Here is a 143,605-nt window from a genome sequence, read left to right on the forward strand (position 1 = left end):
ACATTGGTGTTTCACAGTAGCAAGTTGTATAAATGTGGACAAGTCACTTTCCTTGCCTTTTTAAAAAATTTAGTTTCTTAAATGGATAATCAGAATACCCCCACACAGGGTTGATATGGAAATTTTCTTAAAGAAGTATGTAAAGCACCAGATACAGAATAGGTAGGCACTCAACACAGTAGTTATGTTATAATCATTGAAGGCACAGATGAAACACAAAAAGAAAGTAATCAATCTCTTTGGGAACCTCGGTTTCACTTAAAAAAAGAAAGGGATGAATTGGCATGCCGTTTCTAAGCCTCTTGCCACTCTGTAAACTGTGATGAGGGCATTTTATTATCTGGAAACCAGGCAGCACAACATAATGCGATGGGCAGTGGGATTAATGTGAGAAAGGTGATAGCACAGAATGCAGAGTCATGAGCAAGTAGTGGTAAAACGTTAAGGGCCACACAGATAGGATCTGGGGCTGGCTGGTTGCCAGGAGATAGAGGCTACCGATGACCTTCAGTGTTTTCTGGTGCATAAACGGTCACGCACCACCGTGGCCGATCTGCCTACAAACACTGGGCTGCCCGCCCACACAGGGCTGCTGTCAACCCTCCCTGCCACCCCTGGACACGGCCTCAGAGAAGATTCCAGACAGGCTCGCAGAAGCTCTGGGAAGGATGGTGCAGAGCCTGGAGCGCGCTGGAAAGGGGGAGCGGCCTGCACCTCCTCCAGGGCTTCTACGGGGCTTCTGGGAAATATAGTCCTTTGCCGGGAATCGCGCCTCAGGCTCCTGGAAGGGGGACTACAATTCCCTTCAGTCTTGGGGAGTCTTTGTGCAGCACGCCTGCGCAGTCTGGCGACCAATGCCGCTATAAAGGCTTGTTTTGCTCCGGGGCTAATGCTCGCGAGCGTGGTCGAGTGGCCGACACGGCCCTCCTGGAGCTGGGGCACAGGTAGGTAGCGGCGACCGCCGCACCCCTTTCCTTCTCCCTCGGGTTGTCACAGGGCCCACCGCCGTGTGTCTCTTCCAGGGGTGGCGGGCTGCGATCGGGGATGCGAGCAGTTTGGGGGAAGCCAGAGACCTGAGAAACGGGGCCTGGCCTCCCTCTGGTCTCCCGCCGTCCCTTGCTCGAGACGCGACCCCCAAGAGCTAGTGGTGAGGTCCTGGCGTAGCAAGGCAGGTAGGGTGGGAATGAGTGGTCCGGGGTTCCTGCTACACCCGGCTGACACCACCAGGGGGTGCTGCGGCCGCGGCCCGTGGACGTGGGTCTCTATCACCTCTCCAGGCCCCAACTGGCCATGGAAACGCCCTAGAGCCAGAGCATCCTAGTTGAAAATGGCCTGAGAGAAGTCCTTATCCTCAAGGTTGTGGGAAGCCAGCCTGTGGCACAAGCCACATACCGGAGACTCTGAGCTGCCAGCGACCGCAGAAGTCATCCTCTCGTTTTTTGGCGAAGGGGTAGATGGAGGTTCGTTACAGAAGCACGCACAGCAAACCGTGGGCAGAGCCTGGATTAGAATCCAGCTCTCTTGACCGTCGTCAGTGCCCTTTCCACTTTACCACGCAGAGCTGCATGGTGCTTTGTATTTATCACACAGGAGTGATTTGGTTTCTGCACAGACGTGGGGAGGCAGGAGGCACGTGGGCACAGGAACGACCGGCAAAGTTTCAGAGGGTTTTGAAGGAGAAGATGGTTAAGTTATTCTGGGGTCTCCAGCGTTAGTGAATGAAAGGTGCGGGAGGCTGGAGCACAACAGGTGGATTTTAGGAGGGTGGTTAAGTACCTGTCCTTGTGGTTCCAGATCTTTGCGTAGCTTCAGGGCTTGGAAGCAGATTCCTGAGGTGTCGGAAACAGGAATGTCATAGTGAAGGCAATTGGGAAGCACCAATCTGGCTACTTACAGGCTTTGTAATCCTGTGCAAACCCCCTTCCCCCATACAGTTTCATTTGCATTATTGTGCAGGAGAATGTCTACACTTTTATCACTGAGAGTCTTGGTTAAAAACAAACAAACAAACAAAAAGGCAGCTGACCAAGTGGCCTCCATGCTATTGATTTTGAGTTCTGAGCACCTTAAAGAGGTTCTCCCACTTGGATTACTCTGCTAGTGCCATCATACAGCTCCAGCTCAACCATAAAAAAAAATCCCTTCCCTTTTCCCTCTCTTAATAGCTGGAGCAAGTTAGCATTTTAAAAAAGACTTTTAAACAACTCTAAGGGAGAACAAGAGAAAAGAGGAAACTAAAATAGTTTCCAGAAAAGTCTAGCCTGGTGGTCCTTCCGATCTGGGCCTTGTTTGTTTCCCAAACCTATTGGGCTTCCTAGCTCTTGGCTAGCCTCCGTGTGGGGGTGCCCTGTCTTATATCCCTGGTACACAGAAGATGGAATCCTCCTTATGTTCCAGGCCAAGAGATAGTAGCTTTGTCCCTGCACAAGGCCTGCCTTCTTTCATAGCTGTGCCTCTTTTCCCAGCAAATTAAAGAAGCAAGAGTGTTAGAGGGAACGGGAGGCTGCTCCCCACACCCTTCATACATAGAATAACTTCAGTAAAGTGTTGGCTTACATGAGTTCTTAGACAATTGAGATGATCCTTATGTACTTCCCGACATGGCATGTGGTACTGTAAGTGAGTGAGTTACTTTAGCCTCCTCCCTTTCAAACTCCCTCCCCTCCTCTTGCCTTTTTTCAAAGGAGGACAAATCTTTTCTGCTTTCACATAATCAGCTAGGCTGGGGAACCTTTGGAGGGGAGGGTTGGCCTTTGCAATCCCTGTAACAAGGAGGATTACTCTGATCTGCAGCTGCATCCTGACATTGAGGACACTGACAGATGCCAGGTCTGTTTATAGTGTAGGCTTAATGAGGTCTCCATGACGTGATTACTGTGCTCTTGGTTGTAAGCCGGGGTTCTCTATGGTGCAGTTTGTCATTGGACAAGGTGACTTTAAAGATAAGTAACTTAGCATTATTATCTCAGGGTACTTGAGCCAGACCTCTGAAAGGCAAGAAGTCAAGCTTTCTTTGTGCTGGAAACCCATCTCTGTGGAGGAGTTTGAGTCCTTTTTATTTAGAGGATTTGTAAGTGTTCTCCTTTTTTCCCTGGTACCTTAAAAAATGAATTGTAGCCATTGAATTTAGTCTACAAAGTTGTACTTTTAAGTCTCAGTGATAGCTAGGAATTTATGGAATTCAAAAAGCAACACAGCTACATTTTAATTTCTAGTGAGACCAGTATGAAAGGTGTTTTCTCAGCTTGTATCTGGGAAGCTTTGAACCATCTTAGAGTAGGGGAAATGTTTTGGAGAGGTATGTATGTGTTTTATTTTCTCAAAAGTAACCAGAGTTGATACCGGATATTGATTAAAGTTAATCAGGCTAGCTGAGGTTTAGAGCAGAGTTTCAGGTAGCTACTAGGTAAGACTAAGCAGAGCAGAGTGGGGAATTTGTTTTTGTTATTGTTTCTTAATAACAGCTTCATTGAGATATTTGTATACCATGAAATTCACTCCTTTAAAAGTCTACAACTTGGTGTTTGGTTAGTATATTAACAGAATTATGCAATCATCACCACTAACTCTAGAACACTTTCAGTACCCTGAGGAGAATTTGTTTTTAAAGTTAAGGTATAGTATTGTTTTGTATTTTAGCTATGCAGGTTCACAGAGCTTTAAAAACAACAGTTAACCATTATCTAATTATAAAAATACAAAGATGGGATATATCATTGTTAGAATAAGTGTTTTATAAGTTTTCATTTAGTAAAATTTATCCATTTTACAATTGTGGAATTTGTAATGCTTGGAACAAACTTAAATTGTTTCCAGAAAGCCTTTTTTTTTTCAGGCCTATCTAAATGCTCTGTACATTGTGTTTGAACGTAGTTGAAGGTGAAGAGGGTAGGTGTCTCTTTACTATGTTTATTTTTTGCTTGTTTGTTTTTCCCTTAGAAGTGGGAGGAGAGAATTCTTGAGTCTCTCACACGGAATTTTTTCTATTGAAAAAAGAAAATGGTACATGAACATTTTTTGAAAATTTACGTTTATAGTTATAATAACAGAAAACTGTAATGCTTTTGTTCTTTTTTCCTACTTCAAAGCACTTTTTGCTTATGATTAAGCACAATTTAGGAAATATCTGTCCTTGATGAATTTTTAATTTCAGAAGTTCTCAAGTGGAACCAAGAGCCTGTGAGCCCTGGCACCATCACTCAGAGAAGATGAAGGACATTGACATAGGGAAAGAGTATATCATCCCCAGCCCTGGTTATAGAAACGTGCGGGAGAGAACCAGCAATTCGGGGCAGCCCAGAGACCGTGAGGACTCCAAGTACAAGAGGACTCAGCTGGTCAGTACTGCCTTTCCTGAGTCCCTCTTACCTGCTTGTTGTGCTCCACCCCACCTTCTCTTTCCCCATGATGCATAATTTAAAAGAAGTTTCTTTTTCTTTATCAGCTTTAGGTCACTGTTAAGAATTTATGGTTATTTATGAAAGAGGAGAGGTTGGCCCTCAGCCTCTCCTCTGTTTTTTCCCTTTGCGTTCTCCCCTCAAAAGGCTTTGCTGGAGAGAAGACAACTTATGAGTGTGGGGTGGGCTGAGGTGGGGGAAGGGCTGGGCAGGGAGCAGAGGAAAAATAAACCATTAAACTTCATTCATGTATTTAAAATCATTTTTTTCCTCGGCCTCTATGTTTAAAGTGTGATTCCTTTGGGGAGACTATTCAGTTTTGTTTTGTTTTGTTTTTTCCTCTTAACGGAGGTACTGGGGATTGAACTCTGGACCTCGTGCATGCATGTGCTCTGCCACTGAGCTATACTCACCTCCCCAGAGGCTATTCAGATTTCAGAGCATACTTGGAACAATTCTAGATTGTTGGAGGATATCAGTAAAATTATCAAGTAAATCCATGAATGTAAAGGAGTCTTTAGATAACAGTCTAGGTTCCTCCAAGGGAAATAATGAGTATACATTTTAAACTGGAAGAAATTTTTTTCTTCGAGGGGAAAAGACTGTATTTTTTCTTGAATTGCAGAAGTAACTAATAAGGAAGAATGGGGGTTGCTGGGTAGTAAGCTGAGGTTTGTGCTCTTGTAATTACTCTGTGAAAATTGGAGAAAGATTCGGCCCTGCATCTGACACTTGAGTTTCATTAGCCTGACATTACCTGTTCCTCTTTGCTGTGTGAAAGCTGTTGCCTTATTAACTGACATTGGCTCACCATCAGGTGTTTTCTGTCCCCACTGTATGTTATACAGTGCTTTCCCATTCAAGCCTCACTTTGGAGAAACATAGATTTAATGGAATCAGTGTCAAATCCTTAAGGTGCCAGTTCTGTAACTTTGTGTTCTTTCATCTCAACCTTATGTTAATTAAACATGTATTGAATATCTTTTGAGTGCTAGACACTGTTAGTATAGTATTTAAACTGGAAAAAGTCACAAAGGTAACATTGGAGCAGGGCTCTGAAGGGTGATTAAGTGGGGATGCTTTCAAGCTACTTAAGTCATCTGTGCCTTAGTGGTTTTGGAATAAAATGATATTGACCTTAGAACCTAACTCATGGGATCCTTGAGGATTAAAATGAGCTAACACATATAAAATGCTTAGAATGGTGCATGCCACATAGCCTGTGCTCAAAAAATGTTACCTTTTATAACTAGTTGTCTGGAGCATAGGATGTGCATGAGGAAGTTCTGCATGCCACACTAAGGAATCTTGTAGTGTGGGCTTTGGGGAACTATAGGAGGTTACTGAGGAGGGTTTTTTTTTCTTTTAGCTTTTTATTTTGAGATAACTATAGATCCACATGCAGTTGTAAAAAAATAATACAGAGAGATCGTATGTACCTTATCCAGCTTCCCCCAGTGATAACTTCTTGCATACTATAGTACAGTATCACAACAGGTTATTGATTGACATGGATACGATCTACCCACTTTATTAAGATTTCACCGGTTTTATGCGCACTCATTTGTGTATGTGTTCTATGCAGTTTTTTCACATGTGTAGATTTGTATGACCACTACCATGCTCAAGATACAAATCAGCTCCACCAAAAGGATCTGTTATGCTACCCTTTCAGAGCCACAGCCACCTCCCTTGGCCTCTCCCCCAATCTTTGGCAACCACTCCTCTGTTCTCTATCACTGTAATTGTTACTTTAAGAATGCTATACAAATGGAATCATATAGTATGTAACCTTTTTTTTTTTCATTTTTCAGTTTTATTAGGTAGAATTGTTACAATTTGCACATATACAATATCATATAGTATATAACCTCTTGAGATTGACTTTTTCACTCAGCATAATTCCCTTGAGATCCATTTAATTTGTGTATATCAATAGTCCTATCAATAGTTCTTTCCTTTTAATTGTGGGTAATAATCCATGTTATAGATAGACCGTACTTTGTTTAACCACTCATCTGTTGAAGGACATTTGGATTGTTTCTAGTTTGTAGCTATTACAAACAAAGCTGCTTTGAACATTTATGTATAGGATTTTGTGTGAATAAGCTTTCCAATTTTCTGGGTAAATTCCCAGGAATGTAATTGCTGGGTCTTACGTTAAGTGTGTGTTTAGTTTTATCAGAAACTTCAATGCTCTTTTCCAGAGTGGCTGTACAATTTTACATTTCCACCAGCAATGTTCAAATGATCCAGTTTCTCTGCATTCTTGGCAGTACTTGGTATTATCACTGATTTTATTGTAGCCATTCTGATAGGTATGTCTGATAGCTCATTGTAGTTTTAATTTGCATTACCTAATGGGTAATGCTCTTGTGCTGAGATTTTTAAGACTTGATTTTTATCTTAGGGAGATTAGTTTTGAGGCAGTGTAGAAAAAACCTGTATGAGAGAGAGAGAGAGAAGAGAGAACCAGGGATCAGTCCAGAGGCTCTTGTGTCTGTCCACATGAGAGAGCCCAGGGGTCTGGGTCCAAGTGCAATAGTGAGGATGGAGGAGAGATTTAGGGGCATCTCTGAAAGGGGAGGGAAGCATTAGGGTACCTTGGATTGGTGGTAAGAATTTAAAACTATTGGTGGACATTCAGGAAGAGAAGGAGAAAGAGGTGAGAATGAGTTTGCTTCTGAATGTGTTGAATTTGAAGTGCATCCAGGTAAGATGATCAGTAGACAGAGCCTAGGCAGGAAGTCGGGTAGGGGAAAGGTTTTGGAGTCTTTAGTGTGTCTGTGTAGATGAAGCCTTAGGAGTGAGCAAGCTGCCCATGGATGGCTTGTAGAGCAGGAAGAGGTAGAACCTGGAAAGGTAGTGTGTGGCCCTGTGAAATTTCTGGGGACAGGGGTCCTGTCTGGTTGGTTAGAGTAGAACTGACATTAGGATGTGCAGTGGCAGCAGCAAGTTTTTCCTTTGTAGGTAGAGAACTGGAGAGTCACTGTTGTGCCCTTTGTCCCCTAAGTTATTAAGTCAGGCAGCAGACAGCAAGTTTCCTTCATGTGACTCAGCCCTGTCTTGAAGAAACAGGAAGGCTGATACCAACCACTTTTATAAAATGTCAAGAGTCCACATGAATTTCATTTTCATTATCCTTTCATTTCCTAAACTTTTAAATTTGAATACTGTTTTTCTTTTTTTTTTTTTTACCATATCCTGTACCCTCTGAACTTTTTTCTTAAACTATTTCTTTTAACCTACTGTTCTTTTTCCTTTTGCTCAGCCTTGACCTAAGCAATAGAATCGTAGGTTTATGCAACCTATTTTTTACATGTGTTAAAATGAATGCGTAACTATCAAGTGTTTTTAAATTTTACATACCACCCAGAACCTTCTTGCATATTACCTGTCTGAAACTGAAATTTCTTAAATATATTTATCTTGAACTTGGCTCATATGTTAACAGTTTGCTAATAGAGGGAATCAGCAAGATGACAAATTTCTGGTTCACTGATGGTATAAAAACAGATAATTTAAGTATTTGGGATGTAGAATGGCTATATAAGTTTTTAAGAATGTAAGCAGATAATTGGGTAGAGATTATTATTTCGTGTCTCATGAGTCATAACCATCGTTTCTATATTAGTTGTTAGAGATGAAATCTGGGGCAGAACCTCCCAGATGCCAAATATACTTAATATTCATCAGAAATAAAAACTAGGGGAAAAAAAAGAAAGAAAAAACAGTACCTCCAAAAGTAAAAAAAGATAAGAATATATCTGTGACTCTTAATTGGAAAACAAGGTTTTATTCACCATCATTAGCCTTTGATAGGTCCAGTCAACATGTTTGCATGAAACTGTCAAACAGAAATCAGAAGCAAAGCACCAAGGAATAAATTCTGATTTTAAACAAGTCGGTGATTTTTTTTTCTCTTAAGCTGTAAGCAAAGTTGCAGAGTACACAGTTTGCCCATTTCTTCATATTGTGACCAAATCTTTCTTTTGGAATACTCTTTGGGAAAATTGGTCTAATCAGTCACGCCTTCAGATATTTGTATCACATCTACTTAGAGATAATTAAGGTAAAAATGATGCATTTTCACACCTACCCTTTGTTTGAAACTATTAAGGTAAAAACTATGGCCACCCACAGTCTGATGATTCGCAGGCATCCTTTAATCCTGAAGTGCTAATAGGGGTGCCTTCTATGGCTGTTAGTTCTTTGAGCATAAGCACTAATCTTGGTTGGTGTTCAGCTGGTGTTATTTCAGCTCACATGAAGATTTACGTCCAGACCACTCCTTAACACTGTTCCTGTGTCTGCAGCTTAACTCCCCAGGCACAGTTCCTTTTCTTATCATTGCGTTCAGATAGACACATGTCGCTCACATAACTCCATGAGCTTTGGTTGGTTTGCTTTAAAATGTGATGTTTATTCATTTTTCAGTGCAGCAAACATTTGAGCACTCTCCAGGATGCATACACAGCCCTGAACGAAGTGGTCTGGTGCGGGTGAAGATAAATGGATGCTGGGCCAGCCCGCCCTCTGCTAGAAGCAACTCATGGGCATACACATAGATTACTATAATTTACATGCCACAGTAATTAATAAGAAGGGCAGAGTGCTTCTGTCTTTGAGATCAGGGAAGGCTTTAGGAGGAGGTAGCGCTTGGTTGGAGACTTGAGGAGTAGGTAGAATTTGGAGAAATGAAGAACATGCCTGGCAGAAGAAAGAGCTGTGGGTAGGACCAACTAGGTGCTGCTGGCTTTGAGCGTGAAGTGTGAAGTCACAGATGTAGAGGGATAGGTCCGCAAGTTCCACTTGATGTGTGTCCTTGAATAATAGGCCAACAAGTTTGGATCTTAGTTGCTTTAAATTAAAATTTAAGCAAAAGCAAGACAAAGCTATTTGATGCTTTTATAAGCTTTTTTATTGTGATGGTTGTTTCTTTTCTTACTGTGCTCAGGCCAAAGCCCAAAACAAGGTGACTTGTTTTTCCCTAGCATGTCTAATCTAGGAAAGGAGGAAACATGGAAAATAAGCAGAAGTCAACTAAAGTTCATGTGCCGTGATTACCACTTGCCCTTTCCCCCTCTTCTTTTAGAAGTGTACCACTGGTGCAGTTTGCTTTCTACCAAGTTAGAATGTTCTCCCTCTAGACAAAGTAACAAAGCAAGTATTCACGAAGTCCAGTGACCTTCACTTAGAGTCTCCTTTAGATCTGTGTTAGGCTGACACTTTTAACCTTGGTTGGTATGCTTATAATTAGTGAGTTGAGATACTTGGGTGAGCTGAAGTCGTATCCTAAAGATCAAGGATGTGGGTGTAATCTTTTAACAAGAAATATAATTCTAAGATATATTATTATGGAAGAATTCCAGTCTTATTATAGAAAATGTGCGAATTGTAGAAGATTATAGAAAAACCTTAACCCCTCTACCCAGAGACAACTATTGTTATAAAATAGTTTTGTCTAGTACATTATACTTTTAGAGAATTTGACTCTGAAAGCTTTCCTTTATGGGCTAAGGGTATGTGAATTTGTCTATGCCCTTGTGATTTCTGAGTCAAAAACATTACCTATGAGTCTCCTTGCTGTTAGGAAGCAGAGCAGGGTGAAGGAGATTAGTGTATTTGCAGGCTCTGCATTATTTTTCTCTTGATTGGTACTCAGTGACTCAGCAGATTTTCTGGACAGTGATAGGATGAGTAAGAACACATGCCTTTTTTTTTTTCCTTTTCCCTGAAGGCATCCATAAAGCTGTATAAAGCTCAGTACGGTATGGTACGGTATCTGGCCTGGTGTCAGATGTTGGTCTCCAATAGCAGCCCAGAGCTCTCTGCTGGAGGTGACAACAGTGCTGCCATTGGTGCGCAGCCCAGGTGGCTCTCCTGTGTGGGGACTGAATCTCCAGCACCACAGGTCTCCTGAGGCTGGCCTGCTGCCTTGATCAGGAGCCCTTTTACGCTGTCTGCAGCAGGGCTGCTGCTTCTTTCCTGGGAAATGCTGCTTAAGGGAAATAAACACAGCTTGTTGGCACAAGTTAAAGGAGCTTTCTGTCAAAAGGGAAGAAAAGTGTTGGAACCAGCTTCCTTTTTTAAAAAGCAGTTTTAAATACCCAAGGCTTTGTTTTGTTAAGATCTATAACTTGGAAGTTACAGATGGTTAATGAAAACTTTTTAAGTGAAATCTTGGTTGTGCCTTGAGGTAGCCTTCTGCTAATGCTTTCTTGAATGTCTCACTATTCTGTCCCTCCCTCTTTCTTAATCAAAAATAAAAAGGTCAATGGCAGGGACAGGAAATAGGGCCTCCGGAAGTCTTTGTGGTGGTTGAACCTATCAATATCAAAATTAGGGACTAATGTGATGTTAATTTGGTGCACAGTTCACTAATTAGTAGAATTAAACTCATTAAGTCTATTCCTTCTCTCCTTATCCTCATTTTAGGGTGTTAACCTGTTTAGATAATTAGATGTTCTATATGTTTTAATTATTTAAGATTATTTTCTGAATTAACTGTTCAAAGAATCAACTTAAATGTGTTATTAGGTATCAGATGAGAACTTCTGTTTGCTAAAGCAGGTATGGTGTTGAGCAGTCACTTTGTTTCCTCAAATGTTGTATTCTCACAGTGGAAAAGTAGCCAGGCTGCACAAATCTTCACCCTTGCGTTTGCTGCTCACCGTTGTTAGCAGTTCCAGCCTGCCCTGCAGTCCAGGGTTCTCAGGATGGACCCACTAATGTCTTACACTAAACATTTAACATGGGCATACAGATGGTACTGGGCACTGAAGGGAGTTTCACTTACAAATTATATTTTAGCTTTTTTTTTTAAGCTATAGCCTGAAAATCTTGAGGGGATTTTGTCAAATGCAAGAGACCAGCATTCTACTATCTACATCAGTGGTTCTCAGTCCAGGCTGCATATTAAAATCACTTGAAGAACGTTTGAAAAAAAAATACTGATGTTCCAGATGAATTCAACCAGTCTCTGGGGTAAGGCTCAGGCATCAGTGTTGTTTTAAAGCTCCCCTGGTGATCCTCCTGTGTCGCCAGCACCAAGATAGCACAGAATAAAGTCTCTTGTAGCCCCTCACCCCCTGGGGCTCTAAGTGTTTCCCATGTCTTTTTTTCCCCCTGTGATTTATTTTCAGTTTAATCCTTTGAAACCTTATCATTGTAATAACAAAGTTAATCTCACACCCCAATGTAATAGGAACTTTGAAAAAGTTCCTTGGAATTTAGCTTATGAATCAACTGGAAGCCTTCAAATTCCTCCTGATCCTGGGTTAATGCTAGATTATGAACTGCGGAAAGATACCTGTTTTACCGTGACGGTGGTGTTAAGTTATAGCACTTGGCTTTACGTATTTTTTTACTCTTGTGAATTATATGAATAGCTGACCCTCCGCATGAGAGTAATGCAGCCTAGTTACAGCTGAGTGAGCTGAGGTACAAGTTAACTCATAGCCTTTGAGCAATAGGACAGAGGTTAGCAGGTTCCCTGACTTTGAATAGTGAGCTTTTTCTACTATATTCTGCTTCCTTCCCGTGAAGGTTATGTTCTAGAATTTTGTTGCTCCCTTTGGAAGTTCTTAAGGGAACTGCTTGCGACGGTCAGGATCACGTTAATAACCCATTGGACTGAGGAAGTGTGGAGAATTGGGAGAGGGAAGATCCTTCGTTAGTGTTCTTTTAACTTGCTGGAGAATGGGAAAGCCTGGAGTCAGCTGTTCTTGGGAGGGCATCAGCTTTTTCTTTTCTTTTTTAATTTAAAAGAAAATTTAACTTTCTTTTTAATTTAATTTTTAACATTTTGAGTCTCTTGAAACCTGTATCTGACTGTACCCCTTAAAAGTTGGTCTTTCTAGGGGGAGGGTATTGCTCAGTGGCGGAGCCCATGCTTAGCATTCACGAGGTCCTGCGTTCAATCCCCAGTACCTCCATTAAAAAAAAAAAAGTTGGTCTTTCTAGATATTTGTCATAAAGGCAGCTGCCGGTCTGGGACATCTACAGAGGCCTGTCCATTCTAATTGTGCCCCAAGTACTGCTTTCTTTGTGGGGTGTGCCACACGGGAGGATTGCAGCCTTTAATCCCCTTGGAAGCTGAGAGGTGCCTCTGCACTGCGGGTAGTTTTTGAATCTCTGCATTCAGGAGCCTCTTGGTTGAGTCCGCAGCCCCAGGTTTAGGAATGCTGCCCTGCTGTTGTCCTGCTGTCCAGAAGGGATTGTTCAGCCTAGGGAATGATGTCTGGCCCCTGGTATCTTGTCCCAGGGGCCTCTAGGCAGGGGAAAGACCACGGTTGCCCTGTCAGCAGACATTATGCTCTGGCGGCCTGTTAAAAAGAGCTGGGACAACAGATAAACGGAAGCCATCCTGTGTGATAGTGGGCTAATTATCACAGCCCCTGGAGGGTCTTAGCCCGCACAGAGGAGGGAGGTCTCTTGTGCAAGCACCTCTGTTTGCTTATGGATGGAAAGTTCCGTGTTTCTCTCACCAGCTAGGCACGTAAAGGACTGTGTTTCCCTGACCTTTGTTTGAACCGTTGCAGAGTCTGAATTTCATTGTCCCCTTGTGGTTTCCCAGTGTCCCAACCCCCTACCCCCACTCCATCTCCATCCCCTTGGTAGGAGGGAAAAAATGCTCAGTGTCTCCTAGCCACAGAGTCCTCAGGAAGATACAAATGGCAGCAGTATTTCCTTGTTTAATGTTTTCCCAGTTCCCAGATCAAGCAGTACTTTTCCTTTTGGAATGAATCAGCTGCTGCGGATGCCTCTCTGAGGCCATGTCATCTGGCCACGGAGAGCCCTTCAGTCTGCAGGGCCCCTTAAGAGAAATAAAGAGAAATGCATGCCCTCACCCTGTCTCAGGAGAAGCTTTAAAAAGTTACTGCTAACTGCTATATATAAAATAGATAAACAAGTTTCTACTGTAGAGCACTGGGAACTATATTCAATATCTTGTAGTAACCTACAATGAAAAGGAATATATATATGTAAATGTATGACTGAAACATTATGCTGTACACCAGAAATTGATATAGCATTGTAAACTGACTATACTTCAATTTTTAAAAAATTGTGCAAAAAAGAGATTTAAATTATCATAACATAAAAAACAAATAGACCTCATAAAATACATCTCCCTAGATCAGCATGCATCAAGTACTAACCATGTTAGCTGTTTAGCTACCTAGGGCCACCTTAGTGCTACTGAGGTTTGGGGTCAGATAATTCTTTGTTGTCGGGGGGCTGCCCTGTGCATTATAGGATGTTCAGCAGCATCCTTGGCTTCTACCCACTGAAGGTGCAGTTGTGACAACCAAAAATGTCTTCAAATATTGCCATATGTCCCCTGGGCAAGCTAAATCACCCTCACTCGAAAACTGCTGGGATATGCTGTACAAAACAAAACACACCTGTAGGAACTGGGCATTTGAAACGTGGCCAGTCTGAATTGAGAGGTGCTGTGTATATAAAACACCCCCCCCCCAGATTTCTAAGACTTAGTACAAAAAAAGAATGTAAAATATCTCAGTAACTTTTTTTTATTACATGTTTAGAAGATAATATTTTGTATATATTGGGTTAAATAAGGTGTATTATTATAATTAATTTCACATGTTTCTTTTTACTTTTTTAACGTGGCTACTAGAAAACTTAAATTACATTTGTGGCTTGTATTCTGTCTCTATCGGACAGCCCTGCACTGGAGTGTTGATCAACTTGTCGTTTAGCTGTTAATCTTGTATTAGGCATTTAGTTCCCAGTAAACCGTTGGGTTTAAATTTTATTTTCGTTTGGAAAATTTTCCTTCCTACGGTAATATTATGGAGACAAAGCGTATGTGAGTTATTACCTGTGACCAGTTTGCTCCCCTGAGTACCTGCCAGTGACGTATTAAAAAATGCCCAAACGATGTGTGTTTGTCTTACGTTTCCCTCCTTCTCGGGTTGGATTTTATCTCTTTTTCTTATTAAGGTGTATGTGGTTGTATCTTAAAATTTAGTTTTTATTTCTTGATTGATGACATTGAATTTAGAGGCTGAGAGATAGAAGCTTTTGAACCAATTTAGTAGATTATTCAAGATTTTGACCTTTTATAAATACTAGAATATAACCTGCATGAAGGCAGTGATTTCAAAGTGCAGGTCTATTTTTTCAATCCTGTGTCCCCAGCACCCACAGCAGTGCCTGGCACATAGTAGGTCCCTCAATAAATGCTTGTTGAATAAATGGATAAAAAATGTTATTCAGTGAAAGCTGGCTGTTCAAAATATGTTATTATTTTGGTTACCTTGTCACTTCTTTAGCTTTATTCTCCTCCTTAATGCTAATTTCATTACACAGAAAGTTTTTCTTTTTATATTTAAGCCTGTCCATCTTGGCTTTGATAAGATTCTGGCTTTGGGACAAAATGGAGACTATTGTGCTTCCATGGGTGTGCTAAATTTCCTGTTTAATTCTCTTCTATTTATTTCATTACTTTTATGTAACTTTTGGGGTTAATCCCAGATGGATTAATGTATGGTGTGAAACTTGGGTCTCAATTAATTTATCTCCAGTCTGTTTTTCATTTGTCCCAACAGTATTCGCTCAATCATATTTCCCTATCCTGTTATATTATTTATGTGTTCATATAGTAAGCCCATATAGCTTGAATATATTAAGTCTTTTTTCTTGGTTCATTTCCATTTTTAATCCACTCAGTCTTAGAATGTTGACAACTCGCTTCACAGAATGTTAATGTGGTAGAATAAATTTGTTTCTACTTTAAACAGACATTTTTTTTTTTCCTGGCCTACAAGGCCAGGTAAGCTTTTTTGGGAAGCCTAGAAAGGAAGAGAAGTTAGGGATCCAACCGAGCAGTTATAGTATGAGACATTTATGCAGTTACTGGCAGGGTAGTATAAAGACGCTTTTATTTTATTTTTAAATATCAGTCTATAATGTATTCATCTTTTAGCATCTGCTCATCTTTGGCTAAAAAACAACCAGGAAGTGCCTTTTTACAATTAAGTAAAATATTTACATTCTAGTGTTCTAATTGTGACTTTGACTTTGGAAACTACCATTTGCTTATAATGAGGTTAGTTAGGAGAGTCAGAGTTAGAGAGCCATAGTTTATTTTAATCTGATACTCACCCTGGGGAAGAGAGGAGAGCTGTCTGTAAGGGCACATCTGAGGTCATCTTGTACAGTGATGATTTATTTGCTTGTTTTTCCTTTGAAAGGCACATAGCATAGTGATTAAGGGTCTCAACTCTGGAGCCTGGATTCAATCTCTCTGCTTTTCAAGGATCTCTTCAAATCTCTGCTGCTACTTGCCATCTAAGTGCCTCAGCTATAAAATGGGGGAAACTTCATAGGGTAGTTATGAGGATTACAAAAGTTAGTATCTGTAAAGCATTTAAAGCAATGCCTGGCACATAGTAAATGCTATGTCGGTTTATAGTAAGTTCATTTGCCCATATTTTCCGATCACCTTCAAGTAAGCATTTGCCTTTATAAGTACACGCTAGTCAGGAGATCTGGCCTGTAAACAAGGAAGATTGCCCTAGCTTCCCCTATTTCTTGCTAATGTTCCAGTGTATGTGGGATAGAGGCAGCCTTAGGTCAGCAAAATAGATCTGAAAGTACTAAAACTAACAGCAGTTCTCTTCACCCCCGCCTTTTTTTTTGGTTTGTGAGTGAGGTAATTAGGTTTATTTATTTATTTGTTTAATTGAGGTACTGGGGATTGAACCCAGAACCTCGTGCATGCTAGACAAGCACTCTATCACTGAGCTATACTTTGACCCCCTAATAGCAGTTCTCTTTTGCGATAATACTGGAGTACATAGTCTATAATAAAGTTAATTAAGCAAACTGGATAGATGTCTAATTCCTAGGAGCTACACACTTTAATCTTATAATCCCACTAATGGAATTTATCCTAAGTAGTCCAGAAAAAGAAAAATAAACTGTAATTGTTTATTGTACTATTAATAATAAGCAAAACAGCAGAGAAACTAAACGGAAGTGGATTGGTTAAGAAGATTCCTTAGTGGTAGGTATATCATGCAGCTTTAACTGATAATAATACAGATTGTAAGGCAACATGGAGGTTTTCTAAGTGACACTTGAATAATAGGTACCAAGCTTTGTACTGTGCTAGGGGCCAAGGATGCTTTTAGCAGAATCATCCCACTGCAGTGGTCCAGTGCAGGGAAGACATAGGAGAGAGGAAATAAATTCCCTGAGCTTGAAAGGGAAAGCTAAAGGAATGAGGAAATAGTTGAGATAGGCTGTAAGATTTATCAGATGGATAAATCGGTAATATAGTTAATACATATTAAATGTTTGTTATAGACCCAAGACTTTGCTAAGCACTTCTCATTATCCCATTATTTCCTCTCAATGCTTTGTGGTACATGCATGTGCCATTGTAAAAATGAGTAAACTGAATCTTGAAGTGGCTAGGAACACGCTGAAAGTTGGTGATAGACTTGGCCTGTTAGCTCATGCCTGTCTTCTAAAATCTATGTTCAAAATCACTATGGAAAATTTTTTTTATGGATTATTAATACTTTAAGACCATAGTTTTATTGGAGTAAGGGGATTTTTCCATTGATTTTCTTGGTAGTTTTATTTTATTATTTAAGAGTTCTTGCCAATAGCTAACTACCTGTTGCTTATTGTTTTGAGAGCCCTGTCTCTGAAGGAGGTAGGTGCAAACAGGGAGCAGGACTCTTTCCTTCAAAACAGAGGATCCCACATAGATCTTCTCATCTCCATCAGATATTTCATTGTCTTAACCTTGGCAAGATATGACAAGATTGACAGTTTGGGAAGTAGTTTAGGAAAGAATAGCAAAAATATTATGTGACTTGGAAAGTGGGTTGCTTAGAATGACAACTTTTGATTATCTTAGATCAACAATGTAGACCTCTCTATACCCTTACTGTGAGAATTCCTACTCCATGTTTTATCATTATATGATAGTTTAAGGATTAGTTCAAACACTTTTTCAACCACTTTCATGGAGGGTTATCTTTGTCAGGATAAAATTATACTGAGTGCCTTGTTCTAAAATCTAAAATGGTGCAAGAGCCCTCAGTCTGATATGTTACAGGCATTTGATAATGCTGGAATAGTACTCATGATATGCCTGAGGGAATGAAACCTTGCCTGCCCGCTCTCTTCTGAGTCTTTTTTAAAGAGCCTTTAAGTTTGGCATCTCCACTGCAGGAACTAACTTACTACCCAGTAGGTGGTAGAACATGACATGATTGTATATAAGTCAAAGGAACAAAACTCTTAAGAGTATTTTGTTTATTGTTGTTGTTAAGTCCATTCGCTTTCCTATTCATAGGTTTTGATGCAGGTTGTAACTAAGTGTTTTAGAGATGAAGAAAATGAAATTAGTGTATTATACACATAGAAATTGGCATATTTTTATTCCCAGTATCTGAAACAGTATTATTGCACATAGATACTCAGTAAGTTATTTATTGAATGAATGAATGAATGAATGAAATAAGATGTAAAGATTTTATTTTTCTCTTAATGCTACTGTGCCGTTCTTATGTAAGAATATGAATGGATGGCATACCAAATTTTCTTTTTCTGATGCTGTAATGTCAAAAGATGTTAATGAAACTCTCCTAACTCTTGAACTTAGTTATCTTGGAAAGGCAAAAGAACTAGAACAGTTAAGCCAATTTTGCAAATGAAGAATAAAGGTGGAGATACACTGTGGTGTTTTAAGACTTACTGCGTATCTATAGTAATCAAGTTAATGATACCTTTGAAGAGACAGACAAATAGGTCAACGGAATAGAGTTCAGGAATTGACCCACACAAGTATGGTCAATTCATTTTTATATAAGTGCAAAAGCAATTTGATGGAGAGATGATAGTCTTCAACAGATGGTGTTGGAACAATTGATATCTACAGGCAAAAAAGTAAGCCTTTGCCTAAATCTCACACCTTTTACAAAAATTAACTCAAGGGGGATCATAGATTAAATGTAAAACTGAAACATTTAGAAGAAAATATAGAAAATATGACCTAGGGTTAGACCTAAGAGTTCTTAGGCATAACACTAAATGTTCAGCTGTTAAAGACAAAAAAAATCAATAAATTAAACTTGATCAAAATTTAAAACCTTTGCTCCATGAATGACTCTATTAAGAGAGAAAATACTTTCAAATCACTTGACAAAGGGCTTGAATCCATAATAGATAAAGAACTCTCTAAAATCAACACTAAGAAAACAACCCACTTAGAAAATGGGCAAAAGACTTAAACGACACTTCACCCAAAGGATAGAAATGAGCACAGGAAAAATGTAAAATATCATTAAGCATTAGGGTAATGCAGATTAAAATCATGCTGAAATACTAAGCCACACCTATCAAGTGGCTAATATGAAAAATAATGACGCTACCAGGTGATGAGGAGCACGTGGAGAAACTGGATCTCTTATACATTGCTAGTGGGAAAGTGAAATGATTCTGTGACAGAGTAATTTCAATGACAACTAATGTTTGAATTGTGAGTAATGTCAGGCTGCTTTATATACTTCTCATGCAACAAAAAAGTTAAAATAAAGAGTGAGATCTCCATTACCATACAGATTTGCAGTTGGTATATTTTCTGAGGTTAAATTACAGTTCCAGCAGAGTGTTTCAGAACCTCAATGAAGTACAATGGAAACTTCCATATTTCAAGACCCATTCATTTTATTTTATTTTATTTTTTATTTTTAAAAATTGAGATATAGTTGATTTACAGTATTATATTAGTTTCAGGTGTACAACATAGTGATTCAAAATTTTTATAGCTTATACTCCATTTATTATTTATTATAAAATATTGGCTATGTTCACTGTGCTGTACAATATATCCTTGTAGCTTGTTTATTTTATATATAGTAGTTTGTACCTCTTAATTCCCTACCTGTATCTTGCCCCTCCCCCATTCTCCCCACTTTAACCACCAGTTTGTTCTCTATGAGTCTCTTTCTTTTTGTTATATTCACTAGTGTGTTTTATTTTTTAGATTTCACATGTAAGTGATAGCATACAGTAGTTGTTTTTCTCTGACAGATTTCACTAAGTATCTGTCTAGGTCCATCCATGTTATTGCAAATGGCAAAATTTTCTTTTTCTATGGCTGAGTAGTATTCCAGTGTGTGTATATATATATCCCATCTTCTTTATCCAGTCATCTGTTGATGAATACTTAGGTTACTTCCATATCTTAGCTATTGTAAATAATATTTCTATGAACATTGAGGTTGTGTGTATCTTTTTGAATTACTGTTTTCATTTTCTTCAGATATATACCCAGGAGTGGATTTCCTGGATCATATGGTACTTCTATTTGTAGTTTTTTGTTTTTTTTAATGGAGGTACTAGGAATTGAACTCAGGACCTCTGCATGCTAAACATGCACTCTACCACTGAGCTATATCCCGCACCCCCTATTTTTAGTATTTTGAAGAACTTCCATATTGTTTTCCACGGTGGCTCCAGTATAGATTTCCACCAAAAGTGTACAAGGGTTGGTTCCCTTTCCTCCACAACCTTGCCAACATTTGCTATGTGTGGTCTTTTCGGTGATAACCATTCTGACAGGTGTGAGGTGATATCTTATGGTTTTGGTTTGCATTTCCTTGATGATTGGCAATGTTGAGCATCTGTATGTCTTCTTTGGAAAAATATCTATTCAGGTCATCTGCCCATTTTTTAATTGGGTTGTTTGTTTTTTTGATATTGAGTTGTATGTGCTGTTAATATATTTTGGATATTAAGCCCTCATCAGTCATAATAGTTGCAAATATTTTCTCCCATTCAGTAGGTTGTCTTTTTGTTTTGTTGATGGTTTCCTTTGCTAGGCAAAAGATTTTAAGTTTAATTAGGTCCCATTTATTTACTTTTGGTTTTGTTTCCTTTGCCTTAGGAGTTTTATGGTTTCCCTTCTTACACTTAGGTCTTTAATCCATTTTGAGTTTATTTTTATATATGGTGTGAGAAAATGTTATAATTTCATTCTTTTACACGTAGCTGTCCAGTTTTCCCAGCACCACTTATTGAAGAAACTGTCTTTTCTTCATTGTATATTCTTGCCTCCTTTGTGGTAGAATAAGTTAAAAGATCCATTCATTTTAGAAATACATACTGATGATAGTTGTACAACATTGTAAATATAAGTAATGCCCTCAATGGTACACTTAAAAATGGTGAAAATGCCAATTTTTATGTTATGTGTGTTTTGCCACGATAAAAAAAAATCCATTTGAGTGTGTCATTCAGTAGCTGGCTCCTAACTTTCTTTTTTGTTGTTGTTAGGTTTTTTTTTTTTTAAATGGGAGTTAGTGGGGATTGAACCCAAGACCTTGTGCATGCTAAGCATGCACTCTACCACTGAGATATACCCCCAACCCAACTAACTTTTAATTAGAAGTGACTAATCTGCAATGTAATGACATAATAAGGACAAGTGTCAAGAGAAAATCTAATAGACTTCTGTGATGCCTTCCAAGAGATAAGTACACTCAACTAATATCATATACTTGTAGATTGATTTTCAGTATTTGGCAGTACCTATCTGTGTGAAAAGATTTTTCAAAGATGAAATTATAAAATCTCATTACAAAGTCAGCATTAACTGATGAAGATTTGTAATCAATTTAGATGAAAGGGAAAACTAGTTTAAATCCCAGTTTAAAAAGTAAAGTGTTATTCCCCTATGAAAGAGCTTCATTTTTCTCATTAGTAGACCTGTATCACAAAAATATTGTGCTGAATTGTTATTATTGTATTTTGAATTTGCCAGTAAAATTTTGTAGAAATTTATTTTCTTTGGTAACATAAGTACCTACATAATATCCTCTATTTTGTCTCTTAGCCCCACAAAGCCTAAAATATTTACTATCTGGACCTTTACAGAAAATTTTGCCAACCCTTACCTTAGAGGATTGATGTTTCACTGTTTCTTCTTTTCTAATTTATGCTTTGAAAACCACAATTTCTCTCTGTGCTCCACTTTGACTGCATTCCACAAATTTTGATGTGTTATAATTTCTTGCCATTTACCTCAGAATATATATGCTAATTTCTATTTGATGTCTTCTTTAACTTGTATTATTTATAAGTGTGCTGCAATTTCTAGATATTTGAAGATTTTCATGTTATCTTTGTTACTGACTTCTAATTGAATTCCAGGTGGTCAGAGTTCATACACTGTGATGTCAGTCTTTTGAAATTTGCTGAGGTTTGCTTTATGGCCCAGCATATAGTTCATTTTGGCAGCTATCCAGTGTGCACTTGAAATGGTATTATTTTAATTTTTTCTCTTCTTCTAAAGCTTTAGACATCCATATAAGGCTGGTCCTTGTCAGCTTCTCTACCTACTTTGTGTGTATTCCCAGTTTCTACTTCCTTCTAGTGATATGCTTATGTTTTTTTAATGTGTCTTTCTCCTTTCTCAACCCAGTGGTTTTCTTGTCTTATAGGCAGCTTAAAGGTTATAGGCAGCTTAAAGGTTAAATAAATAAATAAAACAGAATGAAACAAAAAAATCTTTTGTTGTGTACTTGAATCTTAGTAGTCTTAAGTTTATTTTTAGGTGCCATAGTCCCCAGCTACTTAAATAAGTGTTCATCTTATACCTAAGGACTTTATATAAGAATTCATTCTTGTTGGAGAGGGTGTGGAGAAAAAGGAACCTTCCTACACTGTTGATGGGAATGTAAATTGGTGCAGCCACTAAGAACAGTATGTAGGTTCCTTAAAAAACTAAAAATAGAGCTACCATGTGATCCAGCAATCTGACTCTTGGGCATATATCCAGAAAGGACAAAAATTCTAATTCAAAAAGATACATGCACCACAATGTTGATAGCAGCACTATTTACAATAGCCAAGACATGGAAGCAACCCAAGTGTCCATCAGTAGATGAATGGATAAAGAAAATGTTGTGTGTGTATATGTACATATATATAATGGAAACTACTCAGCCATAAAAAAGAATGAAATAATGCCATTTGCAGTAACATGGATGGACCCAGAGATTATTATATTAAATAAAGTAAGTCAGACAGAGAAAGACAAATGTCATATGATATCACTTATATGTGGAATCTTAAAAAAAAATAATACAAGTGAACTTATTTACAAACCAGAAACAGACTCATTGACTTAGAAAACAAGCTATGGTTACCAAAGGGGAAAGGGTTGGGGGAAGGGATAAATTAAGACTTTGGGATTAACATATACACACTACTATAAAATAGATAAACAACAAGGGCCTACTGTATAGCACAAGGAACTATATTTAGTATCTTGTAATAACCTGTAATGGAAAAGAATCTGAAAAAGAATATATATATATATATGTATAACTGAATCACTTTGCTGTACACCTGAAACTAACACAACATTGTAAATCAACTATACTGCAATAAAAATAAATTTAAAAAAGAAGAGTTTATTCTTTTCTTGGTGTTGATGCCTTTGTCATGCTGTGTTATTCTTTTGAAACCTTGCCTTTTGACAAAAGGGAAAAAATGTGCTTCCCAGTTGCTGTGTACTCTCCTGATACTGACCTTATCCTGAAGATACGTAACTATGCTGTGACAGAAAGCTATTGTATTTGAGGAGAGAGCTACCTGGGCATGCAGGTGACCCCCAGGCGCGAATTCTGCCCCTTCATTTCCACCAATATCTGAGTTCCCTTTGTTCTGTGTGGAAAAGAGGTGGCGCATCAAAATTGAGGCTCTGCTTTGTTTGAGGCACAGTGTGTTAGGTGCTGCACCACGTAACTTTTTCTTGATTTGGGGATCTATTCTTTCTTGCTAGTTTGCAATAATTGCTTGAAATATTTGTGATAATGTGAGAAAAGGATAAGGTCCTTATAATCCTTACTTAAGGAAAAGAATGATTCTGCTTCTGCAACTGCAAAAGTAACTTTCAGTTACTTTTAGAGTAAATGGGGATAGATGTGTCCAGGTTCTTGGCCACCCTCTTCTGCCACAGTCAGATTTTGAATTACATGCATTTTTGTTAATATGATTAATTGGTATTTACAAGCTTTACAGTAAATATGTGTAACTTTATATTTCCATTCATGGGAACCTCTACTTCATGCTGCGGAAATCTGGGTACTTTCAATTAAAAAATAAATAAATAAAGTGAAAAGGAAAAAAAAAAACACATTGTAACTGACTATACTTCAATTAAAAAAAATAAAGTGAAAGAAAAAAATCTGGGTACTGGAGCTCATCAGCTGTGCAGCCAGAGTGAGGGAGGGCCCCTGGTCTGCCTTCTCTGTTTCTGATAAGACAGAGAGGAGGCGTGTGTACATCCTGGCTTTTTTTGCATCACCAGGCTGTTTAACTGGGGGTGATTGTGAAATTTTTATCATAGAAAATGGGCAATAGAATTTGCAGTTAGTAGTGAAGTAATTGACTCTCAGTCCATATTGGGAAATGAAAAATAGAACATTTTGGTGACAAAAATACAAATTTTAGGACATAAAACACAAGTGAATCCTAATAGAAACTGGACTTCAGTTAATGATAACATGTCAGCATTGGATTGGCAATTGTGTCTAACATACCATGCTCATGTAAAATGTTAATAATGGAGGAAACAGATGAGGAAGGGGGGGGGAGGCGAGGAGGTGTATGGGAACCCTTTGTGCTTTCTGCTCAATTTTTCTGAACCTGAAAGTGCTCCAAAAAATAAAATCTATTAGTTTAGAAGTTTTAAGTATCTGATTTAATGTTCCTTAGCAAGACCGTATCATACAAGTTAGTGTTTAACCTCCTGATCATGGGATTTCTTGGGTAAGATGAATCTGGTTTGCATTCTGAGCTGTTGTGTCAGATAGATTTGCTTCTCTCTGTTTTCCCAATGTTCATCACCTGTGCTTTTGCCTTCTCTCACTATCTGTTGGAACAGCTGGATTGCCAAGATGCCTTGGAAACAGCAGCCCGAGCTGAGGGCCTTTCCCTGGATGCCTCCATGCATTCTCAGCTCAGAATCCTGGATGAAGAACATCCCAAGGGAAAGTACCATCACAGCTTAAGTGCTCTGAAGCCCATCCGGACCACTTCCAAGTAAGAGGCTCTGCAGGTTCATGACTTGTCTGTGAAGCTCCAAAAATATTTTTGAAAATTCAGGCTTAGATTGGACCATTTGGGAAAAACTGTGTTTAGTCAGGTGCTCTGTGTACTAGGCAGTGTGTGATAAATGTTGGCTAGCCTCTCGCGTGTGTTGACAATCTTGTGTTTGGGTTTTCTCCCCTCAGACACCAGCACCCAGTGGACAACGCTGGGCTCTTCTCCTGTATGACTTTTTCTTGGCTTTCTCCTCTGGCTCGCATAGCCCACAGGAAGGGGGAGCTCTCAATGGAGGATGTGTGGTCTTTGTCCAAGTACGAGTCTTCGGAGGTGAACTGCAGAAGGTAGGTGTCTCTGTTCCACCCTCGTCTGGATGCATAGGGCCTGAGCGAGGGTGTGGGTTCAGCAGTGTAAGGTCCAGAGCTCTGTGCCCTTTTAGGATCTGAGCTATCCTAGGGAGGGAGGGGAGCCTGGGGGTAGCTTTCTCTTTACTCTTCTGCTTTATCTCGTATTTCACCTTTAATCCTGTTTTAACCATGGGCTTTCTCTCTCTCTCTCAGCCCCACTTCTCTTCCTGAGTCTGCAGGGAGATTATGTTGCTGCCTTGTGACAGAATACATTTTTGTGGTAGCTGATTGTCATGGTTAAAATCTAGTTTACAACTTTACTTTTTACCGCAGAATCCTTCAGAAAGGGATGGGGACCCTTGAGAAAGGAATTTCTTATCCACACACAAATTCTGTTCAGGGATAATTTTTCTGGGTGGAAGGAAAGACTTTCATTCTCATCAATTTCTGAATCCTGAGAGGCTCTCTATACCGGGTAAATATGTAGTTACCCAGGAAGTGTCTTTTTTCCCCCCAGAAGGTGAAGACTATGTACATACTTTTAGAGGAGAGACTGGTGTTGAGTGGCAAAAAGTGATGGCAGGAGGGAAGCTGGGGGAGGGGTGTGTGTGTGTGTGTGTGTGTGTGCTGTGCTGTGCGTGCGTGCCTTTTCCCTGGGGAGATGTGTAACGGAGGACATGTGCCTTTGTTAAGACTAGAGAGATTGTGGCAAGAAGAGCTAAATGAAGTTGGGCCAGACGCTGCTTCCCTCCGGAGGGTTGTGTGGACCTTCTGCCGCACCAGGGTCATCCTCTCCATCGTGTGCCTGATGATCACGCAGCTGGCTGGCTTCAGTGGACCAGTAAGTCCTAACCATCCTTTCTGACAGCCTCCAGAGGCCCGGCCATGGCCAGCGCTAACATTCTCGTTCTGTTGCAGGGGTTGCGCTCACCTCTGGGCTAGTTAGCAGCCTTAGCGATGCCTCCAGGTCTGTTGAAAGGGAACAGTTGGTTTTGGGGTGAATGGTGGTTTGTCAGAAGCCGGAAGGATGAGGGGGCCGTGTTGCCAGAGAAGAAGCAGAACTGGCTTGTGGTCCTGGGGTGGGGGCGAACCTGAATGATTCCGGCTCTGCACAGGACTGCGCTGCTTTGCCGCGCATTGACCTGAAATGACACTCCTGGTTCAGGAAGACGCGACTGCGGTGCTGTGAGCAGGCGAAAGCAATGCTGTGTGGATAGGCTGTCGAGTTGGTGCCCATGACGTGCTGAATGCCTGGGGGCGGAGTTGTCACGTGTTTGACGGTTCTGTGGCAAATGAGCCCTTGAGAAACCAGAGGACTGTTGACATTTTTAGAGCCTAACTGGGAGTTTGTTTTAAGTTTTGGTTTATAGTGTAAACCGTGTGGCAGGTGTTGGGGTGGCAGCCATGGTTCTTCCTAGCGTTGGCGAAGCAGAGTAGGGGAGAAGAGTGATGTTCACATTGTTTTCTGGACCACTATTTCTTACACCTGCTGTGCTGCCTTACACGTGAGACTTTGTTTAAATCTATTCTCTACATATTTGCCTTGAGGCATCGGAGCAGTAGTTCTCCTTATACTGTGCATTTTCCGTGTGTGGGTAAGCTGGAGGTTCATGGTTTTGGTAAGTATGTGCCTAAGATGCATGGTGATTAGGTAAAACTAATTTGCAGTTTTTCTGTTTTTTTTTGTTTGTTTGTTTATTTATTTTTGTTTTTGTTTTTAATGTTTGATGCCTTTTAAAAGTTTTGATCTCTTTTCTGAAGCAGTGAACACTACTTTTCTGGTATTGGGTTTCTTATTAATTGACCAACTAACACACTTTAATAATAAGTTTTAAGTAAGAGGGACCATGTAACTGAATATCATGTTACTGACCAAAATGGCAAACATTTTCATAGGACCAGCTTCCCCCAAGAAGAGCTTCTGTCATTGTTTCACTACAGGGCTGGTGGCTGCTCTGATCTTTCAAGGAATTCTTTCAGCTGGGTAGCAAGGTATACAGGCTTTCTTTACTCCATTTGGCCAGTGCCAGAATTTCATTGGCTTCTCCCACTGCCCCCTCCCCCCAATTCCATAGATTGTTGGGATTTTCAGTTTTACTTGGGAAAAAAATTTACCTATGCTTGTTCAGCTTGGGGGCCTTACAGTCACTCCCTTGAGCATCTGCATATTCCTTAATCTCTTTTAAGGCACAGAGCACTGGAAAACTAATCTCTAGTAAACTCTTCTAGATGCCAGGGAAAGCTGAGAGCCTTCCTTTAATAGGAAAACAGCAGCATGCTTTTCCTTCTCTCCACCCTCTTGGGGAAGAGCACCTTAAGGACTGTGTTATTTCATGAGATTTTTTCCTAGAACAATTGAGAAGGCGGTCGTCTCATCCACAGTCTCTCTAGCTGATATAAAAAGATTTCAGATTGTGAGCAATGCAAACTCCTTTTTTTGGAGCTCCAATTCTAACAGATTTCTTTTTAATTGGAAATTGAAGAATCAGGCCGGTTTTGAGATTAGTACTAATGATGAGCACACCTTCCATCTGTGGATTGAAATCCCCTCGAGGAACATCCATCTTAGATTTTTGCATATTTGCTAACATGGCAGGGCTTTCAAACTGGCTTAGTCTGTTCTTACAGAAGTCTACGTAAGAGCTGACTTCCTAAATATCATAGTTTTTTAATCTTCTCTCAGGCCTCACTGAACCTTGGTAGCCATATGCAGAGCAAATGAAACACAATCAAGTGACTGTGTTTTGTTTTGTTTTTTAACTGCTGGCCAGCTGAGACTGGACCTTTATGATCAAGATGATCTAAGGTTTCAGCGATGCCAGCAAACCAGCACTCTGTGCACGGTGTCCCAGGGTCACCGTAGTGTTAATGGAGGGCCAGAATCTATAAGGGTATGGTTCTGACCTATGACAAGTGGCCAAATTGCTAAACTTGCAGAGATGACTTGTGGCCTTGGATTAAAACAGTTTTAAAAAAACCAGGCCTGACTTATGATCTGTGTGTAAAGAATTAGCATCCGCCCTGTAGATCTGCAAGAGAAGACTTCCTCCTGCAGTGCTATCTCTCGGTGAATGCTAACTCTGCTCAAGGTCCTTTTGGGGAAAGGACAGTGAAAAGCCTCTAGAGAGGTAAGTTTCCCACCCTTCCAACCTCTCTCCAGCTGCAGCTTGCTTGGTGCTGTCAGGATCTGGATTTGGGGGGAGTGTCTCTGTAGTGGAACTAGTGACAGAAGCTGTTCTTTAGAATTTTCAGGATGGCTGTATTCTGCGGTCAGAATGAGAGAGTCAAGCTGGGCAGAATCTCTCGCCAAGAGTTCAGGTAAGGTAATGTTTATTCACTGGGAATGCTTTCCACAGCCAGACAGCTATGCTGACAGTCTCAAGTTTTCTCACAGTTTGTTTAAATTTAAATGATAAATTTATAACCCTTTAAAACTAAATTTTGGTTGGATTTTTCATGCGAGCCTTTTTTTTCTTTATTCCATACAAAATAGTTTGAAATGTAATTGTTTTTTAAAAAAACTCTGTGCTGAAAGTTCTTTAATCTGCTGTTTCCTCTTTTCCCTCCCCTTTGAAAGTTTTGCATAGTGTTAAGCGTTCATTTTGTCTTTTACCTTCCCCCTGCTCCTCCCCTCTGGGAGGTACTAATGCTATTACCTGGTGCTGAAAAATGGCACAGTCAATAAAGGTATGGGAAGGAAGGAACCCCAAACTGCAACCTGCTGTCCTTCCACGCCTTCCTTTGGAGACTGCTCCGTCAGTGCCAAGGTGTGTGAGAAAATGCTTTACCGCACCGCCATCTTACTGAGTTGCTTCACGTGAGGAAAATGGGGCTTTGACCCTGCCATTCAGTGACTCAGTTCCACATTTTGGATTGAATACTGGAAAAGAAGCCAATCTTCTTGCTAGTAAACCAACAACCCAGCTGTATGCAGTGGTGACCCAAACAGTGGATATAAAATCAAAAATCTGAGGGAGGGGAGAGATGGGATACAATAATTCTTGGAAACTGAAATCTCCTATTTATTTGATCAGGTTATTTACTGAGACTTGACATAAATCTGATTGGTGGGGATCGCTTAGAATCTAGTCGACATCTGGTATTAATTTCCTCTCAGGAAAAACAAGAAATACCGATTCATGCAGAGAGAGTCTGGGTTCTGGAATTCAGCATTAGCTGCTTCAGGACAATTGCATCTGGCCTCCATTTTTGTCTGTCATTCAAGTGCTGTCTCCTGGCAACAGTACCTTTTGCTATAAGGATCGGGTAGACGGGTGGATGGGCTTCTCGTTAATTTTATTTTCTTCCTTCGGGGAAGGGGATTGGTTTGGCTTTCTTTTGTTGTGGTTTGTTTTGTTTCATTTTTGGCAAGATCAACTTTAGCTGCAAGGACTCGAAAAGACTCTGAAGGACGCCGCCCATCTTTCCTTGAGGCCTAGATTTTTGTATTCCGTCCTGAGCAGAGGTCACACTCCTCACAGCCTAGTGAACCAGTATCGCCAGTGATTTTAAGCAGAGTCACCTCTTTGGGGAGTTTTTAGTTTTGTTTTGTTTTTTAATTCTCTTTCCTTAGCAGCAAGGTCTTTATTCCTGGAGAATCTCCTCTATTGCAGACTCGCTGCAACTTCAGGAGCCATACCCGATTAAGTGCTGTCCGCTTGATGTGCTACTCCGGACTCCGGAAACAGATCTTGGTTCTATTCTGTATCTCCACTGTGTGTGGCTAAAACAACAGTCAAGGCCAGACGACCTGTTAGCTGGCTTGCCCTGTATAACTCCACTCTGTATGTTCCCATGTATGTTACCACAATGCTCCTCCTACTGTACAGTGTCTGTGAGATGCTCTTTGAAGATGGTACTTTTTTTTTCATTTTCAATAAAAGTACATTACCTCCCACTTCCTGGTATTTAATCCTGTTGCTGAATGTGCCTTGTGTGAGTGTGTGCTCCGGCGTTGCAGGACCTCAGAGCTGGAGGTGGCACTCGGTGGTTCTTGGGGGCTGGCTGCCTTCCCTCACTGCAGGTGGTGTTAGACATGTGCTACCTGAGGTAACATGTTTTTGTTTTTGGGAGGGAGCGGGGAATGGGGGAGGGCCCACGGGAGGGTCTCTGGATTTGGATAGTCTGCTTTGTTTGCTCTCTTCTGTACTATTAAACTGCTGATGTTTATTTTCAGGAATGTTTTGCAAATGCACTTCTCACTCTTCCCCAGTCCAACTGTAGGTACACTGTTCCTTTTTATCAAATAAGCACGTTTGAAACGATCCAAAAAAAAAAAAAAAGGTCTTAATTTCATGTAAAGAAATGTACCATTGTGTGAAGATACTGGAGTAAGGTCAAATATATACTTTTTAATGACCGTGTGTTGAGAATGAATTTCAGCTCATGGACAGGTTTATGTTACATTAGAAAGAGTCACGATTTTGATGGTGTCCTGAAGGAAGAAAGTTTCAAATTAGACCTACCTCCTGCAAAATGCCCTGTGTAAGTTGTGGCAGGTGGGCTGACAGCAATATTTGGTCCTCCAGGGAGGTGTTTCTCTGCTTAGTCACTGTCAAACACAAAGAGCTGCCTCCTCTTTCTAACTTAACATAAAACTGTGGTGTGGTGTGTGGGTGCCGTGGAGATGCTGACAATGGTGTGTGTTTCTCCCTGTAGGCCTTCGTGGTGAAACACCTCCTGGAGTACACCCAGGACACAGAGTCTAACCTCAAGTACAGCTTGCTGTTAGTCCTGGGCCTCCTGCTGACAGAAATCGTGCGTTCTTGGTCACTTGCACTGACTTGGGCATTGAATTACCGAACTGGTGTCCGCTTACGGGGGGCCATCCTAACCATGGCGTTTAAGAAGATCCTTAAGTTAAAGAACATTAAAGAGAAGTCCGTGGGTGAGGTGAGTGAGGGGTGTTTGCTGCAGGGCAGTGAGAAAGCTCCCCGCTCGGGCTCTTTCTTTCCATTAGGTCCCTGCTGTGTCCATCCCCTTACTCCTGGGACCGGCCTGCTCACTGCTCTTTGTGTCTCGTAGCTCATCAACCTGTGCTCCAACGATGGGCAGAGGATGTTCGAGGCAGCCGCCGTTGGCAGCTTGTTGGCTGGAGGACCTGTTATTGCCATCTTAGGCATGATTTATAATGTCATTATTCTGGGACCAACCGGCTTCCTGGGATCAGCTGTTTTTATCCTCTTCTATCCTGCAATGGTGAGTAAGCCTCCTTACCATATTTTGGCAGCTTCTCCTTAGATGAGTTATTTCTCTTGGGCTATATATAGTAGGCACCACTGAGGTATCACGTTTTTGATTGGAAATTTCCTCTAAGCAGTTAGCTGGTTTGGAAATGTCTACAATGAGCTAGACAGTGTTCAATCTATCAGGCAGAGTTTTGACTTCAGAGGAAGTAAGGTGTCACTTGAATAAGGCAGTAGCTCCTGAATGAGATTAAAAAAGAGGAAGTGTGAGTGAAAGAGAAGGTCAGCAGGTGAACCCTGCCCCCAGGTAACATAGGAGTGCTTGAGTCTGCTCTGGCAGATGCTGACTGACATGGCTCTCCCGCTTCCCTTTGGTAGGAACAGATATCTATGGTAACTCTGATGACAAATACTTACTTGTCTTAAGTTTCTTACAAAGGGATAAGAGTTAAACACTATTTGACTATCATTTAACAGACCACTTTGATTAAAAGTCAGTGCAGCGACACTCACTTTATGCAATGCTCACTTTATTTACAATAATCTTAAGTGGATTTATTTCCCCAAAAGACTAGACAGTTCTTAAATCTGAATAAACTCTGATTTGGCATGAAATCACTTTTCCTTTCAGATGTTTGTATCACGGATCACTGCATATTTTAGGAGAAAATGTGTGACCATCACAGATGACCGTGTCCAGAAGATGAATGAAGTCCTCACCTACATTAAATTTATTAAAATGTATGCCTGGGTCAAAGCGTTCTCTCAGAGTGTACAAAGTGAGTTTAAAGACTTTGTATGTCTATATGGTAGAAGGACTTTGGCTTCTTTGCTTCCTGAACACATTAGCTACTGGGAATGCTGATGTTACAGGATCATTATATCTTGCATTCTTGTAGTACCTTATGAACTTTACATCAATAGGGGTCTTAGAGACTGGAACCCATAACCTCATCTCACAAATGAGGAAATTGAGACCTGAGAAAATTGTGATTTTTTTTGCCAAGATAATATAGCTGGTTATGAGTAATTCACTCAGTTTCAAAGCCCCCATCTATACTTTAATCCAGCCTGTAATTTTCTGGTCTGGCCATGAGGACATCACAGAAAACATGATCAAGTGGGTGCTGAGAGCTCCACTTCTGCGTCCTCTACTCTGTGGGTTCATGTCCACTACAGGTAGGTAGGGGTGAGATCCTGGGGGGATGAGTGCTGGGAGAAGCACTGGATGGGGTGTCAGGACAGCTGGACTGTGGGCCTGCCTCTGCCACTCAATCACAGAGGTTTTTGAATTTTTTTTCACTCAAATAATTGATTCGTGTTGAGTCACAAGGCTCTCAGTGCCTGGCCCTATCCTGACCCATAAATTCAGTGCAGACTTAAACATGTATGTGAAAGCCGCAAAGCTTGGAGGAATAATTAGCACAGGCTGGGCATTCAAAAGGATCTCAACAAAAGTTGAAATCTTGGGCTTTAAAAAAGGTGAAACTAAAGAAGAATATATTTAAGGCATTTTAGAGTTTAAACAAGAAGACGTAATTACATTTAAGCTTAATTTAAATATAAAAGATATGGTGGTTTGAGATTTGCAGATACTAGCTAATATATGTAAAATAGATAACAAATTCATACTGTATAGCACAGGGAAGGATATTCAGTATCTTGTAGTAACTTATGGTGAAAAAGAGTGTGAAAACGAATATATGTATGTTCATGTAAAAAAATTAAAAATAAATAAATAAAAGATATGGGCTGTTAGTGGACCATAACCTCATAGTGAACTAACCTGAGTATGTTCCAATTAAAAAGTTGGTGCAATTTTTTGTTGAATAGAAATGCAGCGTTCAGATCAAGGAAGCTGTTTTATTTTCACTGCTTGGTTTGTTGAGTAAACCTTCAGGAACATTGTGTCCAGTTCATAAACTTTCATTATGAGCAGTCATCCAGAGGGCGGTGACCACTCAGAAGTGTCCAGCATGGATTAGGCTCCTTCATTAAGTAGTGAGTGTGTTGCCAATAGATTGGAACAATTGGGTGCTATCAGGACATCTGCCAACCATGTTGTTGGCAGGGTCACACTGATGGTCCATTCTGACCCTCATTTTCTAATTTTCTCGGTTTTATAGTCTTCTTTCTGAGATTCTGCTCGTTCTTCGGCCCCTGATTTTACCTCTGTATATTTGCTTGAAGAGAGCATTCTTGCTCACTATAGACTTGGGCAAGGTATATGATAAATGTTAAAGCAATGAGTTGGACTTTTTAAAAGTTTGACTTAAGAGCTGGCTCTAAAGATAGTTCCCAGGGCTTGGGGCAGTGGCACCTTTAAGGTCAGTGCACAGCCTCTCAGAAGAATTGCTTTTATGTTTGAAAATACCTCTCCACTTTGTTGTACTTCCTACTCCATGGTTACTCTGTTAATAAGGCTGTTGGTTTTGCAAATGTTTAAGAAAAATCATTCTGCTTACAAAAGTTGTTTTTTACTCATCTTCTTCCTGCCATCCTTACTGCTTTGGGTGTGAAAGCCTCTATCCTAGCACCAGCACACTAGTAAATCTTAATCCCTTTTTATTTCTCCATGACTGTTGTATAGTCTTTCCTCTAAGTATGTAAGCAAGAAATAAACAACAACCAGGTAAACAAACAAAACTGACAATGGCAGATATAATTAATGTGTTCTGTCCTTCTAAACATAAGAAATTTGCAGAAAAGAATCAGGCTAAGGCAGAAGATGATCATTGTACTGATAGGTAGTGACTGTCTTCTATTAGATTCATCCCCATGATTAGATCCATTTCAAACCTCAGGCTTTTGTGATAGTAATTAATAGTCCAATTGACTGAGTTTTTTGCGTCATAAGTGTTACAGGGTTGTTATAAAACCCACCTACTTGGTGGCTGAAGACCTGCCAAGTGTTGTTTGGTGACAGAGGAGCAACATCTCATAATTTCTTTCACTTGCTTCTTATTCTTAGAAATCCGAGAGGAGGAACGTCGGGTGTTGGAGAAAGCCGGGTACTTTCAGAGCATCACTGTCGGTGTGGCTCCCATTGTGATGGTGATCGCCAGCGTGGTGACCTTCTCTGTTCACATGACCCTTGGCTTTGATCTGACAGCAGCACAGGTCAGCGAGCCCTCAGAGCTTGGGGACATGTTAGAAATACCACATATAGAGATGCTCTGGTCCTCTTGTTAGTAGATTTGGATTTTTTCATTCATGCAGTTAATCCGAGAAGTGGAGGAGTGGGGACTTAGCTCCACTGCACAAATAGCGCATGGGTTGTTTTTAGTCAGCCCAACTTTGGATTTAGTTCTGAAAATATAGATCATCGTTTGGCTCAGATTCACTGAGAATTTTAATTGGAAGTCTCATAAAAATATATATCTGAAATATATCTGACTCGTACCAACAGTTGACAGTTAAGTTGCAGCCTCCTTAAAGCTGAAAGGAGGTTGATGGCATCTTGTTCTTTTAGTTGCATAGCCTCATCAGGCTCAGTTTCTTCTCTTTTCCTATTTTCAGGCTTTCACAGTGGTGACTGTCTTCAATTCCATGACTTTTGCTTTGAAAGTTACCCCGTTCTCAGTAAAGTCCCTCTCAGAGGCATCAGTTGCTGTCGACAGATTTAAGGTAAGTGCTTCCTTTCCCTGCTCCCTGTCAGGAGCTGTCCTTGGCAAAACTAACTGCTGCCTTTATTCCAATGGGCCACGCCGGCTGGCTGCACTTGGCTTTTTTCATCTTTAGCCTTTTGACAGTTGGTGAGAAAGGAGGCAGCAAAGGAGGCTCAGTTAAGGGACTTTTTCAAAGAAATATTAATTTTTACCTTTTGTAGACAGCCTACCTAGTTCTGGGCTCCCAAAATTACACCGTTCCCCTTCAGAGCTAGTCCCTTCTGCCTGGACCTAACATGACACCTGTTATAATTTACTGGGCCTTTAAGTGATTCAAACCTAGGTGATTGGAATTGTCAAGTGACTGTCAACTTTCTCTCGCCTTGATCTACATCTGCCTCTATCAACACGCTGTTGGTCATAAGCCTTTTTTGATACTTTCTTTTGTCTGTCCTGCGGTTGCCACTCCTGATACAGGGAATGCAGTCAAAAGGGAATAGTCATAAAACTAGATCATACGAGAAGTGCAGTTAAGTACGTATCAGGGTTTTTTTTTCTCTTGTGGGTGGTTAGTTGGTCTTGCCTTGACTGTGTTCTTTGTGCCTTCAGAATAATACAAATACAGGACACTAGAGATAGATATATTTGGGAAGGTGGAGGAAGGTCGATATTTGAAAATGGTTAATACAGTGAGGGAAAAAAAAGGGAACAGCACCTGTGTGTGGCTGGACTTTGCTGACAAAGCCACTGTGTAGCTCCTGCTAGTCCTTCTTGGCTCATGAGAGCAATACAAAAGCAGCGTCGGTGCCTCGAAGGCTGGAGGCACAGGTGTTCAAGGGACTGATATCATCACCTTTGGTGTTCAGGAGAAAACAAATTGGGTTTTCCTCATAAGAAGAATGGAGACTAGCTTCCCAGGGTTTCTTTATATTCTACTTGTTTACAGTTAACTGGGTGAATGTTGTTTGGTCAGGAAAGCTAGTCTTCAAGAATGTACCCCAAGCCCTCTCTCACCCCAGCCCAGCTGCTAGAAGGTCAGGCTCCAGGGCCACGTGAAGAGAAGTGGTCTGATTGGAACCTGAGCTTTTATTTTGGAGAACCCGCCATATCTAGTCTTTGAAAAAGTCAGATGTTTTGACCATAAATTTGTCCCCCTTTTTTGTTTCTCTGTCCTTTTTAGTGAATGGATTTGGTGGCATTTTGGATGAAGGAATAGGAATTTTTGGTATCAATTTGTTCTCCCCTTGTTTCTCGAGAGCTGTCTTCTTTTCATTTACTAGTGAGAACTTGTATTAGCGGGTAGCTTTTCACATTATGGCTCCTTCCTCTACCCAGGAAGTGTCAGAGTTAATAATAGAAGCAAAATCACCCACAGCTCTGTCATATGCCCCAGGAGGGTGAGTCTCCTAGCTTGTTCCTCTTGGCAGTCTCCTCCTCCCCCTCCCCCGCCTCCACTTGTAGGAGGATGATAACTTGTAGAAAGGCAGTGAGAGGTTGCTCACCTTATAACTTTTCTGATAAGATGATCACCAGTGTAGCATTGCTAGATTTAGCTGATAAAAACATAGACACCCAGTTAATAATTGCACGGGACATACTTATACTAAAAGGTTATTCATTGTTTACCTGGAATCAAAATTTAATTAGGCCTCCTGTATTTTATCTGTCAACCCTATGAGTAGTCGCCTTTCAGCTCAACAGATACATTCTGAATTGATTCTTTCAGTGAATTAGAGTAGTGTTTTGATGGTCAGTGTCCTGTGGTAGAGTTGAGGTTTATGGCTTATGTACCTCTAAGATCCTGCTGTCCTGGCAGGTGCAAATCCAAGTAGGTAAAAAGTCAAGTGTCATGAGGCCCTTGTGTGCCTCAGCATGTCCAGGCAGAGAAACCTGAAGCTGAAATCCTCCTGGGAGGAGTGTGGGGACCAGCTGGGCAAACTAGAGGCACTAGCAGAGTTTAATAGACCATGGACCCTAAAAGATCCTTTTGGTGACTCTTTAGGAGAGCAAAATGGTGGGAATTCTGTCAGCACATGGTTTCACTCTGTGAAGAGGGGTCAGAATGTTTGGCCGATTGTTCTGAGCCCAGTCTCTCAGGAAGGTTCTGAACAAGTGAAACCAGTGGCTCTTTTCAGAAAACTAAACTTAAAGAAAAAAATAAACTTTTTTTTTTTTTTCAAAAGGTTGATCAAGGGGGGGCAGGATATAGCTCAGTGGCAGAGTGCTTGCCTAGCATGCACGAGGTTCTGGGTTCAATCCCCAGGACAGCCATTAAAATACATAAATAAATAATAAACCTAATTACCTCTCCCTCTATCAAAAAAAAAAAAAAACGAATAAAAGGTTGATCAAGAGTAAGATTATCTAGGAGATTTAGAAACATGACACTTCTGGAAAGATCAGGGATTAGGTTTGGAGAGATGTGGCAATTTAGGGATGAAAAGAGCAACCTTAGAAGTTCAGGATTTAGGAGAAAGGGCTTCTCTCAGGCAGGGGAATTATATGTTACATTTAATAGCACCTGCAAACTTTAAAATAGTTAGGGTTCCTTGGTAACTAAGCAAAGAGTCCTGACACTAAAAGTCATCTTTTCTCTAAAGACTTTCTAATGTTGTTTTTTTTAAAAAGTGTTTTTTAATCATATTGGGAATCCAACTGGGATAGCGCCCTTAGAGAAGATCACTGGGTTAAGGGAGGTGTCAGAAGTGGGTTCAAAGTCACATGAAGGTCCTGGGCTGAGGTTTATTATGGTTAGTGTTTCAGATCTAATTTCAGAAACACTTGGCTTTTCAAGCCTTCCATTTTTCTTTCCCTGCCATAACTCAGCGGAGCTAGGGGAATGAGTGGGAGGAAAGAGTCTTACTTTCTTCCCAAGGATGTTTCTGAGGGAACTACCCTTCACTTCCACACAAGTCTTTTGTTTGAATTCTCACAAGTACTGAAGCAGAACTTGGAAGACGTGAGAACTTGTTGGCGAGAAGATGTACTCTGCCATTGAGAAAACCTTAGGTACTTCTTTCTAACCGGAGCAAGCTAGGGCTGGTCACAGTCTCAGCTCGGCCTCTCCCTGCAGATGTGTGCCATGTTGTACGTGAGGAAGGTGCCCAGTCTTGGGGGTCCCCAGGGAGTGGTCTGGAAGTGAAACAGAGCAATGAGGGTCTTTGCAGGAGAGCAGTGTGCCCTTTGGCTTTTCTGCCTGCATTTTACTGCCTGTGACTCAGCAACTTACTAGTGAGAACGAGGGGCTGCACACCAGTCAGTTAAGTATCCTGTGGTCCACGTTAGACTGGTGGAAAAGGAGAAGGCAGTTTAGCGTAGAGTGTTGGGCTAGGTGAGGAGGCCCCGTCCCTGCTGAGGGTGTCCCCACACTCCCGTGACCTCCCCGTGGGCCTGAGGCTGGGCTACACTAATGAGCTACCTTTTGCCCTTCAGCTTCCTTCCACTGTATAGCCTGATGTGTTTTGCTACGTGAGTGTGCGCCCTAGGCTTGTCTCCCTGGTCTTGATCCAGTGTCTCATCTTTGCACCTCTCTCACAACTCCTATCAGAGTTTGTTTCTAATGGAAGAGGTTCACATGATAAAGAAAAAACCAGCCAGCCCTCACATCACGATAGAGATGAAAAATGCCACCTTGGCATGGGACTCCTCCCACTCCAGTATCCAGAACTCACCCAAGCTGACCCCCAAAACGAAAAAAGACAAGAGGGCTGCCAGGGGCAAGAAAGAGAAGGTGAGGCAGCTGCAGCGCACTGAGCATCAGGCGGTGCTGGCAGAGCAGAAGGGCCATCTCCTCCTGGACAGTGATGAGCGGCCCAGTCCTGAGGAGGAAGAGGGCAAGCACATCCACCTGGGGAGCCTGCGCCTGCAGAGGACACTGTACAACGTCGACTTGGAAATTGAAGAGGTAACTGTCCGCCGGGTGTCTGTTCTGGTTAGAGTGGGAAGCTGCTGTTCCTGTAGCAAAGTTCTCTGTGGCTAAGGAGCAGATCTGGCCAGCTCCACCTCTAGAAGGGATATTTAGGTGCTTAACAGTAGAAATTAATAACAGCTGATCTCGCGAGATACTTTACAAACAAGGAAATGAAGCATTCAGGTGGATTTTCCACGATTTTGCCCTGAATAAATTTGATTATTATAGTTGTATGTAAGCTGTAATAACTGTTTCTAGTTATTATAATTCTGTGTGAGCTTCTTATTAGCACTAGGCTGTGCACAGCACAGAACCTGGCATATAATAGGTATTCTTAGTGATGCTGTGTTCGCCAATTCTATTGTAACTGTTTATTTTTAATGTAAGTAAAGGGTCATTATGATATATGATGTCGCTGCCCAGCTAGCACAGGAGTAGTCTCCTCCCAGCGGCCCTCCTATGGCGAGTGGCTGCCATGGAGACTCCAGGTTGGAGACTTTTAAAGTAGAGACTGCGAGGGGAGCCAGCACCACACTGAGGGCTGCATCATCAGCATCCCAAGGGCATCTACCTTCACACATTCAACAGCCATTTTTGAGTGCCAGCTCTATGCCAGGCACCGTTGTAGGGCCTGTGGATGGAGCAACAAAAACCAAATAGACAAAAATCCCTGCCCTCCTGGAGTTTATATTCTTGTGAGCAAAGACAGACAGTAAATAAGTAAACTATATTGTATGTCAGTAGGTGCTAAAGGCTGTGAAGAAAAGGGTGGGGAGCAGGTGTGGTTGCAATTTAAATAGGCTGCCTGAGGGAAGGCCTCAATTAAAAAGTAATAACAGGCTGGGGGAAGGGTATAGCTCAAGTGGTAGAGCGCATGCATGCGAGAGGTCCCGGGTTCAATCCCCTGTACCTCTTCCAAGCAAAAATCAGTGAAGAAACCTAATTACCACACCCTCAGAAAAAGTAATAACAGGCAGAGTGCTTTTATTTTTTTAATACAAATTGAAGGCTTCTGGTCTGTCAAGCCTGTCAAGCAAGCTGGTAGACATTGTTCCAACAGCATTTGCTTATTTCATGTCTCTGTCATGTTTTGGTAATTCTCAAAATATTTCAAACCCTCCATTAGCAAAAAGGTTACCACTCGCTGAGGACTCAGATAATGGTTAGTGTTTATCAAGAAAGTGTTTTTAAATTAAAATAGGTACAATTGTTTTTTTAGGCATAATGTGATTGCACACTTAATAAAGTATATTGTAAACATAACTTTTAACGTGTACTGGGAAACCGGAAAATTTGTGTGATTCCCTTTATTGCGATATTTGTTTTACTGCGGTGGTCTGGGACCAGCAATATGCCCGAGGTGTGCTTTTGAGCAAAGACTTGAAGGAGAGGGTTTGTGGATTTGTGGGGGAAGAAGAGCATTCCAGGGAGAGGGATCAGAGCATAAAGGCCCCTGTGTCCAGTGTGCCTGTCACGGGAGCAGAGTGAGCGTGAGAGAGAGGAGTGGGTGCTGAGGGCAGAGAGCGTTGGGGCTCCAGAGCCTCCTGCAGTGACTTCGGCTTTACTCCAAATGAGCAGAGAAGCCCTTAGAGGGGTTTGGAGAAAAGTGATGTGATCTGACTTACATGTGAAGAGAATCATTTTAGCTTCTGGATTCAGAAGACTGTGTAAGGAAACAAGGAAGGAAGTGAGGAAAACCAAGGAAAAATGTAAGGGTTTTCTGGACCAAGGGTGGTGGTGATGGAGGTGATAAGAAACGTTCATCTACATAATTGGAAGTGGGCGTGGGGGTTCTAATGCAGTCTATGTCAAAATCGGGAGCCACCCGCAGGCACATTACTCAGATCCAGAGCTGGAACTAAAGGGAAAACAGAATTCCAGCTCTTGGAAGCTATAGGCAAAAAGGGAGATGGTCCTCAGTGAGACCACCCAAGAGAACTAGTGTGGTTTACCATTGGAGGGCACACAAGTCAGTTTTTAACTTCAGTTAACTCTCAACAGCAGGCTTCTTATTTAATAATGATTATCTTGATCAAGGCACCTGTTACATTGCTAATCAGCTGTATGAGAGGATTATTCCTTGTAATCAGCTGAAATGTACTCTTCTCCTGTCTGTTAATCCTCATTCTGCCCTTTAGAGCCACATTCACATGACAGACCTTTAGCTGTTTGAATAGATACCATGATTCCCCCAGCCCCTGTTTAAGGGAAGGGGAGGGAAGTTAATATAAGCCTGCTGTCTTCTGTGCCCCAGGCACTCACTCCATCGTGGATGTCTTCTTTAGCCACCATTCAGTCAATGGAAAAGAGTTTTCTCTGTGTAACCTGACTGGCCTGAGCAGAGTCTGACCCTGTGACTTGGTCTCCTCCTCACCACCTGGCTGTAATCTTTCAACCTCCTGGACCATGTCAAAAGCTTTGTCCAACATATTTTTATTAAGTACCAGACATTTGGCTTGGCCCTACAAGGAGAACTCCTTCCCTCAAGTTGCTCAAAGCCCAGTAAGAGACAGTATTTGTTTAAGTAACAAGATCAAGTTCACACAGTTGGCAAGTTCTAGTGGAGTTGGGGTTCACATCAAGACCCATCTGGTGGGGGAGGATATAGCTTAGTGGTAGAGTGCGTGCTTAGCATGCATGAGGTCCTGGGTTCAATCCCCAGTGCCTCCATTAAAAAAATAGTAAATAAATCTAATTACCCCCCAAATAAAAATAAAGAATTAAAAAGACCCATCTGCCTGCAGAACCCCTGCTCTTCACAGCATCATCCTTCACTCCTTTCCTTCCCTGCGAGACTTGAGGCAATGGAGGGTTGCTGAACAAGTGGCCTTGTTAAAAATCACTGCCCATGGAGAACTCAATATTTTGCCTGAGGATGGTCAGTTAATCCCAGACGTGGTTTTCCACTTTCACGTGGGATGGATGGTTTAAATATGCCTTCAGATTCTTGGAAATGTTTTGTAGAAAAATGGAAATGATGGTTCTCATAGTTTTTTTGTTTTTGTTTTTGTTTTTTTGGAAGATGATTTATAGGTTCCAGAGGAAAAAAACATATAAAATGAAAATCAAGAAAATAATTTCTTGATATAAATAAAAATCAAGAAAATAATCAAGATTCCTGCCTTCTCTTCCAAAAACAACAACAAAAATAAACAAGTAATCAAAAAGCATGGGTTACCAATAAAGTAGGAAAGGGGCTCAGCCTTTCTAGAAGTGATGTGGGATACCTTAATGTGTGCAGCATATGTAATTTTTCCAAAAGGCTTACACATCTGTTGCCTTGGTGCATCCCCACAGAAACCCTGTGACGTGGGTGGCTGACGAGGGAGAAGAGAGGTAAATGACTTGCTGGGTCGTCAGGATGACACAGTTCCCATAATGATGGAGTGTCATTGGTGCTTTTTTCCTCAAAGAAATCAGAAGTCCTAGAGAAGAGTGGTCGGTAGTCCTTTAATGACCTTCCTCTTTCGTGTGCTTTGTCCAGGGTAAACTGGTTGGAATCTGTGGCAGTGTGGGAAGTGGAAAAACCTCTCTCATCTCATCCATTTTAGGCCAGGTAAGATTTTGTTATTATCCTTGGCATATTCTGCTTCTTTCTCTGGATTCTGCTTAGCAAGAGGCTCAGGAAAAGTGAACTTATTTCCTGAAGAGTCAGGAAAGGTGGAAACAAAATGACCCTTGGTCTGTATCACACCTCTGCCTCTTGCCCTCCCCCCCCCCATATTCCTACCTCTTAACAACAGCATTGTGTCCAGAAGGGGACTCAGTGGACGCCTGGTGAATGATTGATACTCAGCTGGAGTCATTTGTTTCTCATGCCTTCTTTTATCCAGCATGTATTTATTGAGTGCCATAAGTATGCCAGGCAGTGTGTTGGGAAATGTCAGAGGTAGCAGTGGACAGATGGCCAACAAATGGAAGACGCAGAGCTGACTAGCCTCACCAGCCTCCCTGTTAGAGAAAGCCTTCAGGATTTGATCTAGAAGCAAAGACCCACTGTTTTCAGCCTAACCATTGAAAGAACTATGCCCTCAAGGAGTTCATGGCCTACTTGGGGCACTTCTAGACACACAGGTGTAGCACGGGGCAGTGTGTGAATAGTGCTCAGAGGGCCCAGCAGAGAGCTGTCAACATTTAGAGTGGGGATCATCCAGCTAAGACAGATTATCTTGTACTATGTTTTAGAACCAAATAATCAGCAAAACAAAATACTCCCCACCACTCCCCCGGCAAAACCCCAAGGTACTTCCACCTGCTTCTAAACTTGGATTAAACTAGCTTGACTTAGATGGTTGAGATGAGGATGAATTTAAGCTTATTCCTCGTGATGGATGAGGTCCTCTGAATCGTTTATCCATATTGAGGAAACTAAACAAGTGGGAGAAGGGGTTGGGGAAGAGTGTTTTGTAGCATCCAGTTTATGGGATACTTTATCTTGTTCAACTCCCCTTGGTGGAGTTGTGTCTCCTTGAGAGCCATGGTGTCCAGGGTGGTCTGAGGAAGGCTGAATTCAAATCATCTGGATGAGCAGCTCCACACCCCCGCCACTTTCTGCTTTATGAGACTCTACAATGGCCAGGTTCAGCCGTTGGTCTTTGTAAAAAGCCAAAAACCTCCTAGATGATTTCTGATAGTCAGATTTAAGGGCCAGTGATGAGAGACACAGGCGGAGTAAAGCAGAAGGAGGGTTAGTGGGCAATGGTTAAATTGAAACCTGAATGGGTCTTTGCTTCTGGATCAAATCCTGACAGCCCTCTCTGTCTGACAGAGGGACTGTGAATACTGGTCAGCCCTGCTTCTTTACAGTTCAACTTTTTTTTGGCAGTCTATAGTGTGGGGTGTTTGCACTGTAGCAGCCAGAAGAGCTGGGTTTCCACAGTAGACCTTTGGTGGGTTTCTGAGCACTTTTAAGTGCATATCAGAGTGCTTACCAGTTTGTGGGCAGTCGGTACCACTGTGTTATGATCTGTGTGTGTACTCTGTGTGTTACAGTGTTTGAAAGGACAAGCTTGTATGTGTAGGTTGGTTAATGACACTGTTTTAAGCTCTAGCATCCCTAATGCAAGACGAATGTCTACTGTTAGTCCCAAAAGGAACCCTGAAAGAGGGTAAAATGGGTAAATCAATTCATGTCAAACATTGCAACTGAAAACACAATTCAAAGCACGTGGCTCATCATTCAGTCTCTTCGTGATGGAGGGGAGCATCTGCCATCATTGCATGGATACTCTGTAATAGTAGTTGATGTCTAACTGGAATTTTTTTCCCTCTGGTCCTCATTTTACAGAAGCAGCTGATCTAGCCAACAGCCTGGATTAATTCTGTAGATGAGTTGGCCTGCCCTCATCTTGAGGCGGGGACTAGCTCTAAATCCTTACAGCATCCTCCCCAGGGGAATTCTGAAAGGGCCTTCTGCTTGTGCTTCCTTTAATTAAAACAGTTTTCAGTTAGGAAGAAAAGGATAATAAAGTAGCTTATGGGTTGCTGAATGAAGTATTTGTTCATTCAAGTCATGGGTTATGCTGGGCTCCCCTCACACATAAGCAAGGAGAACTTTGATTTTCTTTGCTGCTATAGCTCTCTGTGGAACAAAGGTGAGGTCTGAATTTGGGTTCAAAAGGCATCCAAGGAAATTGCCAAGACTTTCAAGTCCATTGTGGAATGTGGGGGTTCTGTTGGCTTAGGGTGATGGTTTTGCATTATGATGCCATTGGATGGTGTCTGTCTCCCTAGATGACACTTCTAGAGGGCAGCATTGCAGTCAGTGGAACCTTCGCTTATGTGGCCCAGCAGGCCTGGATCCTCAATGCCACTCTGAGAGACAACATCCTCTTTGGGAAGGAATTTGATGAAGAAAGGCAAGGAATGTTTGGTTTCTGTCATGCTTTCCATCTTGGCCGCGTGAGACACAAGGCAGCCCAAGTCAGCAGGCTCTGCTCCAACCGTGTCCCTGATGCTAGGTCTCTTTGTGTCCCTCAGATACAACTCTGTGCTGAACAGCTGCTGCCTGAGGCCCGACCTGGCCATTCTTCCCAACAGTGACCTGACGGAGGTACAAGCCTGGTGGGCCAGGGTGTTTAGCAGAGAGGATTCTGGAGGAGGGGTGTCAGGGCTGTGCCAGAGCCACCTTCCAGGAGTGCATCTAATTTATTTATTTTTAATGGAGATACTGGGGGTTGAATCCAAGCATGAGCTCTACCACTGAGCCATTCCCCACCCGCTAGGAGTGAATCTTAAATACGCGGGAGAAGAACCTACACGGGGAGCTTTGCTTTCACTGGGACTTGGTGTTAGGAAAGCATTTTGTCCTTAGGGCAGAGACACTGCCTGTTTTAAGCATATACATGTTTCATGTGTCATGTGGATTTTAAACAAAATCCCATTGTTGGTTCAGAGCTCATGTGTTCCACACTGTTCATTTTTAAGGCCATAAGTCAAGCATGTGCCTGTTGGGCTTCTCCCCTGAACTTCACTCTGCCAGCCTCCTTACTCACATATGGTCTCTAGAGAGCCCTCTCTCCTTCGGAAAGAAAGAGGCCTTAGCACAAACCTGCCTTTCTTGGGTTCTCTGCCCTGGAGCAGTTCCCAGAGGCCCGTCTCTGGCACTGCCTCTTGCCCTTTGGTGTTGACCTTCCCCTCCCATGACCTGCCTCTAGGTCTCTGAGGCTGGCTTTTTTATTTGGCTGACATCAGTTTAAGCCCTCAAACCAGACTTGATGACTGGCTTAATTAGTTTCCTGGCCCTCAGGTCCTGGTTCCCTGATTAGCAGCTGATCAGCAGCATCTCTGGGGACTTGTTAGAAATACAGATTCTTAATCCCACCCAGGATCTTCTGAATCAGAGATGCAAGGGGTGGGGCCCAGCAGTCTGTTTTAACAAGCCCTGAAGGTAATTCTCACACACACTCTTGTCTGAAAACCTCTGAATTAACTGAACTTTTTTTAAGGACAAGATTTTTTTAAAAAATACAGAGCCAGATACCATTTGACAATTGATTTTTTTTTTTCATTTGTTCATTTACTAGCATTTATCAAGTGCTTGTTATGTGCTGGCTACATGTGGAGAAACTGCTTGGGGCACTGGGAAAATAAAGAAAAGGGACAACAATATGTGCCCTCAGAAAGCTTACAATTGAGAGAGACACCCCAACAAAAACTCATGAAAAGGAGTCCCCTTTCTTTTGGGTGTTAGTGGAGAGGGCCGGGAGGCTTCACAGAGAGGACGCCAGAACTGAGCAGACACTGAACAGGAAAAGGCATGACAGTAGATATGTGTGTTCCTAATAGATACACTGTTTAAAATGACTCAGATCCCAGAGTGCTGAAGAGGGATTGGCAGTGGCGGCTGAGAGCTGCTGGGAAGCTGGGTGGCAAAGGGCCTGCTCTGTGTGCCATATTTGGGTGTTTAGATTCTATCCTTTAGAATTCTAAGCAAGGGTGGTACATGGTCAGCTTTATGTTTTGGAAAGATCTTTCTGCCCATGGAAAATGGATTGTAGTTGGGTGTCAAGACGGCATTGCAAGGCCAAATACAGGATTGATTAGTAACCAGATGGTTGTGGGAGAGGGGGAGGCATCTGGGCTGATGCCCCCCGTTCTGGTGTGGGCCCTGGAGGATACAGTGGCCCTTCATCGAGGTGGGGAAATCAAGAGAAGGAGTTGGTTTGGGTGGAGGGGAGGAGAGATGACTGGGGCAATTGATCACTGAGCCTGGTTCCAGACTTGAGCTGGAGGCCTTCCTATGCTTTCTGGGCTCCTGTAGATTGGTGAGCGAGGAGCCAACCTGAGTGGTGGGCAGCGCCAAAGGATCAGCCTTGCCCGGGCCTTGTACAGTGACCGAGACATCTACATCCTGGATGACCCCCTCAGTGCCTTAGATGCCCATGTGGGCAACCACATCTTCAACAGTGCTATCCAGAAGCACCTTAAGTCCAAGACGGTTTTGTTCATTACCCACCAGTTACAGGTATGGTGCTTTCTTCCTTCCCCAGGCTGCCCTCCTTGGCTTGAGAAATCAGAAACAGGGAGATAGTTGGTCCCAGTCCCTTCGTGGGGCTCCTAGATGTCCCTGGAATCATGAGTGTTCACTGCCTCAGCAAGTTGCTCTCTGTCCCATTGTACCAATAAAACTCACTATACCAGATGGCCATCTGAATCAGAGATCCTTGGAGCATGTTAGCTTCTGCATATAAATTAGTGAGTAAAAGGGCTGAGAGGAGTAGGCAGCAAATGGAGTTTGGGTATGAGATGGTTTGGGAAGCACTGTGTTAACATCTGTATGCGAAGGGGAACTGTTCAGGGAAAATAAGCTCTTCTCCCTCTGTCATCCCATGACAAGCAGCCGTTTCAGAGAGCAGCTCAAGGATGTTGCCCTCTGCTTTGCATATGTTGTCAAGTTTGGGGGGCTTGCCCGCCCTTCTGTAATGGGATGTCTGTAATTATGTGTACTTCTGAGTACAGTGAAGGGATGTGAAGTTTGATGCAGGTTTTGGGAGGCTTCATCAGCAGATTTATGTTGAAAACGGGAGGAACTGCATTTTGATCTCCATCACAAGGCAGCATAAGCTAAAACTGGGGTTCTCAGTCTTGGCACTATGGGCTTTTGGGGCCAGAGAGCTCTCTGTTGTGGGGGCTGTCCTGTGCATTCCTGGCCTCCATCTACCAGATGGCAGGAGTACTCCCTCCAGTTGTACCAAAAATGTCTCCAGATATTGCCCACTGCCCACCGGGGGCTCAGTCACCTCCAGGTGAGAACTGCTGAGCTAAGGTGTAGATATTTGGGTGTATTTGCACAAATATTAGCCACACTATGTGGTCCCTGTCTCTGTCCCCAGTACCTGGCTGACTGTGATGAAGTGATCTTCATGAAAGAGGGTTGTATTACAGAAAGAGGCACCCATGAGGAACTGATGAATCTAAATGGTGATTATGCTACCATTTTTAACAACCTGTTGCTGGGAGAGACACCCCCAGTTGAGGTAAGTATCACATGACGTGTGTGTGTGTGTCTTTCTAGCAAGAGAGACATGACTGTAGAGAAATCTCAGCTGAATTCAGTGTCTGTGTCTTATTGGCAGAGACCCTATTTTCTGGTGACCAGACTGCGGTGCATCAGATCACATACTGGTTCTACTCCAGGAGGGCAGGATTGTGGGGCTGGTGGGCCGAGGTCTTCTATCAGAACTTACTAGGAAGGCAGTGGCAGGGAGAAGGATGTGGGCTCAGTGAGCGCTGTTGTTCCATTGTAACTTACTTTCATAAAGTCCACCAAATCCTGACTGAAGCATTACAAAGCTCCTTTCTTAATAGTCAGATGCATAAGGTGCCAGGGAAGAGACATTAAATACTGCATACATTTGAAAATTATCCATGGTATCTGGCTGCTGACTTAGTACTCTTTAACTAACACCGACTGTGGCCCAGTTACTGGATTAGGCACTGTATAGATGTCATGCAATTTAGTCATCTTAACAGAGCTCTGCGGCAAAGTATGATTATCCCCCACTGTTACTGCTGAGAAAACGGAAGCTCAGAGGGTAAACAGCTTGCTGAAAAGGTTGGTTTGACGCTAAAGCGCCCATTCTGTTGGGCTGCCTGCCTCCCGCGGCAGCACAGAAAGGTGGCAGCTTCCTCTGGGCTCTGAGTTAGGCAAAGACAAGAGCGTGCTTAGTCCGAGCTAATCAGAGAGCTTGTTTCTCCTTCTCATCAACTTGCTCTCCTATTGGACTTTTGTTTTCTCTGATCACCTTGGGTCCTAGGAGTTCACTCAGTCTGGGGGAAAAGCTGCTGCTTAGCTACTAGGTCATTTTGATGTTGAGAAGGATGAAAGCAGAAAGTTATTGGGACCTTTCCTAGGAGTCTTATTTCAGTGTTTGGGTATCATCCCTGATTGATTTCAGGTTCAGTACAATGAACTGTTCATGACTGTTGTGTCTTAGGCCTTTTGCTGTAACTCAGACATTCCAAGTGTCAATAGTAACTTCTATAGAGACACCTGATCCAGATTTGGATTTTATGATCTCTCCCTGTGACTCTCAGGGTACTTTGGGCTTTTCAGATTATTTCTTCCTCACGTAGATGTGGAGGGGGGAAATGAGAGGGAGAGGAGCTAAAACATGAAATGTCCAAAGAGCAAAGGAATATTGAGAGCCAGAGTGTTGAGTGGAGGAGTGTGCTTTCAGTATGTCACTTCACTTTACTGAGCCTCAGTATCCTTATCTAAAAATAGGGGTGGCACCTGCCTCTCAGAGTTGGTATATTGATTAAATGAAGTAATAATTAATGTTCTTACCCTAGTCAGTGGTCAGCAAACAGTAATTTTCAGTGCATTTACTCATGCACTGTAGTTAAGTATAAAATTTAGGGTTCTATCTTGTGTTCTAAATGTGGCTCTGAATTTTATTTTATTTTCTGATTTTTTTTTCCCTGTCAGTTGGAGAGCAAACTGGGATCATGAGACTGACTATGACATAGAATTAAATGTAGTAAACTATACTAAGAGAATATCCTGTATAAAGATATAAGAGGAACTTGGAAAGGAGAGCATTAAGTAGTTTCTGTTATCTCAGGTTCAATTTGATGCATGTTTAGTAAGTCCCTGTGTGCCCTGTTATGGGCAACTCTAGGTGCTGGGCCCTGTCTAGGTTATAACCATGAGTGAGACATCATCTCTGTCCTTGAGGAACTCAGTCTCCTAGGGAAGACCAGTGCTCTTATGCTCTTACAGGGGACTGTTACAACACCAGGTCACGCAATGTGCTGTAAAAGTACCAAGAAGTGCCTGGGAGGACAGGGGAGGGTGAACTTTATTCTAGAGGAGTGTTAAGTTGCTTCAGAGAGGATGTAAAATTTGAATCCGTCTGAATGGGAACAACTGTGACTAAGTTGGGAAAGGAGAGGGGCATTCCAGGTGAAGAACCAGTGTGGTTAAAAGTACAGAAGTGGGAAGTGGCAGTGTGATGTGAGGCATGGCTAGGGTGGAGAGTCGAAGCCACAGGCATGGGGAGGAGCTTGCAGGGTTGGACCAGAGCCAGAATGTGGAGGTGTTGCAAAACCAGGCTGAGAAGGTGGAGTTTCCCATGGTTGTAGTGGGAAGTGATCAGACCTGTGATTTGATTTAGTGATGTGACGATCAGAGATGAAAAGAATGGAAGTGACCCCAGCACAAATACTTTGGACAAGTTGGGGTGGATGAGAACAGCATAAAGGCTACTGTGTTTGGAGTTTAGGTAGTTAGTGACTTTGGGGAGAGCAGTGTCAATGAAATAAGAAATCCAGATCTCAAACATTTAAGGTATTGGGGAAACTGCAGAAATGAGTATAGGTGACCCTTTTAAGAAGTTGGATGCGTCTGTTTTCAGTAAGAGCAGCAGCTCGATAAATGATTCTCTAACACGTCCTTTGGACGTTTGTCTGAATGGCTACATCACAATGACTGGAGACACTTCTTTTTGTGTGTGTGTGTTAGATTAATTCAAAAAAGGAAACCAGTGGTTCACAGAAGAAAACACAAGACAAGGGTCCTAAAACAGGATCAGTAAAGAAGGAGAAAGCAGTGAAGCCAGAGGAAGGTAATGACCTTTTTTGAGATGTTAGATTTGTCATCAAATTTGTTTTTGTTTTTGTTTTCCATTGAGGCATTTTATTTGCATGTATATGTTACATCCCTAGAAAAAAGATCCGTGGCTTTCCCTCCTCTGTATTTTCACACACTTGCTTCTTTACGGTCCATGATGCCCGCTGAGGTTGTCCAAACAATGAAACCAAACTAACTGGATGGGAGCTGCGATTTTTCTACATCTTTGAGTTACCCAGCAAATCCAGGTCAGATCACTCCACATTTGTTTAACCTGCCCGTGAGGTTCACAACACTTTTCCCAGTTCTGTGATTGACAATTAAATTTACCAATATAACCACGCCTCAGCATCACAGTGAGAAACCAGACGATGACTTTGGAGCGTGGCCTAGTGAGAACCTGGCGTTTGCCTCTCTTTTTGGCCTTGACCATGCTCTTGAGAGCATCAGCCAGGGACACTGATGAGCACCATTATGGCGGCACAGAAAGATTGCAGAAAGCATATCATTAAAGTTGATCAGAAATTATGCCCTGCAGTAATTCATGATGTTTGATAGCATTGTGTATTGCAGAGTGCCTGGCCTTATATTTCTAGAATAATGAAACTCTTGTATGATTATTGCGAGACCATAAGGCACCTTCTGCTTGCTTCAACAGACCAAGACCATAAGAATAACCTTTAATCCTATGCCTTCTCATGCTGTGCAGGTGGGGCAAGGTGTAGGTAGTCATAGTATAGTGAGTCATCCTGAGTAACAAAAAATTGAATGGTGGGAAGAGGAATACCTTTCATTCCTGTGATTCACCTCTGCTCTTTAAAAGTCATGCCAAACCCAAGCAGAGGTTTTCCAGCTCAAAGAATGCCTCTGTCCTCAGTACCTCTCCTGTTAGAATGAGACTCTTGTCCTGAGCAGACTACAGCAGGGCTGTGGTGAAGAGTTACTGTGGGGTTTTTCCTACTTGACTTTCCCATCCAAAGTCCTTGGTCCTATTTTTTATTTTATTTTATTTTTTTAACATTTTTTATTGAGTTATAATCATTTTACGATGTTGTGTCAAATTCCAGTGTAGAGCACAATTTTTCAGTTATACATGAACATATATATATTCATTGTCACATTTTTTTCTCTGTGAGTTTCCATAAGATCTTGTATATATTTCCCTGTGCTATACAGTATAATCTTGTTTATCTATTCTACACTTTGAAATCCCAGTCTGTCCCTTCCCACTCCCCACCCCCTTGGCAACCACAAGTTTGTATTCTATGTCTATGAGTCTGTTTCTGTTTTGTATTTTTTTTTTTTAAGATTCCACATATGAGTGAATCTTTCTCTTTCTGGCTTACTTCACTTAGAATGACATTCTCCAGGACATTCATGTTGCTGCAAATGGCATTATGTTGTCAGTTTTTATGGCTGAATAGTATTCCATTGTATAAATATGCCACTTCTTCTTTATCCTATTTCTTAAACCCTTTATCTTATCAACTGAAACAAATCTTGGGAGTTAGAAAAACTACTTGCAATACCTTAGGCATTTTCACTTTTGTGATATGTTTTAAGCTGCCTATCAGTTTGCAAGTAATAACAATAATGAATAAAAATGCATTCGTGTTTTAAAGTTCTCTTTCTGTATGTCACCTCTTCATCTTACATTTGCATCCTTTCCCAGATTTGCCACTGCTTTGGAGATGGGCCTGTTTTCATTTCCTTGTTCTTAAAACTGCAGCAGATTTTTGGTGTTAGGATTTGACCATCCAAATTTACCACTCCCTGCCTCTTTTCTCTCTTTTAATACACCAAGTATGAGATTTCGAATTCAGGCGTGATTTAAGAGACCTGAATCTCACATGCACAAAACAAACACAGTGCAGAAGTCTGAGACATCTGTTAGTTCCTGCCACAGGCAGTATGAAAAAAACAGAATGTCTTTTTAGGGAACATTTGTCATTACTTATATAGCCACTAACCTGGAGACTCACATCACAAAGTACTCAAGGCATGTGTGGCTTGTTTGAAGATAATTAAGCATCATATGTGATAAAGAGGCAGAGGCTTCCTGTGAGGCTACTTCTCTGTATTCTCCTGTGAGCACCAATCTCCTGACCACCTCTGGGAGCTCCTAGGAAATATCTCTGAGTCTTTTCTCTCCTACAGCCAGTCACCACATCTGACTGAATGGACCGGAAACTCCATCCCCATCATCAGGACCCTGGTTCTGGCCTTTATCATCCCCTCCCTAGAGAGTTACAGCTGCCTCCTGTTAAATCTTCTCTCCACACAAACAGCTGAGAGATCTAGTTAAAAACAGGAGACTGACCAACTCACTTTCCTGCCTGAAGCCTTTCAGTGGCCTCGCAGTTTCAAAGCAGCATTTTCTAATCCTTTTCCTGATGTGGTACACATAGAAAATGCCATAATTTATATGGGACCTTGGGATGTCTGGAAGAGACTGCTCACTGTCAAAGGTGGCTAGTCTGGCCATTCCAGGCCCACCTAGTCCAGTAGGGCCGGGAGTCAAATCTGCACACCTGTAGCCCATTCTCTTGAGATGGTCTTGTCCAAAGGATAAAGTTCAAATGCCTTGATCCTCAGACCACAGCCTGCTTAATCAGCCTTATCTCCTGCCACTCCTTATACACACAAAATGTTCCAGCCATATTGAAATGGTTGTCTGTAAACACCAATTTGCTGTTTCCCCACCCCTGTGCCCAACCTTTGCCCACCTAGACAACTCTGGCTTACCTTTCAAAGTGTAGTATGGACTACATGGAAATTCTTCCCTGAAACCTCCCTGCTAAGCCCCTCCCAGCTCCCCCAAGTAGGTTATGCGTACCTCCTGGATGTTCCTGTGCTGCCCTGCAAATAGCTCTAGCATTGGAGTTCACACATTTCATTATAATTATGTGTTTATTTACCTGTCTGTCCTACTAGAGTGTGGAAGGACCCTCAGCCAGATCTCAAGGGCTGGGACCTGGTCTGAATACACCTTACTATTCTAGAGCCTTATCCCCGGCCTGGTTCATAGTAGGTGCTTTGTTAATTTAAATGGGTGAATGAACACTCCTGATGAAGGGGAAATAATTCTAATCTAGAGCTCTGTGAAACTGTAGGCTCTCTTTGATTCTGCTCTTCTACTTCATTGACTTCATTCTGGAAAAGCAGCTTTTCCTTTCTGAGTTCACGTTTCTTTTTTTCTTACCTAGGGCAGCTCGTGCAAATGGAAGAGAAGGGGCAGGGTTCCGTGCCCTGGTCAGTATATGGTGTCTACATCCAGGCTGCTGGGGGTCCTTTGGCATTCCTAGTCATTCTGTCCCTTTTCATGCTGAATGTGGGCAGCACTGCCTTCAGCAACTGGTGGTTGAGTTATTGGATCAAGCAAGGAAGTGGGGTAAGGTTATTCATTAACGGTGAATTTATATGTCTAGGATTATGAGGTGTCTCCATATCCCTTGGCTGTTCTCAGGGAAACTGCTTTAGTTTTCAATTAGAAGAAGAATGAACAAGGATTACTCAAGATGAAAAGATGAGTCCCTAATGTAACTTCATCAGATAGTTGCTCCCTGACCAACTCATGGAGCAGTACAGTTTATCAGTAGCATGCCTATAGGCTGTCTGCCCTTGCCCACTAGAAAACAGAGGAGCGGGGCAAAGCCTGCCTTAAATTGGCCTCAGCCAGGTCTCAGGGTCGTTATCCTGCACCCTCCCTTGAGCCGGGAATGGCCCTGATAAGGGGTTCTTGGCAGTCACTTGGAGTCTTGCCTCATAGAGCCTTGCCTCCAAACAGAACACCACTGTGACTCAAGAAAACAGGACCTCTGTGAGCAGCAGCATGAAGGACAACCCTCTGATGCAGTACTACGCAGGCATCTACGCCCTCTCCATGGCTGTCATGCTGATTCTGAAAGCCATTCGCGGAGTGGTCTTTGTCAAGGTGTGCTCTGGTGGCCCTGCTCCTCCTTTCCCTGGGGGCTGTGTGGTCAGGCTCCCCCTGGCATCTCTCGGGTTTATTCTGAGTCAGGGAGCCCCTTTGAAGCAAGATGGCCCTCGCCAAAGTGACCTGCACCCACTTTGTCTCACCTGTTTGCCACCTCGCTCCTCTGTGGACATTTGCCCTTTTCCCGCCTTGGGATGGATGTCCCATGGAGGGGGAGGTGAGCCCGCCTGAGTCCCTGATCACTTTGTGCTCTGCTCCTCAGGGTACGTTGCGAGCCTCCTCCCGGCTCCATGACGAGCTTTTCCGCAGGATCCTTCGAAGCCCTATGAAGTTTTTCGACACTACCCCCACAGGGAGAATTCTCAACAGGTTTTCCAAAGACATGGATGAAGGTATTTCTCACTGCTTCTCTCCATTATGCTCCAGAGCACAAGCCAGAACTCATTGTGCCCTCCAGCCTTCCAAGTGACTCGCTAGATATGCAGATCTGTCCGGCCTTAGGTTCTGAGAGCACGGAGGCCGCTGATGTTTGCATCAGGAACATTTTAGTTTAGGCGTATTCTCCATGTTACAACTTCTCTTTAGGCTGAGGGCCTATCTGATTTTCCACCTTTCATCTGAGTTCTTACATGGTCGTATTTAACCTGAAGACCAGTTCAGAGGATTGAGTAAGCATAACAGCTTTGGACAGGAGCATCTGAGATTCCAAAACACACATGGACTTGTGGGTACTGCATTGGTTCCTGGATACCTACAACTTCTGACAGGTTTTCTGGCTGCTGGCTGCTGTGTGGGCTGTCCCAACACCAGAGCTTAAGTACAGCTGACCCTTGAACAATCAGGTTGGTTGGATCTGTGAATATGGAACTGTGGACAAGGAACCGCATACCTGGAGGGTCTGACTGTAAGTTATATGTGGATTTTCAGCTGCACAGGGGGGCCTGTACCCCACACCCCCACATTGTTCAAAGGTCAACTGTACTCCAGTAGCCCAGAATGATAGTGATACTGCCTGACGTTTATTGAGAGCTTACTGTAGTAAGCAGTGGGCTGAATGTTCTACATGCGTTATCCTAATCCTCACAGCAGCCATGTGAGGTGGGTGTCGTTTCAGCCACTGAATACATGGGAAAGCTGATGTCTAGAAAGGTTATATAATGTGCCCAAGATTACTCAGTTATTAAATAACAAGCTGGGAATTGAACCCAGATCTTTCTGACTCCAGAGCAAATGTTTTAATTGCTGCACTGTGCTGCCTCCATGGCAGGAGTTTGTTTCAGATGTCGGCAGGCCAGTGTAAAGCCCCGGCCAGAGGTAATAAGGGATCAAAGCCATCCCTGATACACATGATGCATGATGTGATCCCGTTTTTGTTAAACTCACGTACAAACACACACACACGGAAAAAAGACTGAAAAAAAGAAATCAGTGGTATCAACATGTCTAGGATTTGCATAAAAATACTCCATTCCTCCCATGTAAAAAAGGAAGGAAGGGGATGGCCAAAAAGAGATGAAGAAAATGTTGATAACTATTGGAGGTTCTATACTCTTTCAACTTTGCATATGTTTAAATTTTTCTATGACAAAAATTTCTTAAATGTTAGCAGCAGTTCATTGGTATTGGTAAGAGAGACTGTTTATTTTATTTTTTGCATATTTATTGTCCAAATATTTTACAACAAGCATATATTACTTTGTAAAGAGGAAGAAATGTTTAAAGGACTTGGGGAGCATAGTGAACCAAAAAGAGGGCACGGGGGAGAAAGATCACTTAAATGTTATTGGGACAAGAAAAACCAGAGCAGCCAGGTTTCCAGATTTTCCTTTGATCAGACTGTTTAAAAGACAAAATCTCAAATTTCAGATAGGGATTCTAGGAAGCTTCTTTTTGTTTTTTAAAATGTTTGGTTCCGTTTTCCATGTTTGCGGATCCCAGCATCTGACACGTGTTCTTTGGTTTCCCCAGTCGATGTGCGACTGCCATTCCAGGCTGAGATGTTCATCCAGAATGTCATCCTGGTGTTCTTCTGTGTTGGAATGATCGCGGGCGTCTTCCCGTGGTTCCTCGTGGCGGTGGGGCCCCTCATCATCCTCTTTTCAGTTCTGCACATTGTCTCCAGGTAAACAGGAAGTCTTCGTGTCTTCTGGGGCAAAGCTGCCCTTTCACAGTTGCTTGTCTGCCCCTCTGACACAGAACTCATTCTCTCTCCAGGGTCCTGATTCGAGAGCTGAAGCGTCTGGACAACATCACGCAGTCACCTTTCCTTTCCCACATCACATCCAGCATCCAGGGCCTTGCCACCATCCATGCCTACAACAAAGGACAGGAATTTCTGCATAGGTTAGTGTCTTTGGAGACCTGAGGGCTGAGTGCAGAGCCAGCATCCTAGCATTTAATTAGAGTTTAAGAGGCCTTTCAAGGTCAGAGTTGGGGATTATAAAGCTCATTACTGAGAGTATTAGTGATTTAATGATCTCTGATTAAGATTCATTTGCTTGGTGATACTCCCTTCTGAGCAAGTGGGAAGACAAAAACACAGATTCTATTGGCCATTCAGTCCTGAGTGGCTATATTTGATGGAGTTTTGCTTTTTTTTTTTTTTTAAGAACAGTAAAAGATAATAATTGACATTACACTAATATTTTATTTAGCTGTTGAAAATTGTTTGTGTGAGAAATTTATGTACATAGATAGTCATTGTGGATATTTTTGTTAGCAAGAGATTGGAACAAGACTAAATGTCCTTCAACAGAGGTCTGGTTAAATAAGCGGTGGTGTCACATATAGTGGAATATTATGTGACCCCTGAAAAGAAGGAGACTGCTCTATAGGTACTGATATGGAGCGAGCTCCCAGGTATGTTAGTGAAAGAGTAAGGTACAGATGTGCGGCTGTGGTACACTCCCTTTGAAGTGTGTGTCTGTATCCGTAACATTTGGAATGTCTCTGAAAGTGTTATGGAAACGACAGGCCAGCCAAGAAACAAGCACCACACGGAGGGTTGGAGTACTCAGATGTATTACGCCGGCGGGCTCGGAGGGGCTTCTGCTCCGAACCTCTGAGCACCTCCAAGACGTGCGCATGAGGTTTTATAGGGTAAAGTACAAGCTTGGGGTATTCGGCCAATAGGCATGGAACAGCTTTAGCAGCATCGTTATCACAAAAGTGGAGGCAGGGAGGCAGCAAACCAACATTCCAAAGCCAGATATGTATCTTTGAAAATCCAGCTGTCTAGCAAAAAAACATGAACAGCAAACCAACACTAATTAACTTAGATTTACAAGTTAGTCCAGCAGAACTCAGATCAGTATTCCGATACTTAGATTTGTGAGTTATCTTGTTAGCCCAGCCCGGCTTTTCCTTCACAAAAGGACACACAGGAAACTAGTAGTCACCACTGGAAAGGGCAACTGAGTAGCTGGAGGATGGGCAAGAGTCAGACTGACTTTTCACATATATTTACATAATAAATGTACATATATTATTCATTCCCCAAATTAAGTAATTCACATTGAAAAGAAAATCTAGAACAGAAAGTTTAGGTTAAACAACTCAGAAAAATGCGTCCCAACTTAAAGTGAAAAAAAGTAAAATATACTGACAGTGTCTGTGTGAACATACATACATACATAAATGTGAGTGCACTGAAAAAAACACTGGGGGGAAATGCAGCAGAATATTAACTCCAGTTTTAACTGAGTGATGAGAGTACTGAAATTTTACATTTTCCCTCTTCTTTACTGCATTTTCTAAACTTTTCTCTAAAGTGCACATATCTTGTAAGAAGGAAGGTGATTTTTTTTTAAAGCAAAGCACATTTGCCCACCAAGACCTCCTGCTCTGGAGTTTTAGTTGTGTCTGGCGCCAAACCTTCAGATGAGGTGTGATCTGCTCTCTAGGACCCCTGGTGACAGTGGTGTCTCGTTTCTGCAGTGATAAAAGTTGTCTAGGTCTTTTTGCCCTGGTTTAACTCACTACTCCTGGTTCTTTGCCCCCTGACCTGGGAAAACAAGTACCCTTCTGCCCAGTGGTGGTGCATCAGCAGACAATTTCCACTTTCCAAATCCAAAATACTCCTTTTCCTGGTCTTGTGCCATTTCTGCAGTTTGCCTCTGTAACCTCTCTTTCTTTGAGAAAATTACCCTGGACCCAAAGCATTTTTATAAAGCTTAAACAGCCTCTTTATCTCCTTCCCCCATGCTCTCCCTATGCTGTCGAAGCAGCTATTTTCCCCTCACATCTTTAATATGTTTCCTTGAAAACCCCGTTGTGTGGAACCTGGAACACTCTGCACTCCTTAAGTTTCCATGTCATACTCAGAAACACTGGTACTTCAGTGTTAGCCCTCCATCCGTAGTTACCAGAGCTTTGGCATCCTCCATGACAAGGCTTGTGTGGTACTTTATTTGCCTATTAGGTGTTCTGTCTTCCTCACAGGTACCAGGAGCTGCTGGATGACAACCAGCGTCCTTTCTTCTTGTTCACGTGTGCAATGCGGTGGCTGGCTGTGCGGCTGGACCTGATCAGCATCGCCCTGATCACCACCACGGGGCTGATGATTGTCCTCATGCACGGGCAGATTCCCCCAGCCTACGCGGGTCTTGCCATCTCCTATGCTGTCCAGGTTAGTCTCTGGGGTGGGAGCATCATCTTTGCTCAGACGTTGGCTTAGGAGAGGCCTGGTAGGTGGCTCTTCCCTAAGCCTTTGGTCAGACCTCTTGACTCCTAGAGCATTTCCCCTGCTGCTTTGGCAGTAACTCTCTGGACTTAGCTGGGATGGGGGATGGGAGAGAGGCAGGAGCGGTAAACAGGTAGCCCTCCACATCCACAGGTTCCACCTCCACATATTCAACCAACTACAGGTTGAAAATATTTGGGGGGAAAGAATTCCAGAAAGTTCCAAAAAGCAAAACTGAATTTGCTGTACCTGGGCAATTATTTACATAATATTTGCATTGTATTTACAACTATTTACGTAGTGTTTACATTATATTAGATATTATATGTAATCTAGAGATGACTTAAAGTATGCAGAAGGATGTGCATAGGTTATATGCAAATGCTGTGCTATCTTATACAAGGGACTTGAGCATCCATGGATTTTTATATTGGCAGGAGTCCTGGAGCCAATCCCCTGCAGATACCAAGAGCTGATTATATAGGAATAAAGGAATTAACTCTGTTGCTTGTGTTTATGAAATAAGTGTGATATTTTTCATAAGTAAACATGATTTTGAAAATTATTTAATTGTAGGTTTCTGTGTTCACTACTCTTTCATCTCTGACCTATTTCTAGTCTTCTAAGAAATATGTATCTTCAATGTACTTCTGTGCATTTTATTTTCAGACCTCTGATTTTCCCAATACTGTTACTTATGTAAACCCTTCTGGTCCCTACAGATGGTTGGAGGTCTTCAAATAGCTCAAAGAACAATTGGGAACTTAAGCACTGACTAGATATTTGAAAATGTAAAAGAATTATTACTAATTTTTTAAGGTGTGGTAATGGTTGTTTTTAAGGAATCTTCATATTTTAGAAAGATATAAGCTGAAATATTTATGGATGAAATGTTAGGCTATATGAGATTTAATTCCAGGTAACACAGAAAAATGGGGTGGTACAGATGCAACAGTACTGGCTGTAAGTTGATCATTACTGAAGATGGATGTTTGCTACATGGGAGTTCATTATGCTGTTCTCCCCACTCTTGTGTATGTTTGACATTTTTCGCTATTGGAGACATAAAAATAACTAAGTAGCCAAAGGAAACCCAAGAGGAGATAGGTATCTTCATAGATACCCAAAGATACTTGTCCACGTTATGCAGATTGATTTGATTACTGGAGGGGAAAATCTGTGTTCTATATCTCGTGTTTCAGAATTCCCAGTCTGAGGCACGCAGGGCCTCTGTGTTCAGCTTTGGCCCAGCCTTATTTCTCTTATTTTACTTTCCTGGAAGCCTTCTCTCTAGTTGCTCACAGGATGATATAATCTCCATATGTTGTGATTGCTACATCAGGTGTACATGCAAGTATGAAGCCCAGGAGTTATTCAGCTGCGGTTGAATCATTGGAAATGTAAAGATGGACAGAAAGCCTTTGGATGTAGGAAAGTAGTGCCGGCAGTACCACATGCCACCTGCATTCATTGAGAATTGCAGTTAACTAGGAGCTATTTAAGGCATTGTCTTGAATATTTAGAGAATGACTCAGTCCCAGCTATTGCATGTGCACAGTTAGTTCTTATAATGGAGCTGTGGTCCCTTAGATGAAGGAGGTTTTCTAGCGTTGGCCTGGTGTGTATTGATAATAAATTCTCTCTTGGATTTTTGTTTTCCATTATCAGTTAACAGGGCTGTTCCAGTTTACCGTCAGGCTGGCATCAGAGACAGAAGCTCGCTTCACCTCAGTGGAGAGGATCAACCACTACATCAAGGTCAGGCTGCTACAGGCCTTTCTCTGCGATCTGACCCTTCATGGAGCTGCTTTACCCTTTCACTGCCTCGAGTGGATGTGCAAAGAGGATGCTTGTTTTCTCTGCCTTATCTTGTCCCACAGGAGAGACCGCCGTCTCTCCAGCATGCATGGAATGGAGAAGAGAATATCATAGGGATTTTCTAAATATATTTATGAATTGTGTCTGATTGAGAACGTACATTCTCAGCTAGTTTCCAAAGTGTTCCTAATCCTGTTAGTTCAGTTAAGCTGACTAATGTAGTATTTTCCTTACACCATTTAAAACCATATATTGTTTTAAATCTTAGTCTAGTTCACTTGTTCTTAACCAGGGATGGCCATCAGGGTCCCATGTGGAACTCTGGGCAAAGGCTGACGTGGGCCTCATCACTGGAGATTCTAGGGAAAGGACCCAGGCTTCTGAAGTTTTAAAAGCTTCATAGCTAACTCTAAACTGCATTCCCAGTTTAGAAACCAGTTAATTTAGTTGGTACTGAGATGATCTAGCTCTTCCCACTTTCCCCAGTAACCCCTGCAGTCTAGCCATGGGGTGGCAACTTGCTGATGTCCTAGTTGGAATTCTGAAAGCAATTTTCTAGACAGAGAAGCAGAATTATGAGTAATTGGGATTCTCACATGTAACTCATTTCTCAGGAGTTCCCCATTTTGTGATCTGCCCAGAGACTTTATCAATATTTATATCATTATTTACATGGGAAGAATACATCCAGGTTCCAACTAGAATGTTGACTTACAAACACAGTCTTGAAAAACTACCCTTTCACTGAGAACTAGTGCATTTATGTAAACTGCATTTTCTAGCAGAGACATGCCTCACTGATCTGTTTTGGCGATGAACCTCGTCAGTCGTAGGATATTTCTTAAACTTACAAATGATTATCATCAGAAAGAATGGCAGGTAGCCATCTAATATATCCGCTAATAGCTGCTCTTTATGTTTATGCATGAGCCTCTTGGCCCAGTGCTCTGGTCTGTGGGCAACATGTGGGTGGACATGTGGGTGTGGAGTGTTTGATTTAATATCACTGTTGGTGTGAGCCTCTTGCTGGGGAGGTCAGGGTGATGGTTGGCCGTGGTACAGAGTGTACTTTGCACACAAAAAAAGTCCCGTTTCTGAGGACTTGCTCCCACTGCCCAGCCTGGATGCCTCTCCCAACATGGAGTTTTAGACATCAGTCTGCTCCCCTGCCCGCCCGAGCACTGCGATCTCTGGCCTTTCCTTCCCTATGAGCTATAAGCTCCATGACTCACCAGAAAGTTTTAAAACATTGTAGGGTGTGACTGTTGATGACAAAAATTACCCGTTATATTAAGCATAGCATTTTAAAGTTGGAATGGGTTTCCCAGATTGTCTAATCCAGTCCCCACAATTTACAGATGAGAAACTAAGACAAAGAGTGAAGAAGTGGTACATCCGGTTCACACAGCTATTAGTGGTGGAGTTGGGATCAGAGTCTGTGTCTTCCGGACTGACTGAGTGGCTCAGAATGCCAGGGTCTGATTAAATGACCAATAAATGTTGGTTCCTTCCTTTGGGTTTAGGTTTTCAAATGGTGGAATCCTGTTACAAGTGGAATATTTTCAAAGAATTCCAGTAAAAATTGCTGTGGTTGAAGAGGGGTGAAGGGCTTCATGCACAGCCTTGGCCCCCATGAGGATTTTGTGGAAGCATTCCTTAAGAGAAGGCAGTTAGAGAGCCACTGCCCTCCCCGAGCTGCTTAGTGGCCATTGTAGGCTGCTAAGTGGAGTGGACATTATAGTCAGTCGCAGTCTAGTTCAGTGGTGATAAACATACACTGCCAGGCACTCTTTCACAGTAGGGGACATGATGGCAGCTGCATCTGTGTGGTTGCTCTGTGTATCTTGGTGTTACTTCTCTGTGACAAAGCCTTGCAACGCCCCCAGAATCTGTGGTCAGTCTGAGTCGGCCACTTCTGTCTCCCCAGACTCTCTCTTTGGAAGCACCTGCCAGAATTAAGAACAAGGCTCCCTCCCCTGACTGGCCCCAGGAAGGAGAGGTGACTTTTGAGAATGCAGAGATGAGGTACCAAGAAAATCTCCCTCTGGTCCTGAAGAAAGTGTCCTTCACCATCAAACCCAAAGAGAAGATTGGCATCGTGGGGCGGACGGGATCAGGTAAGCATCTCCTCTCTGGAGAAACATTGAACCTACCAGAGTCAAGTCTGGGGACCAGGCTTTGCTGCTTATTGACTATCACTCTCATCCCTTCAAACCGGATTCCTGTTAGGTGAGCGATTAGCATGTCAGGTCTCTGAAACCACTCTTCCAGGTTTATCTTCAACCCTGCTTTTGTAACATTTAGTACTTTTTCTAACCATAAAAGTGTGCGTTCTCAATGCAGAACACTTGGAATAAATAGCAAAGTACAAAGAGGGAAAAGCACCCCTAACTCCACTACCCAGAGATCATTACTGCTAACGTTTTGATGGCTATCTTGTTAGGTTTTTCCATCAACAAATGTATTTACAGAAATGAGGTCATTTTACACACAATGTCTCATGGCCTGCTTTTAAAACTACCAAATATTTTCCATGTCAGTTAATATTATGTGGCATGATTTCTGTGCAGCATGATATAAAATTCTGTTCTGTGGATGTACCATTATTTATATTCACTCAGCTCCAACTGTAGGGCGTTGAGGTTGTTGTCAATTTTTCACTATTATGAACAGCATGGCAGTGAACATCCTTATTTATATGAAGGCAAAATACATAAAAAATTTAAAGTCTTTGTGATGTGTTGCCAGTATGGCCTCATATTTATCAGAAGCCAACACAGCTCTAAATAAGGAATTTATGTTCCTTTGAAGAGAGAAATTATTTTCTTGATATGGTATCAGTTGCAAAGAAATAGAGATTAGGCCTTTGCTTTAGGCACTTAATTTCAGTCTTATTTTCAGAAGTGTGTTACTATAATGCCCCTTGGATTTCTGGAGGCAAGACTTGAATAATGTGTTTCTTTCCCTCTTTCCTTCCTGAAAAACATTTTAAAGATTGAGTCTTGTCTTCTTTCACTAGCTTGTTTACCCTTGTGTAAGAGGTCTCTCTGAGTCACTTCTCATTAGCTTTCCGGGCTCCATGCTTCCTTGGCTTCAAAACTCTTTTAGCTTTTTTTCTTGCCATTAAAAAAAAGAAAGAAGAAAAAAGGCCTTGAATCTTTTCTGGCCAATTTACTTTAAAGAACCCGCTAAGAAGAAAAGAAAAAGTTATTTCCTGCTTCCTCTTTGAAGGAATTATTTTTATGTCAAAACAAGATACTGCCTCTAGGCTTTTACACTGGAAAGAGAATGCCCAGCCAAGGAGGGTGACCGTCTCCAAGGCTCTTACTTTGCTCTCTCCCTCGAATTCCCTCTGCTGCATTGGCCCCCGGGGGTACACTGCTCTCCTGCAAGCTCTGACTGCTGTCCCTTCCTGTGATTTCCCTTTAACACAGGTAAGACAGACCGAAATTTTCACCAAGAGTTTATTAAACCATCAGTAGTGACAGAGAAGAACTAAACAAGAAAAATAAAATAATTATAAATAGCCCAACTTACGAAGTCTAAACTCTAATCCTAACAAGCTTCTGAGACTCACAGACCCGGCTCTGCCGTGGTAGTGACCACCGTGAGGACATCCTTGCCTTTTTTGCCAGCACGTTCCATCAAGGTAGTCTAGATTCAGATCTTTTATTAAAATGGAACAACTTAACCTATTTATTTGAGCACCATTCCTTCCTCAGCTTAGATATTAAACCACTGCCTCAGCACTGAGGGAAGGTCTCCACCTCCTCCCTTAAACCTGTGTGAGGGACTGCTAATCAGATCTCCCAACCCTGAAAAAGCCATTCACTTCTAGGAGAAGGCCGTCTCAAGGACTGGCCTGCCACAGGGTCTCAGGTTTCCCAGCCCGCTTCTAGTAGATGGTGTGAGCAACCCTGCCTTAGGGAGACGGACATTTCTCGGGGTTCCCATAGGTTGTGTGATGGGAGTCAGATCTCGACGGCTTGGAGGAAGCCACAGACACCAGGATGAGGCAGGGTATTTGTACCCTCGCTGACCGCTGAGCTTACCAGGTCATCAGGGGGCTTTCACATGGAGGCAGAGGAGGGGAGGAGGGTCAAGAACCCGGAGAACTGGTCTAACAGCTAAAAACCTGTAGTTCTGTATCTAAACTACAGGTCTGAATCGCAGAAAGGTAGATAGACAGGACTGTGTCAGACCTTTTTGGTGGGGTGGGGCACTGAGCTTTTTAGATATTTATATTTTTTGACATAGTTTCAGTTCTGAGCATCTATTTCAAGGAAGTCCTCTGAGGTGGGAGCAGTTTGAGCACTGACGTTTTGCCATAGCATTATTATAGTAAGTTTTAAATAAACTGCGTGTGCAGCGTTAAAGGACTGGCTAAATAAGTAAGAGTACATTCACATAATGGAATTTATTGCAGCCACTAAAATTTTATCTTGAAAAGGTAGTAGTATGATTGAGTGCTTGCTATGTAATGTTAAGTGGAAAATGCAGTTACAGTATTGTATCTCTGGTATGATCTCAACTCTGAGGAAGAAACTAAAAGGAAATGTGTCCAAAAAAAAGCAGTAGTGAAATGTGGGAGATTGATGTTATCTGCTTGAATTATTGATATAATTTTTAAAATGAAGAGTCAATTAATTTGATTCAGTATCACTGTGATACTGAGTGTGTTATTTTATCCCCCAAACCTGCTTTTCTACCACAGTTCCTTATCATGGTAGAGAATCTTACAGCCACTCGTTTTTTCAAGCCCAAACCTCCTTCCTGGTGTGTTTAGCCCAGAACTTCCTCCGTTCCCCCAGCTGCTGCTGCTGCGGTGGCGATGGAAGGCCTTGTCTTGTTTCTCCCTCAGCTAAGATGAGGGGACAGAAGAGAGCGAGGACAACTTGTCCTCTGATTTGCCTCTAGTTCCTTGCTCTCTGTTACGCTCACTTTGCCTGAGAAGCATTAAACCCTGTGGACCTGTTCCCAAGGTGAAAGGAGGCATTTTTTCCATTTTACTCTCATGAGAGTGTAATGGTTCCTTCTGCTCCTTCTCAGGCTGGAGCTGTGTGATGTAAATGTATAATGGTTGTTAGCCCAGGAAAGTTCATTATTTTTCCTGTTTCTGGCTGTCATTTTATGCATTATCCGAGTTAATCGGTTGAAATAATGGTTGAAAAGAAACAGAAAAATCGATGATTTTGCCCTGAGAATAAACCAGTTTTATTTTCACAGAATTTGCTAATTGAACAACTTTTCTGCCTGTCTTCTGACTCATCAGGGAAGTCCTCCCTGGGCATGGCCCTCTTCCGTCTGGTGGAGTTATCTGGAGGTTGCATCAAGATTGACGGAGTGAGAATCAGTGACATTGGCCTTGCCGACCTCCGAAGCAAGCTCTCCATCATTCCCCAAGAGCCAGTGCTGTTCAGTGGCACTGTCAGGTGAGGCCCTCAGCACCCACGTGCTCATGCCTCATTTCGGGGCCAGGTGGGCATGTTAGAGCCTCCATCAGGGACTGAAATCTAGTGGCCTCTGGTTTAGTGCTTTACCCCAACACCACGTGCTCCCCATTGCAGAAGGGGGAGCTCCACTGTGCAAGCCACCTCATTCACTGAACGGGGCCCGGAGGCCCTGCAGCATGGTAGCAACAAGACAGAGAGATCTGGGCTCAGATCTCTGCTCTGTACTTCAGACAAGTTGCCTAACCACTCCTAAGCTTGTTTCCCCTTCCATAAAATGGGGCTATTATTAAGACCTGTTGTTGTGAAGATTGGATAAATTCATATAAACTTTACAAGCACAGAGGCTGGCAAATGGTGATCATTCAGTAAATTTTAGCAGCCCCCATTCGTCTTCATCACCATCTTCCTCCGTCTTCCTGTCCCTCCACACTACCATCTCTCCTAGGTACTCTCAGAGTGTCTGTTCAAACAATGGTCTTCAGGCATTATTACTACTCACTGTTTTTTCATTTTCCATTATCTTCCCCCATCTTTGGTACTTACTCTGGAATAATGCCTCTCTCTCTGAAATCTGCCAGGTTGCCAAAGAAAAAAATGCCTCTTCTTGACCCTTTAAAACAGTAACTAAGAGTGAAATGTGTTTAATCCCATTGTCTTTTCCTATTCTTTTTCCTACCTTTAGCCTTAAGCTTTTGCCTCCTAAAAACAATGTATTTTCCATAATTTGTGTCTGTTTTTATTTAAGTTGCCTCTCTTTCTAAATAAAAACAGCTTTAATTGTATAGTTGACCTAGATAGGACTACTTTTTAAAAATCACTGTAAAAGTAATACTTCCATTTCCTCTTTAAGTTTTAGCAGTTTCAAAAAAAAATTGGTACCAACTTAATTTCAAATAACTACAAGCAGTGTTCAGACGTGTCTTTAAAATTAGGCCCCGCCACCCCCACCCCTTTCTTTGGAAATGGCATTTGAACTCAGTATTTCAAGAACTTTGGTAGATAAACTGAATTCTCACCTGCATTCAAAGGGGGTCATCACTCACGGGGGTGTTTACTTTGGCAGTTCTCTAAAACACTAATGAGTTTGGACGATACAGACTGGATCTGTTGGTGATAATGTCATTCCCTTTGGGTACTGAGATAACAAGATCAAACAAGCAACATAAGAAGAGAATTAGAATTTATTGAAGATCCAAGTCTAAATCATCAAATGGAAGAGAACTAGGAAATAAGGCATGTTCAACTTTAGACTTCTTGAACATGCTGCCACCAAGAAGCCTCAGTGTTCATTTCAGAATTTTACAGCCCTTCATTTGGGTCTGTGACTCAGGGGTTTCTAGAGTTAATGGTTAAGAATTAACCAGAAGCACAGCCTTTGTGGGAGTTGGGGCCATTTGTTATCAGCTCTAGAGATATGCTGCTGCTTGATGGACAAGCTCAGTGGTTGTGCTACTGCCCTGGGTTTTTAGTAATTGAGCTCTGAGTGCTACTTAGGCAGCCAGCTATGCAAACCTAGGACATCATGTAAGTTTCATTTTCTGCCAGCTATAACTTTGGCTTTTTAAGTCAGTAGTAGACACTGAGGACAAATTAAATCCCAGAGCATCTATCTTCCCTTTATCCTCTCAGGTTTCTTATAGATCCCAAAGAATATCCTGCTTTTTGTGTTCTTTTTCTTTTCTTGGAAAATTAGAGAGCCTAAAATGAGTTTCCCAAGGCAGGGGCAGAATAGATCAGCTGCTTGCTCAGCTACGTCCTAGAGACTGAATTTGGAAACTGTGTCTCAGCCACCATTAACCAGCATTGATGGTACATCGTCTCCCAGAGATACAAACATGCAGTTAAAACTTATCAGGAGTTCTTAGAGGGAAAGCAAGGTAGAACCAAAATCAAACAAACCTCAGAGAAAGTCACAGGATGAGAATTTCTGAATTATTCTGCATACAAATACAATCTAAAGCATAGACCAGATCATTTCGGGACACACCCCTTCTGAGATTAGCCAGAATCTCAGTCCATTCCAATAGCTGCTTCTAGTCCCCCTACCCCCACCCAGCTGTCTGGGTTTGAGCTGTGGGGCCTGTGTTTCTGTGGCAAGTCCCCTTCCTCTGCCTTTTTCCCTGACGGTTGGCTCCAAGAAGAGAGATCCCTTCTCATCCAGCCCTAAACCTTCTCTGCTGACCTTCCCTCTTTCATGGTCCTGGCAGTACTTTTCTTTTCTTTCCCCACAGGGCCTGTGCTTCCTGGTCTCGGGAAGGCTTCTCTGGCTTCTGCCCTAACCTGCCCCTACTGGAGTGCTTTCCATCCTTGGGGACTATTTGCAGTGGCTTGGCTGGTGGTTAATCTGCCCCTCAGTGAGACTGGCTGTCCTCAGCTGTCGCTCTAGTCTGTCCCTGAGTCTGTGTCCTGGTTGGGGGTGAGCACTTCTCATCACCTGGAGCATCTCTGCCTGCAGTCCTGGTGTCCATTCATTAGCAAGAAGCAGTGTTCTCATTTCTTCCTGTTCAGATGCCCTCTCTCCTTTTCAATCTGCCCATTAATTTTTTGTTGTTGTTTTGAAGTGTATCTCTGGTGCTTAACTCAAAATCACAGCAAAAACAGCTGAGCCCACAACTGACCTGTTATGCTTTCGTTCATTCTGGGGCCATGTACCTTGAGGCAGAAGCACCTAGTACTCTAGATGGAATGGAAGGTGCTCCAAATTTGAAACAGGTTCTTAGAATTTCAAGGTCTTTCATTTGTCTTTGAATTATTCTATTGTTTAAGGGCCCCCTTCTACTTTTTTTGGGGGGGGATCAGTCTTAGTCCCTATAAAAATCAAGGAATCCCCAAAAGCTTCTAGTCTGGATGTCAGAATGTTAATGCTAAGACTAGGATAACTATATGAAGAACACTAGATTATCTAATTTTCGTGGAAGTCATGCTGGCTGGGAGGATATGGGAAATCCCTGTACCATCTCAATTTTGCTGTGAACCTAAAACTGCTCTAAAAAAATTGTCTTAAAAAAAAAAGAAAAAAGTCATTCTGTGCCAGACACTGCTGCCCTAAAGAATAACAACAATAATAGTATTAGCTAAGCTCATGGAGGACTTATTATGTGGTATATTGTCCTAAGCATGTAAATTGTATTCATTCATCGGATACTCAAAACTCCATGAAGTAGGTACTATTATTATGCCTTTATTGATTGATTGATTGATTTAAAAGTGAAAGCAAGTTTATTTAGAGGGATACACACTCCACAAACAGAGTGTGGGCCTGCCTTCTCAGAAGGCAAGAGAGGCGGCCTATTATGCCTATTTTATAGGTAAAGAATCTGAAGGCCCAGAGTGGTTAAATTTTTCACCCAAAGACAAGAATTTGAACCTGGGCTGTTTGGCTGAGCGGCTGGGCTTCTGCTGCACTTATTTCTCCTGATATCCCCTTAATCACGACCTTGGGAGGTGCTCCCTCTCTCCAAAAACCAGAGTTAGGCCTGCTTCCTCAGGGGTCTTGACCTTCAGGTACCTTTCCTTTTCCAGCATCTTCAAAATCTCCTCATCTCCTTTCAGATTTGCACAGGTCTTCCTACCTTGAAAAAATTTTCACACAACCTCCAAAGTAACCACATGTCCCTTGTCAGTTTAACAGCTACCAGCTATCAAGTGTCTGCCGTGTTCCAGGCACTGTATCTCCACATCTCTCATGTTTACAGCAACCTGCCAAGCTCTGTTGCTGTGTCTCCATTTTACTGATAGGGAGACTGAGGAGTAATTTGTCCAAGGTCATTCAGGTAGCAAGAGGCAGGGAGGGATTTGAGCCCAAGCTGCCTGGATCTGATATGTGCTCACACCCTCCCTCCACTACGCTGCTTTCTGCCTCTGTTACTGAAAGTAGTAAGTTATGACATACGAATGTGTCCTATCAGGAACTCAAGTAAGAATGGGAGGGATACGTTCTTTTATTCTTACAGGAACTACTAGACAGTGTACATGGGCTGCCACCGTGAGTAAGCCCCACACAAGGATCCTAGTCCAGTGGAGGAGAGAGACAGGTGAACGGAGTGACGAGGGCCAGAGTAAGGGTGAGCGGAGGGACCCCTAGTCCAGGCTTGAAGGGCCAGGAGACACTTCCTGAAGACAGCATCTAAGCTGAGGGCTGACGGCGGACAAGGAGTCATAGCCAAGGAGTGAGAATAATGGTAATGATGACGTGACAATAGCAGCTCTCCTGTCCACCGTGCCTGCCCTGCAGCAGGCGCTGCTGTGAGTGCTCTATGCGCGTGAAGCGTGGTCCCTGCAACGACATTTTGAGGAGGTGCTCGTTTATCCCTGTCTCACACTGGAGGGAACTGAAGCAGAGGGTAGTTAGGCTGACCTGGCCAAGGTCACACAGTTGTCATCGATAGAAACCGGGAAGGAATCAGGCAGTCTGGCTCCAGAGCATAGCAAATTATCCTAATACCTATCACATTACTAGACCCACAAATGTGATGTTTAGATCGAGATAAGACACCCGAATTAATGTAACAGCCCAATTTCCACCCAATACTTATCTGTTTTACCACCACCTCTCCGCCCTCCTCCTCCACGACAAAGGGCATTGTCTCCTGACTTTCACATTTCCAGAGATTTCTAGACCTGTTCTTTCTATATCAATATTGATTCCCCTGAGGTAGGTACTGTTCGTACAGTAAGCAAGAAGAGTCCCCAGACCGCTTTCGCTGCCAGTAAAATCCTTCCTCAAGGATTTTATGGCCCTTTATGCTCTCCTTTCTCCTCTGCTTTTCTGCTGGGTTGGCTGCCTTCCTGGTCAGCTAGCTGTGGAGTCCCCTGCTCAGTGACAGGGCTCTCACCTGGTGCAGCAAGAGGAGAGAGGGCTTTTCCCTAAGTTTATATGTAGAGAGAGATGTATTTTAACATGTGTATGCATAGAAAAAACCTAGAGGAATAGATGCCAAAATGCTAACAGTGTTTGTTTCTGAGGGTCTGATAAAAGGTGATTAAACACATACTTCCTTTTGTTTTCGTGTTTTGCATATCTGTATTTCCTAATTTTTCTGTAACTAACCAGTATCATTTAAATAATAAAAAATGTTTTGTAAAGAAGGAGGCACAGTCTGTTCTGAGACACATTCCAGCAGCGGGCAGGCAGCGGCCCGCCCATATCCGCTCCTACCTGTGGTTGGTTGGGGGATGAGCCACCTGGGACTGCTGAGGGGTTTGTGCCCCGCTGTTTAAACCTTCACCACAGATAGCCTGGTCACTTGCATGTTGGATCCTGAGAGATTCTTATTATGTTTCTCATTAGATCAAATTTGGACCCCTTCAACCAGTACACTGAAGACCAGATCTGGGATTCTCTAGAAAGGACACACATGAAAGAATGTGTAAGTAGAGAACTGAGGGAGAGCTTTGCTGGAATTTCAGGAGTGGAAACGCAGTGATGCTGTGGTCACTTCTCAGCCTGCTCTGGCAGCCTCATCTAGCCTGGCCTTCCCCTCCACCTCCAGGATGTCTGTGGAGGAGCACTTTAGAGCAGAGCATTTCAGAAAGGGCATAAACATTGATGTGTCCCAATCCTCACCTCTCCCCCAGCCCCTGCCTATGGCTCCGTTACCCTTTTTTACTATCCACTGAATGAGAAGATAGTAATCACAACCACTCAGAATTGAGTAATGCTTTCAAGTCACATTCTATTTTATTAATCATAATAGTACAACATCCTTTTGATGTGTCGATATCTATGCAAAAGATAGATCATTTGTTGAGTCCACTTTTATTGAGTCTACATGCAGTGTGCATGTGGATTTATAGACCTCTTAGGGAAACTCAGCAGGCCCCCTCCAGGGGCCACAGTCTACAGACACCCTCGGCCTGGAGCAGGGTCTCTGGTGCCCCTGGGTTCGGTGAAGCCCAGAATCTCTTGCCCTAATCCAACTAGATCAGCTCTGCCTTCATCACATTTATATTGGGCTTAATCAAACAATTTCATTCAAAGAATAGCTTAGGAAAAGAAAAGTTTGACAGCCACGGGCCTACAGCCTTGGACTTCAGAAAGAGTAATTTTATTTATTCCATGACCATATTTTCAGAACCAAAAATGACAGGATTTGGGGACATGACAGTATTGGAATTTCTGGGACATTTTGCTGATATGAGACTAATAGGATAGTTTAGCTGAAATATGGAATATGGTCTAGAAATGTGTTCCTACTACATGATCATCACACCCATACCTTCTTTCCAGATAAGCCAGGCTCTTACCTAATAATTCTTTCATCTGTTCCAGAATAATTTATTTTTGCCACTGGAGTTTTAACAAAATCGTTTCTTTTCTTTCTTCCTTTATTTTATTTTTTTTTAATTTACCTTTTTCACCCTTCTAATCTCTGCTTCCATTCTCCCTAGATTGCTCAGCTACCTCTGAAACTTGAAACTGAAGTGATGGAGAATGGGGATAACTTCTCGGTGGGGGAACGGCAGCTCTTGTGCATAGCTAGAGCCTTGCTCCGTCACTGTAAGGTAAGGCAGTCTGGTGGGTGGCTCGCAAGGGGGTGCAGCGGAGAAGCACAGGAAGATAGAAGAACAGCCTTTCTTTGTGGCATGAGTTCCAAAGGCATTCCTGGCTCCCAGCCCAGTGGCACTTTTTAAGAGCATGCCCAAAGATGTTTCTAAATTAACCCTGACACAATTTAGGTATATTGGTATTTTGTTTATTTGTCTTTATGTTTAATTTCCCCGAGTCTTCTGTTTCCAAGAACAACTTTTGTTTCTGGCCAGTGAGTAGTTATAGTACTGGAAACCATAGACTTAAAAGATTTGGAAACTGCAGGATATATCCAGCTCATCAAATCCAGTCCCCTCGTTTTATAAACTGGAAAAGAGAGTCCAGAAAGGTAACTGTCTATGTTCAGAGTCACAGAGCAAGTAGGGTGAGTATTTTTTAGACTAGTATTTCACATCTATCCTTTTATTTGTGGAAATCAAGGCAAACATATGGGTTTGAAGGTATATCAGTTCTAAGCAAAATAGTATCTTTACACATGTATGTACCTATTTAGAAAAAACAATGTACGATATAAAATTCAATCTTAAAATACATTTTAGTAAAATCTTGGTTAACCAAAATGCTTAAGGAATTGATTGGATCCCTCTTTCTCCTCTCTCCCCTGACAGATTCTGATTCTAGATGAAGCCACAGCTGCCATGGACACGGAGACAGACTTACTGATCCAAGAGACCATCCGAGAGGCATTTGCCGACTGCACCATGCTGACGATTGCCCATCGCCTACATACAGTCCTAGGCTCTGACAGGATTATGGTGCTGGCCCAGGGGCAGGTACTGACCCCCAGAGGACCCTGGCTTGGCACGTGGCCTTGTCTGGGAGGAAAACTGGCCCCTGGCAGGCTTGGGCTGATGGTACTCTTAGCATGGTTCTGAGCACTCAGATAAGCAGCCATAGTGACTCTGGCCTAGTTCCTTTTGGATGGGACAGGGCCTTCCCAATCAAGAGATTGGGTCAGGACCACTCTTACTGGGTTCTCATTTTGCTTTATTACCTGTTCTTCTGTTGCTTGTAAATAGTAACTCTTTGACTTAGGTCAGAGAGCACGTGTGCTTAGTAATTCACTCACATGCACAAGAATTTTCCCAAAGCTATTGAGACCAGCCATTACATGTTTGCTTTTTGCAGTCATGTAGCTGTGCCAAATTTCTTGCTGTTCCCAGCTTTCCCACAATCTGGACCACTTAGCTTTCCTCATCTCCTGCTATTTACTTGTTAGTGCTGTTGGCTAAAACAGTCTTGCACCCCCTAAGATTTTTCACCTCTGTGTTTTCTTTTTTTTCTAACTGAAGTATTGTCAGTTATAATGTGTCAGTTTCTGGTGTACAGCATAATGTTTCAGTCATACATATACGTACATATATTCATTTTCATATTCTTTTTCACCTCTGTGTCTTTACTCGTATAGTTCCATCTACCTAAAATACCCTTTCCTTTTGTTCCCTCTCCCATATGTATCTGCTTATAATCTGCCTATCCCTCAAGAAAGCCAGTGTCTACCTTTCCCCTTATGGTGTAGGATGTCTGCTCAAGCACCCAACGTCCTACTCTCATACAACCAGTCCTAAGGAAGGACACCTTGTCCTTATGCCTATCTCTGTGGCAGGACAGTCTCTCCTAGAAGCACCCAGAGATGTCCCTTTATCTCTCCTTGGCCAAAGATATGTCATATGCCTCTTTTGCCAAAGTTGTGTCATATGCCTTTGCCTGCAGCAAGGGATTCTGGGAAAGTGAGTATGTGGCCTCTATCATGGGAGGTAGGTTCTGCCAGCATATCGTTCAGTTTTCTGAAGTCCATCAGAGGGATGGATAATTGACTGAGTTGACCCCTTATACTCACTTCCTTTTTTTTTTTGCCAGCTAGGCATCTGTTTCCTTCTATAGGTTTAGATCAGCTTGCACAACAAGATGACATTTGCCTGGTAGGCCTCTGACTTGAGCTAGTTTTTTTTCCCCTGCAGCTTACAGGACCTTGTTGATTGATTCCTTCATACCCAAGGCTGAAAGAATTGAGATTTATGTGAAGGAGGTTTGGAAGTCTTTCTCTCTAACTTTTCTCTTAACTAAACCCTGGCTATTAAAAAACAAACAAACAAACAAAAACATTTGGGCATGGCAGGGCTAGTTGAATTGTCACCTTGAGTCCATCTTCAGGGGACTTTGGGCTTTGCCCCTCTTCCTGACCAGTGGATCCTCTAAATCACCCCAAGTGTCCCTGAGTCACATTCTGATGCAGTCTCTTTCCTTTTCAGGTGGTGGAGTTCGACACCCCCTCCGTCCTTCTGTCTAATGACAGCTCCCGGTTCTATGCCATGTTTGCTGCTGCAGAGAACAAGATTGCTGTCAAGGGCTAACTCCTCCCCGCCGCCCCCACGTCTCTTTTCTTTGGAGCATTGCCATTCCCTGCCTGGGGCGGGCCCCTCATCGCGTCCTCCTGCCGAAACCTTGCCTTTCCCGATTTTATCTTTCGCACAGCAGTTCAGGATTGGCTTGTGTGTTTCACTTTTAGGGAGAGTCCTATTTTGATTATTGTATTTATTCCATATTCATGTAAGCAGAATTTAGTTTTTGTTCTTAATTGCACTCTAAAAGGTTCAGGGAACCGTTACTATATATGTATCAGAGGCCTATAATGAAGCTTTATACGTGTAGCTATATCTATATATAATTCTGTACATAGCCTATATTTCCAGTGAAAATGTAAGCTGTTTATTTTATATTAAAATAAGCACTGTGCTAAGAACAGTGCAGATTCCTTTCTATCATTTTTGTACAGTCTGCTGCACTAGAGATCTGGTTTTGCTATTAGACCGTAGGAAGGGTAGCACATGTTCTTCCCCAGCCGATTGTTTCACGGTGCCGAGTTTTCTGGGTGTCCGAAAGGAAGGCGTGTGGCAATAGTGGGCCCTCCAGCGACCCCCTCCGCCACCTCCCCATCAGCCGCTCCGGGGTGGGGTGGGGTGGAGCTGGGGCCGCTGAAGGCTGTGCAGAGCGCCGTGAATTCTCAGGGCTCCTGCTTTCTGTCCTGTTGTCACTTCACTGTTTCCGTCGGGAGAGCAGTGGGGCAAAGTCCCAGACCCCCTCTTCACTCGCTCTGTCAGGAATGAGAATCACAGAAGCATTCCTCGGCGAGGTAGGGGTGAGTTTCCTTCCTGCCTTCCTCTTTTTCTCAACAAGCATCAAGTCTGTTCACAGAGTGTCCCACTGCCTCAGGTTCCTAACGCTGGCCACTGCACAGAGCTCCCCGGCTCCTAGACCTGTCGGTCCCAAGCCCGGGAGCCCACTGCTGCTTTTCTCAGTGGTACTTCTTCGTTTGCCGGGTCCCATGCCTCCACAGTTCAGTGACAGGGTTCAGGATTTTGTGGGTCTGTTCCCCTTCCTCCCCGCGGTTGCCGCACAGTCTCTTTCTCTCTCCAAAGTCTGCGACTTTAAGCAGCTCTTGCTAATCAGTGTCTCACACTGGTGTAGAAGTTCTTTGTACTGTAAAGAGACCTACCTCAGGTTGCTGATTGCCGTGGTTCGGTGTGTTCCTGCCAACCCCGTTTGTGCTGTGGGGCCAGTAGCTCAGGTGGGCGTGGTCGCTGCTGTCATCCGTCGAATGGTCAGCGTTGCATGTCGTGACCAACTAGACATTCTGTCGCCTTAGCATGTGTGCTGAACACCTTGTGGAAGCAAAAATCTGAAAAACTGAATAAAATTATTTTGGATTTTCTAAAACTCTTGGTGTATAAGATAATTCTCTGGGAAGGGAGCAAGATGTCTCTGAATGGCTTTGGAGGACTGGAGGCTTGGGTCTGAATATCTAACTGTGGAGTGACAGAAGGGAGGGACCAGTCATGGGGCTAGCTGGTTGCAAAGCATGCAGAGTCCAGCTTGCCTGGAAGGGTCTGCAGTGGGCCTTCATCCCTATGGCCTGTGTCCCTGGGCGTGGTTGCCAAATAAAGCTCCTGTGCTGCTAACAAGAGGGTGGGGAGTGGGAAGGGTTGTGGGGATGTGGGTGGTTGTGGTGAAATATGTCTTAAATGAACAGTTTGTTGAGGGCTCTCAGCAATTCAAACAGCGTAATTGCCCTTTCAGCCAATTCATTCAGATTGACTAATTGAGGATGAAGTGCCCATTCTAAAGGGTACTCATTCAAAAGTTTCTCAATATATCGTGTTGATTTCAGCCAAGAAAGCTTTTAAACTATTTGGTATTGGTTCTGGTGAATCATCAGAAATCATAGCTCAAACTCAGCCCTTTTTGTAAACCACTGTCTTTATAATGCAGGGGCTTGGCTGTCAAGATAAAAATTTGGTTCCTCAGTAGTCACTGTCTGTGCTACCGTGTTGGATGCTGCAGATATAGAACATTCCCATCATGGAAAGTTCTGTTGGGTGGCACCAATGTAAGCAACCACTTTTTTGGATGCCTTGGATTTACCGTCCAAGAAAGGTAGGAAGGTCAGCAGGAAAAGCCCTACATGCTCGTTCTAGTCAAACTCTGCTGCTCATGACACTAACTTCCTGTTCAGTTCTGTCCTCTCGTATCTCTTGGGTCTCCTCCCATTGCTGTAACCTGCTTTGCCCCCTTAAAAGGAGGCACTTCCCTGCCTTCTGCCCTCTCCCCTTGCTCTCTTGGCATGGGTTCTTTCACTCCCACCAGCACAGAGACAAACCTTCAACTGTGGGCTTGGCCTCTCGGTACCTATCTCCAGCTGCCCGCTGAGTGCCGCCACTGGGCGTCTCTAATCAGACTGCTCCTTGTCTTAATTAGTAGTCCCTCTGACCGCCTTAGTCTTTCAGGTTGGAAGCCTTGAGTTATTTCAACTCTTCTGCCCCTTCCCAATAAATTCAGTCACTCCCAGGTCCTATGCATCACCCCTACCACCCCGTTCTATCTCCCTCCACCCTAATTAAGACTCACCTCCCTCCCTCCCTTTTTTTCAATGCCGGTACTGGGGATTGAACCCACGACCTCATGCATGCTAAGCAGGTGCTCCACCACTAAGCTATACCATCCACCCTCCTTTTTTTATATTGTATTTACAGCCTCATAACTAATCTCTCTGCCTCCTTGTCCTTCTTCAAACCAGTGTATATACTACTGCCAAAATACAAACCAAAAATGCGTGTTGGTCAAATACTTTACCCTCAAAATCTTCAAGGGACAGTTTCCTATAAAGTGGCCCATATTCCTTAGCTTGGCAGTCAGGATGTCCATTATCTGGTCCCAACCCTCCTTTTCTGCTCAGTATTCCTAAAGGTAAGCCAATATTTTCACATCTTTAAGTCTTTACTATTTTCTCAGCCTGGAATCCCTTGATATTCTCTTGTCAAATAAAGCCATGTTTTCCTTCTTAAGCTCAGTTCAAATACTATCTCCTCCACAATGTTCTTTTAATTAAAACCAAGTTCCTCTGGGTTACTACAACACTTTGCTCGCAAATCTATTTTAAAGTTTATTTCCTTTTTCTTTGCATATTATGGTTGATCATTTCCTTATATCTCAGCCCACGTATATAAACTTGGAGGCAATAAATCATATTTGTATACCTTATAATTCCTAGCTGAACTATTATGTTTTAAATATAGAAGGTGCTTAAGTATCACATTACTCAGCTAACTCTTGACTCATGTCTTACACATGGATGCTCATTGAATATTTGTTAACAGAAATCAGTGTTGCAGGCTTTCTTTGTGGTCACGGCAAAGAAAAAGAATTTCATTTCTTTAAAGAGACAAAGACAAAGTGACATTGAGGAAAAGAGGCCTTTATGTGGAATGACTGGGAAAGCCAGAAAGTTAGAATGCCCAGCATTTGAGGTGTGGCTTAGTGATGTGACGGCTCCTTTCCTACCCTTTTCCTAATGGATCACCTAGAAATGGGGCTCAGCATTGAAAGTATGTGAGCCACAGCCTGGGGAATGGGGGCGGTTGGTGAAGGGGAGCAGGCTCAGCTGCTGAAACCTTACCTTGCACTGATCGTTGCCTACATGTATTTTTTTTTTTGTATTATAAAAGTAATGCATGCTTTTTGTACAAAATTTGGAAAATGCAGATAGATGCAATGAAGAAACTCCAAATTGCCTGACCCTATTGTAGCGGAGTGTGTTTTACAAGTACAGCTGTAGCAGCATCTCCCAACTCACGTGCTTTCCTGCAGTGTGACCTTGCCTCGCTCCCATCGAGAGGCAGCCCCTTGAATCTGAGCAGGCTCTGTGTCTGCTTTAACCAACAGAGTATGGTGATTCTGTGCCAGTTCTGCACAAAGCCCTTTTGTGCCCTAGCAGCTCTCACTTCCTGCCTCTTGGGAGCCAGCCACCATGTAAGCAGTGCAACTCCAGCATAATGGGAGATTTACAATGCACGTGGAGAGAGTTCCTGGAGGATGCAGTACTGCATGGAGATAGAGTGAGGCCAAGGAGTACCAAGACATCAGACATGTGAGTAAAGAAGCCATTTTGGAAGTGAAACCTCCAGCCCCAGACATCCCAGCTGATGCCACGTAGATCAGGGATGAACTGCCCACTGAGCTATTCCCAAACCCTTGAGCAAAATCAATTTTTTTTAAGCCACTACATTTTTTTTTCTTTTTTTCTGTTTTGTGGGAGGTGGGGGGATTAGGTTTATTTATTTATTTATCTTTTAATGGCCATACTGGGGATTGAACCCAGGACCTTGTGCATGCTAAACACTGGCTGTACCACTGAGCTATGCCCTCCCCCCTTAAATTTGATTTTTAAAGGCAATTTCCACATCACTGTTTTGTGCTCTACCAGATCATAATTCCCTGTGTCCAAGTAGAGAGTCAGAGCAGGCTAACTGCTGTGACAAACCAAGCTTTCAGCAGCTTAACACGATGACCCCACTCCCGTCACAGAGACGTGTGGTGCTGGGAGGGGTGGAGTGAGGGTTCCACTCATGCAGTCACTCAAGAACCCAGGCTTCCTCCCTCTGGTCACTCTGCCAACCTCTAGGCTTGAGGTCCTTAACCAGATCCTCTGTGTAGGCCTAGTAGGCTAGGGAAGAAAGAGCATGGAATGTTGAACAGGAAGTTTTTGTAGGCTAGGCCTAAAAATGGCATAGATTGCTTCCACTTAAATTTTGTTTGCTAGAACTCACTTATGCAGCTGCAGCTAGCTGCAAGGGAGGCTGGGTGGTGTCTAGCTGTGTGCTCAGGAGGCGAGAACTACCTTGAAGACAAAACAGCTTTGGTGAACATCTAGCCATCTCTGCTGCAGGTAATTAGTGATCTGTTGGAGCCTGTCTAGAGGTATAAAAACAAAATACTAGTCTCCTAAAATCCTCATGTCTATTTATAATAGGTATTGACTCATTGTGTTTTAATTAAGGTTTTAAGCATAATGAGCTTTATAACCTATCTGCGGTGTCACCTTCAACAAGAAAAGAGAATACTCATATTATCTGAGCACCTGTGTGCTAAGCATTGTGCAAGCACCTGCAACATGGCCTTATTTAATTTTCTTAATGATTGTACTGGGTAGGTGTTGTTAAACATCCTGTTCTGATGAGGAAACAGTTCTGTGAAGATTAAGTCCTCTCAGGTCACGCATCCAGTGTGTGTACATTACGTAGAATTCAAACCGAGACAACTTGATTCCAGACTTCTTAGTGGTTCTCTCTCATCTCATGACCTCAGCTTCAGTTGCTTCGGGACTAAATGCACATGCTGGACCAGATGGTCTCTAAGATTTCTTGCAGTTCCAATTCTATGATTTATGTGGATCAACAAGTATGCCCTGAAAAACCTGGATCCCGGAAACCTCATTTGAAACTTAGCTCCAGAACCGGCGATCCCTCCTAGCTCCCACGAGGGAGATGGTGTGTATCTGGAGGCTGCGGATCACCTCTTTTCCTGGAATCTTCTCCCTCTCCTGCTGCTGTCTCTGGCCTGGGGCTCCTGTCCCACCCCCTCAGGTGGACTTGGTATAGGAAGACAAGCCAGCTGGAAATTGGTCTCCCACAGCCATGACCTGGCCACCTTCCAGAATAGAAGCCCCATCACCTACCTGGGGCCAATGCCAGACAGGGAGGCCTGTGAGCACGTGGTTGTTGGAGCAAAGACGCTTGGTTCTAGGGGCTGAGGGACACTGTTCTGACCTACCTTTAGTGTCCTTGGCAAAGAATCTAGTGGATGGTTGACTCAGTCTGACCACTGATGAGAGAAAATGTGTCAACTGGCCCACCGGGGGTCCTCCCCTACCTCATCCCCATGGGCCTGTGAGAGAGGTCTTCCCTCCAAGCCCGCAAGGAATTTTAGGCACTCATTTCTCCTTCCTGTGTTACTGACCCCAACCATGTCTTCCCTCCCAGCTTCCCAATACCTGGACTCTAGCCTTTTCTGGATTTTCCTTGCCCACCAAAATATTCATTGAACATCCATTAAGTGCTAGGCACTCACTCTTCTGGACACTGGAGACCAGAACCAGACACATGGAGCTTACAGCTGAAAAAGGAGACTGAAATAATGTGCTTTCTGTATCTGTCTCTTTTTCTCTCCCTCCCTCCTCCTCCATGATTGTCTGTCTCTTGTTCCATCCAACCGGCATCTGAGAGCAGCCGGGATCTCTCATCACTGGGGAGGTGCCTGGATCAGTTCTGGCCAAGGTGGAACAGACACGCTTTCCTCCTATCAGAGGTGTTCTCTACCTTGAGGTCATGCATTCTGACCTTGAGTGTGGTAAGCTCTAAAGGTCTAATATAATGATTTGGGCACAGGGCTGGTGCCAATAAAGGCCTCTGGGTCTTGGGCCTCCCTGAGACAGCCACAGGTGTCATCTAGCACCAGACTGCCTGGACTAGCCCATCAAGTGCCTCACAGAGGCATGGCCAAAGCCTTGAAGCAATCAGTGTAAGTGTTTTGCTTAGAGCAGCTTTGGTGTTTATTTCCTTTGGGAACCAGCAACTAGTCAAGATTGCAGGGGCTGGGCCCTAGCCACACACCATGTGATACAACCACTGGCATTCATGTTAGATAAGCAAAGCAATGTTTGACTAAGTGACATGATACCACCCGTTCCCAGATGTGATGGGGTTCTGCCCGTAAATCACACCCACCTTGGGGAGCCATTTTGAATTCACCGAGAAACCACTCCTGGTTTCAAAACTTTGTCCTCGGCCAGTACTAGAGTCGCTCTCCAAAACAGGCCCAGAAGGAAAGCTGCTGCTGCCTCTTCCAGAAAATCTCTGCTGACAACTTTGTCTACTAGACAATAGTCCACACAGCAAATTCCTTTCAGAATTTGGTATCGGGAAAGTTCTCTGCCTCTCAGTGGGGATTCTGGAACATGCTCCATCCCCCTTCTGATTCTGGCTGACAGGAAGCTTAGGCACTGTAAGTACATCTAGCTTAATCCGCCATGAGATTTTGGATCTTTCCTTTGGATTATTTAAAATATATTTAATATTTTAAATCAAAGCTGCCATAAATCTTGTTCAGATAAGAGGAATACGCTGAGTATAATGAAAACATCGTTCTGGTTTGATGAATAATCCAGCTACCCCCGGAGCTCTGGGAAGGCAGGAGGCAGTGGGTGCGGGTGTGCCCATGTGCATGAGTGTGGGGAGGGTGTCAGCTGCCCTTTGCCACATTCTTCAGACACCAAGCCTCCTCCTGAGCCCTGGGATCCTACCCCCGGGGCACCACAATGGCGTGGGAGTGTCTTTTGCTACCCAGCTTCCCCTCTTCAAATTGAGGTTGAAAGAAAGCAACTCCCTGCGGGAACACTCAGCAGAATACTTCATGCCAAGATTTCATACCAAACAGTCAGACATCACATCATCATTTCTCTACCTACAAAGCCCGGGGACTTACAGAGTCGGAGGCTGTAGGGTGTTCATGGGGAGAAGTCAAACTGAGATACACTGGAGAAAGAAGGAACGCACAATTAATAATAAAATGTGCAAAGCAGGGCATGTCCTTCAGGGCTGGCCGTTGCCCTGGTTTCCTGGATATGATCTTAGAGTCTGACCCTCCTTCAGTTAGGGATCCATGGGTCTCCCAACCTTCCCCAGAAATAGCTCCAGTTCTTTGGGGTTGTCACCCAACTGTCCAGAGGCCACCTGTATTTGTTCCCACTCACTCCCAGGAGGCACTGGGCACACTGTGTAAATTCAACACAAATTGGAGAAGTATAAGTCTCCCTCTTTATTCGTGTGCACGGAGATAAGTTGGGGGACCTCTTCTACCTCACCTCTCCTCAGTTTTTTTATCTCTAGTGGTCTCTGTACCTCCTTATTTTTGTCTCTTCCCCCCTAGAGTAGGGGAGAGATGGGGGTGGGGCTACAGACAGCCCAAAACTTGCTGGAGTGGGTGTGGGGTGGAACATCCTCCTGGCACTGAACATGGCTTAGGCCCAGGATTGAGGTAGATCCAGAGGTGGGAGAAGGCAGCCTTTTATCTGAGATCCATCACATTGCAGGGGGCAGTCTATTATGGAAATTAGCTCCTGCCTGAGGCAGTGATATGCTCCCTTCTCCAAGGGCCCTGAAGGGGGTACCCTTGAAGGGGGAGGGGAGAGAAGGGAGGATTGGAAAGGGCATTTCAGCACTGAAGAAGGGCCTCCTGGGTGCAGCATCACATGGGTTGCAGAGGCAGAGCTGGGACCAGCCTGGGCCTGTGAAGGAGGCCCCTACAGCTGTGTCAGAACCTCTGGAAGCATGAGTAGCTCAGGGTGTCTCACTTCTGTTTTCACTTGGCCTTTAGTAAACTTCCTTTTGAGTATGTTGGCTTGTCCTAGCTGGAAGGCAGCCGTGGAAAGAGAAAACTGAACTTGGAGAGAGACGATCTAGGTTAGAATTGTAGCCCTACCACTTTCCTGAGCACATCAGTTCACCCTTGCCTCCTTCATCTGTAAAGCAGAAGCAGTAATGTTACCCAAAAACTGCATTTGCCTCCTGGTCGATGTTGAGCCAAAAGACACAATCAAGCCAAAGAGGGGGGGAGAAGAAAGGATTTATCATTACTTGCTGCAAGTAGGGAGAACACCAGGGATCTTTCCCAAATCAGTGTCTCCCAGAATAGCAACATTGGGGAAGATTTAAGCTAAGGGTTCATGCAATTTATGAAAGGGTTTGGGCGGTCGGTGGAGTCCAAGCTTTAGCTGATTGAAGTTATGAGGGTCAGAAAAGGTCATCATCAGCATCCGTTAGATTCCAGGAGAGCTGGTGGTTGAGCCCTTCAGGCTAATCTTTACCACTGAAACCGAACTGGAAGTCTTTACAACTAATGTATTATCTTTGCTCTTGTTATTTCTCTTGCCTGATAATAGTCATTTGTTCTTGCATTCTTTTGTTCTCTTAAGATCATTAATTACTGAGCCCTGTTCCACGACAAGCATTGTGGCCAGGCTTAGATCACAAAATGGCTTAGGCCAAAAAAAGAAAAAAGAAAAAAAAGGCTTCTCTTATGTCAAGAAAGCCCTGCCTGATTTTCTTTCTCTGGGGACCCACTACCTTATCTGCTTACAGTAACACCCTTCATGGTATTATAGAAAGGATTGGTTTAGAAATTTGATGGGCAAATACTTCACACAGGGAAGATGCTCAACCAAGACATCTTTAGTTGATTTGAGTTGTTCCTAAAGGAACAGGAGATGGAGCCTGAGTTCTATCCACCCTTGGGCTAGAATGCAAAAGCAGAAACAGGGAGCCCCATAGCCTGAGTGGCGATGATGGCTGGGATCATAAGGAGACCACATATGAAGGTACAACTTGAGGGTGGGCTACCACAGGGTCAGACAAGTTCTGCATGGGGATGTCCTTCTAAATGGGACCCTTGTGGCCCACCTCCACCATTTTATTGGGGAGCCCACACCTCAAGTCCAACAATGAGGGCCTTGGCCAAGCGATGAGGCAGGGGCTAGCATTCTAGGGCCTCCATTCCTGGTCCTGGACCGCCATCCCTGGAATCTGACTTCAGTCTGGCCCTGTGTGCCAGGTGTGTCTCTGTTCAGGAGCCACATCCTACCCTCAGGAACCAGACGAAGGGGAGGAAGTTTGTCATGCTTAGGAATGTTGACCTAGTCTCCTACTAGGATAATAAATTTCTGGGTCTTAAAGAAAAGGTTTCAAATGCTATATCTGATTTTGAGGAGGTTCTGAGAAACATTCCTGGCCAAGATACCAGATGACAGGTGGACCCAAATGGAATGTGGTCACTGGGTCACAAGACGGTTGACAGACCCATCTCCAAAAGCAGAGTCACCATCACAGACACTGCCCAACCATGTGCACCTGTGCAAAAGCCTCTACAAAAACCCTTATGACCACTAGCACCACCCACCCCCGCCACTTTCAAAATGCCATCCTCACCTGCCCAAACTGCCAAAACCATGTGAATTAAACAAAAGTCTGGAATGGTGTACTAAGTTTCATGCGAGATATTCCAAGGTCCCTGCACTGTAGTGGGGAGGGAAGGTGGTAAAACAAAAGTCTAGATGTGTGTGGAAGGACCACCATGAAGCAGCTCTCATGCAGGGGAGGCTGGTGTGCTCACACAGAGGAACATTAAGTGCCATGGGACTGGCCTTGGGGGCCATTAGGCCCTTCTGTCTGTGAGTCCACGTTGCTCAGTGACAACTCAGGACATGGTATCTGCCCTGAGGACTTTGCCATATTGCAGAAAGGATGGAGGAGACACCCAACATGGTTAACAGAACCAAGGAATCAAGCCAGAACAAGGCAAGGACCACTGTGGCAGACAGTGCCGGTGTTTAGAGGTAACAGCTAGACTGGTGAGGTTGACTAGAGAAGCATTTAGAGAAGTGCAGTCTCCTAAGCAGCAGTTTGAGGAAGAAGGAACATGATTTGTTGGAGAAGGGAAGGCAGCTCATAAAAATCAGAATGCAGCAGTTTTGTGAAATTGCAGCAGTAACAGTATTTGCACCAGCATGTACGTTACCCACATGCACTTTCGTTTAACATCGTCTCATCTCATCCTTCCAGCAACCCTGTGAGGAGAGCATCCTTGTCGTCACACCCAGGTGAGATAGGCCTTGAAGACAGATAGAACTTCTAGAGGTGGAGACGTGGGGGAAGGCCCTCTGAGCGGAGGGAACTGTATGGGCAAAGGCGTGGAGATGGGGAAGCACTGGCTGTGTTGATGGGGAGGTGAGTGTTGGGTTTTCCATGTGCAGAGTGAAGTCTGAGAACCTTTGTACTGAAGGTTCCTGAGCAGCATGGATGGCATAAGCACCCTGCTCAGGAAGATGCAATGAGGGCAGCAAGGGGGGGGGGGTGGGAGGGAGACTGGAGATGGAGGCCCATTGGAGGCTACTTCAAGAGGCAAGATGGGAAGTAAGAGGGTCCTGAGCTAGGGCACAAATCGGGGTGACAGTGAACACAAAGCTTTCCAGGTTCATCCATGTTCTAGCATGTATCAGTACTTTTTATGACTTTTTAATGGCTGAATCGTAGTCTGCCGTATGATTATACCACATTTTATTTACCCATTCATCCGTTGACGGACACGTGAGTTGTTTCTTTTTGGCCATTATGATTGATGCCGCTGTGAACACTTGTGAGCATGTTTCTGAGTGAACATAGGTCTTCATTTCTCTCAGGTGTACACCTAGGAGTGGCATAGCTGGGTCGTGTGGTAGCTCTAGGAGTAACCATTTGAGGAGCTGCTAGATCATTTCCAAAGCACCTGAACCATTTTACATTTTCTGTGGGATTTCTTGCCTTCCAGTTTCTAATAGGACTTGACCAATGGGAGGCACATTACATTACAGACCTCAGAGGGTGGAGCTGAGTGAGGATGGGGTGTTTCTTTCATAGAGGATTGACGTAAACCAGCTGCATCCCACTACTGAGGCCAGAGCTCTTGTCAATGACAGAGTCACTGGTGGGCCTCCACCAAAGTAGGGCTCCAGGCTCTGTTGACATCTCTTGTCTTTTGATTTTTTTTCAATTGTCGTAATATACACAACATAAAGCTTACCATGTTAATCATTTCTGAGTATACAGTTTAGTGGCATTAAGTGCATTCACATTGTCGTGCAGCCGTCACCACCATCCATCTCCAGAACTTTTTCATTTTCCGGAACTTAAACTCCACAGCCATTAAACAATGCCCCCTCTCCTTTTTAAGCCTCAAGTGGGCAGGGCTCCCTGCCGTGGCTGCCCTCCGGCACTGCACTGTGCCTCATGGTTTCCCTAATCCCCTGCCCACACACATTTGTAAATCCCTTTATTAAACTATCCTCAATTTACTTAACTCGAGTGTATCATTTATCTCCTGCCTCTCCTGATACAACAACTCTGTGAGGTGGTGGCTACAGTTATCATCTCCATTGTACAGACAAAAGAACCAAGGCAGAGGGAGGCTGAATAACTTGCCCAAGCTCCTCATCTCATAAGGAGAAAACTAGGATTGATACCAAGCAGTTTGGCTCCAGGACAGTTGAGATAAAAGCAAAGGCTACTTGACTACTGACCAACATGGGGGCCCCCTCGCAGGTGTAGAGGCCGAGCTGACCAGAAGCTGGAACCAGGATGGGGTTGATGGGGAGGCTGGTGAGGCCTCCGGAGAGGCTGCTCAGTGCCCGGGCAGAGGAGAACAGGAAAGAGGAGCCCAGTTTTCATCATACCCCGAGGGGAGACAATGCTGCTGCCAAAGGTTGTCCCCCATCCTTCTCGGAGCTGACCCAGGCGGTCGGCTGAAATTCCCTGGCAGAGGCTGAGAGGACCCTGACTGGGGTTGAGCTCCATGGGCCAGAGGTGAGGCTGCTGTGGGAGTGAAGGTGTCTCAACATGTCCCAGGCCGGAGCCCTGTGGCCCTGGGTGGGACCGGTGGGACCAAATGGATTTACTCCGATGTGAAAAGACTCCTGTGATTGCCTCCCTCCACGACGCTGCCTGGGAGCACTGGCATAAAAGCAGTGGGCAGGGGTGGGACAGGAGGGCACCAGAGAGGGCTGAGAGAGGCTGGAGTGCACTGGAAGCCCGGGGGCTGGAGGCCAAGGGGTGAGGGGAGGCTCAGACCCGAGATGTTCTTCCTGCTCAGCGGGCTGGCTTTTCTGGCCATCTCCTTCCTGCTCCTGAAACTTGGCACCATCTACTGGGAAAGGGGCCACCTTCCTCCTGGTCCCTTCCCCTTCCCCATCCTTGGAAACCTGTGGCAACTAAGCTTTCAGCTGCACCCAGAGACACTGCTCCAGGTAGGGACTCCGTCCTGAGTTGGAGGCCCTCCAGAGGAGCCGGCATACGGACCCTCCGTCTCTCTTAGTTCAGGGACACTAGAAGGAAGGAACTGTGGTCAGATACACATGGGGGTAAATCCTCCTCCGGCCACCCACTCCCTCTATGGCCTCAAGTCTCGCTTTCCTCATCTGTCAAAGGCAGGCTTGTTGGGGGATAGCAAATATTGAATGTAAAGACTTTGCACAAAGCTCACCGAACAGGATTCTAAGGCAGAAGTCTGCTGCCAATGTAACACAGGGGAGAAAACTGTTTTAAAAGGACTTTGCTCCAGGAGGGCACTGTTTGTGGCTGGAAGGAATTTTCTGAAAAGCCACTTGGGATGGGAACTGGGGAGAATGGGACACCCCAGGGCACACTCAAGTAACACTGCTGCACTAAGTCCCCTTCTAGGGTTGATGGATCCCACCAGTGGGAGGGCTTCTGTTGCACTGAGGGGGTTTGAAATCCAGGTCAGAGCTGAACGGCTTCTGAGAACTAGAGAGCAGGAGACAATCCCTTCCCCATGGCAACACTCAGCTCTCATCAAGGTTGACGAAGTATTTTTAAAAATTCTGGTTGAAGATACTACATGACTGCGATCCCCAGGCTCCTCATGCAGTAGGAAAAGCACGTTAGTGAGGGAGCACTAGTGTAAAGGCCACACTGGACACGGAGCCCTGAAGAAAGTGTAGTTATAATTTAATATCATCTGTAAAATGGGTAGAGCAAACCCACCTCCCAGGATCGCTGGGGTCCAAACCGGATGTTCCGGGTGTAAGTGCTGGGCCCTGACCTGACTAACCAAAGTGCACAGGGAGCCTGCGACCCCAGCTGGCACCAGTGCTGACCGTGGGAACCCGGGGTTTGGCTGGTATGGGGAATGGGGTGGCGGGTGCTCTGAGAAGGCACACCTGAGGTGAGGACTGGGTGCCCGAAGAAGGTGGGGACTCATGCCAAGGCGAAGGCCCTGGGGAACGGGGCCAGCTGTGCTTTCTCTACAGCGCTGGGTCCCTGTCTCTCGGCAGCTGGCCCAGGCTCACGGCAGCGCGTTCACCGTGTGGGTGGGCCCGACACCCGTGGTGGTGCTGAGCGGCTTTCGGGCGGTGAAGGAAGCCCTGGTCTCCAACTCGGAGCAGTTCTCCGGCCGGCCCCTCACCCCCGTCTTCCAGGACCTGATTGGAGAAAGAGGCAAGGCTGCCCTCCCTACTGGGGGGTGACTGCACTTGGGGGATCGAGCCCAGGGTGGCCCAGAAGTGTCAACAGGGAGGAAGCTGCCAGGAGGACTCGGGTCTCCTCTAGCACCTCTGTGTGAGGTGAAGGCACGGGGAGGAACCAGCTCTGGGGTCAGAAAGACCCGAGGTCAAGTCTCAGCCGCTCCCTGCCAGCTCTGTGACCAGGCCAGTCAGTCTCACGCTCCATCCCTTGGTGTACTCATCTGCTAGATGGCGACAGTGACTATTCTCCTCCCAGGGCCGTGGAAGAGATTAAGGGACCCCAGTACCTGAGAGTGCCCGGTACAGCACCTGGCTCAGCAAATGCCCTCCCCTCCCATCCTCCCCCCAGGCTCCGTCTTCCCGTCCGTTCTTTATCTCCTCCTCCATTTCTTGTGGGGACTCAAAGGCAAAATCAGCTCGGCGGCCTGGGAGGAGGCCATAGCTGAAGCCACCTTGAGGGCACCAGGAGCACGGACCCCACAATTCCCAAATGCCCTTCGCCGGAGTCAGAGTACCAGCCCCAGCTGATTGGGAAGCCGTCCTGGGGTCTACCCGCCCGGCCTAGGTGAGAGCCAGGTGGCCTTGGCCTGGGAGGTTGGGAGGGCCTCCTGACTGTCCCCCAGTCTGGGCCCAGGAGTCATCTGCAGCAATGGGCACATGTGGTGGCAGCAGAGACGCTTCTGCCTGGCGACGCTTCGGGGGCTGGGCCTAGGCAAGCGGGCGCTGGAGCTGCAGCTGCAGGAAGTGGCAGCGGAGCTGGCTGAGGCCTTCCACCGGGAGCAGGGTAAGGAGCAGGCTAGGGCGGGCTACCCTAATCCCCCTACAACACACACATGAACATCCCTGCAAGGAGGCTGAGCCTTGGCGTGTGTGTGTGTGTGTGTGTGTGTGTGTGTGTGTGTGTGTGTGTGTGTACAAAGAGGTGGACCCTTTGAGGGTCCAGTAGGGGATTTATGAGCTACATCAACAAATAGGGACTTTCCATAAGGTGGACAGACACGGTCATAGGAACATCCAGTCTGCTGGGAAGCCTGAAGCCCTTCTCTACACGTGGGGAAACGTCTTTCCTCAACATCTCAGGCCTTTGACCCCTCTAAAACTTTGCATGTGCTGTTCCCCCTCCAGAATATCCTAATCCACACTCCTTCCCTCCCTATGAGAAACCACTGCTCCTTTCAGACCTGGTTGACATCATCTGCCTAAGAAGCCCTCCCTGAATTATCCCAGGGACACCTGTTCCCTCCAGCTTTTGTTCTCAGTTGGGACATACCTGCTCCACATTCTAATATGTTTAAATGGTGTCTGTCTTCCACACCCTCCCTGCAAACCCAGTGCCTGTCACTGAGCCTGGCTCATAGAAGGTGCCCAGTAAGCATTTGTTGAGTGAATGAATGAGGACTGAGTATGAATGGATAAGGCAATGAACGACTGTATACAGATTGCATTAATGCTCAGGGCAGTGCTCTTTTTGCCTCCTCACCCTGGGCCCTTCCCCTCTGCTCTCAGGTAGACCCTTCGACCCTCAGGTACCCATTGTCAGGTCCACTGCCAGAGTCATTGGGGCCCTCGTGTTTGGCCGCCGCTTCCTCCTGGAGGACCCTTTCCTCAAGGACATGATTCAAGCCATCGACTTTGGCCTGGCCTTTGTCAGCACCATTTGGCACCGGGTAAGTTGGCCCTTGGGAAGGTAGGTATGGGGACCATTGGACAGCTTGGGGCCCAGGGCAGGCAGGGCTTCTGCCAGAGCCTGGCAGGGAAGGTGTGAGGTTGGCAGAAGGAAGGCCCAGGGCCTGAATCTGTGTCCCTCAGGCAGCCTCTGCTCAGCAAAATGACACTCACAGCATCAAAACATTTGCTGTGGTTCATCATGGAAGCGTGGGCAGGGGGAAGAGACAGGTTAGATCCCCTTAAACACGTTTCTGGGCCTGCACCATCCTAGCTGAGCCCTGGGTTCAATGTCTGCTACCACTGTTTTCACTTCTGTCTAGATTATTTTGGGAGTGTGGAGGGTCTCCAGATGACAAGCAGGCCTGGGATGCCCACGTCAGGGGTCCTAGCCTGCTTGGCGCCCCCAGCACCAGTCTCAGCTGCCCAAACTCAGGGCCAGCACCTGAGCAGTGCCTGGACAGCCTCTTCCCCCACAGCTGTACGACATGCTCCCTTGGGCCTTCCGCCGCCTCCCAGGCCCCCACCAGGAGATGTTTAGGTACCAGGAGGCTGTTCGGGGCTACCTCTGCCAGGAGATCAACAGACACAAACTCAGCGCCTCTGAAGCCCCCAAGGCCTTCATCAGCTGCTACCTGGCCCAGATCACCAAGGTGGGCCTGAAATGGATGCAGAGGGAAGGGGGAGGCTGTCTTCTTGGCTGCACCTCGTTACAGGGCCAGGGCCTCCATTCCTCACCCTTTCCGCAGTCTACAAGCTGTCAGAACACGCTGAAGCAGCAGGCATTTGGCGTTTTCTTCCCTGTCTTTTCCCAGGCCAGGGCTGGCTCCTGCGGACATGTGTAGGGTGGGAAGTGGGAGACCTAGGTGATGTCAGGGCCAGCATCCTGGGGCAGTCCCCCTTCCCCCCAAAAGTCAATGTAGTTCTGGGACTCAGGCCCTCCTGAGGGGTCTGATGCGAGAGGAGTTCTTGTCCCACAAGCCTAGGCCAGACTTCATGGAGACACCAGGGCTCTGTAGGGGAGAGCTTCAGAAAGCTCTGCTGTCCCTTCACCCACCCTCCACCCTCCAAACCAAAGACGACCCTGTCTCCACATTCAGTGAGGACAACCTGATCCAGGTGGTGATCGATCTGTTTCTGGGAGGCACGGACACCACGGCCACTACCCTGCGCTGGGCACTCTTCTATATGGTCCAGCACAGAGCCATCCAGGGTAAGGGGCCTGGGTCACACCTGGCTGGCTGCCCCATGCCCATTTCCCCTGAAGCACCTGCCACCATCAACGTCTTTGGTCTGTAGCCCCAGGGGTGGGTCCTGATCTTATCTCTGTAATACAGGGAGTGTTCATGGCTTTAAGTCAGAAGGGTGGGGTGCAGGGTTCTATTCCCACCCTGCTACTTACTGAGTGGTCTCAGGTAAGTATTTCAACCTCTTAGAACTAGTGTGAAATGAGGTGATATTATTTCACTCTTTTAGTAATGATTCACCAGGTCCTGTGCCGATGTCCACTCATGACCACAATTGTAGAAGGAAAAGATGACAAGAGTTCTCTCAGGGGCAAAATGCCTATGACCTAAGTTCAAATCCCGGCTCCACCAGTTTTGTGACCTTGTGCAGAAGTCCCTGTCCGATTGCAGCCTCAGTTTTCCTATCTGTAAAATGGAGGCAGCAGTTCCTACCCCATAGGATTCTTTGTATATAGAACACCTGGCACATAGTGGGTGCTCAAATCTGGGTCCTTCCCCTTCCCTCAAGTCCCCTCTGGAGGAGGAAACCCTGTAAAATCTAGTTCACAAGCTCTGCCTCAGGGAGGGCCTGCCACTGTGTGACCAGGGGTGACTGTGTGGGTGGGGCGACCTTAAGGTCATGAGCCTCCGCGGCTGTCTGGGTGTGGGGACGAGGAGGGTAGGGTGTGGTGGGGAGCCCGGGCTGCAGCGCCTTCCCGGGACCCACGCCGAGCCGCGCGCAGGGAAGGTGCAGCAGGAGCTGCACACAGTGCTCGGCACCTCCGGGGCGGTCCGCTACGAGGATCGAAAGCGATTGCCCTACACCCGCGCGGTTCTCCACGAGGTGCAGCGCGTAAGCAGCGTCGTGACCGTGGGCGCTGTGCGCCAGTGCGTGACCTCCACTCGTGTGCAAGGCCACCCTGTGCCCAAGGTAGGTGTCCCTATTGTGGCCTCACGCCAGCTCCTGTAGAAAGCACCCTTCACTGGGCTTCTTGCCCAGGACGGCCACCTACTACAGGTTCTGCCTGTCTGCCGGCATTCTATCAATCACCCATCCATCCATCCACCAACCCACCCATCCATCCATCTCTATCTGTGGCATTCTGGACAGAAGGCTATGATTGTAAAAGAATATTCTCATTGAGGGATACTTTTAAATGTGTGTGTTGTTCAGAAATAACCCCTGCAGACATTTTAATGCACCTCTTTTCAGTCATCTTTGTCCACATAATCACATAGTTGTGATTATGCTGAATATATAACTCTGAAACTTTCATTTCACTTAACATATCATTCTGATTCTTCTGCATTACGGTTCTCAAACTTCCAGGTACATCACAATCACCTGCAGGTCTTGCTAAAACAGACATGGCTGGGCGCCATTACCAGAGTATCTGGGGTGAAGCCTGAGCATTTGCCTAACAGGTTACTGAGTGGTGCTGATGCTTTAGGTCCAGGGACCACATTTTGGAAACCACTGTTCTACATCACTCTTAACGGCTGTGTAAAGTTCCACCAAATGGGTATATTGTAGTTCTTAATCCTTATTGATGACCATTTAGGCTAATTTGCAATATACATGCCTTAAGCATGGTCTGCATTTTGTGTTACATCCTTAGTACCTTAGTACTGATTTCTCACACCTGACAGCCCATCACTTTGGCCATATTCTGTTTGCTAGAAGGGAGTCACTTGATCCCACCCACCCTCAAGGGGAGGGGATTTCACAGGGAAAGCCGGGTGTCAAGGATCATTGGGGAGGGGCATTTTTAAGGAAATAACACATATGTGTAGGTGGCAAAGTTGCCATTTTAGTGAAACAGTCACTCATCTTGGTGCTCTCTGCATAGAGGTGGTGGCCAGAACCCCAAAACTTTCCTCAGAAAGGGGCTTTGGTTCAGCACTGACGCTCCAACCTGTCCTTGGTGGAAGCCTCGATGGTACAAGGTGGTACACCATGAAAACGATGGGGAGAGAAGGTATAAGGGCCCAGTTTTCTTTGTCATGAGAATCTTTTTTCAACTCTTACAACCATGGTTCAGGGCAGACTTGACTGCAAGATCCGTGTCAGGATGTGATTATTAAATTCTTATTAATTTGATCAGACTTGAGATTCCTGCCTCCAAGCATTTTTTTTTCTCATAATAACCCTATCCTTCCATGTTGTTCCTATTCTTCTTCTTCTTCTTTTTTTTAATAGCTAGGGTAACTTTAGCTTAGCTCAAGCAAATGCCCCAAACACATGGTTAGTAACTGAGTTTCAAACATATGTCCTTCTGATTCCAGAGTTTTTGCTCTTTTTACCATACTCCCTGCCATTCATATTGCTCCATAAATGCCTCTCTAGGAAAGTAAATGAACCAGCATGATGGATGGAGATGTTTTGCATTGTCTATTGATCTGCCAGATTGGCTGATACTGAACTGTCTGTCCTTGGCCGTATTTGGCCATCAAGTTTATAGGTTAGAAAAAATGTCTTCTTGAATGTGAGGACAGGACCGTGTCATCAACTCATCTGGCTATTAGCCTGATGGGAGGCCCCAGGCCCTGACTGTCTAAAAGTTGTGCCAAATTAGGTCATGTTAAAAAGGAGGTATCTAGAGTTCTGCTCTGTTTTATGCGACTTGGGATTAGAAATTTCCTAATTAATAGCCCATTCCTGCCAACTTGATTATAGGAGTTGTCCTGTGATAAGAGCACCAGGGAACCATTAACAGCCTGGAATCAATATCGAGCTTTTCCAACTTGGGCTAGAGATGTCTCCTGAAAGTAAAATCAAAGCTTGACAGTAGATCATGAAATGTTACAGATATTCCTAAACTGTTCTTAACCATTCTATCAGTTGAGTGGTAGTGACAACAGCAAGGTCCCTAAGACAGAAGTGTCTCTGTATTAGGTTCAAGCCTGTCTCTCCTCAGACATTCTATTTGATTATAAACTCCAAACTGCCATTTACTGGGAAGAAGCTGGGATAGGGTCCCCAAGAGGCCCCCAGCAGGCAGATGGCTCTGTAATTTGGAGGAGAGGGAGTGTTACCTTTGTTGTGTACTGGACAGGCTACAGTCTGAGCCTGTCCCATGAATGAAGATCAGTCAGTCACTTTGCAGGGAGTCCAGAACATCACTCAGAATAGAATGTAAATAATTCTGGAGGGAAGGGAGCATCTTGCCAGGAGCCTCTGCATCTGAAGGCAATTATTCAGAACTCTAATAATGCAGAGGTTACTCCATCCCAGGTGGGGAAAATGGGGAAATTCCCAGGACCATGACTAGGGAACACACAGCTCACTCAGGCAGAAGCAAGAACACGTGCCTCTCCACCTCTCTGCTTAAAACCACGAGTGACCAGGTCTGGGTGCCTACTGGTCTGGATGGCTAGGTTCAGGCCCCTCCCTTAAGCCTTCAGTAGAGAAAGAAAGAAAGGAAGGAAGGAAGGAAGGAAGGAAGGAAGGAAGGAAGGAAGGAAGGAAGGAGGAAAGAAAAGTGCCCTCTGAAAGTATTTACATTGTCTGAATTTCTGTGTTCTTTATTGGCTTCTATTTGGTATGCAGGCTTCAAACTCTGCTGAGTGTTTTGTTTTTGTTTTTAATTTCAAGATGCCTTTGTCAAAACCAAGAATCCTGTAGCCAGTTCTCTAGTTCCAACAGGGGTGATAGATTGAATTCTCTGGTGTTTGGCTAATGAGCCAGGGGATATGTAGCCCCCTCAGAACCCCTGGAGCTGTGTGTCCCAGGTCCTGGGTCCAAAGTCAACCCCATCCAGGTCCACTTTGGCCTCCTGGTCACCCAGGGCTCACGTGGTAATGAGCAGAAGTCACCCACAGGAGCCTTTGGCTCCTTTCTGCTCCCATGTGATCAGTCTGATTGTCTTTCCAATCATTCACTTCTTTGAGGTAGAGTGAGCGTTAGGATTAGGGCTAGAGGGCACCCCCTCCTCTCCCTAATCCTAAAGAATGAAGCTTTCTGTTTCCTCTCCTTCTCTCTGCCTCATTACTCAGTCCTTCTCTTTGTCTGTCATTCCATTTCTCCTCTCTCTCTGTCTCTAACACACACACAGACACAGACACATCCGACCACTGTTTGTTGTCCTGTGCAGAACTTGGTCCCCTCCAGTCATGCCCAGCAGCCACTGGTCTTCTTCATAGGAGGCAGCAGCTGTGTCTCTAGCCTGTAGGACAGAGGTGGGTGCCCCTTGGCCAGGAGACTGTAATGCCTAGCAACCTCACCGATGTGAAGGCCTGTCTGCTGAATCCCCCTGAGGCCCCATGGTGACTCTCCCCTGCATGCTGGGTGTTCTCTGAGCTCACATCAGCCCAGTGTCCGGGCTGTATGCTGGGTCAGCTGAGGCTCCCTGAGCCACACCAGCTCCTCCCTGCAGGGCACCATCATATTGCCCAACCTGGCCTCTGTGCTCTATGACCCTGAGTGTTGGGAGACCCCCCAACAGTTCAACCCTGGCCACTTCCTGGACAAGGATGGAAACTTCCTGGTCAATGAAGCCTTCCTACCATTCTCTGCAGGTACTGGGCGCAGCACTGGGTGAGGGTGGTGGGTGGTGGGTGTGACAGGACAGGTGCCATCCTCTGACCTTTCCTTCTGCTTCCAGGGCATAGGGTGTGCCTAGGGGACCAGTTGGCTCGGATGGAGCTTTCTCTGATGTTTGCCACCCTCCTCAGGACCTTTCAGTTCCAACTGCCAGAGGGGAGCCCAGGGCTCAGGCTGGATTACGTCTTTAGGGGCACTCGGCAGCCCCAGCCCCAGAAGATCTGTGCCGTGCCTCGTCTGAGCTGCCCCAACACAGGTCCTAGAGAGGAGGGCTTGTAGCCAGCAGGAGTCTGGAGACTGTCTTCCACAAAGTCCTTCCTCAGTCTCTCTTGGCTCCTGCAAATTTGAAGAGCAGCTCAGCTGCCCATGGTTCCCCCTAACACAAGCTCTGACGAGTGACATTGAAGAGTAGACTTATTAAGGATTCTACAGAGGTGTCTCAGTTTTGGTAGCTCAGTTCCTGTTAGTTATACCCTGGCAGGGAAGTATTTTATAAGATTAGTTAAGAGGTTTGACCTTGAATCATTTCACAAGATTAATTTGAGGAGTCAAGCCTCACAGGGTAGCGGCTAAGTAGGTTCAGAAGGAGAGGCATTTGAGAAAAACTATAAATACAATGAAGAATGCATCCAAATACTGATGCTGGCACCTGATAGCCCCAAACTGGGCAACTTATTTTCTGTCCTCTCCTGCCCTCTTCCGACCAGAGGGGAGAAGTACAGTTTCTTGCAGACATGGGAACTGATCTCCCCTACTCTCTTTAACAGGCAAAACCAGCAACCTAAGATGTCCCAAGTTTTAAAACACTGTGTCTCCAGACAAGTCTTGCTTATTAAAAAACAACTTGTATTAAGGAAATTCAAGTTAAAATCAAATGAGATACCATATACACCTATTAGAATTACTAAAAACAAAGCCCTGAGAATCCCAAGTACTAGAAATCTGCACACTGCTGATGGGAATGTAAAATGGTACAACCACATGGGAAAACAGTTTGGCAATTCCTGGTACAATTAAACATGATTTCATACAACCCAGCTGTCTCACTCCTAGATATTTAACCAAAAGAAATGTAAATCTACGTTCACCACAAAACATAATATATGATTCCATTTCTATGATAGTCTTGAAATGGTAAAGCTATAGGACACAAAATATAAGTGGCTGGCGAGGTCCGGGAGTAGGGTTACGGGCTCACTATAAAGGGATACGAGGGAACTTTCTGGAGTGATGGAAATATTCTGTATCTTGATTGTGGTGATGGTTACAAAATTATGTGTTTGTCAAAAATCATGGAACTGTACACTTAAAAGGATGACTGTTATTGTGTATAAGTCATATCTCAATAAATCTGACCTCTAAGAACGAACTGTCTTACCTTTTTCCTTTGAGTTACTTAAAAGATGCACCTATGGATTGTAAATAAAAAGAACAAAGAGTGGCACTCCTCATCCTTTTCTATAAAGGGTTAAGTCACAATCCACTTAACAGGGGTTAGTGCAGTCACCCAGAACAGTGCAACCTGAGGGGGATTCAGGATGGAAAAAACAGGACTGAGCTTCTGTGTTTTGGATATTAGGGCCCCTAGATAGTTAAGATGCATTTCTAAGGAAGAATTTCAATGACCCAGATTCTTGCATCTTCCCATACATAGATAAGCACTAAAATCATTAACTTGAGATATCTGGTCTTTGTGATTAGCAGTAATCTTTTTATGCTTGACTACATGTATTTTCCACCAAAAAAATCATTACATACTGGCTCCTCCCCTACTCCTTTGGAGCAGTTCCTCAGGGCCACTTGAGAGGCTGTCTCCTGGGTTATAGTCCTCAGTAAGATCCCTAAAGAAAACTGAAACTCAGTGCTCTTAAGTTGTCTGTTTTTTCAGCGGACAGAATAAATCAATGTTTCTGATTCATAGAACATCAGTTATCCCTATGATGAAATAAAATTCATATTTTATGGCAAGACAAGAAAAAATTTAAATGTAAAATTTTTCTTTGCCCATTTGGGCCTCCTCCCTCCCCTTTAATGTCTGTTGTGCATCTGCATGAACTAGACCTCCTTAGGGGATAACCTTCCTTCTTAATCTCATAGGGGGCCATGATGACACACAATCCACTTCGCTTAGTACATGCAGAACTGGACTGTGTAAACTGTCAATAATATGTCATTTGACGTATAACCCTTTGTTTCAAAAACTTATATAACTGTCCTTTGACCTCTAACAGCTGGGATAGTCCTCAGAGCTTTCTGACTTTCAGGTTGGCTGGAGAGCTATTATGTACTGAGTGCCAACAATGTACACCTGAGTGCCTGACACATACAAAGTCATTTAATCATCAAAACAACAAGGTAGAAATTATCTAAATTTATAGAAATAGGAATCAAAGTGTCAGAATACCAGTAAGCCTCAGTTTTCTCACCTGCAAAGTGGGGATAATAATGCTAACTCATTTGGTTGATATTAAGATTAAATTAAATGTGATCATGCATGCAAAATACCCATCAGAGTACCTGGGACATAATTAGTGCACAATAAATGGCAAGTAATAATAAATACTCCTGTGCCTGGATGATAGGCAGCAACCCCCCCCCCCACCACCACCACAGATCCTTCCTGCTCATCCTGAACCCTGGCTGCCCTCTAAGGACTCTGCTTCTCCTACAGCTTTTGAGTGGAAGCTGCTTGTTCTCCCTGTGTCAGTTCAGGCTGTGACCAGAAACAGCATCCTCACTCAAACTGACCGATGAGGAGAGCTTAATAACAGAACATAGAAGCCAACCCATGTGGAACACGGAGGAAGGGAGTAGGTGGAGTAAGTGTCTTTCTCCTCTCATGCTCCAGTCTTCTGTTGGTGACTGCAATTGCCTGAGTCCAGCTAAAGCCAGAGGGCAGGGGAGCCCTTGGATGTGGTCCATGAAGGTCAGTCTCGAGGGGCCTGGGGCAGCAGACAAGAGTGATCTGGAGAGGCAGACAGAGAACATCCAGCACATCCCAAAGCTCAGATTCCTTGGGTTCTGGACCACATCCTCCTCATGCCCTAATGATCCTTTCAGACTACTTGTCCGCAGACCCCCTGGACATGTATTTTTCCTCTGTTGACACTCTGCCCTCTATCTCTAGCTCTGCTTCAAGACTGTTAACCTTCCAGTCACTGCCTCTCTTTCAATGACGTCTCAGGATTTCACTCCAAGTCCTGCTGTCATCCTGGTGACCCCAATGTGATGGTATTTTGAGGTAGAGCATTTGGGAGATAATTAGGTATAAATGAGGTCATGAGGGTAGAGTCCCCATGATGGAATTAGTGCCCTTATAAGAAGAGACACCAGAGAGCTTGCTGTCCCTCTCAGCTGTGTGAGGACAAAGCAGGAAGTCAGCCATCTGCAACCAGAAAGACAGCTTTCATCATAACTTGATCATGCTGGTGCCTTGATCTCAGAGTTCCAGCCTCCAGAACTCTGAGAAGTAAATTTTTGTTGTTTAAGCCACTCAGTTTATAGTATTTTCTTATGGCTGCCCATGTAGACTAAGATGCAAGGCTATAAACAAATCTGCTCCTTTGCTTTGGAGGAAAATGCCTTTATCTCAAGGTTGTTTACTTGCTTACTGCCTACTATTAAAAACAAGCAAAATTCAACTGAGTAAATTTGAAGATATCAATTAGATCTTTATTTAATGGATTGTGAATCAGGCAGCATCCCATCTTAGCAGCTAGGAAGGAGTGTTCAGTAGCTGTACAAAGTGGAAGGTTTTTATAGGCAGAAGGAGGAGGAAAAAGGAAGTTTCTAGCAAAGGAGTGGATTGTTTCAGGCAAGGTCACCTTCATTTGGGGGAAGGTATGGGGCTGTCAGGCAGCTTACCTGACTAGTACTGACCAGGTAATTCCAGATTCACTGGTTAAAGGTCACATTTCCTGGGAAAGGCTGAAACTGCAATTAGGGTAGGTATTAAGTCTTGTTTTGCTGACGTGGGCCTAGCACAATTGACTCCATTTTGGCCCTCTTGTTTCTTTCCTAACACTGTTAAAGTGGTGGATACCCCAAGCTCAGTGTTCTTCAGCTGAGATGCAGATCCACTGCATGGTCAGTATCCATCTAGCCCATGGCATTGCCTCTGGAGGACTTGGAGAACAAAGGGAGCCCCTGCAAACATGATGCATGTGATGCTTCTTGTGCTGTGGGTAATGAAGACTTTTGTCTCTAACCCAGGAGTCTCCTATTTTCTGCCAGCTTTCAAACTTATTAGCTTGCAAATAGGGTAAAATCAAATCCCAGAACAGACACTTATGACAAAGCCAAAGTTAATATATTTTAGTTTCTCCAAGAAGTCATGCCCTGGAAGACATCACAAATGCTATGCTCTCTACCTAGAACATTTTGGCCCTTCTCTTCTCCTGGTAACCTCCATCATTTTCTCTGGGAAGCCTTTCCCCTTACCTCCCATTCCTTATCCCTTGTCTGCATTATTTCTCCTCCTCTAAACCCCCAGAGAGCCTTCAGCTTCTCCCAGTGTTTTGTAATTGCCTTAGTTTACTTGGGCCATCCTCCTCCAGTAGGATAGGATCTCTGTGAGGTCAGAGATAGTGTCTTTTAAAATACATCCCAGATCTAGTACATTGCCTGGCATACTGCAGGTGCTTATTAAGTATTTATGGAATGAATACAGTGCTGTTATAGTGATTTAAATAAAGCAGTATAAAAACACAGATGAAGGTCATCTAAATCAGAGTGAAGGTCTAAGAGGAAGGCCTTAAAGGAAACCAAAATATTTCACCTCAAATATGCCTCTTTGACATAAAAGTTGTTTTGAGCTGAAGGCAACAATAAATGAAGATAAAGCTCCCCCTTTTCTTTCTAAAGGCAGGAAACAAGTGTTTCCTTTCATGGAGACAGACTTTTACCAGCCCAGAGAGTAGAGATCAGTGTGGAAGGAAAATCAAAATGGAGTCAGTATTGCTAAGAGAGCTCTTTAAAATGAAGCAGAGAGGTCATTGAAGAAGTGTGATATGTGCATCTCTGGATGGAATCTGATCTTTTTCTGCATTTATTGCTTCTTAACTGCCTTCAGCTCTGGATGCTTTGTCTTAACACCACCATCCAGAACATCTGCCCCAGTGTTCCAGAAACTCAAGATAATTATCCAACTCTTACCGTAAAATAACTCATGGAAGAGCTCATCTACTTATTGGACCCTTATCCTAAAATAACTGGTGAGTGCCTATCCTTTAAGGACAAATATTTCCTTTCTTGCCTTTGGGTCAATCATAATTCCTGAACAACCAAGGCTTTTGCCTTTATAAGCCTCTGAATCTTTCTGTTCCCTGAACACTTTTTTGGTTTTATATAAATTTGTGTCTCCCAAATTGCAGTTTTTAAGAACCCAAATAAAGCTCTTTGTTTTTTGTAGCCTCAGTACTATTACTTGTTATTAATAATTATTAATTAATCATTAATATTATTCGACAAGAGGCACCGGTGCAATCTGCAAACCAATCTTGTTAACCTAACCCTTATCTTCCTACTTAAGTAGGAAGATAAGGACCACCTTGTCCTCTTTGGACTACCCTTAGCCTAAGCCCCACTGTCTTGTCAATTCTTCACAAATTCTATTTTCTTTGTCAAAAACGTATAAAACTTCCTGTTCTGTCACTTGTTTGGACTTCATTCTCTCGAGAAGACTCCCATGTACATGTATTACTTCAATAAAATTTGGGTGCTTTTCTCCTGTTATTTCGTCTTTGTCAGTTTAAATTTCAGACCTAGCCAGCGACCCTAAGGGAATGGAGGAGAAGTTTTTCCTCTCCAATAGCCTCCTGGAAGAGGTGACAATAAGGTTGGTTTGAAGGACAAATTGGTTAGGTAGGGAGAGAAGGGAAAGGTGTTTCAGGCAGTCAGGATGGTGTAAGAACTGGGGAGAAGTAAGGACTGGCAAAATAGTGCCTTTCAGAAACTGTGGATAATTCAGCATGGGAGTTGGGATCAGAGGGTGGAGTGGCAGGAAATAAAGCTGACTGCCAAGTAGGCAACAGCTGAATCTTGATGTTTGAATTTTATCTAGAATCCAGACTTTCAAGTCAGGCTTGAACTTTCTTTTAAAGCTATGAGGCACATCCTCTTCAGTGTATCATAATTTGAAATAGTGAGATGTAGAAAAGAGAGTAGTAATTTAAAACTTGGGTGGCAACATTGGCTCCTCCACTCATTTCTCTCTAAGTTTCTGAGCCACTGTAAAACAGTGATATCTACTTTGTATTTTGCGAGGATTAAATGCAATAATTTAGGTAAAGTGCCTGGTACACGGCATCACTCAATGAATACTAGTTTTCCCTCCTCTTTTTCCTCTATGTCTCGTCCACGTCGGGTGGAGGTCGTGAGCTCGCCCACGCCCCTCCCGTGTCCAGGTTGGACAGGCCGGGGGAGAACCGCTGGTTCTTGTGCCTCCGGTTGGTAGCACCTGGACTGGGCCTCACGGGGGCGCTCTAGGCTGCTCTTCGGTGCTCTATGGTTCTTCCTTCGCCCCGGAAGTGGTTCTTGGCCGGGGTTAGTAAGGTCGGGCCATGGTTGGGCCGAGGTTGGGAAGATGGCGTGGCGAGGCTGGGCGCAGAGAGGTTGGGGCTGCGGCCAGGCATGGGCTCAGCCGGCGGGCAGCCACAGCTGCGAGGAGCTCACTGCGGCTCTGGCCCCGCCGAGGCTGCTGGGGCGCAGGTAATGACCACGGCTCCGGGCTTCTTGCTTTCCGTGCCCTCGGCTCCGGCCGCGCATCCTAAGGGGCGGAGGTTGTGCGGGCCTCCCGTGCTGTCCCCAGCTCTCCCTCTCTCCACACCCATCCCATCTCTCTCCCTCCGTCCCCCTTTCCCCTCACCTCCGTCCAGTCCTCTCTTTTCGCCGCGCCACCCTGCCCTGGGTGCATAGTGACCAGCCCTGGCCAGCTCTCCGTGAGCCCGCGCTGGCCCCTCTCCCTTTGGGAGGGACCGTCCGGAAAGGAGAACTTATCTGAGAGCTAATTACACACCACGCCTCATAATCCCGCGAGCGAGTGTAACAGCCCAGCTAGTAGTATGGCAGGGCTGAGATTTTATTCTCTGTCAGTCTATAAAACCTTTGTTTTGTAACAAGTCATCTCCTTTAGCGTTTAGAGAACCTCATAAAGGAAGACGGAGTCAGAGGCGGGCTTTACCTCTTGCAAAGTTGTAGGAGAGGCTTTTCTGTTAAAGAGTTGAGACAGTGGAGTATTTGCTTTCCAGATAGCTTGGAAAGAAAACTACTCGACTCTTCCCGAGTAGAAACTGTGAAGAGTATGGTCTATCCGTATTTGCTGCTTTTGCATTAGAATAATTCAACTCTAAATTGAGAGAAGAGAGAAATCCCTAAACTAACATTCTAATGTGTGTTTGGCTCTGAATTTTCTTCCTGTTCTTTGATTGAGAGTTTCAGCTTTCCCAGTTTCTGACTTGGTTGGTAAGTGCCTGGAATCCACATGATTGATGGTAGCAAGGAAAATGAAGTGTTTATCAGCACGCGCGCTAGGCAGTGGAAAATAATTGAGGCTCCAATATGGCGGAGTCATTGCTTTATTTAAAAATCACCTGGAGTATTGGTAGACTGTTATTTCGCAGGCCCTTCCCCTATCCTGTAAGAAGGAGAGGGTGGGGAAGAGTGGAAGAACCTGTAGTTATAAACATGCACCGAAGTGAGTAGATCAGGGATTTGTGGAAAACTGGCTTACATTGTACCTTAACTTCATAATCCACTGAAACATGCAGCCTCAGGCACTCATCTTAAACTCCCGAGGAGATGGAGAATGAAGAGGTGGGGTAGTGGTGGTGGTACATTTTAGTGGTCCTGATTACCATTCTTTACTACAAATCCCAGTCGAAATTGCATGGGGAAGAAAAGTGAATATGGGTATAAGGAAAAAACACGTGTTAAATACTAAAGCTATGTTAGGAAGGGAAAGGAAAACAACCTAATTAATGAGGTATCTTGGTAAAAATTGGAGACCATTTGAAAAAACTGAAATACATATGATATTGAAGATTGGCATCAAAATTTTTTAAAGTTTGTCATTTATATGTGAAGTTTGAAATGGATATTTTTGTGGTGGCATTTAAAAATACGCCATTGTAGGTAAGCCTGAAAAATAATGTATACGTACTGTCTCTGGAAATAAGCATGAATTTCCTTATATACAACTTTATTAGGTCTGCTGTCATTTCTAGTGGTCCTAAAACTAGTATGCAGAGAAATGAAGTCAGGGATATGGTTAAAAAGCAGAGGTCTAGGCTCAGTCTTTGTGATTTTGGTGAAATAGGCCTGAAGTGTGGCTGGGAATTTGCTTTTTTTTTTAAACATTTAAAAATTAAAAAAAATTTTTGTTAATGGAGTTGCTGGGGATTGAACTCAGGACCTCATGCATACTGAGCATGCTCTCTACCACTAAGCTGTACCCCACCTCCCTGCTTTTTTTCCTTTTAACCAGAACTACAGGTGGTGATGTTCTGCAAAATTTCCACCCACTATAGTAGGCCCAAGGCAGCCAGCCAGTCAAGAATGGTTTCTACGTTTTTAAAGGGTTGCAAAGTGAAATAGTATGTGACAAAGATTTAAGTTGTTCTTCACAAGGCTACACTACTTATTGTCTGACCCTTTATAGAGGAAGAAAATCTCACTTAGGGTCTTTAAAGACCTTACCATTATCAAACTTGTGGCAACTCTTCTGAAAAATGGTTTAGGCTTGAAGGAAACCTACGCAATTTGTCAGTTGCATGGAACTATCTAAGAGAAGAAAGTAGATAATTGTAGCGCTTTCGTAGAGCTTAAATTTTTTTACATTGGGATGTCAGTCTTAATATATATTTAGGTGAAATGCTTGACAAATTAGTAAATCAGGTGTATTCAATTATTTCCTCTGTTTAATTCACCATCTGTTAACTTGAGATGGGTTTGAAGGACATAACTTTGGCATGCAAGAGTTTACATAGAATTCTCTCTTCCCTAAATACAACTATTTTCTTTAAAGTGGGATGAATCTATTGTGTATACACTTGAACACATCTCATCTCCATTTGTACACTAGGCCATTTGTACTCAATTTATTCACACAAATCTTTAGTAACATAGACATTAATGCTGACTCGTACATGTATCTAAGTGGCATTCTTTATCCTCACACTGTTGAAAACAATTCACGAGACTGTTAACCTCACTCACCATTAAGGCAACAAACATATAGATATGACTTTTTCTATTTAATGGTTATGGGATGTTATTAAATAGAACCATAACAGTTGTGTGGTTAGTGGTAACTCAAGCATTCATGACATATTCCCACTTTGAGCATTTTGGACTGCTTTCACAAATCACTAGTTATTGGCAGGTGGATCAAAGCAGAGAGCAAAAAGTCTGTCTTCATGAGTCAGTATATATCTCTAGTGACCTTCTCCCATCCCACCCCCCCATTCATTTTATTGTGTTGTTTCACTTTGTTTTCCAAACTTATTTCAGGTCTTTTATTTTTCCAACTTACATAACCATCTGAACAGTTAGAGCTTAAAAACCTAAACCTTTAAATATGATCTCAAACATTTGCAATTAAAGACATTTATCTTGCTTTCCCTGGTTGGTTTTGCATTTTAAGAAACATGAAAGTTCTGTTACCGGGAAAAGGGAAATAAGAATTACCTCAGTTCTTAGTCACCAGGAAAAAAAAGAATTTTTGACGAGAGACAAAAAGCGTGATATAAGCAAAATTTTTATTAGTGAAGTAAAAATATAGTGAAAGTACACTCCCGAGAATTGGGAGCGGGCCAATCCAAGAGAGGAAAAACGGCGCCTTTCCTTTATTTTTCCTGTTTTTATATCCTGGTTTCATGATTGATTGATTGACAACTCAGGTTCCCTGCACTCTGGCATGTCCATCCCCTTTTGGGCAGGTTCATTGGGTCAGGCTATACCAGGTACCCCTCCCATGTGCATCTGCAGCGCTTTGATTTTTAACTGGCTTCTTTTTCTGGCCCTCATTTAGAAAAAATAAAAATTTCTGGAGTCTTTTCCTGAATGCAGACACACTGCCATTTTCTGGGTTGTTCCTTTCCCCTTCCTCTCCCCCCTGCCCAGTGCTCATTTCTGTCTGAACTACCTAACATCTCCCCAAGGACAGAGAATGTACTTTGTCATATAATGTGTGATGAAGTACTTATTACATCTAAAAGCATCCTTGTACCAACAGAAAACCCAGCTCTTAACTGACCTAAGCAAATATGGAAATTTACTGTCTTAGGCTATTAAAAAGTTGAGAGGTGGGACTAGCTTCTTGTGAGGCCAGGTCTCGTGTTCCAGTTTGTCACCAGGACTCCATTTTCCATTACTTGGTTCTGCTTCCTAAATGTTGGCTTTATTCTCTCAGTATGCGATCTCCTCATTGTTGTAAGATGGCTGTCAGCATCTCTTGATTCTGTATACTTCTAGGTTCAAATCCAGCAGAAGAAATTCTCTTTCCCAATATTACAAATAAAACCTTGAAATTGAATTTCACTGAACTATTGGCCTGACTTGGGACACGTGTCCATCTTCGAACCCCTTGAAAGTTGCCAGGGGATGGATTGTGTAGGTTGGCTTAAGCCTGTCAGTAGTCGCTTGATGTGTCTCTCCAAACCAAATGGCTGGAAACTCCAGGGTGCTCTTAGGAGAGGGAGGAGGACGTGGATGCTGGGAATGAGCCAGAAATGCTCACTGTCAGTCCTAGTGAAACTTTTGTATTGGAACTCTTTGTTTTTTAACAAATTCTATTTTTTGAATCCTAGTTGGATTGGATTAACCTGTAGATAACCATTGTAATTTAAGTAGAAATGTTGTTGGAAGATTGGGAGAATAGGTTTTAGCTCCTTACTATTCAAAGTAGTTCATGAACCAGCAGTTTAGGACAAGGGTTTGCCAAACTTATTTTGTAAAAGGCTAGATGGAGAATAGGGCTATATAGGTCTCTGTCAGATACTCTTTTAAACAACTCTTTAAAAATGCAAAAAGTATCCTTAAGCTGGAGGGCCAAATTCAGTCTGCAGGCCAGAGTTTGTCAGTCTTTAATTTTAGAAATGGTTTAGAAATGCTGACTTTCAGACTTACCCACCCCAGACCTACTGAGTTAGAAGCTTAGTTTAACAAGATCCCCAGGTGAAATGTATATAGACAATGTGTTCCACCCACACCTGGGATAAATCTCAACCCTCCTGCACGTGAGTCACCTGGGGAGCTTGTAAACCGATGCTTTAGTCCTACCCATGGACATTCTAATTTAATTGGACTCATTGTGGAGCCATGGTATAGTTTGTTAAGAGCTCACCAGGCAATTCTAATGTGTAGTATAGGAAAGGAAAGGTTGTTTTCCGTTTACCAAGCTTAGGTTCATTGGCTGGAGGGGCCTTGTCAGTTAGACTAACAAAACACAGATCAGTAGGAGGAAAACAAACAAGTTTATGAACACACATGGGCGGACCCAGTGATGAGTAACCCAGAGGGATGTTTGAGAACTTGGGCTTATATAGCAGTTTAACAAAAGAACAACAAAGTTTTAGAGAAATGACAAGACAAAGGAAGAGGACTTTAAGTTTCTAGAGCAGCAAATTGTGGGAAGGTCATGTATGAGGGAACTGATGGAAGATCAGCACTAGTTAGTAAAGTTTGTTATGTAGATTCCTCTGGTACTTTCTCTGGGCTCATAAGGGTCTAGCGTTGTCTCCTGATTAACTTCTGTTCTTCCTGGTAGAGAGGGGAGAGCAGGTACACCTTTGTAAGTGTATATCCTGCTTTTAGGCAGATGGAGCAGGGCAGAGAGATTTTCTTATATCTACTGCTTCTCAGTTGCCTTCAGCTCAAAATAATCCCTATGCCAAAGGGATGTTTCAGGCTGGCATATTCTGCTACTCTTCAGGAGCCAGCATTGAGAATTGCTGTTCCAGACTAAGCTTTTGGAGTCATAACTCCCTTTGCCACAGCTAATGTGGTAGATAAAAAAAACATGGCCACAATTTGCAGCTCCTCTCATCCAGAGCTGGAATCTGTTTCCCTATTCCTTGAAATGGAGTTGGCCTTGTGACTTGGTTTGACCAGTAGCATGTGCAGAAGTAGTGTGTACGGTTTCAGAGTCTGGGTGTCAAGAGGCCTTGCAGCCTTAGCCTTTTTTCTCTTGGAACACTCCCATGGCCACTGTAGAAGCCCCTGCTAGACTAGATATTACTGAGAAGCTATCTGGCGAGAGGGCCAGCTGGCAACCAGTACTGAGGCTCTGGATATTGTTGTAAGACCATCATAGACTCTCCACTTCCAGTTGAGCAGCCAAGTGACTGGCTGCATGAGTGACCCGAGGTAAGACCTGCCCAGCTGAGGGCAGCTAACTTACAGAATCATGAGAAATAATAAATTATGGTTTTAGGGCAACTAAGTTTGGGGGCATTTGTTACATAGTAGTATGTGAGACAACTGGGGAAGCTGCTGCCAGATCAGGATCTACTGACCCAAGTGAGTGCTGTGCTGCCTCCACCGTTATTTTCACTAGCAAAATTGATGCCTCGTGTCCCACCTTCTCACTAAGCTCAGTTCTGACTTCAGGTATTGTGCTGATATGTCTGATTAACAAGCCCTGATCACATCTAGAACCAAAAGGATACCCGGGAAATAGTTTTTAGCTTTCTAGTCCCTGCAGCATGTGAATGTACCCCAGGTAATCGGAATAGATGTTCAGTGAGCCAAGACACAGTACTGAATTCTATCCAACAAGTTCTGCAATTCCTAATATATATGTATACTCTTAACATATATATTCTGCATCTGAACTTAACTCTGGGGCCAATGTGTATAACATGTTCTTGGTGTCCTCAGCCCTACACTTCTGTTGAGATTCTCAGTGTAAGTATTATTCTGCTTCAAATATATATTCCCAGCCTGGTTTATTTGTATTCCTTTTTCAAGCATTGAGCTTCGGAATTTTAAATGAGTTGATGAGCTATAGAAGAAATAGTCTTTCATTAGAATCTATTGAGTACATATCCTGTAGTGTTAAGCTGTTGGAAATATAAAGGAATCACTTCCTTCATATTTCTTGGTCTAAAAAGAAAAAAAAATGCCAGAAACCAACACTGGGTTAAAACTTGTAACTCTTTACAAGGAAACATTTAAAGGAAACATATTCCCATTACATTGTTACATCTTTGGTTTTGGGCTCCAAATGGTATTAATTGTTATTTTATTTACTAGACCTAGCTGTAAATTCAGAATGTTTGATAAAAACCAAATCTAATTGCAAAGGATTAACATCTGCCACTTTAAAAGTGTTATCAGTTAGGAATGCCTTTGGCTGTAAATTAATTTATTGTTGGTTAAATAAATGAGAGGGTGTATTTATCGAGCATAAGATACTTGGAAGTAGGTAGCTACTGTCTTTGCTTAGTGGTTCAAAAAATGTCAAGGTTAGTATCTGAGTACCTTGGCCTTTCTCTTGGCATTCAAGATGACTGCCCCAGCTCTCGGCATTACTTCCTTTTTTAAGGCAAAAAGAAGGTGGGAAGGGTGTGGAATTAGTGATACCTCCACTTTTATCAGATAAGCAAAAACTTTCCAAGAGGCTTCTAAAATTTTTTCAAGTCTCATTTTGTCAGAACTCTGTGCTGTGGCTTCCCTGAGCCATAGGAGGGGCCAGAAAAGTTAAGATGTTTATCTTTCCTAGCCTCTGCAGGAAAAGCAGGCAACAGAAATAGATTTGGGATTAGCTCTTCAACAGTATTTGCTAACAGATATTCAAAAGACTGGTAACAAGCTCTGAAGGGAGTTCAGAGCTATTTAGTTTGAATAAGTGCTTTGCTTTCCAAAATAGATTTCATTGAAAAGGGTAGCATTTATTTGGAGGTATAAATTGTGGATTATTCAAAATTTCAAGGAAAATTACTTTATCACCATCATCCGTCCTCCCCGTGTGATGTCTGAGAAGTTGAACCCTGACATGGACTCAGAGTGTTGACTGAAAGAGCATTCTAGGCAAGTAATAGCAGTATTAATAGCTATACCATTTTTCTGAATTTCGATTGTTTTCAAATGCCTTCTAGATATCACCTGGGTGTTATACCAATGCTAAAGATACTTTATTGTAATATAAGTTACATATAGTAAAATGTCTAAGTATTAAGTGTACAGCCCATTAATTCTGACAAATATGTACACCTGTGCAGCTGTCGCTTAAAGTGGTGGGACTGGGCTAGAAAGGATGATGAGATCTGTCAGGCAGTGGTGGAGTATTCCTGGCCAGAAGGGATGAGCTAAGGAATTGTGTTGGAATTAAGGAGAGACTGTTGGCCCTCTAAGAGGGCATTTGAGGAAGTATTGAATGTTTGCAGAAAAGTGATATGGGGAAAAAAGAACATGCAACATGTTAAAACAAAATGTTTGAAGTTAAGTCCATTGTTGGTGTAATCTAGGCATAAGGTAAGGGGTTAGACTAGGAATGAAAAAAATATTTGACAGAGTTGGTTGTTATAGATGGTAAGAATTAAGGAGAGAGAGAACTCCATGATGACATCTAGATTTTTAACCTTAGTGATTAAGAGAACTGTGGTCCCACAGAAAGAATAAGGAAGTCAGAAAATGGAGCTGTTTGTAGAGGAGGATGAGTTCCCTTTTGAATATATTGGTTTTAAAGTAATGGGGGCATATCCAAGAGGAAGTATTCAATGTATAGTTGAAAACAGAAGAAAATTAAGGCTGGGACTAAAGACGTATATTTGAATCATTTACTTGCTTAGAAGTCATTCAGGCCACAGAAATAAATTTTTTCTTTTATTTAAACAGTGTTTCAGGGGCTGGATTACAAAGATGAGAACACCTGTCTGATTTCTGCTTTCAAGGAACTTTATGAGTCTAGAAGGATAGTATAGAGTACAATGAGAACAAACAGGCAGGGCCCTCTACATGGTCACCTGGGGGAAGTTACTATTTTGCAAAAGAAAAAAAATGCTTTACAAATTTATATGGGTTCATTTTGAATGGAGAATGGGAACTACTGGAGTCTTTAAGCTTATCTATCAGGATATCAGGACAGGAGAGACAGGGAAGCCATCAGGAAAGTGAGTTTGAAAAGCAGAGAGTACAGTCTTACTGTACAGGCGCTGACAGGTGTGATTGGTAGTGTCAGATGTTTCGAGGAGGTCAAGCTATAAGGACCCTTTATAGAACATTTGGTGGGTGTCCCCCAAACTGGAAATAAGGGGCAAGATGGGGGAAAATCCACCAATTTGCAATGGTCAGAACTTATAAAAGGAAATCATTATTTGATTTAAATGTTTGTTCTGAAATTTGACCAAACTTCAAACAAGATAACAAAGCCATTCTGTGCTAATTCAAACCACAGTTTGTGGTTCTTCAGCGTTTTACAGGATTGCAAACTGTGTTGAGGATGGCTGCAGATTATTTTGTTGATTGATACATAGTCACGACCCAAACAAGTTCCCTCTAAAGTTGCTGTGGTTTGTGTGTCTCCTTTTCCAGAAGGGCACACTTCTTTGTTTTGACTGAGTCCTATCTGAGAGTAGGAGTTTTGGCTTCTTCAGGGCTACAGCATGAGACTAACTGAAATGGTGATGATGTAGCTCAAGTGGGGAGTCTCATAGAGGTTGGTGTTTGCAAGATGCAGCTCTGTTCTAATCTCTTATTTTCCCCTGTAGGTTTAACTTTTTTATTCAGCAAAAATGTGGATTCAGAAAAGCACCCAGGAAAGTTGAACCTCGAAGATCAGATACAGGAACAAGTAGTGAATCGTACAAGAGAAGTGCTTTGATTCCTCCTGTAGAAGAAACAGTCTTTTATCCTTCTCCCTATCCTATAAGGACTCTTATAAAGCCTTTGTTTTTTACTGTTGGGGTAAGAGCTCACATCACTAGAAGTTACCTACCTTGCTGCAGGTGCAGTGTTAACATATTGTTTATTCTATTTGGGTTCCCTTAAAGTCAAGTCAGTGGAAGGAGAATCAAAATGATCTGGGGTCATGATTGTAAGATAACATGAATTTATAATTGCTATTAGAGATGGTTCAGTTATGTAAGCCCTGGAGAAAAAACTCATGGGCCTCTTATTTGGTATAACATTGCAAGTGATACTAAGTTGGTATTCTGAATTTTATTGGAGAAGTTCTGTTAACAGGCCCCAGGGTACTGTGAAGTTAATAAAATGGGAAACAATTAAATGTTCTTTTCATTTAATAGGTTTCACTGTGCTAGATGTTCCTTCTGTTGGTTTGTAAAAAGCAGTGAAAATGAAATATTGTCCTTGGAACTATGTATAGATCTATTTCTCTTTTAAATTTATTTTGTAATATGTTTGTTTTATGTAGTTTACAGGATGTGCATTTGGATCAGCTGCTATTTGGCAGTATGAATCACTGAAATCCAGGGTCCAGAGTTATTTTGATGGTATAAAAGCTGATTGGTTGGATAGCATAAGACCACAAAAGGAAGGAGACTTCAGAAAGGAGGTAAAGATAAACATGGCTTTTTTTTTTGCTCTAGTTGATTAGTTTTTGAAGTCTGGTTATTTATGAAGTGTTTTCAGTTAATGGCATCATTACCAGAAGGTGTGAAGTCATTGCACTTAGTATACTTCTTTAGAATTATTTCATTGCAGTGTATTAAATTTTTATATTGTCTGGCAGTGCTGTTCTCTACAGTGTTCAAAGAAGTTTGTCCTTTTACCCACATGTGTCAAGAATCACTACAGATAGTTGTCAAAATTAATGTGTTAGAGCCTCTTCCAGCCCTAGTTAGGGCCAGTATTTTACTTGCATCATCTGGATGGAATTAGTTTAGAGTACATATTAGAATCACAGGGAGTGTTTCAAGATACTTAAGCCCAAGGGGTAGAGATACTGTGTGGATTGTATAAAGCTTCTCAGTGACATGTTTACATACCTTTGGTAAATACTCTCTGTTGAGTGTTTTAACTGTGCTCAGGGGATGCAGATGCAAGAAAGAGTACAAATATAAAGCTTTTCATTACTTTTTAGAAAAATATTTATTATTGTATTTATTTTTATTTTGGCAGGGCAGGGGGAGGTAATTAGGTTTATCTATTTTTAGAGAAGGTACTAGGGATTGAACCCAGGACCTCTATCACTTGAGTGTACCCTTCGCACTTTTTATTACTTCATATGGCCTTCTGATTTTCTTACAATACTGCCTTTTATTTTAATTTATTATTATTTAAATGTAGTTAGTTTACAGTGTCCTGTCAATTTCTGGTGTACAGCATAATGTGTCACTCATACACATACATACATATATTTGTTTTCATATTCTTTTTCACTATAGGTTACTACAAGATATTGAATATATTTCCCTACACTATACATAAGAAATTTGTATATCTATTTTAAATATAGTAGTTAGTATCTGCAAACAATATTGCCTTTTAGATAAAACATATTTTATTTCATTTGGCAATACTTAGCACTGAGGCCATAGGCTAATTTGGGATCCAGGTCCATTTGTTTTTCAAAGCACCTCCATGTTTTTTTTCTTTATGACACACTGTCTCTCCAATTTGGAGAGTTGATATCCTTTTTATTTTTCTCCTTCCTAGGAACTTAATCCTGGCCAGTGAGAGCTTGAGAGGGCAGCTTTGGGTTTTCTTTTTCCTAATGTTGGTTGAAGGTTCCTCTAAGTAGGGAGAAGGATTCATTCCTCCTTGTTTCCCCATAGACACAAGAAAATGAGCTCTACCTGTTCTAGAGAGGCTTTATGTCAGAAGAACAATGGCTGCGATATTTGCAGGTAAAAACTGCAATAATTAGCGGTAATTTTTATCCAGTACAATCTGTTTGAGAAGATAGTAATACTGACTTATTCCATAAGCCTGAATCCCTTAGAAAGCTGCAGGTTTCCAGCATACCTGCACTGTGATACCCAAATTGTTCCTTGGAATGGTGAAAATGACACAAGCAGTATACATAACCTTCATCCAATAATGGATTTGTTTAAAACAGTTAAATGATAGGTTATAAAATATAAAATCCATGTTAATTTAAAGAAAACTGAAATAACACAAATATAACATGGGAAGTGAAAGTTCTGGGAACCCTTGCCACACTACTACACGTGAAGTGAGTAAGGTCTGAGAGTTCATACACTGATCCTTGAACAACGCAGGGGTTTGGGCACTGACCCTCTGTGCAGTGGCAAACATGTATATAACTTTACAGCTGTCCCTCCACATCTGTGGATTCCACCAACTGCAGATGGTGCAGTATACTGTGATACCTATTTATTGGAAAAATATCTGTGTATAAGTGGACTGGTACAGTTCAAACCCCTGTTCAAGGGTCAACTGAATTACAAGAATGAAATCATTCATTGTATATGGATCAATATACATATGGATCTGTAACTTTTTTTTAAATCTTAGATTTCTTTCTATATTAGTATACAAAGTCTGGTTCAGTTTCATAGTTAAAACATAGCTTTTTTAATTAAAAGAACTTTAGTCATAGAAAATTTCTAAAGTAAAGTAAAAAGAGTAAAGAGAATAGTATAGTGAACCCCTGTAGTCCAAAATCAACGATTATCGATACATAGCCAACTTTATTTCATCTAGTCCCCTTTCCTTTCCCTCCCCACCACTGATCACTATAAAGCAAATTCTAGGCATATTTCATGTATAAAAATTTCAGTGTGTGTCCCTGAAATATTGAACTTTTCTCTTTTTGTAAACCTCAGTACTGTTACTACACCTTCAAAAAAAAAAAAGCAATTTTAGTGGAGAATATTCTCGGTTGGAATTTTAAAACTAGATTGGGCCTTGGTAAAGAATCACTTCCTTGATACCTATCTATATCTGATAGTGTGCTAGGAGCATTACTTTATTGATATTCCACAGTGGTACTGCTAGGTATCTGTTACTATCTCCATTTTACATAACAGGAAACTGAAGTTTAGAAGTAATTGGTCTGAGGTCACAGAGCTGATCAGTGGCTCTGGGTAGAGAATGCGGGCTGTCTGGCTGTAAAACGCGTGCGCTTTCCATTCTACCACCTATTTGTTGCGTCTGTTGTTCAGTAGATTTTTAAAAATGAAGACTCATTTATGCACAAAGCTTTTCTTTGTGGTTTCTCATTTACCTAGCCTGAAAGTATACTCATGTGCAGTTTTCTTTCTGTTTTAGATTAACAAGTGGTGGAATAACCTAAGTGATGGCCAGCGGACTGTGACAGGTTTGTGTTAGCTTACACGTTTTAGCCATTCAAGGGAAGAGAAATCAAACCAAAAGGTACAGTATGTCACAGTCAATGGCTTTTGTACCATGCTCATCAGTGGTTTAGAAGAAGTTTCTGTACCTTCAGGCTAATGCGTTAGTTTGAAAGCAGCGTGGCATAAAGGTGTACATGAGGCTCTGAGTCAGCTGTTTTCTAATTTTGATCTAGATGCTGTAAAATGCTAGCTTGTGAAATAGGTTATGAGTGAGTACTATTTTCCCATTAAAGTAACTAAAGGAGGCATTGATTAAGTACCTTCTTTATGCAGCATGCTTTATACGTATTCTCTTCCTATGTCACAGGGTTGTGTATAGGGTAGATATCTCCCTTTTTGCAGATAAGGAAACCGACTTTCAGAGAAGGAACTTTTTGAGGCTCACACTGCTAGTAAGAGAGCTGACTTTGAGAACCCAGATCTGTCTCATCCTAAAGCCTATTTTCTCTTTTGTACACCATGCTGTTTATAGAATTCTCTTTAAATGTAAGCATAACATGTATATCACCGTGATAATTTTATTTTTATTTTTTGTTAATTTTTATGGAAGACAGATCTGGCTCTTCAAGGTATCGCTTGTACAATATTGTATGGATTTAGTTATTTGAGAAATTTGGGGAAATGCATTTGTATAGTTCTTTAACAGTTGTGCAGATGGGGAAAAATATCTTCCCAGAGAAATAGCAGAATAATGCTTTTTCTCAAATATGTTTAGACTTAATGGTGTTCTTAATTTTCCGTATCTATTTAAGTGGAGAAAAGGTGCTTATCTTTCTTTATTCAGACTATTTCCTATGTCTGGAAGGTTTAATTTTCTGACCCCTTGGTGGAACCTAATCCAGTCTTCAAGCGTATGGCTTAGACATTGCTTCCTGCAGGAAGTGCTTTCTTTTTTCTGAACTCATTCTACTGTTTAATCATTATAACACAACTTGCCTTATGTATTTGTACATAAAGCATCTTTGAGGACAGTGATGAGATTTTTCATTTTGTTATAGCTCCTGGGACATATCTGGCACATATAAAAGTATTCAGTTAAAATCTAGTGGGTAAATGAATGTTAATGGGATGTTGAATCAAAAGATGATATTTTTTTCGAAGTATATTGTCATACTGTAGAATTGATTAGTCAGTGAGGTCTTGATAATTAGGATAATTTCATTTTTGGGGGTCTTTTTTAAAATAAAAACGTAATTTCAAAGATAGCTCTGTAACAACACATACATTTTCATTGGAATTAATGGGTTTGTTTGTTTGTTTCTTTGCTTGTTTTGAAAATTAACAGCATTTCCTTAGGGTAGCAAAGTTTTGATTTCCTTTGGTATTTTCAAAGTATCTCACAATTAGTTGATACCTAGTGTTCTTTGAAGATGGGAAAGGTTTTGTCATTTAACATTTGAGGAAACCTGGGATCAGAATTTAAAACCTTTTCATGCCAGTAAGTAGTTTATTCAGAGAAGTTGGTAATTTGGAGATAAATAAAAATCAGAATTCTTTTTCTTAAATGACGTTGTGATCTAATTAGCAGCTTGAGTGTAGAATACTTTGAACCACGTAAGTGTGAGTGGTCACGCTAAAGATCCTAAATACTTATTGTCAGGTTATCTAAGTGACCTATAGAGGCTGAGGAGATGCTCTTTGATCTGTTCAGTGTCATCTCAGATTCCTCTTTTAGAAAATAATTATTCTGGTAGCAGTGACTCTAGCTTCACAATACTTGTTAATGATGCTTGGATTTCTGTGGCTAATGAACCTTGTGCTTTAGTTATGTCTTGTCTCTTTTCAGAGATGCCAGTTTGTTCAGTGGACCTGGTTGAGCTCTCCCTATTGCTTCCCTTAGGCTGACACTAAGTGAGGTTGGCTCAGCTCCTGACTTTGAGGATAGATTTATAGGGTCACAGATTCATTCTGTACCACTTCCCTTTCCTTGGGTTGTAGATGTTCTATGAGTATTTTCTTTCAAAATACAAACACACACATACACAAAACACAAACCCCCCACACCTTGTTAATTCCTTAGGAGGCCACTGACCTAGAAAGTTTCAAAGCTCACCGGTGTGCCTCTTTGCTCACTGGTATTCACACCTAGACAGTGGCAGCATGAAAGCTTTAGTAGGTTAAAGATTTCTCAGTTTTACACCAAACATTTCATAAAAGGATTCCTTGCTATCTGAATCTAATGTGTTCTTGAATTTGGATGGCAAGATTTTGGTTATAGCAAGTCCAGACAGCAAAATGTTTTATCCAAATGTATTTGGTTCCTGAACTTGAGGTAGTAAGGGATGTTTCAAATTTATCCATATTTCTTTGGTGCCTAGGTTTGGGTAAGAACAGTTCAGATCATAAGGGGTACCTATAATTTATTTTATTAAGGTAGTATCCAGTGGTGAGGTGAAAAACTTCCCTTACTTGGAGCTGATAACAGTTTTGAAGTCCCTAGTTCTTGATTCTTCTGTTTCAAACTGTCCCTGGGAATCACGTTTTCAAGCTCTGCCAGAGAACTGGTCTTAATTCCTTAATCTTTTTTTTTTTTCCTTGGTTTAGGGTTTTTTGATTTGTTTTTTGGTCTTAATCTTCATTGTTACACAGAAATATCTCCCCAAACTTCACATTGCTATGAAAAAGTTTTTATAAGTTCAGTTGGTATTTGTGGGATGAAGGGGGAACATCAGGTAGCCTTCATCAAAGGAAGACTTGACCCTGTTGCTTGTACGTTTTAGCTAGTCTCCTGTTCTATTGCCTTGGTCTGCAGGGCTTTTAACCCCCCAGAAGAGTGTTTCCTCTACCTTTGTAGCTTTTAGAGATACTTGTGAGGCACACGTCATGTTTTCCTGTTAGGTCAGCAGAATGCTGACTTTACTATATTGGGATTCAGGTAAAACTGAGGGGGGAGAACCTGCCAAATTATTGTATCTGATGAGGAGAGGGACAGGGAGGATGAAGATGGGAAGAAGATCAAGAAGACGGTGTCCCAGTTACTCTCCTAGTTTGTATCTATTGTCAGCTCCAAAGCTCAGGCACTGCTATACCCCAGGCCCTTGACCCTTTTGCCCCAACGTCTAAAGTCTGTTCTTTTTTCTTTGCATTTCTATCTCTACGAGGATTAGGTTTTTTGTTTGTTTGTTTGTTTGTTTAATTCTTTAGTTTTAGTTATTTCTGGGGAAAGGATAACAAAACTAATGCTTGAGTGCCAACTAGGCTTCGAGTACTATGCTGGATACTTTACAAACATACATATTGTTGTTAATCCTTTTATTAATCTTAAGAGCACTGTTAGTGGTATCCTCATTGTTCACATGGGGTAACTGAGGCTTAGAGGGGTTAAATAACTTGTCTGAGATCACACAGCTAAAAAGGAAGTATATGGGAAACAAACTCCTTAGTTCAAATAATATGCTTTTTAAAATACCCTTTCACTTTCTGCTACAGCAAACCACCACTAATTTACCTTTCTGGTAAACCACACTACCTTCCTTTATCCCAGGTATCTGGGTGCTGATTCACAGCCCAGATTGCAGCAAATTTCCCAAGGTAGGAGGCTGGCACTCAGGGAAGAAGTGGAGATCTTTTTGGCTACTTGGGTTATTAGTCTTTGTCATTGTAAAATGAAAAAATGTGCATGGTAACAGATTAAAATAGTGTTAAAGAATATATACAGTGAAAAATCTCTCTCAACTGTAGACTTTTATCCTCATACCCATAACCATTGCCTTTTTAGTTGCCGGTGTATTCTTCCAAAGCATCTATTTATATATGGGCATTTACATCTATATCTATTTATCTATGGTTTAAACACAAATGGTGGCATGTTATACACATTCCTCTACACCTTTTTTTTTATTTGATATTTTGAAGGATATTTCCTGTCAGTATAAGTAAGTCTGTTGTATGCTTCTTAAGAATACTTTATTGACGTGTGATATGTGTATGTCAGATGTACAACTAATTTTCACAAACTGAGCACATCCATATAACTAGCATTCAGATCAAGAAATGGAAATTACTAGCACCCCAGGCTCATTCTTTTTAATGGCATTGTAGAAGTCCATGCAAATGAATACTACAAGTAACAAGTCTTCTATTAATGGATATTTAGGTTGTCTTGAGTCTTGCTTCCGTAGGAGGATGGAAGATGGATAGTCTTTCTGGCTTTCCTGCTCATTCCAGGAAGCTGTGACACCAGTCCTTAACTTGTTTTTTGGATAATTCCCAGGAAGAGAAATTATAGCCACTGTGTGAGGCCAACAAAATGATCCATGTGCGTGTAGTCCTGGTTCCCAGGGAACCTGAGGTAGGGACCGCTTGAGCTCAGTTCTTTGGCTGCTGTGGATGTATGTGCTTGTCAGTGTCTGGACTGGCCAGATCTAGCTTCCTTCAGATAGAGGAGCTGTGGAGGGGTGAACTGACCCACCGCAGAAACATAGGCGATGCTGTACTTAGCTACTGGACTTCAATTGGGATAGTCTTTTTAGGAAAAGAGAAAAATAGTTTGTACCCCCCTTCTTGGCTAAGGAGGAAAATAGATTGAGGTCCCTGAACCCCAAGCAGTGTCCCCAGATCAGTGTATCTTTTTTGTTTGTTTGTTTCCTTAAAAACAAAAAAAAAAGTATAATTCATATATCCTAAAATTCATCATTTGAAAGTACAGTTGACCGTTAAACAACACAGCAGTTAGGGATGCTGACCTTCCACACACAGTTGAAATCTGCCTATAACTTTACGATTAGCACTCTGTACCCACAGTTCTGCATTTGTGAATTCAACCAACTTGTGCTCGTGTAGTACCATAGTATTTACTACAAAAAAATTCTGTGTATAAGTGGATCCATGCTGTTCAAGGGTCAACTGTATACAATTCAGTGGCTTTTTATTATATTCACAAGGTTGTGCACCTGTCATCATCGCCTAATCCCAGAACGTTTTCATTATCCCAAAAGAAACCCTGTAGCCATTCCCATTCCCCTACCCTCTCAGGCCTAGAGAACCACTTATCTGTTTTCTTTCTTTATGTATTTGCCTGTTGTGGACATTTCACAAAAATGGAATCACATAGTATGAGGCCTTTTGTGGCTGCTTCTTTCTCTTAGTGTATTGTTTTAAAGGATCACCTATCATGGAATGTGTCAATATGGATTTCTTTTTACAGCTAAGTAATATTTCATTATATAGTTATATAAGATTTTGTTTATTCATTCATCTGTTGATGGATTTTTTCCCCCACTTTTTGGCTTAATATTATGATAATGCCACTCTGGACTTTTATGCACATGTTTCTGTGTGGACATACGTTTTCATTTCTCTTGCTAATGTATCTAGGAGTATTAATTGTTGGGGCATATGGTAGTCTGTTTACCTTTTTTGAAGATTGTGGTAAGAAACATAAAATGTACCATCTTAATCATTTTTAAGTGTCCAGTTCAGTAAAGTGTATTCACATTGTTATGAAACATCTCCAGAACTCTTTTTGTCTTTTAAAACTGAAGCTCTATACCCATCATATGATTTCCCCTTTTCTCCTCCTGGCACCTCTGTTGACTATCATGCCACTTTTTGTTTCTATAAATCTGACTATTTTAGATACCTCATAAGTGGAATCATACAGTACTTGTCTTTTTTGACTGGCTTGTTTGACTTACCATAATGTCTTCAAGATTCATCCATGTTGTAACATGTGACAGGATTTTCTTCCTTTTTTAAGGCTGAATAATTTATTCTGTTATGTGTATATACTACATTTTGTTTATTCATCAATGGACATTCAGGTCGTTTCCACCTCTTGGCATTATGAATAGTTCTGCTAGGAATATGGGCATGCAAATAATCTCTTTGTGACTCTGCTTTCAGTTCTTTTGGATATATCCCCAGAAGTGGGATTGCTGAACTATATGGTAGTTTTATTTTTAATTTTTTTGAGGACGCTCCATACTGTTTTCCGTAGCGTTTACACTATTTTACAATCCTACTGACAGTGTACAAGGACTCTGATTTCTCTGCATTCTTGCCAACACTTGGTATTTACTGCTTAAGGGTTTTTTAAAATGGGTGTTATCCAAATGAGTATGAGGTGACATATTATGTGATTTTGATTTGCATTTCTCTGTGAAGTTATGTTGTGCATTTTTTCATATGTTGGTTGGCCATTTGATTATCATTTTTGGATAAATGTCTATTCAAGTTCTTTGCTCATTTTAATCAGGTTATTTGACTTTGTTGCTCATTTAATAAGGTTATTTGACTTTAAATATTTTGGATATTAACCTTTTTATCAGATACATGCTTTGAAAATATTTTCTCCTATTTTGTAGGTTGCCATTCACTCTGTTGATTGTGTCCTTTGCACAAAAGGTTTTAGGTTTGATGTCCCATTTGTCTTTGCCTTTTTGTCTGTGTTTTTGGTGTCACATCCAAGAAATCATTGCCAAGTCCAATTTTATGAGTGTTTCCCCTTGTTTTCTTCTAGGAGTGTTCTAGTTCTTGGTCTTAACCTTTAGGCCTCTAATCCATTTTTAGTTAATTTTTGTATATGGTGTCAGGTGAGAGTCCAAGTTCTTTCTTTTGAGTGTGGCTATCCAGTTTTCCCTATTTTTTTCTTTCTGAAGAATTGCCAAATTGTTTTCTAAAGTGGCTGTACCATTTTACATTACTTAGGTAATGTATGAGGATGCTGTTTGTTTATTGCCTGTCTTTTTTTCTAATGAATCAGCAACTACAATTATCTTTTTGTATCTTTTTTATTGTGGTAAACTATACATAACATAAAATCTATCATTTTAGCCATTAAGTGTATGATTCAGTGACATTAAATATATTTACAGTGTTCAGCTGTCATCATTATCTATTTCCAGAACTTTTTCATCATCCCAGACAGCAACTCTGTAGCCATTAAATAATAACTTCCCATTTCCCCCACCTCTTACTTAGCCTTTGGTAACCACCATTCTACTTTCTGTTTCTATAAATTTGCCTTTACTTCATGTAATTGGAATTATAAAATCTGGTTTTGTGTCTGGCTTCTGTTGTTTGGCATACTGTTTTCCAGGTTTAGCATGTATCAGAATATCATTTTTTTAAGGGTAAATAATATTGTGTGTATACATCACATTTTGTTCATTCATCTGTTGATGAGCATTTGGTTCGTTTCCACCTTTTGGCTATTGTGAATAATGCTGCTAAGAACATTCTTGTACAAGTCTGTTTGGAGTTCCTACTTTCAATTATTTGGAGTATATATATTTACAGTATATATGTAGAAATGGAATTGCTGAATCATATGCTAATTCTATGTTTAACTTTTTGAGAACTGCTGAGCTATTTTTCACAGTAGCGGCACCACTTTACATTCCCACTAGCAATGTACAGGAGTTCCAATTTATATCCTTGCCAATACTTGTTATTTTTCTTTTTGTTTTTTTTTTTTGAATAATAGCCATTTTAATGTGTGGCAAGTGGTATCTCACAGTTTTGACTGCGTTTCCTAATGACCGGTGATTCTAAGCATCTTTTCATGTGCGAGTGTCCATTTATTCTTTGGAGAAATGTCTTTTAAAATAGTTTGCCCATTTTTAAAATTGTCTTTTGGTAAGTTGTAAGAATTCTTTATTCTGAATATAGGCCCTTATTAGATACATGATTTGCAAATATTTTTTCCTATTTTATGAGTTGTCATCACTTTAAAGTGTTCTTTGAAGCGTGAACTTTTTAATGAAGTCCATTTTATCTACTTTTTATTTTATTGTGCTTTAGGTGCCATGATCACAAAAATTCACACCTGTGTTTTGGAGTTTTATAGTTTCAGCTTTTATATTTAGATCTTTGATTCATTTTGAATTAATGTTTATATACAGTTTAGGAAAGCATCCATATTCTTTTGTTTGTTTTTGTTTCGTCTAGTTGTTACAGCACCATTTGTTAAGACTTCTTTTCCCCATTGAATTGTCTTGGGACCACAATAAAAAATCAATTGACCAAGATGTTAAAACAAACAAACAAAACCCGATTAACCACGGATGTATGGATGTACTTCTTGACTCTCAATTCTATTCCATTGATTTGTATGTGTATCCTTATGACATACTGTCTTGATTACTGTAGCTTTGTGTTGTAAATTTTCAAACTGGGAATTGTGAGTCTTCCAACTTTGTAAATAGGGAGGATTACATTGATTATCATATGTTGAACCAATCTTGCATTCCTGAATGAATTCCACTTGGTCATGGTTTCTGATTCTTTTTTTATATGCTGCTGGATTTTATTTGCTATATTTTGTTGAGGATTTTCCATCTATGTTCATAATAGATATTGGTAATTTTCTTGTAATGTCCTTTGTCTGGTTTTGATATCAAGGTAATACTGGCTGCATAGAATGAGTTGAGAAATGTTCCTTTCTCCTCTGTTTTTTGGAAGAGTTTGAAAAGAATTGGTGTTAATTCTCTTTTATATTTGCTAGAATTCATCAGTTGTAGTAAGTTGAGCAGTGTTTCCCAGAATTCGTGTCCACCCAGAAACTGTTATTTGACATAGGGTCTTTGCATATGTACCCAGAAGTTGAGTATTATCTTAATTGAAATAGTGAGATCATACTTGATTAAGCTGGGCCCTAAATTCAATGATTTGTGTCCTTATAACAAGAGAAGAGGACAGAAAGACACATGCAGAAAAAGAAGGCCATTTGAAGAGATGGAGGCAGAGACAGAGTGATGTCACTACAAGCTAAGCAGTGCCAAGGGCCACCAGAAGCTGAGAAGAAAGAAGGAAGGAATCTTCCCTAGATTCTTCATAAGGAAGCATGGCCTAGCCAACAACCTGATTTCAAATTTCTAGCCTCCAGAACTGTAAGAGAATACATTTCTGTTTTAAGCCCCCACGTTTGTGGTAATTTATTACAGCAGCTCTCAGGAAGTAATGTATCAGTAAAGCCATCTGGTCTTGGGTTTTTCTTTACGGGAGTTTTTTGGATAATTAATTCAATACCTTTACTTCTTATAGGCCTATTTAGATCTTCTGTTTCTTCTTGAGTCGGTTTCAATAATGTGTATCTTTCTAGGAATTTATCGGTTTCATCTAAGTTATTCTCATTTGTTGGTATATATTTGTTCATAGTATTCTCTTATCCTTTTTTTTTTTCTGTAAGGTCAGTAGTAACATTCCACTTTCTTTCCTGATTTGAGTGATTTTGAGTCTTTTTTTCTTTGTCAGTCTAGCTGTAAGTTTGTCAGTTGATCATTTCAAAGAACCAACTTTTGGTTTCATTGATTTTTCTTTGTCTATTCTCTATGTCATTTATCCAAACTCTTTCTTATTTCCTTCCTTCTGCTTGCTTTGGACCTGCTTTGCTTCCTTTTTTTTCCTCCCTAGTTTTTTAAAGTGGAAGTTTAGGTTATTGATTTGAGATCTTTTTTAGTGTAGGCACTCACAGCATTGCTTTTGCTATACCCTGTAAGTTTTACTATTGTCTTAGCTTGGGCTGCCATAACAAAATACCATAGACTGGGTGGCTTAAACAACATAAATTAATTTTCTCACAATTCTAGGTGCTAAAAGTGCAAGAGCAAGGTGCCAGCGTGGTTGGTTTCTGGTGAGAGCTCTCGGCTAAGACTGCCATCTTCTTGCTGTGTCTTCATATGGCAAGGAAAGCAAGAGCAAGCTCTCTGGTATCTCGCTTACAAGGACATTAATCCCATCATGAGAGCCTTACCTCATGACCTATTCTAAATCTAATTACCTCCAAAGGGCCCATCCTCAGATAACATCCCATTAAGGGTTAGGGCTTCAGCATATAAATCAGTTCAGTCCATAGTAGGTATGCTGTTTTCTTTGTTTTCATTTGTTTCAAAATACTTTCTAATTTTCCTTGTGATTTCTTCTTTGACCCATTGGTTATTTAGAAGTATGTTAATTTCCACATACTTATGAATTTTTCAAATATATTATTGATTTATAATTTTATTCCATTGTGGTCTGAGAACATACTTTGTATAATTTCAGTGTTTTGACAATTTATTGAGACTTGGTTTGTGGCTGAACATATGGTCTGTCCAGGATAATGTTCCATGTGCACTTGAGAAGAATGTGTATTCTCTTTTTGTGTGTTCTATAGGTACCTGTTAGGTCTAGTTGGTTTACAGTGTTTTAAGTCTTCTGTTTCTTGTCTTATCATCTAATTATTCTATCCATTATCCCAAATGAAGTATTGAAGTCTCCAACTATTATTAAATCATTTATTTCTCATTTAAGTTCTGTAATTTTTGCTTCATATATTTTGGGGGATTTTGTTAAAAGCATGTGTTTGTAATTGTTATGTCTTCTTGGTGGATATCAAGATTTTTTTGGACCCATAATTTTATCATTATATAATGCCATTCTTTATCTCTGGTAACAGATACTGTCTTAAAGTCTATTTTGTCTTATTCTTGTGGCTTTCTAGGTCCCAGGAATATGTTGAAGGTATTGTTAGCCCCTGTGGACATCTCGTTCCTCAGCTTCTCCTTTTAAGGTTTTTGTTTAGTCTCTTGTTTGCCTCAAATACTATCCATCACCTCAGGTAGCTGCAAACTTAAACACTTGTCTGTAATTATTTCTGACAGAAGTCCTACTTCTGAGGGAGGGAACCACTTTCTTTGAGCATCTGTATGTTAGGTGCATCTACTATCTTACTCAAGCCTCACTACAATCTTTATGATGTATAGGAAGTATTTTCACTTTACAGAAGAGGAAACTGAAGTGAAGGGGATGAAATGCTATAGGCCACAAAGCTGCTAAGTGGCATACCTAGGATTCAGACCTGAGAAAGCCATTCCCTTTCTACCATGATTTTCAGTTACCGAGTTGTCACTGTGTGACCACATTTACTCATGCTTTCTCATTTAATCACTCAACTCTTCAAGGTAGACTGTGTTGCCCCCATTTTACAGAAGAGGAAACTGAGGTAAGGCCTCTTGCCCAAGTTACAGTGTCATAGGACAGATTCTGTCCTGCTGGGGTCTTTCACCTATACCTTTAGACGATGTACAGTGCTTCATCAGCAAGCCTAGGGTTGTCACACCTCCTCTCCTGCTCAGTTGCTTTTGGGGATCAACATATTCTCGTTCCCAGATAAGGGGCCCTTTGTCTGGTGTCTGAAGTTCTGGAGTGACCAAAGTCAAAAGAAATACTCTTGGCTACCCATGTCTGTCTAGTAGAAAGAGCACTAGATAAGGAATTATGACTTGGCCACTGAATCTGGCTTTCTGAAAACTTATACCTCTTAGAATCTCAGTTTTCTCATCTATAAGTGGCTTTCAGAATGGGATATGCAAGGAAGAAAATATCTGCATTTTACTTTTCTCATTTTTTTTGTTAGTGTGTTTTATAATGAATTCCAGTGGTTCATGTACATAATTTGGGTATGCATGTTCAGTTGTTTACTAATGGGATACCTAATCATAGACCACTGATCGGTGAAGTGAAGGGTTTGGCTGCAGCATGTTTATAATTTACCAGAAAGGCTTCTTGCATTTAGGTTGAAAACTTGGCAGTGTTAACTCTCTGGCTACTGTTAGTTAACCTGGATATCTTTGGTTATCTTCCCCCTTTTCAAGTCTTTTCCCTAGTTGTAATCTCCTCAGCCAGAGAGGCTCTCTTCTTTTTCTACAGTGCTGTGGTGCGTGCAGTTTCCAGAAGTATGTGCTGTATGTCACTGGTTTCAGAAAGTAGCCTGTGGAACTGGCAGAGTAGGCAGAGAAGTTGTTGCCATTTTTCAGCAGGCAGGATCAGGGACCCCATCTTGCTCTCCTTGCAGTGAACCACAGTTGGAGCAAACTGCAAAGCCCTGACTGATCTTTATGACCATGGAAGTCTGGGGACAAACTGTTCTCAAGTCTTCTTTACCCTGAGATACCAAACATGTACAGTGATCTAGACCTAAGTGTTCTCTGGGCTAGTAAAGATGTTGAACTCTCCCAAAAGAAACTAAAGAACCCCAGGTAACAGTAATCACTGCTCACTTCCTTTCGGATAAACCCCTGAGGACTGTTCCTCCAGTGGAAGAGGCCCTGCCCTTCCTCTGCCCACCTGCCCTGCCCAGGGTCCCAGGTTCCTCATTGGGAGGTACACACGGTACTCTTACTTGCCTTGCTTATGACTCCTTGCCCCCATTTTTTTCATAAATACTGTCCCTCACACAATCTTGGAAAGAGTTGTAGTTATTTTACTAGAGATGGTATAATAGCTGTCACAGTCACGGTCCTCACTAGTAGGGCATCTGATAAAATTGATAGGATCAATTCAGTTAGATGTAGTAAAACACCATTTAATGTGCTATTAAGAAAGGAAAAATACTACCAATTCCTGTGACACACCACCAATTGTAAGATGCAAATGATTTCAGATAATGGGGAAAAATATCTCAAGAATCTATGAAAAATAGTAGCTTCCCTTCCTAACTCACAAGTGGGAGAGCAGAAACTGGAGAGACTGGGAATCCACCAGATAACTGAGTGCCTCACAGAGTGAGCAAATATGGAAGCCAAAGGTAACTCGCAGAAGTAGCTGCTGGCAGGGACTATTCAGTGAGTATCTGCTAAAATAAACCCTATTTATATTGCTGGGATCATTCCTTAATATCATTGAAGAAGTTGAAAGGGCTAGTTGCCTATTGACTAAAGAGACTAGAGGAACGAATAAATGTTTAAATTTCTTTAACTAATTCAAGTAGTTGAGTGCCTACTATGTGTAAGGAGTTGTGGTACATAAATGTAGTTTTTAAGAATAAATTAATTTCTTCTCTAAAATGTGACTAAATAGTAAATTCTGCCATTAAATAAACTCAATTTAGTGGTAGTTCTAGCAACATTAGTTCTTGCAGAAAAATGAAATAGTCACCAGACCTCCCACATGTAGACATATTTTCAAAAGCAGTTGCAAAATTCTTCCAGATTATTCCTGAATTCTTGTCTGATGAGTATTTTTCTCAGACATGTGGATCTTCATCTTCACAGATGATCCATCAATATTTCCATAAGCTGTCCAGAAGCTTAAGAAGCATACCATTCCCTGCGGAAAAAGAAGCAGTTATTTTGCTTTTCTACTCTTGGCCAAAGAAAGAATTCTGTGCATTACTTCTGTCTTTGGCTTGGCTATTTTCAAATAATTATAGATCTGATTATTGTTTATTGTGAAGAGTAAACTGTTCTAAAGAAATAAAATATCAATCTGAGTGAAGGAAGTTAGCCCCTTAGAGCACCTGTAGTTTTCCAGAAATTTTGACTTTGCCAGCCCATGACAGTTTTGATACTCGAACATTGATTTCACTTAATTTTCTTAGCTTACTCCTCTCCCAACCCAAGTATATAATACTCTTAAATAATTGTGGTAGAAAATCTTCCTCAGGTGGACTTTTGATCAGATTTTTCTTTGCTTTTATTTTTAGCTTCCTTAAATTACAAATATTTATTTTGTAGGTATCATAGCTGCAAATGTTTTTGTATTCTGTTTGTGGAGAGTCCCTTCTCTACAGCGGACAATGATCAGATATTTCACATCCAGCCCAGCCTCAAGTAAGTCTAACTTGTGTAATTTTATTTTGAAGTAGAGGTAATATGAAAGAAAGAAACTTTATGTTAATTGGAGTACTATTTAAAAAGATGAGTTACTTGTCAGTAATTATAAGCAAAATCTAGAGGATAGGCTGTAAGCTCTTGGAGGACAGGAACCTCATTTCTCTTACTGTTATATCCAGGTTTCTAAAAATCTGCCTTACACATAGTAGATATTGAGGTATTTTTTAATGACTTAAGATCCGTACTCACTCCAAGTTTACTCTTTGAGGAGACTATTACATACAATTTACTAATTCTTTTTTCTAGCCAACTTTTTCCATAAGAACAAGTTGCTTTCATTGAATTGAGGATTATTATTGATTGCTTAAAGTAGAACAGAGATTTAAGGGCTTTTCGCCATTTTGAAAAATGCTGTCTTAAACCATCTTACCTAAGCTTTTAACTGGCTCTGGTTTGTTTCTCATATTTGATTTCATAATAATAATGAAAAAAACTCTAAAGTGGCTAATTTTTACTGGCTATGTGTTCTACAGTTATCAGACTTTTTCTTTTTCTCGTAGAGGCCCTTTGTTCGCCAATGTTGCTGTCAACATTCAGTCATTTCTCCTTGTTTCACATGGCAGCAAATATGTATGTTTTGTGGAGCTTCTCTTCCAGCATAGTGAACATTCTGGGTCAAGAGCAGTTCATGGCAGTGTACTTATCTGCAGGTAATAAGCTTTCATCTCAAGTCCTTTCAGAGTATAAGTGCTCTCACCTGTCTGGAGAAGGGAGAGAGGGAATGATTATAGCCATATTCTACATACAGTAAGTTCTCAGCACATATTTGTTTCTCAAATTGTGTATAGAGAAGGATACCACAAAGTGGTGTAGAATTTAAGCACGTCATTTTTATCTCACTAGACCTTGGTTTTTCTTTAGCTCAGACCCACCATTTTATAGACTAGTGGTTTCCAGACTTCCCAGCTGCCTCAGTCATTTGGATCTTTGTTAAATAAACTTAAGCTCATTTCCCCCATATGTTTAGTTTCCAGAAAGCTTTAGATTAGACCTATCCAGTAAGATTGTCAAGAATGAGTTTATTCTCTTTGTTGCAAGCCTGTATGTTAGCATGGAACCACTCTAGTCATGTTTCCGGAGATAGCATCATTTCCTTATTTCAACTAGGAAGTGATAGTGCAGGATTCCAGGTTCCTGCTTAATCGGCAATTGGTTGATTAAATTTTACTTATCTCTCTGTTTGCAAAATGTCATTATCTCTCTGTTTGCAAAATGTCCTTAATTAAAATCATAAAGCATAAAAATTCATTCCTAAAATCCCTTCATTTAAAAACAGTATATCTGGCAGTTGTGCTGTAGTGAAAAGGCACCGAGCTTGGAGATAGAAGACCTAGATTCAGATCCTATTTCTGCTACCAGCTGTGTGATGTTGCAGGAAAGAGTATACCTCTCTAAGGATGAGACTTAAACTCTCATGACATGGAGTTTTAGAAGGGACTAAATAGAAGCATCTACCAAAAGGCCCGGAGTGGGTACTTAATCAGTGTTAATTAAATAATCATATGCATCTAGTCCCTGAAAACAGAAGCTGAGCAATATTTTTGGACTATTAGTGTGTTCTTTCTCCAAGCATTGGTTGTATTGTTGTAGGTACAGAGAGTCTGTTTCAAGTACCATTAATTCCTGCTCTGTAGGAAGTTGTTTTTTTAAAATGAGCCATACTGAGCTCAGATGACATTGGTGCCAAAGGGACCTGTAAAAGATCACCTGGTCTAGATCTGCAACAGATTCATCTGGCAAGCTGGGTAAAATACAGACTCCCTGGTCCCATCCCAGAGATTCTGATTTACTGTCTAGAGGGCAGCCCACAGATTTCCCAGACAGTTGGTGAGTTTGGGAACTAGTCAGTCTTCACACAGTGTAAATGAGAAAAATGATCACTGAGAGATAAAGTGAATGACTCTGTGTCACTTGGTAAGTGTGCAGCAGGGTCAGACTTCTCTTTCCCTATAAAATACCTGAAGTGATAGGCAGGATAAGTGTTTATGCCTGCACCTTACAGTGACCCAGGTAGACACCCAGCTTTATTAGTCTCTGTTGGGTGGAGGTCAGAAATGGAAGCCATTTTTCTACCTCACTACAATTACTGAAATGTGTTTTATTTCTCAGGTGTTATTTCCAATTTTGTCAGTTATGTGTGTAAAGTTGCCACAGGAAGATATGGACCATCACTTGGTGCAGTAAGTATTTCTAATTTAAATTGTTAACTTCATTTTGAAATAATTTTAGATTTAACAAATAGCTGCAAAATTAGTACAAAGAGTTTCTATATACCCTTCACCCTACTGTTGACTACAGAACCACACTAGTACAGTTATCAAAGCCAGGTAATTAACATTGAAACAACGCTAGTAACTAATCTATATCTACTTTAGAATTTATACATTTGTAAAGCCTTGCAGTTTTAGGTTATATCTTTTAACTGTTGGTCATTTATACATACTTAACTGGCACAGAGTACATATCATGAGGAGTAGTCAGAATAGTGTGTCCTCCAGTCCTTATAAACCAGCCTAATCTAGCATGGGAAAGTTCTAAGTAATTGCAGATTTGGATCTGGTTCTGTATCCTCCTCTTGAGTCAGTACTTGAGTGCTATTCAGATTAGACTACTAGGCACTGTATTAGAGACTAGGGATATATCTAGTGAGCAAGATGATCAAAATCCTGCCCTCAGTTATGTTGTGGATGAGCTATGTTGTGGATGATTTTTTAAAAAATTACAAATGCATCTTCTTTTAAGTTTAATGGCGAATTTCGAGGCACATGGACATCTTTATATATATTTCTTTATAGACTACACAGTTTTTGCACATTTAAATACCATTGCACTTAAATGTATTCAAATAGGGAATCTCATTTAAATAAACTCTAAAAAGCTTCAGTTTTGGAAAAAAATCCTTATGTAAAATAATCATTCCATAATTTGTGTGTTCCTCAGATTTGAGTATAATTTTCCTAATGAGATCTGTATCTTGTACTGTGACCTTTATGCTTTCTTAACTTAAGCCCCCTTTTTTCTTTCTTTGTGGAATGTTTGCTTTCTGTATAAAATTTGGTGCCAGTATGATTTATATCTTTCAAGTCCAATGCACTACCTCATTCATCAACTAAGTGCCTGTTTTATGAAGGCAGAGTAGACCACTAGGATGAATCAGAAGTGAACTCTGACTTCACATTTAGTTTAGTTGAGGAGAAAACATTATACACGTATCTAATACATACTGAAAGGGCTGAGTAGTCTCTAGAGGACATTGGGGGAGACCTTTCTCATTAGTTCAGAGGATCTGGGAAGGCATTTTGATGTGCCGTCAGACAACTGTTATTCCCATTTTACAAATAAGAAACTGAAGTCCAAAAAAAAAAAGAAAAACTGAAGTCCATGCTGAATAGAGTATGGCTGGCAGCATGGTATTTGGAATTAGACTGGATTTGAATCCCAGCTCTGCCACTTACTCGTGACTTCTAAGATGTATTACTTAACCTCTCACAAAATGGGGATAACACACCTATTTCTGATTTATAACGGAAGTATGTTTTGAGTGTTTAGCATAGTAAGGAGCATGTAGTAAGAAATGTGGAAGTGGTACTTTCTATTCTGTCATCAAAATCCTGTAGAACCATGGCAGGATAAAATTATTATCCCCAAATACTTTCTTTCATTTTTGGTTAAAATGAAAGAAAACCAGATCGTCAGGTATATGGTATTTTTAGTGAGAAATCGGGGGGGAAATACTATTAATAAAATCATGATAGAAAATATTAAGTTTTGATCTAATTGCCTTTGTAATCCTCTGATAAAAGAGACAATATTTATCAATTAACATCGGCACAAAGAAGCTAGAATACTGACTAGATTTTGGTAGAGGTTTTGTTAATTAGAGCTATGCATATTCTGAATCTCATTTTATTTTTATCTTTTATTTTTAGGGGAGGGTAATTAGGTTTATTTATTTTTAATGGAGGCCCTGGGGATTGAACCCAGGACCTTGTGTATGCTAAGCAGGCACTCTAACACTTGAGCTATATCTCCCCCTTTGAATCTCATTTAAAAATTGAATTTCTTACTAGTTATTGGCAGGAAGCTTTTCTAATTTTATGCTTTTCAAAAGTTAATTTTCTGTGAAATGTAACCTATAATCTTGAGTTGGCAAAGATCAGTCAGATGTTTACTGTAGGAAACAGCATTTGTTAAAAATGTTAGAGAATTTTTTTTCACCTGAAGTTGTAAATAGTTTATTATAGGCTGAATTTGCTCACCATTATGATAACCTACTCGCTGTAACTTCACTGATATCTATCACTGACCTAACCTGTACATAAACTGAGTTCTCTTGCTAGGTTAGAAAGGTATCTTCAGTCTCTTCCTTACAAGGTTGCAAGTGAAATAAAATGGTCGGTCACTGTTGCAGATTCATCTGAAATTTCATTTTGATTTATCTGTAGTGTTCTGGAGTATATATCTCTCTATATAACTTTTGAGTGGATGCTCTGGGTCCTGCTATATATACATCACTTACCACAGTCTACTGCTGGGTGTCATGTTACCAGTCTGAAGTGTCCCAGTACTTTCCCCAAATTATAATGTAATTATAATTATCTTAAATATTTCCTCTATATACATTTAGAATATCACAGTTAAAATTTTTGCTTCAAGTATTAAATGTAATTTAGAAAATTCCAAGAGAGAAGGAGAATCTATTGTGTTAACACATAATTTTAATTTTTTCCTTTGTTCTTCCTGATGTTCCAAGATTTCCTCTATCATTTTCTTTGTGTTTAGAGAACTTAGCCTTAGCCATTCCTTTAGCTACCAGCTACTTAGTTCAGCTAGTGACTAATGCTTTTATGTTTTTCTTTGTTCTGAGAATGTTTTGATTTCCCTTTCATTTTTTTTCTTCCCTTCATTTCTGAAGGATGTTTTCATTGGATATAAGATTCCAGGCTGGCAGTTCTTTAAACAATTGAAAAATATTGTGCCTCTTTTTTTTGGCCTCTATAGTCTGAGGAGAAATCCTTTGTTGTTCAAATAGCTTTTCCCCTATAGGTAAGATGTCATTTCTCTTATTACTTTCTAGATATTTTCCTTTGTCTTCAGTTTCAGAAATTTGACTTGATGTCTTGTCAAGGATATCTCTGTGTTTATCTTGTTTGGGGTTCACTCAGTTTCTTGAATCTGTTTTATGTGTTTTGGGAAATGTTCAGCCATTATTTCTTCAGATACTTTTTCAGCCTCACCTTTTTTCTTTCCTCCTGGGACTCTGATGACATGATGTTAGATTATATGTTATTACCTCATGGGTCCTTGAAACTCTGTTAGTTTTGTTTTTAAGTTTGTTTTTTCTCTGTTGTCCAGGTTGGGTGATTGCTATTCTGTCTCAAGTTAACTGATTATTTTCTTTCCTCTCCATTCTACTTGAGCCATTCAGTATTTTTATTTAGGTTATTTTTCATTCTAAAGTTTACATTGTTCTTGATGTCTTCTGTTTCTCTGAGCCTTTATGTATCTGTGCTATTATTTTTCATTTGTTTCAAGCATATTTGTAAGTGCTCATTGAAGCACTTTTATGATGGCTGCTTTAAAATGCTTGTTAGATAATTCTAACGTCACTGTCATCTTGATGTTGGTGTCTGTTAATTGTCTTTTCTCATTTAAGTTGAGATTTCTCTGGTTCTTAGTATGAAAAGTGATTTTTAAATGAACCTGGACATTTTAGATATTACATTATGAGACTTTGGTCTTAATTAAAGCAACCATTTAGCAGGCTACCTCTGACAGTGCTCTGACCGTTACTGCCAGGTGAGGGTGGAAGTCCCAGGTTCCCCACTCAGCCTCCTTTGATACTGGGGGATAAGGGCTCTTATTGCTGCAGGACAGGGAGTTCGGCTCCCCAGCTGACCTCTGCTAATACCTGCTAATCTCCTGGCTACGAGGAGCAATGTTGTCTTATTATTGCTGCTCACGTGACCTCTGACACCTGGCAGGGATATTGGGATGCCCAATTGCAGTCTTCAAGGGTGGAAGTCCAGGCTCTCCGTTTAGCCTTTGCTGAGGATTGGGGATTGGGCCACAGTGGTTTTCTGAGGTTTATGGCTGGAGTAGTGGTCATTCTTTAAAGGTTTTCTATCTTGCTAGGCTGTGCTTTCTTGGTCCTTTGGCTTGAGAGAGCATTTTTGGGCACAGGCCTGTTTTATCTGAGTTCATTGGTGTTTTGGGGTTGTGAGCTTGGCCAGAGCCCAATCTGAGCAGTATGAGGCCAAAAGAAAACTCAGGGAACTCACCACTATGTCATTCCTTGTATCCGAACATTCCTAGCTGGTCTGCTTTCTTCTCTCAGACTTTCAGAGTCATCTTATGTTTGTTTTACATATAATGCCCAGGTTTTTTAAGCTATGTATAGCTTGTAGAAGGAGAAGCCCCTTAGAGCAAATTGATTTAAAATTCATAGTGTAAAAAAAAAAATCACACATACAAACCATTAATAGGATAGATAAATGAAGATTATATAGGTACAGAAAATTATCTATGAAAATTGTTTACTTATGAAATAAAGAAAGTAAAAATATTATGTGCATATTGATTACAAGTATATAACCAGTATACATAAACAAATTATTGGTAGAGAATAAAAGATCTTTACCTCTAACCAAGGAAGCAGAGCTTTAGGATCTACATGCGTTGAGGTTCATGACTCCCTGAAATTATATCGAAAATATATATAGGAGGAGGTATAGCTCAGTGGCAGAGCGCATGCTTAGCATGCATGAGGTCCTAGGTTCAATCCCCAGTACCTCCATTAACAACAACAAAATATACATATGTATGTGAATGAAATTTTTTTTGAGAAGAAATGGTCCATTTTTGTTATATTCTTAAAAGCATCTGACTAGAAAAGGTGAAAATTAAGAATCTCTGCATGGGGTAGGCCAAACATTTGTCAAGAAAGCAAATTGCAGTTTATTCAGACACATAATATGTTTAAATTTATGTAGAAAAAGGTCACTTTGAGAAAATTTTAGAAGGATAATGGAACTTCATAACAACTTTAAACTTTAACTTTTAAATTTTTTAACCTTCAAATAATATATAATAAGTACAATAAGTTATAGTCACAATGAAACTGAATTTACATAGAAATGCACAGCTAATGAGAATTTTCTTTAATATTAAATTTCTTTAATGAGTACTTTATATGGAGATAATCATCTGTTTGGTGTACCATATGATCTGGCCATTCCATTGCTAGGTGTTTACCTGACAGATATGAAAGAACACATCTAAACAAAGAGTTGTACACAAATGTTCACAGCATCTTTTTTGTAGCAACCAAAACTAGGAAAAACTCAAATGTCCATTAGGTGAATGGATAAATGTATTATGGTATATCCATACAATGGAGTATTTTTCACCCATATAAGGGAATAAATTGCTGAAACACACAACTACAAACTACATGGGTGAACTTCAGAATAACTATACAGAGTTATTCCTGTAAAGGAAGCCAGAACAACAAAAAAGTATATGCTATATGATTCCATCAGTGTAAAACTCTAGAAAATAGGTTCATTTTTACATATATTGACAGAAAGTAGAGACGTTGCCTAGGAATAGGGGACGAGCAGGAGGTATGCGCTACAGAGGAGCACCAGGAAAATTTTGGGGATGATGAATATGTTCACTATCTTGAGTTTGGCGATGGTTTCATGGGTATCTACATGTCAAAACCTAATTATAAACCTTAAATATGTGCAGCTTTTTGTATGTCAGTTATACCTCAGTAAACTGGAGTTGCTTTTTAAAAATTTTTTAAAGACTTAAGAGTCCTTTGCTACAACTTTTCTGTAAGATTTAAATTATTTCAAAATAGGATGCTAAACAACACATGAGAAAAATGATTTCTAAAAGGGGCTCCTATAATGGACTAATCGATTACTGTTATAGTTGAAAGGTCCTTACTTTTTCATATTAAGAGACTTTCTGGAAAACAGCATCTGCCTCTTAATCACTAACTGTTTAGCATCTTCTATGTGAAGAGTTGCTTCAGAATAAAGGATTATCTTATGTTTTTAGGGATTACTAATACTTTAAAGTATTGTGAGTCCCAGGGATCCCAGATGTCCCCTGCCCTTAGTATATAGTTGCCAGTCAGCCTAAACAGGGAAACCAGCTCAGGTTGCATCCTTAGGAATGTGCTGGGGTAGCTACAAGATGGAAGGACAGCATGAATATCCCTCCGAAGGAGAACCTAAGATGTGAGTTCAGGTCAGTGGACAAAGACAACCCAGTGCTTAGTCTACAGAAGTGAAAGAACAAGGAAACACAGTCAACTACATATTAAAGGGGATGGGCTGGGTGTTGGTGATACCTGTCAATTCTACAGTGGGATTAGGAGTCAGAATTCTTTATTTTCTATTTAAGATCAACTGTCTGCTATTGTATATTGACCAAACTGGCTTCTGTGCAAGTCTGTAACAGTAACACAGGGGGTTCTTCACAAATCCCGACTTCCCTTTACAGGACAATGGCTGCCTGTGTGAAGACACGCACATGCGCATACACAGCCTCCATAATTGTTCACCCTTTCGCTGGTTCCCCACTCCATGTCCTAAATAGATAACAGCAACTCTCAAGGATATCAGAACCACCTCAGAAGATGGGATTCCCCCACAAAACTTGCCAGGTCGTGGTTGTGCTAGGATGCAGTATGTTAACTGCCCAAATTTATGTTTATTCTGAAAGATTTGTTTTGGCTAGAACTTCAACATCTGCCCCCAGAATCTTTCAGCATATGCTATATTAAGCAGAGTAGATGTCAGTGTTAAGGAGAATTCGAAAGGTAGAGAGTAACCCAACACCTTTCAGGCTTTATAGTATATATGTGCAACTTTTCTATCTTCAATTTTAAAATAAAACCTAAAGTCAACTCAGCAAAACCCAGAAGAAATCAAGTTAAAGCCCTATTTTCTGAGAGAAAAAATAGCCTATAAAATTACCCTTTTCCCCAAGATGAAACAAATATAATTTGGTTAGTTGGTGTGAAAGGAGAGCACTAAAATCCTGTCAGGACCCTCTAAATTACTTCTCCGTAGATGATTATATTCTCCATCTAAAGTGCTTGTTACAGAAATTTAAATATTAGAGAAAATTCTCATTAGTGCATTTCTACGTAAAGCCAATTTCTTTGTAACTATAACTTATTGTACTTAGGTTACTTTAAAGGTGGGAAGCAGTTCCATTATCCTAAAATTTTCTCTAAGTGACTTTCATCTGCACAAATTTAAGCGTATTTATGTGTCTGAATAAGTTGCAACTTGCTTTTTTGACAAATGTTTGGCTTACCCCATGTAGAGATTTTTATTTTCATCTTTTACAGTTGGAGGCTTTTAAGACTATAATAAAAATGGACCCTTAAAAAAAAAAAGCAGTGGAAATGTTCCAACTTTTAGGAGACCTAAGAGACATGACAACTAAATGCCGTACGTGGAGAAGATAGCTGTCAGGACATTAGTGGAACAATTGACAAAACTAGAGTATGTTCTCTATTATAGATGAAAGTGTTACATGAATATACAATTTCTTGAAATTGAGAACTCTATTGTAGGGTATATAAGAAAATTCGTGTTCTTAGGAAATAAATACATTGAAATTTTAGGGGTAAAAATATATTTATATTTATATTGATATATAAATATATATATTTATATTGATATATTTGTGAAACCTACTCCCAAATGATTCAGAAAAGGTTTGGATGTTTAAAGAAAATAAGTGAAATGTGACAAAATGTTTAAAAATTGATGAATCTGGGTCAGGAGTTTTTTTCTGAAGCGAGACTTGAATGTAAAACCCAAAATAAAAACTTCTAAAAGAAAACATAGGAAAAAACTCTTTGTGACCTTGTGATAGGCAAAGATTTCATAGTTGAGAGAGCACAATGCATGATCCTTAAGAAAACAAACTAATAAATCAGACTTCATGTAAAATAAAAACTTACTCTTTTCAAAAGACACTGTTAAGGGAAAAGATACAGGTAAAAAGAAAATAATTGGCTTATCAGAAATCTGATAAAGGACTTGTATCCAGACTGTATAAAGAAAAATTAAAGAATGGGCAAAAGGTTTGAACAGACACTTTGAAGAAGATACATAGATAGCAGATATGCGCATGAAAAGATGATCAGCATTATTAGTCATAGGAAAATGAAAATAAAAGCCACACTGAGATATCACTGTATACCTATTGCAAATTACAAAGACTGACCATACCAAGTGTTGATGAGGATGTGGAGAAACTGGAAGTCTCACACACTGCTGGTAGGGAAATAAAATACTGTAACCACTTTGGAAAACAGTTCGGCAGTTGCTGTACTTCCCTGTCAGTTGATCATGTTTTGTTGTTTTTACTTATTTATGTCTCTTCTGCCACTCTGTAAGCTCCATTAAAGCAGATTGGTTTTGTTCCCCTCTGTATCCCCCATCTAGCATAGTGCCTGGTAGGACTGAAGTATTTGAATGAATGACTGTTGTGAGGTTTAATGTGAACTAGGAATTATCCAATTTCTCAAGTATTCTGCCCTTTAGAGGAGTTGGGAACATGTTTAACATTAAAGTTTAGTGAAATTATCACAATTTATCCAGGAGATATTTCATAGTCATTGTCAATTTAAATTATGATTATGAAGCAACCTGGAAAAATACATGATTGGAGAAAAATGACAAGTTATAATTTCAATTATAACAAGAAATGGTTGATTTACTGGTCACAAGTTTGTGAGGTTTCAGTTTTTATTCTTGAATACGAGGTTGTTGGGGGAAGTGCTTCTCAAGCAGGTGGATGCATGTATGTCCCAGGGAGGATGGTATGAGGAGTGGGTCATGCAGAGCCATGGGGTAAATTTGGCATGCTTTCCTGGAGCAGGACATTTGTCAAGGTTTTGAGGAAAATGTTTAGTTTTATTATGAAGTAGGATGCAAATTTCACATGATTTATGATAAAGCATTAAGCTTGGAAGAAATTCCATGCATATTGGTTTCTTTGGGCAAATTCATGTTCACTTTCTGGAGGAGCTTTGAGGTTTGAGAAGTTCTTTTTTAGTCATTAAGCGAAATATGCACATGACACGCATAACTGCCCTAAAGTTCATCATGCACTGACATGCTGGTTGGTACATCTTACTGCTTGTAGTTTGGTGCTTCCCAGGTGTCATGGACGTGGAACCCCTTTGCCTGATATTTTGTTCATTAGTAACTGAAAGTTTTTAAGCTTTGTGCTCACCTAGAAATTTGTGACTTACAAACTTTCTGGGAAAAGTATTGCTACTTTAGACGTTATAGTCACAGAGCAGTTGCACATTGAGAGTTTCACATTTTCACCAGTGTGTTCATTTGCAGTCTGGCGCAATCATGACCGTCCTTGCAGCTGTCTGCACTAAGATCCCAGAAGGGAGGCTCGCCATTATTTTCCTTCCAATGTTCACGTTCACAGCAGGGAATGTGAGTATTTTTATGAAGTGAAGTGCTGGGGACAGTGGTGATACTTTTACATTGACTGAATTCTTGCTCTTAAATCAGAAGTATCAATGCTGAAGAAATAAAAGTTGTACCAGTTCTGTTCTCTTTTGCTGTTTTTCAGGCCCTAAAAGCCATTATTGCCATGGATACAGCAGGAATGATCCTGGGATGGAAATTTTTTGATCATGCTGCACATCTTGGGGGAGCTCTCTTTGGAATGTAAGTTTGAGTGTAACTGATTGTTACGGTGCTTTCACTGGTCACATCCCTCCCCGCACCCTCGAGGAAGGCAGAGTAAGGCAGTTAGTTCTGTGAGGGGAGCAGGGGCAGGTGGAGTCGGGAGGGCAAGGAAACCTTAACATGGTTTGCATTGGCCTTGCTCAGCTCTGCCATGTGAGGTGGGACGTGAGACTGTTGGCCCCGCCCCTGCCTCAGTCATTTGTAGAGAGAGACCATCTGTGCCTTTACCCTACCCTTAACCTCAAGTCACCCCATCTCCTGACCTGTCACAATTCCTTGTCTTTCTTGGAGTCTGTTCCCCAGGCCCCTGGTCTGTGCTATACTCCTTACCCCACTCTCAAGCCACCTCTCCCCTTCCTAGTCCCCATGCTGCTACCTCTGACCTCCGTCTTTCCAGTGCTGGGCAGACATGCTGACTGGGTGGAGTCGTTCCTCTGCCTGCAGTGAGTGGGCAGGTAGTGACTGGAGTAGCAGCCAGGGATCATAAAGTGATGTCGATGACTTACTGAGCATCTTATATAGCAGGCGCTGAGCAAGTTACCTCATGTTATATTATTATCTCTGTTTTACTGATGGGAACAGGCTTTAGATATGACCTTCCCCAGGCCAAACAGCTCTTCAGTAGCAGAGCAAAGATTTTTTAAATTTTTATTTCATTTTTTCCCCTTAACAGAGGCACTGTGGATTGAACCCAGGACCTCGTGCATGCCAAGCATGTGCTCTACCACTGAGCTATATCCCCCGCCCTCTCAGAGCAGAGATTTAAACTCAGATCTAGACCCTTCCAGCCCGTCACCCCATAGTGATTACAATTGCATTGTGGTTACAAGATCTCCCATTTGTGTTTCAGGCAATGGACTTTTGCCTAAAACATAGTAGTGCAGTAGTGACTCTGTCACAGAACTTCCTTAGGACTCCTGAAGTCCATCTGACCATGAGAGTCTCTTCAGCAGAGCTGTTGTCTGATGTGCTGGTCTCTGATGACCTGTCTTTTCTTGCATAAATGTTGCCTTTTGTCCTTACTTGGTTTTTTACTTTATTCCATGACAATGGGAAAACTTAGCTTTTTAATTAAACAAAAAAAAAGTAGAAAAATCTATTCTAAGTGGAGCAGTTTTGCCCAGTAGGCGGTGGAACTAAAATGCCATTATGCCATTTATAATTTCAGTGATGATTAAAGAATAGCATGTGAGTTCTAGCTTTAACAGCAGCACATTATAAATAGTAGAAACTGACCCGGTATTACTGTATAAGAGACATAAAGACTTACGAAAAGGGGCTCTGTTTTATGAACTCTAAATTTACCTGCCTCCTTCCGTGCATACTTAAAGGATCTTTTCTCCAGCAGTTTTTTTATTCTTCCCAACTATAATTAGATGACCTTTTTCCGTTCTGAAAATCAGATCAAATGCATTTTAAAGTTCAGTATCTGAAAGGCAGAGGAATCCTTTCTCTTTGCTGTTACTAATTTCAGCTCCTTTCATTTACTAGATCTTGATCATATCCAGAATTCATCTTTTCTAACCTCTTTAATGTTGATTTAGAATCTTTACTAATGGTAAAGATCCATTAGTAACCTCAGCACATTTCCTTGACTTTATGTCCCTGACCAAATTTTATGGTCTTCACCTTGTACTGCTACTACAATAGTGATTGCTAATATATATTGAATATTTGCTGTGTGCCTAGGCTAAGGACTAATTTAATACTCTTAAAATCCTGTGAGAGATTCTAGTTTACTGAAAGGAAACTCCTTAAAGATGGAAACTCATCCAAGGTCACACAGCAAGTCATTGCAGAGCCGAAGTTTCATACTGAACACGAGACTGTGAGGCTGCTACCAAAAAAAAGATAACCTCAGAAAATAGTCATTTTGAAATAGTTTCCTAATTTTAATTTAACCAGATGATCAATTATATTTGAACTTATATGAGTATAATCAAACCAGTGTACTTGTAAGATTAAAGTAGTTGACTCTTTGCTTTAAATAAGTAGGTTAAAAAGATTTGAGAAGACACTTTATTAATGGAGAATTCCTGACAAGTGTTTCATTTCTTGTGAGAGGTTTTACAATTGCATTTGAATCTTAGGGTGATCCTCTTTCTCTTGTTCTAAGTTCACTGGAGAACTTCAGTCTAAGCCCAAATGAATCTTGTTACATGCTTGTTAATTAATCTTTTTTAAATGCCTTTTTTTCTTTCTGTGAATTTACTGATTATTTTTAAAAAATTTTAATGGTGACTGTATTTTCATGATTAAATTTTAACTGTATTTAGTGAATATTAAGATGCAAGTCAAGTACAAGTCAAGTCCTTTGTAATAAAAAAAAAAAAAATGCCCAGAACATTTTAAAAAATGGTTAAAACAAACTGTAATTCTGATACCAGGTAAGTTGAATAGAGCATTTTTTCAGTCAGGTGTCTGAGATGGAAAGATCAACAAAATCTGGTTTCTGCCTCAGGGAACATGACATGTTTGGGGAAACCAGGGTAAAAATAAAGGTTTCAGTAAGAAAAGCTTTTAATAGTACCCATTCTGAATCAGTCCCCTGTCCCCCAGGGATGCTCCCCCAGCCTGGGA

The 143,605-nt window shown here is 42.1% G+C and overlaps 3 protein-coding genes across 11 annotated transcripts in view; all 3 read left to right on the forward strand.

Annotated features, from left to right (window-relative positions):
* Nucleotides 1-793: 793 nt before the first annotated feature.
* Nucleotides 794-76,284, forward strand: ABCC5 (ATP binding cassette subfamily C member 5). 8 transcript variants are annotated; one of them, XM_032483309.1, is made up of 30 exons: nt 794-944; nt 4,154-4,337; nt 24,343-24,500; nt 24,692-24,847; nt 25,544-25,691; nt 30,509-30,742; nt 30,875-31,048; nt 31,667-31,814; nt 34,007-34,155; nt 34,555-34,662; nt 38,191-38,547; nt 42,038-42,109; nt 44,287-44,411; nt 44,533-44,605; nt 46,316-46,519; nt 47,388-47,531; nt 50,021-50,123; nt 53,335-53,519; nt 53,916-54,062; nt 54,328-54,457; nt 56,034-56,187; nt 56,280-56,408; nt 58,506-58,692; nt 60,415-60,504; nt 62,492-62,681; nt 65,837-65,996; nt 71,308-71,386; nt 72,408-72,521; nt 73,176-73,340; nt 74,820-76,284. In XM_032483309.1, the coding sequence occupies exons 2-30, from the start codon at nt 4,209-4,211 to the stop codon at nt 74,919-74,921; spliced, it is 4,314 nt and encodes a 1,437-aa protein (XP_032339200.1). In that variant the 5' UTR covers nt 794-944; nt 4,154-4,208; the 3' UTR covers nt 74,922-76,284. The 8 variants fall into 8 exon arrangements, with proteins under 8 accessions (XP_032339200.1, XP_032339239.1, XP_032339242.1 ...); XM_032483323.1 differs by lacking the exon at nt 794-944 and adding an exon at nt 2,728-2,829; XM_032483317.1 differs by lacking the exon at nt 794-944 and adding an exon at nt 2,951-3,070.
* Nucleotides 76,285-91,119: 14,835 nt separating this feature from the next.
* Nucleotides 91,120-102,273, forward strand: LOC102516467 (cytochrome P450 2J6). The gene is made up of 6 exons (XM_006187595.2): nt 91,120-91,288; nt 91,710-91,844; nt 92,601-92,788; nt 96,234-96,375; nt 96,462-97,771; nt 102,263-102,273. Exons 1-5 carry the CDS (start codon nt 91,120-91,122, stop codon nt 96,677-96,679), a joined length of 852 nt encoding a protein of 283 aa, XP_006187657.1. The 3' UTR covers nt 96,680-97,771; nt 102,263-102,273.
* Nucleotides 102,274-102,894: 621 nt separating this feature from the next.
* Nucleotides 102,895-143,605, forward strand: part of PARL (presenilin associated rhomboid like) — a 41,919-nt gene continuing 1,208 nt past the window's right edge. Inside the window, exons 1-9 of one of the 2 annotated variants that reach the window (XM_032483403.1) lie at nt 102,939-103,108; nt 112,108-112,303; nt 112,773-112,913; nt 115,595-115,643; nt 129,117-129,212; nt 129,776-129,925; nt 131,385-131,455; nt 140,666-140,767; nt 140,907-141,004. In XM_032483403.1, coding sequence (XP_032339294.1) covers nt 102,984-103,108; nt 112,108-112,303; nt 112,773-112,913; nt 115,595-115,643; nt 129,117-129,212; nt 129,776-129,925; nt 131,385-131,455; nt 140,666-140,767; nt 140,907-141,004 — 1,028 coding nt within the window. In that variant the 5' untranslated portion in view covers nt 102,939-102,983. Of the gene's footprint in view, nt 103,109-112,107; nt 112,304-112,772; nt 112,914-115,594; nt 115,644-129,116; nt 129,213-129,775; nt 129,926-131,384; nt 131,456-140,665; nt 140,768-140,906; nt 141,005-143,605 lie in introns of both variants that reach the window. The other variant, XM_032483414.1, reaches the window with a different exon arrangement.

This window comes from Camelus ferus, chromosome 1 (genome assembly GCF_009834535.1).
Source record: "Camelus ferus isolate YT-003-E chromosome 1, BCGSAC_Cfer_1.0, whole genome shotgun sequence".
Taxonomy (NCBI): Eukaryota; Metazoa; Chordata; class Mammalia; order Artiodactyla; family Camelidae; genus Camelus; species Camelus ferus.

Bases quoted from the DNA above. Each gene is read 5' to 3' on its own strand.
- ABCC5 (XM_032483309.1), top strand. From the start codon at position 4,209: ATGAAGGACATTGACATAGGGAAAGAGTATATCATCCCCAGCCCTGGT. The intron at 24,501-24,691 runs GTAAGAGGCTCT...TTCTCCCCTCAG, and splicing joins CCCATCCGGACCACTTCCAA to ACACCAGCACCCAGTGGACA. The intron at 30,743-30,874 runs GTGAGTGAGGGG...TGTGTCTCGTAG, and splicing joins AAGAGAAGTCCGTGGGTGAG to CTCATCAACCTGTGCTCCAA.
- LOC102516467 (XM_006187595.2), top strand. From the start codon at position 91,120: ATGCTCCCTTGGGCCTTCCGCCGCCTCCCAGGCCCCCACCAGGAGATG. The intron at 92,789-96,233 runs GTAGGTGTCCCT...TCCTCCCTGCAG, and splicing joins AAGGCCACCCTGTGCCCAAG to GGCACCATCATATTGCCCAA. The intron at 96,376-96,461 runs GTACTGGGCGCA...TTCTGCTTCCAG, and splicing joins CTTCCTACCATTCTCTGCAG to GGCATAGGGTGTGCCTAGGG.